At 37.8% G+C, this 131442-nt stretch overlaps 5 protein-coding genes and 1 long non-coding RNA gene across 7 annotated transcripts; 4 read left to right on the forward strand and 2 right to left on the reverse strand.

Annotated features, from left to right (window-relative positions):
* Positions 1 to 6369: 6369 nt before the first annotated feature.
* Positions 6370 to 68100, forward strand: LOC117934507 (transportin MOS14). Its single transcript, XM_034856222.1, has 27 exons — positions 6370 to 6545; positions 22019 to 22096; positions 22333 to 22395; positions 33070 to 33117; positions 33219 to 33365; positions 43111 to 43242; positions 46482 to 46522; positions 47483 to 47574; positions 49940 to 50067; positions 51906 to 51981; positions 52177 to 52297; positions 52379 to 52478; positions 52817 to 52898; positions 57468 to 57550; positions 61203 to 61322; positions 61934 to 61985; positions 62281 to 62436; positions 64824 to 64947; positions 65052 to 65133; positions 65214 to 65302; positions 65386 to 65460; positions 65559 to 65613; positions 66142 to 66261; positions 66346 to 66438; positions 66532 to 66677; positions 67357 to 67534; positions 67646 to 68100. The coding sequence occupies exons 1-27, from the start codon at positions 6414 to 6416 to the stop codon at positions 67922 to 67924; spliced, it is 2892 nt and encodes a 963-aa protein (XP_034712113.1). The 5' UTR covers positions 6370 to 6413; the 3' UTR covers positions 67925 to 68100.
* A 2099-nt stretch (positions 68101 to 70199) lies between these two features.
* Positions 70200 to 75502, forward strand: LOC117904824 (serine/threonine-protein kinase AtPK2/AtPK19-like). Its single transcript, XM_034817595.1, has 6 exons — positions 70200 to 70917; positions 72755 to 72837; positions 72928 to 73048; positions 73168 to 73341; positions 74855 to 74962; positions 75048 to 75502. Exons 1-6 carry the CDS (start codon positions 70336 to 70338, stop codon positions 75327 to 75329), a joined length of 1350 nt encoding a protein of 449 aa, XP_034673486.1. The 5' UTR covers positions 70200 to 70335; the 3' UTR covers positions 75330 to 75502.
* A 3155-nt stretch (positions 75503 to 78657) lies between these two features.
* Positions 78658 to 80392, reverse strand: LOC117905019 (transcription factor MYB1R1-like). The gene is made up of 3 exons (XM_034817877.1): positions 80052 to 80392; positions 79508 to 79716; positions 78658 to 79319 (listed from the first exon to the last, which is right to left on the reverse strand). Exons 1-3 carry the CDS (start codon positions 80386 to 80388, stop codon positions 78894 to 78896), a joined length of 972 nt encoding a protein of 323 aa, XP_034673768.1. The 5' UTR covers positions 80389 to 80392; the 3' UTR covers positions 78658 to 78893.
* A 2455-nt stretch (positions 80393 to 82847) lies between these two features.
* LOC117904910 (pentatricopeptide repeat-containing protein At1g74850, chloroplastic) lies at positions 82848 to 89622 on the reverse strand. The gene is made up of 4 exons (XM_034817721.1): positions 87616 to 89622; positions 84435 to 84749; positions 84252 to 84359; positions 82848 to 83582 (listed from the first exon to the last, which is right to left on the reverse strand). Exons 1-4 carry the CDS (start codon positions 89463 to 89465, stop codon positions 83246 to 83248), a joined length of 2610 nt encoding a protein of 869 aa, XP_034673612.1. The 5' UTR covers positions 89466 to 89622; the 3' UTR covers positions 82848 to 83245.
* Positions 89623 to 91656: 2034 nt separating this feature from the next.
* On the forward strand, positions 91657 to 115760 carry LOC117904632. 2 transcript variants are annotated; one of them, XM_034817328.1, is made up of 4 exons: positions 91657 to 91748; positions 91992 to 92168; positions 96099 to 97466; positions 115318 to 115760. In XM_034817328.1, the coding sequence occupies exons 1-4, from the start codon at positions 91734 to 91736 to the stop codon at positions 115351 to 115353; spliced, it is 1596 nt and encodes a 531-aa protein (XP_034673219.1). In that variant the 5' UTR covers positions 91657 to 91733; the 3' UTR covers positions 115354 to 115760. The 2 variants fall into 2 exon arrangements, with proteins under 2 accessions (XP_034673219.1, XP_034673218.1); XM_034817327.1 differs by lacking the exon at positions 115318 to 115760 and adding an exon at positions 107802 to 107879.
* Positions 100311 to 107102, forward strand: LOC117904633. The gene is made up of 2 exons (XR_004649608.1): positions 100311 to 101814; positions 106878 to 107102. It is a non-coding gene; the product is annotated as an uncharacterized LOC117904633 (long non-coding RNA).
* Positions 115761 to 131442: the final 15682 nt, after the last annotated feature.

The following is a 131442-nucleotide window of genomic DNA, read 5'->3' on the forward strand; positions in this document are numbered from 1 at the left end:
GTAAAGGTTTTCCACGTAAACTATTCTTAAACCTCTTTGCATACTTATTTGATCATTGGAGTATTTTGATTATGCTAATTATCCCCGATATCTCGTAGGTTTAAAATTAAATTAATATATTTTATTTATTATATTATAATTTTTAAATACACGCATTCACCCCTTTGAGTGTTACCCTATTGGACATTGGCTTTTCAAATGCTCGATGTGAACACTAATGAAGAATTATCATAGAAGTTTAAAATTTATGAAATGTTGAAGGACTTTACGCTTTAAAAGACAAAGAGATTTTCTAAAAGATAAAAAGGTTTTAGGTACGTGATGATTGATAGAAAGTAAAAATTATAAAAAGTTACTTGATGCAATATTATAAAATTCTATTTGTTATATTATGAACTAACTTGAATTGAAATAAGAAGATTTATCATTCAAGTGAGGTTATTAATTTATCATATTAAGGTTTTATTATATCTGCAATAACTTTTAAGTTTTAGTAATAGTAATAGACGAAAGGGGTGTTTGGTAAACAACCTTAATAACTTTAAGTGGTTTAATAATTAAAGTCATTAAGTAAATTGAGTATATTTGGTAAAATAACTTGATGAAATGACTTAAAGTAAAAAACAATTTTAAATGATAAAAAAATATTTAATTTATTTTTAACTGCACTTCTTTATTTTATATTTTTATTTTAATTTGTCATAATTACCTCAACGATTTATTTCGCTACTCCACTATAATCTTCATTGTTACTTAACCTTTTTTGTCATACCTATAATTTATAAGAATAAATATATCAATTTGATGATTTATAATAAATTTCAAGTTAATTTTATCAAATAACCTTAATACTTAAAAGTAATAATTAAGTAACAAGTTTTAAGTCAATAATTTAAATATAATTTAATTTAAAGTTAATTTAAGTCATTAAGATATTAGAAAAACAAAAAACAATGATAACTTTTATATAAAAATGTAATAACTATTTGAATATCAGGATAACGATTTTTAAAATTCAGGACATTAAAAAAAATTTAAAAATAAAAAAAGGAAAACACATCTAATCCACTTCTCAATAAATCATGCCGAAAAGGGTAAGATGTTTATTCAAAAATCCTATTGTGGACCCCGCATTTCTTGCTCATGCGTTTTCCACTCGATGGCGAGTTCGATTTTTGTTTTATTCGAAAAATTGATTTTTATTGATTGTTTGAAAAAAGACTTGGAGTCGCCACTTATTTTTGTTTTATTTTTAAAGGGTAAACAAAATAAGAAAGAAAAACCCTAAGCGTGACTCCTTGTTTTGGAAAAGGTTGGTCTACGAAAAAAACCGAATCGGGTTCGGGGGTCAGGTTACTTATCGGGAAGGTACGGTAAAGACCGTAGCACCCCTCTAAGTCCCTAAAGTCGGGTCTCTACTAATAAAATGAAGCAATCATGGCAATGGACGAGTAAAACAGTGAATACCGGGAACTATCATGCACATATAAGAATCAACACATGCATATAGGAATACCAGAATAGGTGTAGATGCATACCTGGGCAATGATCTTCAATGCGCTATCAAGAAGTGAGGTTAGCATACAATAACAATCATGAGATATGTCACAGAGTATAATAAAATCGATCATTCATGGCAACTAAATCAATCAATCAATTATAAAATCCCATATGTCGGGGCCCCCACCAAAGCCCGATTAATCTTGCCTGAATTAATTCCATAAATTCCATTATTCGGAATTACGGAATTAATCTTTGCTTATTTTTAAAACATTTTAAAAGATCTTGAAAGATTTGAAAATTGCTTGCCGAATAGAAAGTGGAAGCAAATTTTATTAAAAAATGTGATTCTTGGGCGATCCTAAAAATTCTAAGGATGAAAGATGATAAAATTGGGATTATTAGAAAAATCAGAATTAAAGAAGGATATTTACAAAATAGGGTTTGGAAAACTCTTTTTTTAAAAAAAACAGGGGATGAGGAAAGTAGCAGGATGACACGTGGCTTAAAAAGAAGAGTTGCATGTCAAAGGTGGCCATGCAACTAGGAGTATGAGATTATTTATAAAGACCTAAAAAGGATGAAACGGAGGGAAGAGGACACGTGGCTCAACGGTGGCCAAGTAAACTGTGAGCAAGCTGATATGAGCCCAGGGTAGAGTGATGGGATTGAGTATGGGATAGCTACTGAGGTTTGCAGCCGAGATTGGATGGCGCGCATGCACCTCTGGAATACTGGTCCAGCAAACAACGAAAACCCAGCACTTAATGCTTGTGCTATAGATGTAAAGCACTCTAGCAGTGGAAAGAAGTCTTTGTCTGAATTGGAAACTAGCTGCCGCTTTGCAGTTAATGGAGACATCAAAATATCAAGGTATCTGGAATGGTTCAGTTCTCCTCCAACAGCATCTGCTGAAGTGCCTGTAGCATCATATAAAATTCGGAGGTCCCTTTTCTGATATCTCCCAAAAGTACATAGAAGGTGTTGTAGAACGATTGCTACATGTGATGTCAACTCTTCTGCTGCCTCCTCTTCGAGAATAGCAAGAACTGAACATACAGCGTCTTGTACCCTCATGTTAGTGTCTAAGACTCTTTGTAGAAGACCCATATGGACCCGATTGAGCTGATCATAGCTTTTTTGATGACCAACACCTTGGACAATGGATTTATTAAACTGAGAAAGAGCCCAGCAAGTAACACTTCGCTCCTTGTCAACCTTCTTATTTTTCATCTGGTGTAGAAGAAGTAGTCTTCTGGGTCCCGAACATATGAGATCTTGGATGATTCTAAAAAAAATAAATAAATCAGGTAGCCTCTGAAAGCGGACTGCATTAGAATCAAATTTCTCAACTGTGCTGAATTTTGCAACGATAAGTCGCTGAGTGATGGCAATTGGCCATTGAATTGGTTCCTCTGAAGGCCAAGACTTGTGAGCATGGAGAGCTGGTTGAAGTTCTGAGGCAGAGGACCCTTCAAGCCCAGGTTCTGAACCTGAATCTGAGAAAACCTTGAACCATTGCAGAAGGCGTGATCCCAGCGTGGGATACAGCATGGGTCATCACCATTTTCAGGCCAGTTCAAGAGCTCTGATTTCTTCAACCCTTTTCTGAACTGGTTCAGAATTCCAAGGTCATTTGGGTCTGTTGCAATGTAGGTGAGCATACCATTCGGTAAACATAATCATAACCCTTTCAGGAAACAATCACAGTAAAGAGGAAGTGCGATCTTCCATACCCACTCTCCATATCCAAAGGGGAACCACATAGCTGGCAGCCATTACAAATGAGATCTGCAAATGAACTTGTCAGATGTGACACTTCTGAAAGTGGGAAACAGTCCCGAGATATTCTCTCTTCATGCGCTTTCCAGTTTTTTTAATAGTGGCCTCTTCTGTTGATAGCCGTGTAAATGCATATCATGAAGACCAGACCCAGCTTGTTGTACCCATTCTATTACCCCCTAAGCTTTTCCTTCATTGATATCCCGAATTGAAAATCCCTAATCAAATCATCCACACCCTTTGAGATAATTGATTCGTAAGGATGGATCAAACATAGTAGAGATGAGCATTGGATGGTTCGAGCCTCGACAAAATCTCCAAATCTTGTAATCCAGCGGTGCCATTCTTTGGTACAGTGAAGAATGAGCTTCAATCCCAATGGACCGGATACGACTAAAGTGACAGCACCAAGCCTGAAGGATTACATCAAATCATATTAGAATGGCAGCAGGCATGAAATCTGAGACCCTGAAGAATAAAATCCCAGCAGTGCAGAATCCGTTGTAAAGGATATGAGCAGGATGGTTTGAGGCGACAGCGAATCAGCAACGAGGTGAGCATTATTCAAGCTTACATGCAGAGTCAAGAACTGCTCTACAACAGTTTGAGATGCCATAAACACACCGACTTCTTCAACCTCTAGCTCGTCACATTATATCCGAATATGGAAACGCCAACACGTCTTCAGCATGTAGTCAATCAACCTGAACATGAAGCTCGACAGTCCCCTCAGCATCTATTGATGTCACGGTACATAGAGGGGAAGAACCATCGAGAACAATTGCAAAGCTTGATGGTGAGAGAGCCACGAAGCTGGGACCCTCACTGATCATGAGTCCATGGCTGTGGTTGCTTGGCGTTCCGGTGATGACAGAGGCGTTTCGCCGCCGGCGGCGTTCGAGGACAGCTGGAAGAAATGTAATAGATCTGCTTCATTTTCCCTTTCCCTCTCGAATTCAATATTTCCAAGATGAAGAATGGCAGCAACAACTTCTTTCTCGTTGATCTGTATAATATCCTTAGTGACAAACTGATTCGGATCAACCACGACTGTAGTATTTCCTCAAGATACAACTTGAGCATTACCCTGCTTCCTCCTTATCCGAGATCATTGCGCAAACCCAAACCATCTAGAGGAGCTTTATTCATCCTCAACCCTCATAAGCTTAGCTCTATGATAGCTTTACCATAAATCCTTCAGGTAGGGACATACAGCCTGATGTACAACAAGGTAGGATACCGAGAACAGGGGAATGGCAAAACAAAACAGAGCACAAACCAATGAAACCAATAAAACAACCAGAGCCATGTTTCATGTTTAGACAACAGGCTTGGCTGTAGGTGAGTGATCTAGAATACGTTCCATTGAGATAGAATAAAATAAGACTCCTATATGATGCATAGTGAAACTAAAACAGAGCAGTATCATTCTCAAATCACCCCAATGAAAATAGATGAAATAGCCATAATAAAATCCATGGACCAAACAGGAATCGTAAAACTGAACGTATAATCGAACAAATCCACATAAAATATCAAGAAAAAGGGAATGAGACTATAGTGTGATAAAGAAAATCCTAGGATACAGGGCAGTCATACCTCTCTTTTCTTCTCCCCCAAGCTCTCTGTCTTCTCCAAAGCTCTCTAGCTTGCTCCTCAAGAATCTCTCTCTAAGCCCCCAAAAACTTACCTCTCTTCCCTCCCGCCTAAAGCTCTCTCTCGTTCTCTCCCCCTTCAAAAACCAACCCCCCTCTTCCTTTTCTCCTACAGCTTTTCTTTTCTTTTGTTTCTCCTCTCTCCCGGATTTGCCCTCCTAACAGCCTCCAGACACCTCACACAGCTCCTCTCTCCACTACCCTGCAGCTGGCTTCTCACCTCTCTCTCTCATAACAGAAAGAAAACCTCCTGCAGATTCCATGCCAGGTGTCACCTTTTGGTTGCTTCTTCAAAAGCACTATTTGATTCTATGACCACCAACCATGAGGCGACACGTGGCCCTATGGGATTGTGACACTTGGCAAAACAGGCTGCCTAAAAGTGAGCCCCTAATGGGGGTCTACACCTATCTAATTGCTTTCAAAAAATACAATAAATCTTCAAATACCCACCCAAATGGGCCAAATCAAGCTTAAAATAATAACAAAAATATTTGAAAAAGATGGCTAAATTTATGGAAAGATTCAGGGTCAAGACCTGAATCCTATTATATAGCAAACACACCCTTAATAATTGTTTAATATTTTTTTAGAATAAAAGTTGATTTGGGACATAGAACATTTTTAATTTTTTTTTTGTATTTTTAAATATATATTTTTTTTATTTTTAATGATAAATACTAATTTCATTAATCTTTTATGAGGTTTAAACTAAATATATTTAACAACCATTAATTTGAAATTTAATCAAATACAACATCCTCTTCTCATTTATTATTTTTATATATTTTTTATTTGGTTTAATTAAAGGAAAATATTTGATGAAATTTTAAATACTAAAAGTATTTAGTTCATAACGGAGGAGGTGAGAAAAATTTATCATATATTTAAACATTCTTTATATATAATTATTTTTTAAATAATTGATGTAAAATAAGTGAAAATAACTAAAAATTATTATAGTATAAAATTATTTAATTAAAATAAATAAAATGATATTAAATTTGTAAATCTAACCTTGATTAAGAATTTTTTTTTAATATTCTATTTTTGACACAAACGTCTTGTGATATTTAAATTATTTTCATATAAATTTTTAAAAAAGTTATTTTTATAAGGATAAAAAGGAAAGAATATATTCATAAAGAAGGAATCATTTTTTAAGGTTAAGAAACGTGAAAGATTAAATTTATAAAATTGAAATGTGATAAAAAATTATTAAATATTTTAAAATATTAAAAAATTTCCGTATAGAATAAGCAAATATAGGTTTGAAAAATATGCAGGACCCATCACATGACGCTCTGTAATCTGACGGCTGGCGTTCGCAGTTACCATCTCATCAACGATCAGACGCAAAACCCTCCCTCGCTGGGGCACACCGTAAAATTCAAAAAGACAAAACCCAAACCCAAAAGCAAAGATAAACAAATCAAATCAAAAGCAGTCGTGAGTCGTCTTCTCTCCGCTGAGCAGATGTCAAGCATGGAGCTCCAGAACACAGTGAAAGAAGCCCTAAACGCACTCTACCATCATCCAGACGACTCCGTTCGGATGCAAGCCGATCGTTGGCTCCAAGATTTTCAACGCACCATCGATGCTTGGCAGGTGCTCTTCACCTTCCATTACCCTTTCTTGCCTTCTCCTCGATCCTTGCTGCCTTTTCAAGATCGCTCAATCGATTGTTTCTGATTTTGAGTTTCGTTTTTAGTTCGAATCGGTACTTAGGTGATTTGTATGAACTTAGGTTTCCCAAGGAGTTTAGGCGGAGACGGGAGACCTTGGCATTTTTTTGGTGGTTGAGAGGACCGAGTAGTAGGAGAGAACTGTGAAATTTGGATTGTGAGGTTTGCGCCTTTTTTGGTTTATGAGTGTCAATGGGAAAAGAAACGCCTAAATTTGGCCGATAGTGGTATTTGGTGTAGGGTTTTATTTCTGGGTTTAGAAATGAAGAAGGATATTTGGGATTTAAATTTTCTCCGCGGTTGAATGGAGGATTAGTTTTTGATAGATTGGTTGGTTTTTGCTAGGTCAGTGTCTGCACTCTGGAAACCTAAAGTTGCAGGTTCTGACAGTAAGGCAGTAGTGGAATTAGTAAAGTTCTGTCTGGCATTAGTTTGGAAGCACTTCTGTTGCTGTCAAGAGAGATTAGAGCAATTTTGTTTGCTTTTTGAAAGCCAAAAATAAAATTATAATCAAACTGTGCCCAAGCTAATAATCTTAATTCACAAGGCTATTTTTTCTGTTGTCAATGTTGTCCGAATGTGGTGGCTTTAGGAGTGAATGTATTCGTTAGGATTTGAGGATTTGTCTGTTAGAGATAAGGTGCTCATTTGAATGGTTTGTGGTATTTTTCTCATTTCTTTTCTGGAATGATCAGGCTTCTGGGTTTGTCACTACACCCAGGATTATTTCCAAACCATTGCGCATCTTGTTCACAAAGAGGATCTTATTCAAAATTTATTTCTTCCATTGGACCAGATGATGAAGAAAATTGGAAGAATTTTGAAACTAATGATAGTGTGTAGTCATGTTGACGCTGTTGATGTCCTTATATTGGTTCTTGAATTCTCTCTTGCATGTTGAGCAAAGAATTCATCCCTATGCGAAATGATGTCAACTTGTCTTGGATAATAGGTTATAATGTGTGCTGTTCCATCTTGCAACTCGTGGTGCACATGTTATCTTGCTTAGATCTGTAGATAACGCTGAAGGTTAGATAATTCTTCTATAAATTTTCAAGTTGCATTGTTTGCAACCTTAGTAATCCAAATTTGTCCATTGCATTAGTGAATCTTTTTTGCGCAGCATTATGTTTCTTAGCCAAGTTATATTACCTGTCCAAGTGGTTGTCTATTGAGTTTTGATTGAGAGAATATGTTGAAAGCGTGTTATTCATTCATTGAATTACTTAGAGGTGGTGAATTGGTAATTCAATTTTTTTATGGTCCAAATCCAATTTCCTTATTCTTTTAATTTCCATTTGTTCAATATCAATTATATATGCCTAAGAATATGGAAAATTGTAAAAGAGTCAATCCATAAGAAAGAAACCTGATATTTATGCAAACAACTTGCAGAAAACTTCGTAGTTGTGAAACCGCAGATCTAGTTGACATAAAATTCACTAAATATAAAAGAAGTATACAATATTACCTGATCTAGACACAACCTTCTCCTAAGGGGCTTATAGCAGTCAACATTTGTACTTTTCTTTTATGACCTTGATACAACACCATGTGCATCTCCTTGGTAAATGACCTCAATCTCATAGCGAGGTTAACATGTTGATACACTACTTGGTATTTCCATCGAAGGTTTGAGAGTTTGAAGTATGGGCAAAGTAGTGACACTGCATTTTTGTTCTAAATCTAGGTATTTATAGGAAAACCCTAAGAGTTTAGGTTGGAGTCAACTAGAAAACTATTATTTTATTAACGTGGCAAATTTTTAAAATTAAAAGTACATTTTTTTTTTTACAAAAAAATCCAAAATGTTCAAACCGTCCCCTAGGAGATGTTTAAATTTAGATTGCTATGCTTAAGTGTTCTACGAGAATTGAATTTTTCCACATGGAACATTTGAACTGTGAATAGGCATTTGAACTATCCTTAGAGGACATTTGATGTCCTTTCCTATTTTCCTCTATTTTCTTATGTTTTCTTGATTTTACTCTACTATCTTATACCTCCATTACTTTGTTTCATATCCAAATGCATACTTACCTTAACCAAACTCCATGCAAGAACTCCATGCTCGTGTTAGCTTGAACTCACTTTGAGCTAGTACGCAATTTCAGACCAATGCATACTAAAAACGAAATTATCAACTTAATCGGCAAGCCTTCTTTTACCTTTGTCTCATGAAACGTTAATCAAATGATGGATGTCATTAGGAAAATGACCATTTAACTTTGAGTCTCTCCCCCAACATCTACTCTTTAAGTCTTAATTAATCTCTAATATATATTGACACTTCTACTTGTTCATATAGGTGACAATTTTGGCACAAAACAATAACACAACTTGAAAATGACACAAACTTTAGCGGGTTTGGTTTAGATGTAATCGTGTGTGTTCGTGTTCGTGTCATAATCATGCCAACCTTTATAACTTGTTTAATAAATGATCATGTTCGTCTTTGACCATTCAAGTCATCTAATTTATTTACTTAATTGTGCCAAAGCAATCCATTTATGGCCTAACCCATTTATAACCCATTTGATCTATATAAATTTATTAATTTATATACTTAAAAAAAAAAAAAAATAAAAAAAATATATATATATATATATATATATATATGTTTCTAATTATAAACATTGTATAGTTAAAAAATAAAATAACTAATTAAAATTTTATATATTTCATTATAAAGATTAAATATATTTTATGATTAAAAGACATTAAATGGAATAATAAACAAGTGTAAAATTTAAATTTTATATATTATCAACATATATATTAAAATTAAATAATTAATTGATTAAGATTTAAATGTAAACTTGGTATTTGAATATTGTTCTAACCATTCTTTGAAGATGTAAACTTTTCTTAAAATGTAAGCTTGGCATTCAAATATTGAAGGAGTGGATGATATTTTTGTTGCCTTTTCTTTTTTGTTTTGCTTTCTAGGCTTCCTTTGTATATAACCTATGTACTTTGGTTTGCCTTAGATTGCACTTTTAATATATTTATTTCATTTACTTATAAAAAAAATCTCTAAGTATTAATCAAAGTATATGGCTATATATATAAAATTTTTGTTCAAAAAAATGAAAAAGCAAAAGGAAAGAATGAAAGAAAATAAATGTTGTATTTGGGAAGTATTTTTGAAAACAATTCTAAAAAAAATAGGTTTTGAGAACTATTTTTGAAAACTGTTTTGTGATGTTTTGTAAAACGAAAGTCTATTTGGGAGTTTGAAATGTTCTTAACTTGTTTTCTATGTTTTAAAATGTAATTTTTTTTAAAAAATAAATTTTATTTTTAGTGCTTTATTTTTCAATCATTCTACATATTTGTATAGTTATCTTTTAAACAACTTTTATAAAACAAATGAAAACAACTAAAATGTGTTATGAGAAAATACCATGTTTTATGTTTTTAGGAACAAAAAACTGTTTTCTATTTTTTTTTCAAACATGTCTTTTTTTTTTTTTTGTTCTTAAAAACCGAAAATAGTCTTTGCAAACAACTTCCAAACATACCAAAAAAACTCTCTGATTTGATTCTAAAAAATCACGAAATTCAAACTTTCTTAAAATATATGAAGTCTCCAAATAGAATTCTTAAATCCAAGAAATTGGAAATCGAGTCTTAGAATCCATAGTTGATTAATTAACCAAAAACCATTGTTGAAAGTCGCCCAAAGGAACAACCTTAGTAAATATGTTGGCTAAATAAGACTTTGAGGATACAAATGGAATAAAGACAACTTTATTTTCTATCTTCTCTTTTATAAAGCATCTATCTACCTCTATATGCTTAGTCTTGTCTTGTTGCACCAAGATTATGAGCTATGCTAATGGCTGGGTTGTTGTCACAATATTGAGCTTATGAGACTTTGTTGTCGCAAGAGAGTATTTACCCACATAAGCTCATAGATTCCTAAAGCCATGGCTCTAAACTATGCTTCGACACTCAATCTAGCAACTACATGCTGCTTCTTGCTCCTCTAGGTTACTAAATTACTTGCCACAAGTGTGTAGTCTTGATGTTGATTAACGGTTTGAAAGTGAACCTACCGAATTTGCATTGATGCAAGCCTTTTTTCCAGAACAAGAGTCCAATACCAAGTGTAAGCTTTAAGTACCTTAGGATCCTTATGATCACCTCCATGTGCTGTTCCAAAGGAGCATGCATGAGTTTACTTACAATTCCAATAGCATAGGTTATGTTTGGTCATGTATTAGACAAGTATCAGTTTCCCTACAAGCCTTTGATACTTGCCATTATCCATAAGAAGTCCATCAATAGCTCCTCCTAATTGATGCTTAGGATCAATCGGTGTTGATTTAGGTTTACAACTAAGCATCTTGGATTCAATCAATAGATTAAGAATATACTTCCTTTGAGACGTGTATATTCCATCCTTTGACTTGGCCACTTCAATTCACAAAAAGTATCTCAAGTTCTCAAGGTCTTTGATTTCAAATTCCTTGGCAAGTAGATTAGCTTCCCTACAAGCCTTTGATACCTGCCATTTCAAATTCTTCATCTCTTCAATATCATCCCCTATAACTTAATATCATTGACATAGATGATTAAAGCGATGATATTACCAATATGTGACCTTTTAATAAAGAGAGATAGAGAGAGTTTGTGTGATTCTCTTGACTCTGGGAGTATCCAAATCAAGTAAGAGACTTACTAAATCTCTCAAACCATGCCTTAGGTGACTATTTGACGTTTAGAGTAACTTCATCAATTTGCACACTTTGTCATCTCCAAAATATCTCTTAAAGTCTAAAGGAGCTTCCAGGTAAACTTCTTCTTCCATGCTTCCATAAAGAACAACATTTTTCTCATCAAATTGTTCAAGGGACCAATCTCTATTAGTTGTAAGAGACCCTAGAACTCAAATAAAATTCATCTTTGCCACAAGTGCAAACATCTCCTGATAGTCTATGCCATAGCTTTGGGCATATCCCTTAGCAACTAGCCATTCCTTATTTCTCTCCATTGTACTATCCAACTTATATTTGACAACCTACATGCTGTTTTTTTTTTTTTTATAGGTTGTTTTTCTTTTGGTATGGTCACCACCTCCCAAGCGTCATTCTTCCTTAGTGGCTTCGTTTCTTCATTGATGGCTTCCCTCTATCTTAGATTCCTTAAAGTCTATGTCTTTAGGAATGCTTTCGGATGCGAAGATTGTTGCAAAGATCTTATACCCAAAGTTGAGTTTTTGATAAGACAAGAATTGAGCTATTGAATGCTTTGTGCATCATCTAACTCCTTTCGAGATTGCTGTAGGAATATCAAGGTTAGACTAAACTACATCTTTTAGAGTCAATAGGTGGAGAACTAGAACTAGAAGGACTAGATTCAAGAGAAGAACTTACCTTAGGGGTGGACAATTGGCTGTGCAAGTGGAGTTTGGGCTTGTTTCTTGATCAACTATTTCCTTTGGTTTTTGTGAATAAACTAGTAATTCAGTTTGCTGTTAAAGTGGTTGTTTCAATGGCTTCTTGTGGTTTGTTGATTGATGAGGTTTGTGAGATTGACCTAGCTCCCCCTCACCACAAAAGAGAGAATCATCAACCACATCCTCCCTAGTCAGAAAAGGAGTAACCACTCGATCTCCAATGCCTAAACTCTCCCCCTAAAGATCAGCTTTCGAATGATAGAACCATGATTCAAAAGACTTTTATACATGGAAACGGACATTTTCCTTGATGGGGGTGATAACACTTATAACCTTTTTGTGTAGGTGAATATCCTAAAAAATTGCACTTATTGGATTGAGGTCCAATTGTGATTGACTTCTATTTGGAAAAAAGTACAAAGGCAATATAACTAAACACATTACCCCTTAATTTGATCCGATTTGGTTGGATTTGTTGGCGTGTAGTTCCAAGGGTGTGGGCTACTAAGGATAGGTTATTTTTTGTATATTCCCACATGGGACATGATTTGTGCAACCTTATAGTTGTATGGATTTACTTGTACTTTGGAGGTTCCTACTTGCTTTTTATGTAGTTTTTAGAGGATTTCTCATCCTTTTATTGTACTTATTTTTACTTACCTTAATATACTATATTGTTGTTTCTCATAAAAAAAATAGAGGAATTTATTTCATTTTTGAAAGTTTCCAGGGAATTCTTATTCTCAAGAACTCAAGTAGGCATCCTATTGATGAGATGAGATGCAGTTAACACAAAATGTCCCCAATCTAATTTTGGCACATTTTGGGCAAATAGAAGTGATCTTCCCACTTCTAGCAAATGCTTGTTTTTTCTCTTTGAAATGCCATTTTATTTTGGTGTATTTGTGTAAATGGGCATGAACAATTCCATTGGTCATCAAGTATAGCCTTAGAGATTTGTTAAAATACTCCTTTATCTGATCAAATAACTTTATTTTTGTATCAAATTGGTTTTTGATCTTTTAAAAAAATTGTTGAAAAACCTTTAATGTACTAGATTTTTGCTCAAGTAAATGAACCCTTGACACCATCTTTGTGCAATAATCAATAAAAGTGATAAACCACCTAATTCCTAAAAGTGTTGCAACCTTAAAGGGTTCCTAAACATCTGTGTGAACAATAGTAAAAGGAAAGGAAATTCACATCTGTTGAGAGAGAGAGAAAGAAGAAAGACCTTGATTCTCATTAATGTAATGATCTACTTACAATTGAGAAATATATATATATATATACAAGGCTAAGAGTCCTACAAGGCTAAGAGTCCTAACTACCATACATGTGTCCTATATTAACAAGGAAAGGTTATACACTATAAATACATTATATTCAACACTCCCTCTCAAGCTGGAGCATATACGTCATATGCACCAAGCTTGTTACAAATATATTTAATCCTAGGACCTCTGAGAGATTTAGTGAAGATGTCAGCTAGTTGATCATTTGAATTAACAAAACTTGTAGCAACACATCCTGATGCGATCTTCTCTCTAATGAAATGACAGTCAACTTCAATATGTTTGGTCCTTTCATGAAAGACTGGATTGGATGCAATATGTAATGCGGCCTGGTTATCACATATGAGTTTCATCTGTTCATCCTTTCCAAATCTCAACTCTCGAAGAAGATGTCTCAACCATATGAGTTCACATGTTGCCAAAGCCATAGCTCAATACTCGGCTTCAGCGCTAGATCTGGCCACTACATCTTGTTTCTTACTCTTCCAAGATATTAGATTACCTCCAATAAAAACACAGTACCCTGAAGTGGAACGTCTATCTGTGGGTGAGCCAGCCCAATCTGCATCTGTGTAACCAACAACCTGAGTATGACCTCTGTTCTCGTACAACACACCTTGGCCTGGTGTACTTTTGATATATCGAAGAATGCGGATTACAACATCCCAATGGCTATCACATGGTGACTGTAGGAATTGACTAACAACACTCACAGGAAAAGAAATGTCTGGACGAGTAATGGTGAGATAGTTCAATTTACCTACAAGCCGTCGATATCTCCCGGGGTCTCCTAAAGGCTCCCCCTGTCCTGGTACAAGTTTGACATTCAGATCCATAGGTGTGTCTACCGGTTTACAGTCTAACATACCGGTTTCTTCCAGGATGTCTAAAGCATACTTCCTTTGGGAAAGGACCACAACAGAACTGGATTGAGCTATCTCAATTCCCAAGAAATACTTGAGTTTCCCCAAGTCTTTGGTCTGAAAGTGGGTAAAAAGGTGTTGCTTTAGTTTCTGAATACCATCCTGATCACTGCCTGTAATGACGATGTCGTCCACATAAACAACCAGATAAATACACTGCCCCAAAGAGTTATGATGATAGAAAACTGAATGGTCTGCTGTACTGCGAAGCATGCCAAACTCTTGAACAACAGAACTAAAACGACCAAACCATGCTCGAGGAGATTGTTTCAAGCCATATAGAGAACGGCGTAACCTGCATACTAAACCAGACTCCCCCTGAGCAACAAAACCAGGAGGTTGCTCCATATAAACCTCCTCAGCAAGATCCCCATGAAGGAAAACATTTTTAATATCTAACTGATAAAGAGGCCAAGAACGCATAGCAGCCATGGAGAGCAATAGATGAACAGAAGCTATCTTGGCAACAGGAGAGAAAGTGTCACCATAATCAAAACCATAAACCTGAGTATAGCCTTTAGCAACTAAGCGGGCCTTAAAGCGATCAACCTGACCATCAGGACCAACCTTAACTGCGTAGACCCAACGACAGCCAACGGTAGATTTACCCGAGGGTAAAACAACAAGATCCCAAGTGCCATTAGAGTGCAGAGCAGCCATTTCATCCACCATTGCCTATCGCCAGCCTGGATGGGAAAGAGCTTCATGGGTGCTCTTTGGAAGAGAAACAGAGGATATAGCAGAAACAAAAGCAGAATAGGGTGAAGATAATCGATGATAACTCAAAAAATTGTAAATAGGATGAGGATTACGAGTAGAGCGAGTACCTTTCCGAACAGCAATGGGTAAGTCATTAGGAGAAGGCAGAGCCGAGGTAGGTGAAGCCGAAGGGATAGGAAGTGAGTCAGCAGGTGCCTCAGCAAAAGGGAGAGGAGCAACGACACGAGGGCGACGATGATAAACCTGAAGTGGTCGAGGAGGCATAGCATCAGGTGGGGAGACAATGGGAATAGGCAAGACTTCAGAAACAGGAAGAGACTCAGAAGTGGTGGAAAAGAATGGTGAGTCCTCAAAGAAGGTGACATCAGCGGAGATAAAGTATCGATGAGTCTCAAGGGAATAACAACGATAACCCTTCTGAAGTCTGGAGTATCCCAAGAAGAGACACTTCATGGCTTTGGCGGAAAGCTTGTCCTGTCCAGGAGTGAGAATATGAATAAAGCAAGTACAACCAAAGACACGAGGAGGAAGGAAATAAAGTGGTTGGTCAGGGAAGAGAAGGGAGTGAGGAATCTGATCATGTAAGACAGAGGAGGGCATACGATTAATCAAATAACAAGCGGTAAGAACAGCGTCCCCCCAAAAACGAAAAGGAACATTACTGTGGAGGAGGAGAGTACGAGCTGTCTCAACAAGATGTCGATTCTTGCGTTCAGCTACCCCATTTTGTTGAGGAGTATGAGCACAAGAAGACTGATGAAGAATCCCATGATGGGACATAAACGAAGTAAATGGTGCTGAAAAATATTCCCTGGCATTGTCACTGCATAACACACGAATAGAAATATTGAACTGGGTTTGGATTTCAGCATAAAATTTCTGGAAAATAGAGAATAACTCAGCTCGATTTTTCATTAAAAATAACCAAGTACATCGAGAATAGTCATCAATGAAAGTGACAAAATACTGAAATCCTAAAGTAGACGCAGTCCGACAAGGACCTCAAACATCAGTGTGGACAAGCTCAAAAGGAGACTTTGCCCGATTATTCAAACGCTTTGGGAACGAGACACGAGTATGTTTCCCAAGCTGACATGACTCACACGGAAGTGACGATAAAGTGGAAAAACGAGGGACCATCTTCTGGAACTTGGAGAGACTAGGGTGGCCCAGACAATTGTGAATGAGGAGAGGAGCATCAGTGGAAATGCAAACTGCAGGAGATGAATCCGAGGTGAGGTGATAGAGGCCTTGAGACTCACGTCCTATGCCAATCGTCTTCCCCGTACTCCGGTCCTGCAAGGTCACAAATTTATCAGAAAAGGTAATAGAGCAATTAAGAGTACGAGTGATTTTGCTGATGGAAATAAGATTAAAAGGACATTCAAGAGTATAAAGGACAGAAGTGAGAGGTAGAGAAGGTAGAGGAAGGGCCAAACCAATACCTTTAGCCACAGTTTGAGAACCATTAGCTAAGGTAACAGTAGGTAAAGCAGAGGTAGTAGTAATAGAGGAGAAAATATCCTTATTACCAGATAAGTGATCAGAAGCTCCAGAATCTAGAATCCAGGGTCCAAGAGAAGATGTGTGGGTAAGGCAGGCAGAGGCATTACCAGGCTGGGCAACAGAGGCAACAGAAGCCTGAGATGCGGAAGAGCTCGGAGGCTGAGGCAGCGGAGAATCAGAGGACTGAGCCACATGGGCAGTGCGAGGAGGTCGTCCATGTAACTGATAGCAACGATCGCGAGTGTGGCCAAGTTTATTGCAATAGGTGCAATGAGGACGTTGACCTCTACCTCGGGTACCACTGCGGCCTCCTCGAGAGCTAGTTTGAGAAACTAACACAGAAGAATCTGAAGTACTATCAGATGGCAAAGTCTGAGTGGAGGAGATACAGAGGAGGCGAGCAAACACATCATCCAAGGACGGAACTGATGAACTACCAAGAATCTGATCGCGGACAGGCTCAAGATCCGGACGGAGGCCAATAAGAGTAAGAACCATGAAGAATTGGTCAAGCTGTGTTTGTTGAGCCCCAACATCAGGAGTAAGAGGCATCACAGTCAAGAACTCCTCCTTAAGAGAGGCAATCTGGCCAATATAAGTAGATAGATCCAAGTCCTGTTGGCTGAGATGGACAATAGCAGAAGCCACCTTATACAGACGCTGGATATCATTCGTATATAATCCTTTGGCCTGAGTCCAAAATTTAAAACAAGTTTTGTAGGCCCGAAGATGAAGAAGAATCTTGGGATCAACCGATTGCCATAATACACTACATAACTGTGCATCTATCTTCCTCCACTGTACGCGGTCAACCTCAGGGATATCTGCCTCCTGTGTAATCAAGTGATCCTCATATCCTTGACCCATAAACCAAAGTTCAACAGAGGCAGACCAGGAAAGATAATTGTCACTGCCAACCAATTTCTCCGAAGTAATCATAGGAGAGCCAGATATAACAGCGGAAAAAATGGAATTTTTAGTAGTCATATCTACTTATCTGGAGAATGAAGTATGTTTGGATCGAAGAGAGCCCTAATACGGCTTCAGATTGCGGCGTGGCACCACCGAAAAAGGGAGACGGCCTCAGATCGCGGCGTGGTACCACCAGAAAGGTAGAAGAACACTTCCCAAGGAGAAAAAGTAGTCGAAGCTTCGCCGGAAAGACTGTTTGGAGGGCCGACGGAGACAAAAATCCCCAAAAGAGGTATGTGCAGGGCTCGGATGGGAGAACCAGGGAGGTAGGGAGGCTGGTCGGCGTCAGGCGAAGCTGGAGGAGGAGGCGCGTCGCCGGAAAAGGCCTCACGCGCCTTCACGCGCCGGCGCGTGAGATGCAGCCGCCGGCCGGAAAATTGCGCGTGGGCGGCGCGTGGAGGCTCTTTTGGTGCTGGTGCCTTCACAAAAGTTGGAGATCTCCTCCAGGCGCTCCTTCTGGTATGGTCGGTGTAGGAAAAATACGTCTTCGGAAAGTTCGCCGGAAAAGTTCGCCGGCGGTGAGTGGTTTCTGTCGACGATCCGAATGTTCGGAAAGTATTGGGAGATGGGGAAGGTGACCGGAATGAAACACGGTCACCAGAAGGTTTCCCGGAGTTGATGACACGGGAAACAGGAAAGAATTAGGTTTTCTTCCTTGGCTCTGATACCATGTTGAGAGAGAGAGAAAGAAGAAAGACCTTGATTCTCATTAATGTAATGAGCTACTTACAATTGAGAAATATATATATATATATATACAAGGCTAAGAGTCCTACAAGGCTAAGAGTCCTAACTACCATACATGTGTCCTATATTAACAAGGAAATGTTATACACTATAAATACATTATATTCAACAACATCTATTATTTCTTAGAGGGTAGGGAACTCAATGACTTTTAGCCAATTCACAAACTTTACATTTAAAGATAAAAGCATCCAAATTTTAAAATAAATCTAGATACAAAACTCTCAAAATAGAGAAACTTGGATGACGTAGTCTTTCATGACGTAACCCTCTTCTAGTGGAATTGGCCCTAACTTGATAGGCTTGAGTCTTGATTTTTTTTTTTTTTTTTCCTTTGGAAATTAAGAAGTACATGCCCTATTTCTCCTTAGTATTGCCTATCATCTTCCCTGTAGTAAGATTGTAGAAGACACAATAATTTGGATAGAAGGGCACTCAACAATTTTGAGACTTTGTCAACTTACTAATAGGGAAAAGATTTTAGGCACATGCAAAATATCCTTGTTACCATTAATTGGTATATAAGATCCGTTTGCTACTTGGATCTTTTGTTTTCTTAAACTTGAAGAATATGAGCAAAGCAAAATAGAGGTTTTTTTTTTTGTTTGGAACTTAAACTTTGCTCGCAACTTGTCTGATATTGGGATAGGAGATCTTGAAAAACTCATGTCCTTTCTTTCTCATTTGCATTTATCTCTATCCGTTTCAGATGCGAGAGCTTGGTCTTTTATCTTCAAGTTTATTTATTGTAAAATTGTTCTTTTTAGTTTTACCCAACCACGCTGATCCAGTTGAATTATTCCCTATTGATTTTGTTTGGAAATCACAAGTCCCATTTAAGGTTAAGTCCTTTATTTGGCTGGTGGTATACAAAAAGGTAAACACCAATGATATGCTACAATTGAGAAGATCCCCACAAAACCCTTAATCCTAATATTTGTCTGTTGTGTATGAAGAGTGGTGAATTGACAAATCATCTTTTCTTACATTATCTTTGACTTTGAGTTTATGGTAGGGACTATTCAAATTGACACATTTGGACTGGGTTCTTCCTAGGTGTATATGTGATATGATGACCATCTTATAAAAAGGGTCGTGAAATTCCACTAGAGACAAAGTTTTGTGGCAAACTACTTGTCTTGCTTTGATATGGGTTGTGTGGGGGGAAAGAAACTTTAGGATTTTTTAAGGATAAGATGAGAACTTTAAAGGCTTTTTGGGATATCATTGATTTATTTGATTTTGGGCCTCTTGTATCACAACTTTTAAGGGTATTGCCCTTAATGCGATTCAACTTGATTGGATGTTGGTCCGTAATTCCAAAGGTGTGGGCTAGCAAGGATTGATTGATATTTGTATATTCCCATATGGGTTGTGACATCTCACATATGTATAGATTTACTTTGTCCTTTAGAGGTGCCTACATACTTCGTGTGTAGTTTTCCCCTTTTTTTTTTAGGATTCCTCATCCTTCCATTCTACCTCTTTTTATTGATCTTAATATATCATATTGTTGTTTTTCAAAAAGAAAAAAAAAAAAGGAAAAAGATTTTTTTGTTATATGGTCACTTGCTCTTGAATCCATGATGATTCAAGGAGCTGAGTGCAACATAATAGACAAAGCAAGAGGGAATTCAAAGATACCTGATTGTGCGAAATCATAAGAAGTGTCAGGAGTAGTAACTTCATATTTCCCTATGAGTTTGTTTAGGAGGTCGAGTTGCTCTTTGGTGAAAGGAGAGTTTTCTGGACTTGGAGTGACACTTGGTGGTTAGCCTGATTCCTTCCCTCAAACTGTGGTGGTCTCCCATGAAGTTTCTGGCAACTCTCTCTTGCACGTTTTGGCTTATTGCAGAAATCACACCACCCAGTATCATTCTCTTTCTTATGGCAACCAGGGGTCCCTCTGGCAGTGTCAAGAGCCAAGTGTTCTTGAGTATCTTTCCCCATCAAGGAATTTGAACACCCTTTCACATTCAAGCACTTGAACAAGCTTCACTACATCGGCTGAGGTTTCCATCTCCTCATTTCATCGGACATCTAGTTCTTCCCACAGGACCTTGAGTGTGTTGAAATATGAGAGGACATCAAGATTCCCCTGCTTGGTCTCATGAATGGCGCTTTTTAACTCAAAGATTCAAATGACTTTACTCCTTGTGAGTAGGTCTTCACCATGGCATCCCAAATATCATTTGTTGCTGACAAGAATAAAAAAGGTTTCCCAATTTCTGGTTGCATAAAATTAAGCAGCCAAGACATAATTATGGAGTTAAAAAAATCTCGTAATTCATAAAGTGAATATGAGATCTTTGGTTCTTTGATTGCTTTAAGTTGTTATCCTATCTTTTTACCGCTTCTTTTAAATAGTTTGACTGAGAGAGATCATTCTAGAAAGTTTTTTCCAGTAAGTTTTTCTGTAGCAATATGCAATGTTGGATTGTCCAAACTATTGCTAGGCTTGTTTTGGTTCTACACCACATTTGAAGGGGAATTTCCAGATGCTTTAATCATGTCTTCAATTGGAGAAAAGAAAAAAAATGATTGAAGGGTTGAGAAATAGCAGAAGACCGGAAATAGAATAGAAGAAAACATGTAACTTGGTTTTCAAAACTGTTCTAACCGTTAATCAGAGTGCATGGTTATATACACAAAATTTTTGTTCAGAAAAAGGAAAATACATAGGAAAGAATCAAGGAAAATAAAAATTCCCTGGTCTGATTCTAAAGAATTGGGAAATTCAAACTTTTCTAAGAACTATAAAAGTCTACATATAGAGTCCTTAAATCCAGAAACCAGGAACTTGGCTGATTAATTGACCAAAAATCAAGAAGATAAAAAAATTAACTTTCAAAGTATTTTAAAATGATATATTTGAAAATTTTAGATTTGGAATTGGTTAAATGGATTATAATTGTGTTAATAGGTTTAATTGGTTTATGGGTTGAAATTGTGTTAACAGGTTTAAAGGGTTAGAATTGTGTTAATGGATTCAATTAAGTGCAATCATGTTAATCAATGATTCGTGTTAATTCATAGACTATCTAATTTAACTCATTCATTAAACGGGTCATTTTATGTTATCCGTGTAACAGATGAGTTGTGTTTTGACATGATTATTAAATGGATCATATTTGGGGGTTAAGTAAATTTTCACTATTTCTTACTTCAACATGACATGAAGCCGATACAACACAACTCATTGCTATCTCTATTTATTCATTTCCAATGCTTCTAGTGTTTCACAAATGTTATTGGATTCAAAGTTAGAATTGGAGTTGTTTCTAGAATTGAGGTTGCTTTGTTTTGTTTGTGTGTTAGAGATTTGAAAGCAATTTTTATCTCCTTGATTTACCATGCAAGGTAGTGAAAAGGAAAGAAGTTTGAGCAAAGCATTCAAAGATCAAAACAAAGAGCCATGAAGTATGATAGATAAGAAAAAGAATCCTAGTGTGCAACAAAAAATTTTAATTATTGTCTCCTCATGTTAACCTTGTGTTTGGGTTTTTAGGTGGCCTTTGCTCTAAAATGTAAAACCTTTTTGGCATAAATAAACTTTCTACTTAATGCATATGCTTGTCTTTGATTATTGTAGGTGCTTTGTCTTTTTCCTAAATTTAGGATTATCCTCCTCCGCCATGTTTATGCATTTCTTTGTTGATGCTTTCATGCTTATCCTTTTATTTGATCTTTGAATGCTATTATGTATTGCAACACCCTAATTTGAAATTTTCACGTTCAATGAATTTTAATTTTTCTCTTCCTGTGTGCTGAATATACATATGTTTGTGTGTTTTGTTTAAGATTTATTAACATCTTGTTTTTCTATTAGGTCTCCGATAATTTGCTGCATGATGCAACTAGCAATCTAGAAACTTTAATCTTTTGTTCTCAAACCCTTAGAAGCAAGGTAATCTTCTTCTTCTTCTTCTATATTTATTTATCACTTGCATATTGCACTAATGTGTTTATTCTTTATATTTTTGGGTCGAATTGTTATATGCCTACTTTTACACTATACTTGTGTGATTGTGCAATTCCACCTTCATATTTTGATGTTCATAAGGAATCACCTACTAAAATCTTGTTCATGTGGTTGTTACTTGTTTTTATAAGTTTTAAGTCCATTTTGTATTTGATTTATAGGTGCAACGAGATTTTGAAGAACTACCTTCAGAAGCTTTTCGCCCATTAAGGGATTCCCTCAATGTGAGCGAGTACCTATACTTTTAACCATCTAATAAGCTTGTGTTCATATTGATGAAGCACCATCCATTAGAAAATAATATTGGTGTGGTCTATTAATATTATGATTAACCACACAATGTTCTATGCAATTGATGACCTTTGATTGAACCTTTAATTTCCATAATTCTATTTCAAAGCATGAATTGCTTGTTGTGTTAGATGGAGCTGTAAGTTATATGTTATGGTTCTTAATTGATTCTTCATTACTACTTATAAGTAATTGATAATCTTTTTTTTAATAAATATTTATTAATTGTTTTATTTTTATTTTTATTTTTGCCATGACACATTTCCTCCTCTCTAACAAAAGATATTAGACATGCTTGTTATTTAGTAAAATATATCATAATTGTGCTCAATATCCTAATTAATGGATCTTTCTTACACATGGAGAGAAAGAAGAATATGGAGTCAAATGATGATAAGGCGCGAGGATCTCATCATAATAAGCATTTAAGTAAAAATATTAGATTGGAGTCTTGAATGTTGTTGGACTTTTTTGATGTATTCGACTAGGGTTATTTTGTGGTATTTTTTTTTTTGGCCTTCTTAGCTAAGTGCTCTCTATATGCTTTGCATGCATATGGGTGTTTCGACTTTTCTCTTATGCATTTTTTTAATACAACTCTTTATTTGCCATTTAAATAAATAGACACGTTGTTACTATCAAGGATGAAAATATTGGTTTGGATGGATATATCGGTCGCTTGATTTTACGAATATATTAAGAAGTATTGGTATATATTTTGATACATATCAATGAGACGAAAATTGATCAAAACTCATAAAATTATTCGAAACTTCAACAAATGATACAATAAGTAATAATACAGATATTAAACTTGTTTTGTTAAAGAAATTATGTATATATATAATAAATTTGTAACATTAGGCAATGATATGCGAATTTGAAAACACATTAATATTAAAATAATTCTATGTTTAGTTTGAATATATTGAAGGATATAAAAGAAATAATGATATATAAATAATCCTTTCAAAAAAAAAATGATATATAAATAAGTATTTTTTTATTTAAAAATATTAACAGTTTTATTTATAAATTTAAATTTATTTTGTATCTAATTAGTATGCAAAACACCTAATAAGATAATTAAAATTAATTAATTTATAATAATTTAAATTTAATTAATTTATGGTATAATATACAAAAGATGTCTATTAAAAAAAAAGATATAATACGTAAAAGATATTTATAATTTATAAAAAAATCTTATAATATATAGAATATATTTACAATATGTATGTGTATATATATGTAATTTCTACAACAAGGTTTTTTGTCCCTATCTATGGCAACTCGTCTGGCCTTTTTCACAACTTTAGGGGTTTGAGGTTGGGGACCCTCCCTTGTCTTATTTATTTGTGATTGGTATGGGGGTTTTTAGTTGTCTTATCAAGAGAGTTGTGAGGGTGAAGGGGTCCAAATGTCACATTTGTTGTTTATTGATGATACTCTTATTTTCTGTGAGGCTTCATGAGATTAAATGACTTATTTAAGTTGGTATCTAATGTGGTTCAAGGCCATTTTTGGGTTAAGAATCATTTTGGATAAAAGTGAGTTATTATTGGTGGGGAGAGTGGAGAACTTAGATGTTTTGGCCATATAGCTTGGATGTAAGGTGGGAGCTTTTCCTTCCTCTTTGATTCAAAACACTCTTTCTATTATGCCTATTTACTTTATGTCCTTGATGTGCATGCCAAAGTCAGTCATATTGAGATTAGAGCAAATATAAAGGGATTTCCTTTTTTGGGGGGGGGGGGGGGGGGGGCTCTTGCTCGTAAGCATAGACCACATTCTACTTCACTCGTTAAGGCTAGGGTTTTGTGGCAGTTATTTTTTGCTCTCTTTGGTGTGTCTTAGGTCTTACCTTTGATGGTTAGGGAGACTCTCCTTTGTGGGCAAGAAGCACAAAAAGGCATGGTAGGCAACCCTTTTATGTATCTTTTGGTCAATTTGGAAGGAAAGAAATAAAATTGCTTTTGATAATGAGGAGCTTTTGATCCAAAGGCTGAAAAATTCTTTTGTTTGTAATTTCTGGTCTTGAACAAATATGTTTATAGATGGTGGGTCTTTACCTTTAATCAATATTTGATTGGTTGGGCTCTAGGTGATGTTTTTTGTAGCCCCTCTTTTCTTTTGGTTCTACCTTTAGGTGACCATTGTATACTTCCTATATGCTTTAGGACACTTTTTGGGTACCCTTCTTTTTTTGTATATTCTATCTTGATTTTACCTATATATATATAAACAAAAAATCATCTCTAGGAAAATTCATATGGAAATCTAAAGCCCCCATCAAAGGTAAGGGCTTTTGCCTTGTTAGTGGCCAACAAGAAGGTTAACATTAACAACTTGCTTACATTGGGAAAACCTTTCAAAGCCCTTAGCCTTGATTGTTGCACCATGTGCATGGGTAATGGAGAATTGATTGATCATCTTTTTTACATGGTCCAATGATTTTGGGGCTTTGGCACAAACTATTTATATCAGTTAGGCTAGAGTAGGTTCCTCTTAGAAGTACAAGTGATATGATTTCTATCTCTTTTAGAGGTCTGGGGAGCTCTATTAGAGACAAGATTTTGTGGCAAATCACTTGTCTTATGCCAATTTGGATAGTGTGGAAGGAAAGAAATGCAAGAATTTTTGAGAACAAATGGAGGACTTTAGAGTCTATGTGGGACTAATTTATTTTTGTTTCTCCTTTTGGGCCTCTGCTACTAAAGCTTTCAGGGTCATTCCCTTCAATGTTATTCAACTTGATTAGGAAGCGGTTTGTAGACCAGATGTTTAAGATAGGAGAGGGGGGAACGTTGCTTTGGTTCAGTTTGTTAGGGTAGGGCCTAACTCCTAAGTGGAAATTAAATAAGGTACTCTTGTATTTTGGAGAAGGTTCTTTCTCTTCTTTTGATCCGGGTTTGTACATTTTGGGAGGGGTCCCTCATCCTTAAGTTGTATTTTTAATTCATATGAATGAATGTTTGTTTCTTGTCAAAAATTAAAACAGGACATGTAGGCATTGAGCGTACACTCATATATCACCAATCACCAAATATGAGCCAACGTTCAAGCAAGAAAAAAAGGAAAAGGGAATCAAGATTCCAAGAACTTAAAAGGAGCATCTAACAAAAAAAAATAAAAAATGCAATTACAAAAAATTTAAATCTATAGTAAAAAAATTTCAATATAAAATTGTGAAAAAGCAAAAAGAAAATAGATGTAGGATGCCTCTTCTAAAAGACCTGTACCTTGGCAGGTGAGGTGCTAGTAGCTGTTGGACTTGGGGCCTAGTGTCACGGACTTAGTCGTTCACTAAGCTCGTGCGGCACTTAGGCAAGTCAAGACGCTTGATCTTGCTAAGTCAGCCTTGATCCCCAATGCTTAGCTTGCTCGGCTAAGACACTTGCGACTCGAAAGCTTAGAAGCTTAGTAGGCAACTCCTTAAAGAATGGAAGCTCTTTATTACTCAAAGAAGCCTTTACAAGTGCTTGGAAGCTCACTTGCTTGGTGCCTTGGCCAAATGAGGCCCTCACCTATTTATAGGCACCAATGGAACTCTCTGGAACCTTGGAGGGTTCCTTACAACTCAAGACTATTCTAGAATGTCCTACACCATTCTAGGTAAAAGCCTATATACAAGTATATACAAGAGTCTTCTAGATTTCTCTAGAAAGCCCCGGACTCCTCTCGTGTCTTCCACCATAGTGTAGAATTGTGTGGATTCCTCCAGGCTTCTCTAGAACCTTCCGCACTCTTCCCTCTCTAAGAGTCTCCAGAAGCTTCCTGGCTCTATATAAGGCCATGGGGAGGCTCATTTGAATAAGCTTGTGACACTAGGCTCACCTTTAACAAGTAATGCTCATGCACTGAAGATGATGCAAATTGTTGTCTGAAGGCAGAGCCTTTTTTTTTTTTCCCCTTTTTTCTTTGATTTTTTTTTTTTTTTTTGTGGGGATGGGGAGACGGCGGTCTAGGTGGTGACTCAAAGGGGAGTTCCAATAAATTTGAGGAAAATTTAAATATTGCACAGAAACTGGCTTTTATAGTGAAAGAATTCCTTTGGAAGCTGGTTCATCAGTTATGTTTTGAGTTTGGTTCTCCTTACTCTTATATTGAAGATGGTGTTTTACATGGGTAATCTGGCACTAAAATAGGAAATAGAAACTGTGAAGAGAGACAGAAAAAGGGAGAATCCCTAATTATTGTTATTGAAAAACTGTATAGAATATACATTGGACTTGGGTATATATATACATGCTAGTGGGACCCACAATACAGTAAGGAAATAAAAGGAAAAGGAAAAGGAAAAGTAAATAACCTAAATAACTATACATTATCTAACACTCCTCCTCAAGCTGGAGCATATATGTTATATGCACCAAGCTTGTTACAAATGTATTTAATTCTAGGACCTCTGAGAGATTTAGTAAAAATATCTGCTAGTTGATAATTTGAATTGACAAAACTAGTCGCCACACATCCTGATGCGATCTTCTCTCTAATGAAGTAACAGTCAAGTTCAATGTGTTTGGTCCTTTCATGGAAGACTGGATTAGATGCAATATGCAAAGCGGCTTGGTTGTCACAGATGAACTTCATTTGTTCATCCTTTCCAAATCTCAACTCCCGAAGAAGATGTTTCAGCCATATGAGTTCACATGTTGCCAAAGCCATAGCTCGATACTCGGCTTCAACACTAGATCTGACCACTACATCTTGTTTCATACTCTTCCAAGATATTAGGTTACCTTTAATAAAAACACAATACTCGAAAGTGGAACGTCTATCTGCGGGTGAGCCAGCCCAATCTGCATCTGTGTAACCAACAACCTAGGTATGACCTCTGTTCTCGTACAACACACCTTGGCCTGGTGTGCTTTTGATATATCGAAGAATGCGGATTACAACATCCCAATGGCTATCACATGGTGACTGTAGGAATTGACTAACAACACTTACAGGAAAAGAAATGTCTGGACAAGTAATGGTGAGGTAGTTCAGTTTACCTACAAGTCGCCGATATCTCCCAGGATCTCCTAAAGGCTCCCCCTGTCCTGGTATAAGTTTGACATTTGGATCCATAGGAGTGTTTACCGGTTTACAGTCTAACATACCGGTTTCTTCCAAGGTGTCTAAAGCATACTTCCTTTGGGAAAGAATCACATCGGAACTGGATTGAGCTATCTCAATCCCTAAGAAATACTTGAGTTTCCCCAAGTCTTTAGTCTGAAAGTGGGTGAAAAGGTGTTGCTTTAGGTTTTGAATACCATTCTGATCAATGCCTGTAATGACGATGTCGTCCACATAAACTACCAGATAAATACACTGCCCCGAAGAGTTATGATGATAGAAAACGGAATGGTCTGCTGTACTGCGGAACATGCCAAACTCCTGAACAACAGAACTAAAACGGCTAAACCATGCTCGAGGAGATTGTTTCAAGCCATATAGAGAACGATGTAACCTGCACACTAAACCAGACTCCCCCTGAGCAACAAAACCAGGTGGTTGCTCCATATAAACTTCCTCAGCAAGATCCCCATGAAGGAAAACATTTTTAATATCTAACTGATAAAGAGGCCAAGAACGCATAGCAGCCATGGAGAGCAATAGATGAACAGAAGCTATCTTGGCAACAGGAGAGAAAGTGTCACCATAATCAAAACCATAAACCTGAGTATAACCTTTTGCAACTAAGCGGGCCTTAAGGCGATCAACCTGACCATCAGGGCCAACCTTAACTGTGTAGACCCAACGACAACTAACTGTAGATTTACCAGAGGGTAAAACAACAAGATCCCAAGTGCCATTGGAGTGTAAAGCAGTCATTTCATCTACCATTGCCTGTCGCCAGCCTGGATGGGAAAGAGCCTCAGGGGTGCTATTGGGAAGAGAAACAGAAGATATAGCAAAAACAAATGTAGAATAGGGTGAAGATAATCGATGGTAACTCAAAAAATTGTAAATGGGATGAGGATTAGGAGTAGATCGATTACCTTTTCGAAGAGCAATGGGTAAGTTAGCAGAAGGAGGCAGAGCCGGGGCAGGAGAAGCCGAAGGGATAGGAGGTGAGTCAGCAGGTACCTCGGCCAAAGAAGGAGGAACAGCGACACGATGACGGTGATGATAAACCTGAAGTGGGCGAGAAGGCACTGCATCAGGTGGGGAGATAATGGGAAGGGGTAAGACTTCAGAAACAGGAAAAGACTCAGAGGTGGAGAAGAACGGTGAGTCCTCAAAGAAAGTGTGACATCAGCGGAGAGAAAGTAGCAATGAGTCTCAGAGGAATAACAACGATAACGCTTTTGAAGTCTGGAATATCCCAAGAAGATGCATTTTGTGGCTCTGGAAGAAAGTTTGTCTTGTCCAGGAGTGAGAATATGAACAAAGCAAGTACAACCAAAAACATGAGGAGGAAGGAAATAAATTAGTTAGGGAAAAGAAGGGAATGAGGAATCTGATCGTGTAATACAGATGAGGGCATACGATTAATTAAATAACATGCTGTAAGAACGAGCCCCCCCAAAAACGAAAAGGAACATGACTATGTAGAAGGAGAGTATGAGCTGTCTCAACAAGATGTCGATTCTTACGTTCAGCTACCCCATTTTGTTGAGGAGTATGAGCACAAGAAGACTGATGAATGATCCCATTTTGGGACATAAATGAAGTAAATGGTGTAGAAAAATATTCCCTGGCATTGTCACTGCACAATACACGAATAGAAATATTGAACTGGGTTTGGATTTCAGTATAAAATTTCTGGAAAATAGAGAATAACTCAGCTCGATTTTTCATTAAAAATAACTAAGTACATCGAGAATAGTCATCAATGAAAGTGACAAAATACTGAAATCCTAAAGTACACGCGGTCCGACAAGGACCCCAAACATCAATGTGGACAAGTTCAAAAGGAGACTTTGTCCGATTATTCAAACGCTTTGGGAACGAGAGATGAGTATGTTTCCCAAGCTGACAGGACTCACACGCAAGCGACGACAAAGATGAAAAACTAGGGACCATTTTCTGGAACTTGGATAGACTAGGGTGGCCCAGGCGACTGTGGATGAGGAGGGGAGCATCGGTGGAAATGCAAACGGCAGGTGAAGGCGAGGTGAGGTGATAGAGGCCTTGAGATTCACGTCCTATGCCAATCGTCTTCCCCGTACTTCGGTCCTGCAAGGTCACAAATTTATCAGAGAAAGTGATAGAACAGTTAAGAGTGCGAGTTATTTTGCTGATGGAAATAAGATTAAAAGGACACTCAGGGGCATAAAGGACAGAATGGAGAGGTAGGGAAGGGAGAGGATGAGCGAAACCAAAACCTTTAGCCATAGTTTGGGAACCATTAGCTAAAGTAACAGTAGGTAAGGCAGAGGTAGTAGTAATAGAAGAGAAAAGATCCTTATTACCAGATATGTGATCAGAAGCGCCAGAATCTAGAATCCAAGGTCCAAGAGAAGATGTGTGGGTAAGACAAGCAGAAACATTACCAGTCTGGGCAACAAAAGCAACAGAAGCTGACTTGGTGGCCTGATAGCGGAGATAGTCGTCATACTCACTGTCAGTGAGGAAAATACCTTGAGATGTGGAGGAACTGGGAGGCTGAGGCGACTGAGGATCAGATGATTGGGCCACGTGGGCAGTGCGGGGAGGCCGCCCATGTAACTGATAACACCGATCACGAGTGTGGCCAAGCTTATTGCAATAGGTGCAATGAGGACGTTGGCCTCTACCTTGGTTATCACTGCGTCCTCCTCGAGAGTTAGTTTGAAAAACTAACACAGAAGAATCTGAAGTGTTATCAGATGGCAAAGTCTGAGTGGAGGAGATACGGAGGAGGCGAGCAAACACATCATCCAAGGATGGAACGGAGGAACTGCCAAGAATTTGATCGCGGACGGTCTCGAGATCTGGACGGAGGCCAATAAGCGTAAGAACCATGAAGAACTTGTCAATCTGTCTTCGTTGATCCTCAACATTAGTAGTAAGAGGCATCACGGTCAAGAATTCCTCCTTAAGAGAGGCAATTTGGCCAATATAAGTAGATAAATCCATGTCTTGTTGTCTGACATTGACAATAGAAGAAGCCACCTTATAAAGACGTTGGATATCATTCGTGTATAGCCCTTTCGCTTGATTCCAAAATTTAAAGCATGTTTTGTAGGCTCGAAGATGATGTAGAATCTTAGGATCAACTGATTGCCATAACACACTACATAACTGCGCATCTATCTTCCTCCATTGTACTTTGTCAACCTCAGGGATATCCGCCTCCTGCGTAACAAGGTGATCCTTATAACCTTGACCCATAAACCAAAGCTCCACAAAGGCAGACCAGGACAAATAATTTTCATTGCCAACCAATTTCTCCGAAGTAATCATAGGAGATCCAGATATGACAGAGGAAAAAGTGGAACTTTTAGTAGCCATATCTACTTATCTGGTGAATGAAATACGTTTGGATCGAAGAGAGCCCTAATACGGCTTATCGCGGACTTCCTAAGACACCGAAGGTCGCCAAAAAGGCTGTTTAGAGGGCCGGCGGAGACGAAAAACCCAAAAAAAATGCACTTTCAGGGCTTGAATGACATAAGCAAAGATGGAGGGTGGCTAGACGGCGTCAGGCGAGGCTGGAGGTGGAAGTGCGTGGTCGGAAAATGACCCATGCGCCCTCATGCGCCAGCGCGTGAGATTCAGGCCGCCGGAGAAGAGACGCGTGTGGATGGGATTCTTCCTCCGGTGCTTTGAGAAAAGTTGAAGACCTCCTCCTTGCGCACCTGATGGTATGGTCGGTGTCGGAAAAGGATGTCGCCGGAAAAAGGTCGCCGACGGTGAGGGTTTTTTGATGGCGATGAGGGTTTTCTGATGGTAATACGGTTGATCGGAAAGCTTTAGGAGATGGGAAGGGTGACCGGAATGAAACACGGTCACCGAAAGATTTCCCAGAATGGATTCATGGATAAACCGGAAATAATTAGCGTTTTTTTCTCCCTTGGCTCTGATACCATGTGAAGAGAAAGAGAAAAAGGGAGAATCCCTAATTATTGTTATTGAAAAACCGTATAGAATATACATTGGACTTGGGTATATATATACATGCTAGTGGGACCCACAATACAGTAAGGAAAGAAAAGGAAAAGGAAAAGTAAATAACCTAAATAACTATACATTATCTAACAGAAACATATTTTTAATTGTGTCCTTTTTTATAATGCAGAAAACCACTAGTTCCATGTCACAGGATTGGGAAAAGCATGGATGCACATCCCATCTCTTGAGAACTTTGTATTGGATGTGCTGGAAGCTGAAACCTGGGATGTCTCTGTCCTGAGTGGGAGCACCCTTAAGGTTTCGCATTTCCTAGGAGTCTCACTTAGGAAAAAAATTGGAGTGTCATCAATCATTAGATTGAAAAAAAGAGATATATAAACTTCAAAGTTTTACCAAGACCTTCTAAGAGTTTCACCTGGAAGAGGACACAATGAAACCTCACTATCAAAGGTTGTAAAATCTGCAAAATTTATTATCTTTCCTTCTTTTTTGTTTCACAAAAATTAGGCTTATTTACAAGCTTTAGAAAACCCTAGGAAACAGTAGCCTTTGTTCTCTTGGGACTAATTAGTTTCCTAAAACTCCTAAACTCTTCAAATAATGCAAGAATCAAATAACCGATTAAAAGAAATTTGAAAGTTTAAAAGTGTAGAAACTTCTTGTAATAAGAAGTTTTCAGCTCAGGATTTTCCAAATCCTAAATAGAACTCAAACAGCAACTCTATAGGAACTTTCTACAATAATTTCCGGCAAAGATGACTTTCCAAACTCTAATAGGAATCAAATAACTAACTACTACTAAATTGAAATCTATCTCCACTTGCTGATGTGGTACATGCTACTGATGTGGTACATGCTACTGATGTGGGACATGCTGCTAATGTGGTAAATTCTGCTTGTGTTCAATGGCCTCCACCGGATTTCATCTGCATTTCTTTCATTTTGGAAGCATGTGGTTGCAAATCTAGGTAACACTGGGCAAGCAATGGCATTCAAATGGAGAAACTTCCCTGAAATTTTAGTTTATAAAACCGAAATAAGATAAGGAAGAATTTTCTCTCACTATCTACCTTCAAAGGCATTGAAATCTTTCTTTATAATCTAAATATTGCATTTTTCCAGGTGCTATAAAATATAGGTCGTCCTGGGAGAAGTGACTTTGAATTTTTTTCTTAATGGAGTAGTTTGAAAATGAAAAGATATAGGAGATGTTTTTTGATGAGAAACAACAATGTTATGTATTGAATTAGGAGTTAAGAAATACATAGTTTTTGAGTTGAAGCGAGCAAAATCTCCTCTATATATATAGGAGATTTTGCTCGCTTCAGTTACAGCTCACTTATTTTTGGGACAACAGTTGTGGAAACAATTCAGATTTTAATAGTTCTTATTCTTGCTAATGTAAAATGAGTTTTTTTAACATGATCTTCTGTTTAGTGGCATTATACCTTAAAGCTTATGTTTTTCTCATCAAGAGTTGTTTTATTGCTTCTGTATGCTCACACACATACTAATATATTTCTTTTATTGTCTATTTGATCTATGGATTCTAAATGCAGACCTTATTGAAAAAATTTCACAAGGGCCCCCCTAAAGTCAGAACACAGGTATTATTTTGAAAATTTTATTCATACGCATGTGTGAGCATATTTGTCTTGTAATTTTACAACATTAGATGATATTGCACTTTAATATCTGGATTTAATAGATTAGCATTGCGGTGGCTGCCTTGGCTGTTCATGTTCCTGCGGAAGATTGGGGAGATGGTGGCATTGTGAAGTGGCTTAGGGATGAGATGAATTCTCATCCAGAATTCATACCGGGATTTTTAGAGCTACTCATGGTTTTGCCTGAGGTATGAATCATGCATATTGGAGATTCATTCTTTATCAATTTATTTATTTACTTTTTTTGTTCAAGGAAAATTTTTCCCTTTTAATCTAGCAACACTTTTGTGGAAACTATGGTGGAAATGATGTCAAGTTGATGAAATCATTCTACTAAATGCAACAAGTGGTGCAACTTGATTTGGTTTGAGTTGTATTGGCCTCGATCCCAAATTGAATCAACCAAAGTGTAATTTCCATTTTCTTAACCCTGAATCAGCATATGAACTAGTAGAACCATACTAACCCAACACCTGCAAAGTTCAAGTTGGTTGATGAATTCTTCAAATTGTTCTATTACAATATGAGATAGAATGTCTTCAACCCCTTTTTTTTGGATGAATGGTGGCCTAATAAAATTTAGAAGTCCTTTATCACAAAGAAATCTTATCAAGGATATCAATCTATAGCATACCTATAGACAATATCTAATGTATGCAATCATATTTGTAAAGAGGCTGACCTTGATTCTTCTTCTCATCCTCTTGGAAAAAAGGGTCAATTCTCTTTTAGTTAGTCATGATTTTGGAAATAAATCAATTGAAATATGGCATAAGGTATGTAGAGTTATATGATAATTTTTTTTTTTACTATTTATGTAAAGTAGGTTCTTGGTTTTGGATTGGTTTCAAATTTCAATACACCCCAATCTAGAACTTAACCAAGAAAAGTTTGTTCTTCTCTTACCTAACCTAGGAGAGTGCTAAACCCCTAAAAGAGCGGGATTAACTTACCTTAGAGGTTGTCGGGTTGGTTTAGTTCTCTGGTTGCTTGTACCCTTGAGGGCATCCATGCAAGTGCACTTTTGCTTGGCTTTTCAGGAAAAAAAATTTATGCTTGGTTTGAAAATGGATTGAAGAAGCATCCATATAATGTCTTTAAGATTTGTGCAATAGATGGTGTTTGTTTTTGTTTTTAAAATTATGGTGTTCGTATCTGAATACTTGGGTGTGCCCCACTTTATTTATTAGGCACTGTTATCCAATAAAATTTCCATTTGGCTATAAAAAAAGGGAAAAAAGGAAGAATCCTACACTAGGTTTAATCTAATGCGGATGTGGATGGAAATATAACAAAAATTTTTGGCCATCCATTGCAATGCATAGAGCTTTTTCAGTGAATAGTTATTTATAATTTGCTGAACTTATTCTTATTTAATATAAAAAATAATTTGCTGAACTTTGTGAAAGACCACAATGCTTTACATTAGCAAAAAAGGGAGTTTTAACCTTGGTATCCAAGATATATATATATATTTTTTTGATAGGTAAAGAAAAATTTCATATAAAAAGAGATGCCAAAAAAACGACTCAAGGTATACAATACCTATACACCCACCTCCAAAAAGACCAAAAGGAACCTAGATGGCCCAGAAAACAACCTTAATTAGAGCCCAACCAATCAATAAAATTAACTATAGTTAGAGGGTAGTCAACCATAAGCAACTTAGCCTTTGACCAAATAGAAAAAACAAAAGAGTATTCGGTCTCTGGATTGACAACACATCATCCTTGAAGGCCAATCTATTTCTCACCTTTGAAATCGTCCAAAAAATGTAAAGAGGAGTAACTCTCCACTCCTTCTTGCGCTTTTTGCCCACAAAAGAACCATGCCAGCTAAGGAGAGTCTCTCTAATTGAAGAAAGCAACACCCAAGACACCCCAAATAAAGTAAAGAGTAAATCCCATAAGACCCTTGTTTTTGAACAATGTAGAAGGAGATGGTCTATGGTCTCCTCTTTCTCAAGACACATAAAGCATCTATTTGCCAAGGCCCGTCTCTTTTCTGAACAATATCCAAAGTTAAGGCTTTGCCCCACGTGGCCTCCCATGCAAAGAAACTAATCTTAGGCTGCACACACACATTCCAAATGCAGCTAGCAGGAAACAAAAAACGGACAACCCGCTTCTAGTGGACTTGATCGAGAATTTTCCACTCTTTGTTTCATTCCAAGACACCATATCATCCACATCTCCAAGTACTCTCTTTCCATGTAGTTGCTCCAAGAATCTTTCTACCTCCTCTACCTCCCAATCATTGAATGCTCTTGAAAAACAGGGGTTCCAACGACCCCAACCCCCCTCAGCCAAGGGGTCCCAAATATCTGCCACCCACGCTTCCTTATCAATAGACAAAGCAAACAAGGAAAAGACACACACAAAGGGGAATCCCCGCACCATCTATCCCGCCAAAATCTCACCCTCCGCCCATTTCCTACAATGAATAACATCCTAGCGTCCACCAACTCCCAATCCATCCTTATTCATTTCCACAACCCCACACCATGCACCTCTCTCACTTCCCAAGAGCACCAACCCTCTCTATCTTCCCTCTAATCACTTGATTCCACAAAGCCTCTCTCTCATTTGCGAAACACCAATTCCATTTAGAAAGAACAGCCTTATTGAGAATGAAAAGACATTTGACCCCCAAACCCCCTTTCTTCTTACTTAAGCACACCAACTCCCGTCTTACTAAATGAGGCTTTCGCCCCAAATTACCACCACCCCAAAGGAAGTCCCTTTGAATTTGCTCTAGTCTCCGTCTAACTGAGCTTGGTAAGCACAACAATGACATAAGATAGAAAGGTAAGTTCAACAAAGTGCTTTGGATTAGAGTCGCCCTCCCTCCCTTGGATAAATATTGTCTCTTCCACATGGCCAACCTTCTATGGAAATGCTCTTCCACTCCATCCCACACTGTTACTGACTTAACAGAGCACCCAAGGGCATGCCCAAATAAGTGGACGGTAGACTACCCTCTCTACAACCAAAGTCCAAAGCAAAATCATCAATATTCTCTATCCTCCCTACTGGAATGAGTTCACTTTTTTCCAAGTTTATTCTCAACCCTGACACGACTTCAAACCACATAAGTAGCTAACTAAGGTAAGTCAAATGGTCTTGATAAGCTTTGCAAAACACCAAGGTACCATCCGCAAACAACAAATGGGAAATTAGAACCCCTTCTTCACTCCTACCCTTCACCCTACAACCCGACATAAAACCTCTATCCACAACCCTTTTAAGGAAAGAGCTAAAGACCCCCATGGCAATCACAAATAGATAAGGTGAAAAAGGATCGCCCTGCGTCAATCCCCTTGAGCTTTGAAAGAATCCCGTAGGGGTTCCATTAACCAACACAGAGAAGCTTGCAGTGGATATGCACCACTCGATCCACCCAATCCATTTCTCTCCAAAACCCATTTTCTGCATAGCTGTGAGAAGAAAAGACTAGTCCACATTGTCGTATGTCTTCTCTATGTCCAGTTTGCACAAAATGCCATTCTCATTATTCTTGAGGACCGAATCAATGGCTTCATTAGCTATCAGCACCGCATCTAGGATTTGTCTACGTTTCACAAAAGCCCCTTGAGCCTTAGAGACCACCTTTCCAACCACCTTTTTTAGCCTGTTGGCTAATACCTTGGCCAGCCACTTGTACAAACTTCCCACCAAACTTATAGGCCTAAAGTCTCTTAAATCTTCAGCCCCCGCTTTTTTTGGGATTAAGACCATAAAAGTTGCATTTAAGCTTTCAACAAATTGCCATGTTTATGGAATTCCCTGAAGAAACTCATCACATCAACCTTCACAAAGTCCCAAGCAAACTGCCAGAAAGCCATAAAGAAGCCATCAGGCCCCGGAGCCTTATCACCATTACATCCCAACAACATATCAAACACCTCTTCTTCGGTGAAAGGCACCTCCAAAGCGCATGCATCCATCTGCTCCAAAGTCTCACACTGCAGCCGGAAATAGGATGCCAGTCCCCCGGATTGGATAGCAAAGACCTAAAAGCATTGACTATCCCTTCCTTGATTCCATTCTCCTCCGTAAGCCAAACACCATTAATCCTAATTCTGTCCACATTGTTCCTTCTTTTGTGAGCATTGACCATCTTGTAAAAGAAACCCGTATTTCTATCACCCTCTTTTAGCCACACTTCCCTAGATTTTTGCCTCCACGTAATCTCTTCAAGTAAAACCCATTTTTTATATTCTTCCCTTGCTTCTGTTCTAGCTTCTAGCTCTTCCAAGGACAGTATGCTATTCTTCTCCTTAGCATCCCAAAACTCCACCTGCTCCAAAGCCAAAATTTTCCTGTATTCAACCCTACCAAAGATGTCTTTATTCCACTCCTTCAATTTAGACTTCAAAACCTTTAGTTTTTCCGCCAAAATAAAACTTGAAGAGCCACTAAAGCTGTCTCCCTCCCACCAAGACTTCAAGAGATCCTTAAAATCCTCTACTTTTAGCCACTTATTCTCAAATCTGAAAGGGGAAGGACCTCTTCTCAGACCCCCTCTGTCTAAAAGAATCGGAAAATGGTCAGACACAGGCTCCCTCCTTTGCTGCGCTCTTCTAGACTTAAGATGGCATTAAAATCCCCAACAACACACCACGACCCATTCCAAAGCTCCTTTATGGCTCCCAACTCATCCCAGAAACACTCCCTATCTCTCCTCATGGTTGGGCCATAAACCCCTGTAAAAGTCCACATGAAACCATCCTCACAATTCTTAAAAATACATGAAATTGAGAACATTCCCTTTTGTAGGTAGACCAAATCCAACACCCTATTATCCCAGAACACCACTATACCACCAGCAGCACTCCTTGAATCCATAGCTCCCCATTCTAGAAATCTCCCCACTCTTAGACTATGAATAATACCCCTTGACATTTCCTGGATCTTGGTTTCCTGTAAGCAAACCAAATCCACCTTATTCTTCTTTATCAAAGCTTTGATCACCTTCCTCTTATCACAATTATTAGCCCTTCTTACATTCCAGGAAAGCAGTCTAATCTTCATTTAGACCTGCAAGTACTACCCCCTCTTCTCCTCCTCCTCCAAGATAGTTCACTGTCCATTCCAGTTTTCTCAACTCTCTTTCAAATTTTGACGACTCCAATTTTTTCATTTTCCTACCATCCAACTTCCCTTTCTGAAGTTTCCTCTCTTTCATTCTTTTTAGTAAAAACAAAATCTCCCCTTTGAAACCCTTCGTCGACATTCCAAGATAACAACTGAACTTAGCCAAGCAACTGGAATGCCAGCACGACTCACCCACTTCATTCCTCTCCTCCACATCCTCTTGGAAAGCCCTTTCCGAAACCCCCTCAATCACCTCCTCGACAACCCCATTAGCCCTTCCCGACAACTCAGAGACCTCCACCTCCCTCCCATTCGCCAAAATCACCCTTAAAGGGCCCAACTCTGCTCCCCTGATTGCTTTTGAACCACAACCCTATTCGGATCCCCCAGTAGTGGCGACAATTACCCTATCCCGCCCAGAAGGAGTAGAAGATTGAGAGAAATCCTATTTCCCCAAAGAAAACCAAGAACAAGGATAGCAATCTGTGTACCTGGAAGCCTCCTCCATCAAAGCTTCGTTGGTAATCTCTGTAAAATTTAGCGCTGGTGGAGACGACCCCAACTGAAGACCAAAAACTTCCTTGTCTGGTCCTCCACAGTCATGAAGACCCTTGCAAGTCCTATCCCCATTTAAAGCTTTAGAATTGGGTCGTCCCACCAACTCTGGGCCTTTAAAGACTCCGACGTGGGCCGACCCACTTCCAAAGAGTCTTTTAGGATGACGCTAACTTGGCCCTTCTCGTTGGGCCTCCTCTCTATTACCATCTCCTTTACCCGACCCAAAGAGCTAGAACCTTGGGTTATAGACCCGATATTTGGGATCTCCTCCCAAACAAACTGCATGCTTCCTCTGGTCACATCAACCTCTGCCCCTCTTGCCGACACAAGGGCAAAGAGCTCAACCTTCCTTTCTTTTCTGCAGTCACCTTCACCAACTTCGCACGACACAACAACCTTTGTAGACTGCCCATGCGTCTGTACCTGCTCCACATTGCAAACGACGCGTGAATCACCTTCTCCATCTTCCCTAACCTCCTGCTCCTTACCTGTTCCATTTCTGATCACTGGAGCCACTTCCGACACCCCTGGTTGCACTTCCCACCACAACTGAATAGCATAACAAGAAGATCCAATTGCCACCTACAAAGAGCTTGACCACTCTAACCCCTTAGATTTCACTAATGATCTAGCCCATTGAAGCTCCTTAAAAGCAGCAGTGTCTTCATCCACAGCAACAAATCCCCCACAACATTCCCCAATCTTTCTAAACACTTCCTGACTCCAAAAATGCAGTGGCAAGCCCACCACTCTCACCCAAACTTCCTTAACTTGCTCGCCATTTTGAGAACACCCCACTTTTGGGTCCCACCTTTCCAAGTGCAGAAACGATTCCTTAAAACATCGATGCCCTCTTAAAAGCACCTTGTCTGCCTCTTTTTTATTCTCAAACTTGATCAGTATGAAAGGGCCCCCTAACCTTGCAAACTTCACCCCTCCTTTAATGTTCCAGTGAGATCTTCCCCAACTGCCCAAAGCGGACAAATCTGGAGTTGACACGGGAGACCCTCCCCATTTCCCAACCAGCCATCGGTCCAAAAATTCCCTTCCGCTTAGCACATCTTTCTCCCCCAACTGTAACCACACTGCTTCCCCTAATCTTCTCGCTCTTGTTTTCACCGCATCAACATAGGAGTTTTTGGCCTTCCCCTCAGAAACCCCAACTCTACACTCTGTCCTATAGAAAGCGGAGATTCCCCTGGGCTCATCACGTGTCGATACTCTAAGAGAACGAAGCTTTTCAGCCAACAAGACCCAACCTCCCAAAATACCTTTCCCCTCCGGAAACATTAAACAATGCCTCTTTGTTCCCGAGTCAACCACAAAGCACAATAAGAACCTGCCTGCCTCATTTGCACGATTTTCCAATTTAAACTTCCTACCTCCATCCTCCCAACTTTTAACAAATCTCTGAACAAACTCACCCTACAATAGGCCTCCACTCCCTCTAATAGACAACACAAGCTAAGGCTTCCAAACTTGATCCACAAAGTCAAACCTCTGCTCCTTTCCACAATGATCCCCTTAAGTTTCTCCCCAAACACATCCATTGAAATTTCAAAGGACTTTGAGTCCACTGCAAACCAACATCCGCCTCATCTTTTATCAACCATTTCAACGCCATATTATCCAAGATATATATGTATATATATATTGGAAAGACCAAAAAAGGAACAACAACAAAGACAGGCTTACATGAGATGAAAGCACCTCAAGTAATCAAGCAACTCCAAAAAAAAGGTTAACCACCTTTAACCAATCCCTAGACCAATAAAAAAGAACTTGGAAGAAAGACTCTTTTAAAGCCCGATTCACACGTTCACGGTCTTTGAAACCCAAACAATTCATGCATTCATTTATTTGTTGTATAAAAACCTACATTATTACAAGATAAGGAGGAAAGACAATAAGCCCTTAAACATAGAAAAGAAAAGAAGTAAAAAAGAAAAGTACAATGAATGAAGGCTAACATTTAGCTCGATACCCCATGCATTAAGTAGGACATAAATGCCCATTGAAATCAAGGATTGCTTCTCCTTTCTTGTGTAGGACTTGGTCCTTGTTGATAGAATGTGGTATCTATTGAACTCAATCTTCTTGTGATATGCAAAATCTCTCTCATGCCCTCCATGAATCTGTAAAATTGGAACCTTCCTACATGCAAGATCCGCTTTTAGCTTCATTCTACCCCATCCCACCACTTCAAGATGAGCAAGGACCTTCTTGTTGTTAGTATGCCCAAAACCTGGCATCTTGCAACAAGATGATTTCATTTTGTCCACTTGCTTCTTGAACATAGCTTCAATTCCGATCTGAATTGAATTCCCTAAGAACACGCATCAAAATTTGGGCTATGTTTAGTTCTATTCTCTAAGAATAGCTTGATGTCCTTGAAGAATGAAAAAATACGAAGGAGTTCTAAAACTCATTTAGCTACTTATTTTTGGGAAATCGTTCTTTGAGAACATGGTTAGAAATGTTTGCCTAATATATATCATTTTCTTGTTACCTAAAATGTAAACTTTATAGTCAAATTGGTAGCTTAACATGGTGTGTGAATGCCATTTTCTGGGAGGCTATAAGTTTGAACCTATTTACTTGTTTATTTACCTCATTTATCACCGTGTGCAACTGAGAGGAGGCTGCATATGGTGCTACTTGTTAATTTGATGTTTGCATCCCTACATGCAAGTTGGGGCTGCACTTGAGAGGAGGTATTAACCCTATATACTTTCTCCGTTCATTACCTAATAACTTATGCTTTTGGGTTAAATTGATTGCTTACTTTAAAAATAAAGTATTTTCAAATAACTAATAAATTGGTGTTCTTTTCACAATTAATGCATTTTTCGTTTCTGATCAAAAAAATAAGTTGTTGTTCTTTATCTTCAGCTGTTATTGTCATAACACAAGAAAACACAGAGAAAACATTAGACTGTTGCTTCCCCCCACCCATGCAGTTGGTGGAGAGTTCTGACTAGGGAGTAAAGAACTGATAATTGCTAGCATAAGTGGCTCCATAGGCCCCTAAAATACATACAAAAGACTCCTTTCAAACTCCTCAAGGAATGAAGGTCTAGGAATGCCCAAAATCCAAAATTTTCCCCTATCAACTTGACAGGGCTGTACTTATTCTCAACAATTTTATTGTTTCTTTCCAACCAACATCCCATACAAAAATGTCTGAACAACAAAAAGCATAAAAAAATTTGAGTGTTGAAGGAAAATTGGGTTGTCAATCAAGCTGTTTGATGAAATTTATCATTAACCTATGAATATAAGTCACCTTTCAACAAATTACTCATAGTTAAATTAAATCTAGTAAATAAAATATTTTTCTGGTGGACTGTTTTGGGATTCTTCTCTTGGCTTCTCTTTTATCTATCAAAAAAAGAAAAAAGAAAAAAAGAAAAATCAGATGCTTTAGAAAAGACATCTCTAATTCAATCTGATTTCACTTTTTTTTTTTACTGTATTTCTCTATTGAATGGTCATAGTAATTTTATTGGTATATACTAAGGGACTTGTTAGGTGTGTCCTATTTTATATTAGCATGTACTGTATAAATCACTTGAACCTGGAATATTAACCGTTGTTTGGTTGAATACAAGGTCTTTTCCTTTTTTCCTATCAAACAAAAAAAAAAGAAAAAAAAAAAGAAAAAAAGGAGAGAGTTCATTTTTGAAAAAAATGTCAATCTATTAGTTGAGACTGATGTTTGCCCTATGTGTTTCATAAGCTGATATGGTTTCAAATTTACAAGTTCAAGATAATTTTCTTTGCTCATCATATTAGTTTTCTCAGCTATTACATGAAGCAGTCCTTTTTTTTTTTGGATTTATTTTTCCGCTTTTTCTGAATTTCCCAAATTTTCTACCCAAGTTTTTGGGCTAAATTTAATTTTTTGCAAACAAACTTTTCTGAGACTGAAATGAGATTTCTGAATCTCTACAAAGAAATTTAGATTCAGGAAGAGGCCAATTATCTCCATCTTCGTTTATTGTCAGTTTGATTTAGAACCCTCACTGAATTGGATGGTGAAATTTAGAAATTACTTCTTGTTTTATGAAAATATATAGCTATCTGTCTTTGACAATGTTCTGTTCTATGTGATAGAGGACATTCTTGACTTTTCAATGCCCTTAATTATGAGCGGCCTTTACAAAAGTCAAATGCAGAATTTTAAAGTTGTGTTAGTATGTATAGAATAATAAGGTTGTGAATGAATTCTTTTTACTGCCCTAACTGTCTATCTTTCTTGTTTTGTTTTCATACTCAGGAAGTTTTCAACTACAAAATAGCAGCTCGTCCAGAAAGACGCCGTCAATTTGAAAAAGAACTCACTTCTGAAATGGAGGTTGCTCTGAATATCTTGACTGCTTGTTTGAATATTAATGAACTAAAAGAGCAGGTGCGAGCTCTTCATTTTCTGTCTATCACTTTGTTAAGACTGTTAATAAGATATGCTTCCTAGCCCTTCTTGAGGTGGTATTGTGCATGTGTGTGAAATCGAGTTTGTTATCTTCAAATTTCAGGTCCTGCTGAAAATGTAGCTCATAATTACTGTTTTATTTATATTGCCGTGCTACTTCTAATTTCACTAAGATGCTTGCCAGTTTTTCTTTGATGTCCATTTTCTTTGATCAATTTATATGTCTTGGTTGTTGGTGCTGAATGTTGACTTGGAAAATGAGATTCTTGTCAATTTATAGTATTTTTGAACATGTAGATGGTAGGCTAAAATCAGCTCTTTGTTTTTACCCAAGAATACGTAAAAGTATAGGATTTGAAACTAGACAGTAACAAGTTTCGTGAATAGAATTTTTCCTTACTTCAATCTAACTTTTATTAATAAAATTTTTTATTACCTGCAAAATGGAAGGAAGTTCATTTCTGATTCTCAATGGCAATGTGCTTCCATAGAGAAAAGAAGATGTTGGCTTTCTGGTGTTGATTGTTCTTAATTTTTTCATGTAAGAAGTTATGCATGAACTGTAGACATAGGATTGTTTCTTTATTTGGCCATGATTGATCAGCTAAGTTATTTGTCTCTGGAATGTTTTTTCCAGATCTTTTTATTTTCATTATTTATTGGCCACCCTTTTTTTTATTCTTATTTTTTTTTTTCTTAATCCCAATCAAGCTGGATCATCTGTTCTGGCTTTTATAGTTTGTCAAAATCAATGTCGTTAGTTGAATGAGTAAAATCCTGCCACTGTGGAAATTGCTTTTTCTAGCTCAATCCCAGTTCTCACACTGCCTCACCTTTTTCTTTTGGGAAAGAAAATAGAAATGCTAAAAATAAACTATCAACAGCATAGACCTTGGTACATGTGAATTATGCAGGTAACCCATGGCAGTGGCACAGACAAAAGCCTAGGCCAGTCCAGCCTATCAATGATATCTACAAAAGACAAACTTCCTTTCCCAAGGAATCCTTTGACCAAACAAAGTATGTTTTTTATAAAAAACAATTTGCTCATGTAATTTTGACATCTATATATCTTTAAACGCCTTTCATTCTCACTTCTTCACTGAAACTAACTCGGAGGGAGTATCATCCATTTTTTTTATTGATCGGCAAATAAGAACACACACACACATATGTGAAACGCCAATCAAAAGAGGCAAACATAGCACACATTAAGTATAGATGTGAGAAAACAAAAAGAAACAATCTACAACCACAACCCTAATCTAGTCCTTGGAGCACAACCACTCAATAAAATTTGTCAAGGATAGTGGACCAACTTGACCATCAACTAGAAGGTACCCACGAGACCACATGTATAGATTAGATGTATGGAAATTCTTAATAGATTGGTTTGTGCATTGCATCCCTTCAAAGGTTCTTCGGTTTTGTTCCTTCCAAATTGTCTAGAAAAGACAAAGAGGAGTGGATCTCTGAACCTTTCTACTCTTTTCGCTGACAAAGCTCCTATTCCAACCTTAACAAGTCCTTCTCTGAATATGGGAGAACCATGAAATGCCAAATAAAGAGAATAGAAAGCACCATGGCCCTCAAGCTTTCCCACAATGGATGAGAAGATAGTTACCATTTTATTTTTTTTTTAAATTTTTACATATGGCAATAACCTGCCAAAAACTTTTCTCTCCTTTTAAGTTGGTCCATTGTTAGAATCCTTCCCCAAGCTGTTTCCCACACGAAAAAACCAACTTTGGTAGGAGCCCATGAGCCCCACACTATCTTTGAGGAGAAAGACACTTCACCCTTCAACTCCATGCTCTCCTGTTCCTCTTGGCAACAGTGCTTCCTTGCCATCTGGTTGAAGTGTCTTTCACTGATAATCTTATTAGAAAAGCAGCTCCTGTCCAGGTATGGAAACTGAGATAAGGGACATTTGCAGTGAGTAGCTTGTTTATATTTAGCAACCATCATATTCTATTCCCTTCCTTTACAGGATTGGACTAGAGCAGCATTTCCATTAGGTAGAAAATCAGAAATCTTTCAAGTGTTCATTTTTTTTCCTATAGCACAAAATCCCATGATTCCTAGACTGTCCCTCTTATGTAGATAATCCATCGTTAGAATTTGATGAAATGTTGGAAAACTTCTCTTCGTCATTGTTTCTATATATAGCACCACCAAAAGGTTCAAACTGCATCCTCTTGCTATTTGCCTGGGGGATTGTGTATTACTTCTGAACTCCTTAGTCACTAGAATAATTCCTGTCCATAGCCCTAGGAGGGCTTAGTAATTGAAAAAAGTCTGTCTACAGTATCACTCATTGGGAGAACCATATTCTTGAGGTAGAATTACAAAGTTTGGTGATTTGTCAACTTCCTTTAATTACAAAGTTTTGGTCTTTTGGCATCAGGATATCTGTCTTGCAACTCTGCTTTTGCTTCATTGCTCGTCCTTCTTCCCCATCTTTTTGGTAGTGAATCTGGGATTCTGGTGGAATGGTGTCTCATTCTTTCTTGTTTCTTTACCTGTAATACTATTTTCCTTATTCTGGCATATGTCTCCTACAGAAATGGATCCTCAAGTATGTAAAATGCCCAGAATGTCCATTATTTTTGTCTTTTCAAGTCTCCTAAAGGCCTGCCTGTTAAAGTCAGCAGTTCTTTTCCTTCAATAGTTTCAACTTAAGGTGCATAGGTTCCTTTCCTTCTCATGTTTTTCTATTTTAATACAATTGTTCGTTTCTGATCAAAAAAGAAAAAAAAGGGATCTCACGAATCTGCCACAGCACAACAAAACAGACCACAAATAAAATATTCCCAAAAGTAAAGAATGGGACCACTTTTATGCTTGGTTTGACTCGTGTAAATTTGTTTAATTCAAACTTAATTATAACATTGCTATCTCCTTAATGAATGACAGGCACTTGCTCATTCATTTTTTAAGAATTTTCACATTCATTATATCACGTTTTGTGTAATTGGTTTGATTTTCCTTTATGTTGTTTTGCCGAGTTACTTATGTTGAGTGATCATATCATTCTTGTTTTATAGGAGCATGTTAGACATTCTGCCCTCTTCATGTTTTAATTTATCTGTCTGTATTTATTAAGATCTATAATGGAAACAATTTTTGATTAGTTGAAGTTGATCTTTTGGACATTATGCACTTGCTTTTGAATATTATTTCATAATCCCTTTATGATCACCTGCTTAATTTGGCAGGTTCTTGAAGCGTTTGCTTCTTGGCTTCGGCTGAGGCATGGGTATGCATTCTCCTCGCCCTCGTAGCTTTGGGATCACAATGATTTTAGAACACTATTTTTGGTGAAGAGTTTGGTTAGATTAGGAATCCAAATATATGCAGTCTCTGTTATTTTTTATTTTTTTATCAGATGGTCAGTGATAAATTTTGATTAGTAGCTTTCTGCTGTTGCAGTTCTAATGCTTTCCAATTGAAGAATTTATGGGATAAATTATATGATGTTTAAGGGCAGATGGTTAGATGTAGAAGATATAAATCTTGTATTAGAAGAATATATAGTTCATTATAGCTTGTGCATATGCACCCAATTTAGACAAGATGAATGCATTAAACCACAACCTTTGTTTTTTTTTTTTTTTTTTTTTTTTTTTAAGGAAAAATGTGGATGAGGTAATTCAACAAGTAGTCATGAGACTTTTTATCAAGGGGGAAATAATGGTCATGTTGGAAGAGATAGTAGAGAAGGAATTAGATGGGGTTTATGGATTTGAGAAAGAATGATTGAGACAAGCTATCTTGGGATTTGCATTGGCATATGATCATATGGTGGGAAAATTGAAGATTGTTATTGGGAGAATACAGGGGGTCAAATTACAAGCTAATGTTTCTTTTATTACTAAAGGTTCAGTTTCCTATTAAGAAACGGGGGCTCCAAAAATTTGGGAATTTAAAGGAAAATATCTCATTTTATTTCATGTGTCACGTATTGTTAGATAGGTGTACAGTCTTTCACCTCTCCCTCATTATATGTCTCCTGTGCATATTTATGCATACATGATATCGTGAATGTATGTATTCTTCCTGATTTGTATTTTGTGGTTCTTATGATGTTTCTGGATTGATATCTGGTTTAAGTTTTTGTAGCCAACTTGTGCAACCTTCTGTGATCATTCCTTTTGAGAGGGGGCAAAACAATGTCATGGAAATGCATGGAACTTATTTGAACCTCTGTTTATTTCAGGATTCCTGGAGCTGTGCTTGCTTCTCACCCGCTGGTGCTTACAGCTCTCTCTAGTTTAAACTCTGAGCTACTTTCAGAGGCTTCTGTAAATGGTATCACTATTAAGACTACCTATATTTTCAGGGTGCTATTTTGCTAAATTTGAAATATTATATGTTTTGGTTTACGAATTCGATTTGATAGTGTTCTTGTTAGGGCCTTTTTTTGTCTTTTGGAAAGGTTTGTACGAATATGTATGGTAATGATGTTGTACTGTTTTTAAGAACTCCAGACATGCTAGGCACTTTTAATATATTCTCTGTTTTTTTTTATAGGTAAAATAACAGTGTATTCTGTTGTTTGCCTATTGAAAAAAGAACACCAGACATGCTATTATTTATGCTGCAAACATTCATAATTAATAGGGTTTTTGATTCTCATGAAAAAATTTAATAGGGATTTTGATCTGTGTCAGTAAATATTTTTATGAATTGCCAAAATCTGTTATGAATTATACCAACTTGCAGCAAAATTATAGGTACTGTTAAAAAAAAAAAAACAACGTCGTAACAGAGAGAGTAGCAAATGTGCATAAGGTTCAAAATTTGTTAGAAAATTTGAAGATATTTTCATAAAATTGAAGATACTTATAATGATTTTGTATGTATCATTCAGAAAATTGGAGATATTAATAATGATTTTGATCTCTGTGACAGAAAATATTTTGATGAATTGCCAGAGAGGGGCAGAGAGGGAGGGAGGGTGAGAATAGGAAAACAATTCCAAAGCTGCCAAATGCAGTTTAGAGCTGTGAAGGGGTATGTGCAGACAAATTTAAAAACTAATAAGTTGATTAAATAACTCCATGGGTTGTTTGCCCCATAGTGGGAGAGGCATCTGGATATGGTGGAAGTTTAATAGGAAAGCTCCTGTTTGGCTAGTGGACTATCTTGGGAATTGATGCTGATGGAAATTACTGATGCTATTGCCAAGATGAGAGGTTGGTTAGCATTTTCTTGTGTTTGCAAAGGATAGTAAGAGATGTATGGTAATCATTCTAGAATAGAAGAGTTTATTAGGTTTGGTCATCCTTTGTCCAGAAATCAGGGATAATTTTTTATTTTCTGCAGAGAGGTGCAAAGTTCTTTGAAATGCTAAAGAACCTTGAAATAATTTTTTTTTTCTTGGTTTCAGCTAGTGAGTTTAGCATTGAGGCATCTCTATGTTCAACAAAGCTGCACCAGAGAACTGGTTATGTTTTGCAGGTTTGGAAAGAGAAATTTGTGGGTAAATAATATTCTGATTTAGATGAGTGCAGGGTGGTCATGGAGTTGCGCTCCAGAAAGGAAAATGAAAAGGGGGCAAAAGTTTGGTACATTTATTTCTTTCAAAGTTAGGGAAGGGGTTAGATTAATTCTAGATGTATGTTAGCAGAAGGGGAATAAATCTGAGGAGGCCTGTCCTGATCTGTTTCTACTGCTAGAAATAATAGGTGAAGATGGAGGCTTACTTGGGGGTGAATCAGGAGGTAGATTTTTTCTTCTCTCACTTTTTTTTTTTTTGTTTTTTTTAAAATTATTTTTTAAATAGGGTGGGAGTCTAGGGGTAGATTGAACTTATAGAAACATTTAGGAAAGTCTTGCTTCATGATTTGGTATTCTCTTTATTTGGTATCCCTTGGGTTATTTCTGCCTCAGTAAGGGACACTCTCCTAAGGTGGCATGGTTTCTTTGTGGGTAGAAGGCAAAAAAGGGCTTGGAGAATCGCTCCCTTATGTATTTTTTGGACTATTTGGAAATGAGGAGACATTACATCAAAGACTCAAAAGGTCTTTCTGTAACAATCTATCTTTGTGGATTCATGTGTACATAGATGGAAGCATTATATCTTTAATTGATTTTGTAGATTGGTTGGGTTCTTGTTGAGGGAGGGAGTAGTTTTTAGTTTTCACTCATTTTTGTGTTCCCTCTTGACACTCATTGTATACGTCTTGTATACTCTTGTGCATGAATTGCACTTTTAATGCATTTTTTTATTTTTCAAAAAAAGAAAAGTGATTGGATGAACATGATAGATTGTTTATCATGATTTTCTTGAAAGTTGTGAACACTGTTTCTCTGGTCTATGCTATTCCCCCTTTTGTTTTAGTACAGTGAGAGGTATTTGTTCCTTTGCATGTGGGGAGTACATGTATTACAGCATCACTTTCTCTGTTGCCTTGGCACATATATTTGTGGAAAGACATTTTCAAATTTTTAGTATGACATTAAAAAATTTCCAAATTTGGATCTTTTCTGATGTTTCAGTTCTGTCTGAGAATTACTTAAGTTATCAATAACACCATATCAGAGTCCAGGATTTGATATTCAGAATAACTCCATTTTTTATTTATTTATAATTTGATAATGTTTCTGTAATTGTTTAAGACATCTCTGACATAGTTATATATGTATATATTTCTTTGTTTTTACTTTTCAGTTGTTTCGGAATTGATACACTACACGACTGCTGGAAGCTCTGGCGGTGCTTCTGTACAAATCCCATTAATCCAAGTAATTGTGCCCCAAGTCATGAATCTTAAGGTGCAGCTTAGAGATTCTTCAAAGGTATTGTGTTAATGGAATTTCTACATGTTTAAATCTTCTTGGGACATGTATGGCCAACACTATGTGTAAAGGAAATCCAAAATGGGGACAAAATGCAATGATGGAAAACAAAGACCTCTCTGCTAAAGTGGAGTGGTGGCTGTTCAAAAAGATGGTTGTGTGGATTTTTTTTTTTTTTTTTTTTTAAAAAAAATTATTCTTACTTTCATGGTTTGTTGATGGAGGCTGGGGTTCAGATGTGCCATGAATTACAATAATTTTTCTGATCAAAGAAAATCACATGTGGGTCCTTACAAGCCTCCTTGTACTCATAACAAAGAAAATCATGATGATGCTTCTGATTTTGGAGGCAACACTAATCAGCAGTTAGAAAATGACAGTATGTATGATTGGTATGTGGGGGAGACCTGACTAAATCAAGGAGACCCCAACCTATGATAAATGGAGTCAATTGTGAGATGCTTGTATTTATGTGTTGGTTTCAAGATTCTAATTCAACATTGTAGGATATGGGGATCTTGTAGGCCAAATTAAATATATATATAGGTCTAGGGGCCAAAAGGGTCCTAGGATCTAAGCGGTAGGCCAAGCTTTCGAAGGCTATTATCCAATGTCATATGATCACATCCTATCGCAGACAAGAATTAATATCATAAAAAGTTTCAGCGCTAAATAATTTATCTCCATTGAGACTTGAGGCTTGGCTCATATAATAAGATGAAAGATCAAAGGCGGCGAAAGAAAATATGATCCTTGGCGATCAAACTAAGGCTTCTAGGAAATTACACCTAATGTTCCTTAACAATCACACTAAGTGCTCTTATGAAGATTGATTCTGAAGCCATAGATTATCTGAAAAGCTGTAATGTTTTTAAGGTTGGAAAGTTTAACTTCTTTGTGGAAAAGAGCAAAAAAGCAGTCACCTGTGAATTGGAGGGGAAACCTGAATCCTCTCTTTCCCGATATTAAATCCTTCCATGAAGCCAAGACTTTCAGCTCTAGTGATCCACTATAATCGTGAAGAGAAAGGGGAAAGAGGGTTCCATTGCCTAACCCATAGTTGCCAAAACCCAATCTTGGTCTCTTCATTAACAAGACTACGTGGCTGAAGGATAGAGGCCCTGATTCCTGAAGTCTTTTCTATCAATCATATTTTTTAGGAATTCCCAATTGACATGATCATGATAAGCTATCTCAAGGGCCAAGCACTGCACCTTTTTTTTTTTTTTTTTTTGATTGGAAACGCCACAAAGATATATTAATATAAAAAGAAGTACAAGAAGAAGGATGAGAAATCCTCCCACCAAAGACAACTAAAATACAGGAAAAAACACAAAAACAAACGAACTCCCACTAAGGACCAATCCCTATGGAGCACTGCACCTTTTTCCATGTATGTAGTCATCTATTCCTAAATTTCACTGGCTATCAGGGCTGCATCTTCTGTTGTATGGGGACCTTGCCAACTGAGATGTGGCTCCTTTTTAAATTTGCTTGTGAGAATGCGTTCTGATTCAGTCTGAAGTTATTCTTTGGCTACTGCAAGGTTGATTTTTAATTACATGAACAAGGTATGTTTGATATATTTTATCTCAAGCTGATTAACTAATGTATCAAAGAAAGTTTCTTGTGAATTTTAGAGAACATATGGAAATGATATCATTTTTTAGACTCTTCTGGTTCCTTATAAGAATATGCTGATATTTGTTCCAGATATTCTTATCTTTGTTTTGTCAGTTCTAATTTCAAACAATTGGCAATCGGTTCAGAACCAATTACTAGAAAAATAATTGCATGATAATAGTTTCTGGTTTATTTAATTTTAGTTTTATTTTCAGGATGAGGAAGATGTGAAAGCTATTGGTCGTTTATTTGCTGACATGGGTGATTCATATGTTGAATTGATTGCAACTGGTATGTATCTTAACCTTGTGACCAAACCCCTTCCCATAAATTGCATGGTATTTGCCCCTTATAAATGAGTTTGTTTTGAAGTATTTCAGATTGCAAGTATTTTTTATAGGCCTGGTTGCATGATTAAGGACAGATATCTTGTGCTCAGGCTAATCTATCTCCCTCTCCAGTTGACAATTTTTTTTTTTTCTTCAGGTTCTGATGAATCAATGTTGATAGTGCATGCATTATTAGAAGTTGCATCACATCCGGAGTATGATATTGCTTCAATGACATTTAACTTCTGGCACAATCTTCAGGTCAACTTGACTAAAAGGTGAGTCCTTTCAGAGTTCTACTCACTTTAATGAGCTGTGCTAACAAAAATTTGAATATAATGATGATTCAAATCTCCCAGGGATGCTTACCTGTCATTTGGTAATGAAGCATCCATTGAAGCTGAGAGAAATAGGAGGCTGCAAGTTTTTCGTTCATCATATGAGTCACTTGTATCCCTGGTGAGTCTCATTTTTATATTGAACTCTTGTACTATTAGCTATGAAGTATTTCAATACTGTTATGCATAGTGCTGTGGACATACATGAACCCCAGTCAGGGTGGTTCAAATATGTCAGCAATAGCTTGGTTTGGTGGCTGCAATTGAATTGGGACAGGGATAGGGTGTTTAGTGTGAGGTTTCTGAGTATGTTGTTCAGTGTAAGGTTTCTGAGTAACTCTCCCCACACCAAAATGGATCATCGTATTGTTTTACAGTATTTTGGTATCCTCTATGATCCTTTTTATGACACCTTGTTATCCCCTATCACTTATAAAGAACCATGGTTTTTTATCACAGGTTAGCTCTCGAGTTCGATATCCCGAAGATTATCAAGATCTGTCATACGAGGACCTCAAGGATTTTAAACACACTAGACATGGTAATAGTTAGATATTAGGAGGGCTATAAATTTGTCAGTCTCTTATGATAGTTTTAATCATCACAAGTTACTCAAAAATTATTTGAATTCAGTTCCTTGGATTTATTTGTGCTTTCTCTTTATCAACCTATATAGAGGCATTATATATATATATATATATATATATAATATATATATATAAATAAATTGCTCATTTATAATTAATTTAACTACTGATTCCTGTTTACTTTCTCTTGGTTTCTATTTCTGGTTACTTATTCTGTTATCTTATGATGGTGTTTTATATTTCCATTTTTAGATGCTTTTGCTCTTACTTTGCAATCTCTTATATCATCCCTATCTTTTCATTTGGGCCTCTCCTTTTAAAAGCATGATCATAACTTCAGAAAGTGTATACCAGATTACAAAGTTTTCATTAATCATTATCAGCATGTAGTAGGATATTATTTTTTGTGCCTATGTCCCACATTAATGCATTGCTATAGCAAATGCTGATTGGGGTTGCTTTCTTGAATATGCTCTCAAAAGCGAAGGAATCAGCTTCATGTGCCATAGCTAATGTAGATGATTTCCTTTTGGAAAACCTATTATTGCATTAGGTACTTCAAAGATGAGTTCAGGACTATTTTGTAAGTAATTGGAGGAAGTTGGTTAATGGGTTTTTGAGTACGATGCAATCATTTTGCTAAGTATTCATTTTGATTCGCTTCTTGTTTTATGTTTATATATACCTAAAATAGTTGTAACTTTTATATAAAGTACAAGAACTCTTAGAAGTTTATATTTAAAAACGCTTCCTTTATAGTTTTGTTACCCAAAAAAAGCATGTCAAGGAGAATCTCAGACTTTAGACCCATTAGCTTGATCACTAGTCTTTACAAGATAATAGCCAAAGTGTTAGCAGGGCGACTAAGAGGGGTACTTCACGAGACTATTCATTCCACTCAAGGAGCCTTCGTGCAAGGGAGACAAATTTTGGATGCAGTTCTCATAGCCAATGAGATAGTGGATGAGAAAAGAAGAACAGGGGAGGAAGGAGTTGCATTCAAAATTGACTTTGAAAAGGCCTATGACCATGTGAGTTGGGATTTTTTGGATCATGTGTTGGAGATGAAAGGGTTTAGTCTTAGATGGAGGAAATGGATGAGAGGTTGCTTATCCTCGGTTTCTTATGCAGTCCTAGTGAACGGTAATGCGAAAGGGTGGGTTAAGGCATCTAGAGGTTTAAGACAAGGCGACCCTTTATCACCTTTTTTGTTCACTATAGTGGCAGATGTATTGAGTAGGATGTTATTGAAAGCTGAGGAGAGAAACGTCTTGGAAGGATTCAGGGTGGGTAGGAACATAACAAGGGTATCCCATTTACAATTTGCAGATGATACCATTTTCTTCTCCAGTACTCGAGAAGAGGATATGATGACGCTTAAGAATGTTCTGCTAGTGTTTGGATATATTTCCGGTTTGAAAGTTAATCTTGACAAAAGCAACATCTATGGCATTAATATTGAACAGAATCACCTTTCTAGGTGGCCGAGATGCTTGACTGCAAGGCTTCTGGGTGGCCTATACTTTACCTAGGTCTTCCTCTGGGAGGGAATCCTAAGGCGAGTGGCTTTTGGGATCCTGTGATTGAGAGGATATCAAGGAGATTAGATGGGTGGCAGAAGGCGTATTTATCTTTTGGAGGTAGGATAACTCTCATTCAATCTTGTCTAACCCATATGCCTTGTTACTTTCTCTCCCTTTTTAAGATTCCCGCCTCTGTGGCAGCAAAAATTGAGAGAATGCAAAGAGAATTTCTTTGGTCAGGCGTAGGGGAAGGCAAAAGAGACCATTTGGTTAATTGGACGTTGTGTGCAAACCGAAGTCGAGAGGGGGTTTGGGTTTCGGAAAGATTTCTATGAGGAATGTCGCTCTTTTAGGGAAGTGGTTGTGGAGATATCCTAGGGAGGGTTCTGCTCTGTGGCATCAGGTTATCTTAAGCATTTATGGTTCTCACTCCAATGGCTGGGATGTCAACAATATTGTTAGATGGTCTCATCGTTGTCCTTGGAAGGCCATTGCACTAGTCTTCCAAGAGTTTTCCAAATTTACTCGGTTTGTGGTAGGGGACGGGGATAGAATTCGGTTCTGGGATGACTTGTGGTGGGGGGATCAACCTTTGGGAATACAATATCCAAGATTACTTAGCGTAGTCACGGATAAAAATGTTCCTATTTCATCAATTCTCGGATATTCCCGCCCTTTCTCTTGGAATTTCAATTTTCGCAGAAATCTTACTGATCCTGAGATAGAAGATTTAGAAAGCCTTATGCGGTCTCTTGATCGTCTACACATATCTCCTTCGGTTCCAGATAAGAGATCATGGTCCTTATCTCCTTCAGGTCTTTTCACAGTCAAATCTTTCTTTCTGGCCTTATCCCAATATTCTGAGTCGCCTCCAGTGTTCCCTACTAAGTTTGTCTGGAATTCTCAAGTCCCTTTCAAAGTCAAGTCCTTTGTCTGGTTGGTGGCGCACAAGAAGGTTAATACTAATGACTTGCTACAATTGAGGAGACCCCACAAAGCACTTAGTCCCGACATATGTAAGTTGTGCATGAAGCATGGAGAAACAGTAGATCACCTTTTCCTCCATTGCTCTTTGACCAAGGGGTTGTGGCACAGATTATTTCAGTTAGCAAAGATGGATTGGGTTTCCCCAAGGAGCATATCTGACATGTTTTTTACTAATTTTAATGGTTTCGGATCTTCTAAGAGAGGGGTTGTTTTATGGCAAGACGCGTGCATCGCGTTAATGTGGGTGGTGTGGCGGGAAAGGAATGCAAGGATTTTTGAGGATAAAACAAGGAATTCAGGGTATCTTTGGGATTCTATTCTTTTTTTGGCTTCTCTATGGGCTTTTTGTTCTAAGGTTTTTAAGGGGACACCTCTTAACGTGTTACAACTTGATTGGTTAGCGGTGTGTAAATAGGTCGTTAGTCTTTTTCTCGTTGTATTTCTTATATTTGATTACTTGTAGTCTTGTTTTTCTTTGGTGGGAGGATTTCTCATCCTTCTAATTGTATCTTCTTTTTATCAATATATTCCGTTATCGTTTCCTATCAAAAAAAAAAAAAAAAAGTAATGATTTTAATACTGTTTTAAAAAATTGAGGTGTTAAAAAAATTTATTACCTTAAATTTTAGAATTTTTGAAAGTGATTTTTAAAGAGACAAGATAAATATATACTTTTTGTACAAGGTGCTACACGTTTATATAGAAATTTCTCATTTTAAAAACAAAAAATGGGAAGTGTATCCAAACTGACACTAAGAGCCTATTTGGCAGTGTTTCTAGAAAGTATTTTTAGCATAAAAAACGTTTTTGAAAAAAAGATTAAGTGTTTGGAAAAATCTGGAAAACACTTTAAAATTTTAAAAAATCACTTGTAGTGGTTTTTGGAGAAACACTTGATAGGTGGTTCTCCGAAAATCACTTCCAAAGAAAACACTTTCACTAAAAACAGTTTTATTTTTCTTTAACTTTTTTTTCCTCTCTACTTCTTGTGACTAAGCAATAATGTAGATCATTAAAACAGAAAATGTAGAAGCAGTGCATAGAAAGAAAGAAAAAGAGAGGTCATTCACTGGAGTGCATGCTAGAAACAGCAAAGACACCTTCGCTGAAGAATCTATTCCCATATTAGGAGGTTCTGATCTATGAAAACTGGCGAGTGGGATCAATAAGAGGACAACAAAAACCTCCAAATTAAGATACACTTCCCACAAAATCTTGAAGGTTCACTCTCCTAGTAATGAAGTGTGTCACCCACCTAATTTTTTAGTACTTGTTGATTAGGTTTCGACAAAATGGAAAGTCTGAGTGAGAGTATGTCTGAAATAAATGTGTATTCATAAACTACAACCAACCACTTCAATGTACATAATACACAAACCCATCACTAGTTTTATGTTAGTGTCTTTATGCACCTTGGTATTGTTTTGTCTAAGCACGCACGTGAGTTAATAAATAATTGATCTGAGTTTGTACTGTTTTTTAAAAGAGTGAATAAGGGTTGTGTTTGTATGTATGATTTATAGGCGAACAAATTGGAGTCTCTGGAATGCAATCAAATTGCAATAATAAGAGAACAAACAAATCAAACTACTGTGGTGAGTATTTTTGATTGAAAAAAAACAAAAAAAAACCTACTTTGATAAGTATGCCCTAACTGAATCTCAATCAAAGAAATGCTTCATAGGCAAACAATTATCAACCAAATGTGAACTTTCCTTCTACTTAAAGCTGGACATAAATACTTTATCCAAGAAATGAACCGAATTCTGTGATTGGTCTGGTTAGCTCATTAGATTTGCGGTTCTCTTCATGTCGAACTACTCAATCAAGGGATTTGTATTTTTCTATGTTCTGTGTTTTTTCTGCATCTCATTACTCATTTTATGTGATTGAGTTACAGTTACTTTTTGAATTTGAAGGTTGTTAGATCTGCCTCTTCATTTTTTATTTTCATCTTGATGAGACCTGGCATCTACGCTTCTACAACGCTAACGGAATCCATGATGTTGATAGCTGTTGCGGATGTGTTAATCGATGCAGCATCAGTTTTAGGCGGTGAAGCAACATTGAAAATTCTTTACATGAAGCTTGTTGAGGTTCGTAATTTATTATTTTCCTCTAAGAAACTAGTTCCTGTTTTTGAGAAAATTCTCTTGAATGCATGCTTGGAATTGGTATTGAAGGTATGATTTTCTTGTCGTGAATTCTCAAGTTTCTTGAAATGGGTAATCCTACAATCAGGTTTCTGGTGAAACTTAGGAAGACTTCGGTACAAATTAATTTATTTCTATGAATTAGTTTTGGGACAATGCTACTGACATTCCAAAACTAAATTTAGTATATATGAAACTAAAGTTGGGAATTAATATGTACTCCTGAAGAATCACCTCGTTCTTTCTGGTTTTGATTCAGTAGCATTTGGTTGGATGAATATTGGTTGAAGTTAATTCAAGAACTTTTAAGGACTTTGGTCAACTTTATTATTTCCTGCTGAAAGAGGAGAAATCAGTGTTTTACTATTTTAGGGTTTTTTATTGGGTTCTTTGAGAAGGAAGCAAATAAGGAGCAAAGAGTTGAAAAATGGGCAAATTGAGGCCGTACAATCACAGAATGCAATTTCCTATTTTCATAATCTACATTTTTAAAAAAAATTAAGAAATCACCCGACATTAGAGGTGATGATGGTCTCAGTAATGAGCATATTGAGAACAGAGATATGAATGACCATATGCATGGATGTGGGGGCATGGAATAATAGAAAGTAGAAACATGCTTTAATTTCTGAGTACTACCTATGCTTCAAGTTTCTGTGAGGGAAAAAATTGAAAACCTTACTCTTGGGTGCTGGTCTGAGTGAATCTAAAAGTTTCATGTGAAGAAAATAAAAAACTTAAAGCAGCTTTTATTGAATAATTGAAAATTGCCCTTCATTTTACCTTCTCAGCCTCTGGAAAGACACATTAGCGTAAAACCTTTATAACATTAGTCTTGGCCCATAGTCGGCTTTGGTTACGGTTCATATACCGTAGTAGTCTCCCACTCTGTGCTGTGTTAACTTCTAAGATGCTTGTGAATACCTGTGGCTGTTGTGCTATAGATTGCTTTTGAGATGGTACCAGGCATATTGTATTTGACACTATACTAGGCACAAGTTGTTGATCAGGCTCGATGTGAAGGAGTACCCTGTCAAGTTCAGGTTTAACTTGTCATTGTCCATTAGATGCTTGAACAAGCCCTTTTCATCCTTTCTTCCATTGATGCCTCTTACAAATCATGACAAAAGACATTAGCCTTAAGTTATACAAAAAAATCATTGCCGAATAAACTTTGGTTCAGGATAGTTACTGCATTATTTAGCCACTCATGAGCAAACAATTTTAGAATATTAAGGGCCATAATCATGTGCTGATATTGTGCAGCTTTTTTCAGAAATATGATTTTTTTCCCATCCTTGGATGCCTACAGATATTGTACCAAACCATCCCTTCCTGGATTAGTGGTGCTTTTACCTTCAAATTTCCATGTTGTTAACATTGTTGATTTTCTTGGTGAAGATTAGACGTGCTTTAGGATTATGTATGCTGTCTCTAAATGAGTTCTTCTCATTGGGAACATAAAGTGACCAGTTACTCACAAAATAAGAAATATTTGTATGATATGATGAGAAGCATGTAATTGAACTGGCTTACAAGATTGGAAATTGATTTGCATCTGTTCAATAAGGAGTTTCCTTATCTCTCATTCAGTGGGTTCTCTAGGAATATTGACCACAACCACTTTCTTGTCCCTTTCAAAAGATGTAGGATTTGTTTTCTTTTGAGCTCAAAACTTGATATCCCACGTCAACAATTTCAACTACACACTGAGCATAACCGTTGGGATTTAGCTATTAACTGTTATTACCTAAGTACACCCAGAAAGGTGTGATCTACTTGGTTTTTTGCATAATTCTTTTAACCAATGTTCAACCTGTCAAACCAATAGTTTATGTAATTGCTTTGAACCATACAAAGTTTCCACTGTCTTTTACAATGTTTTCAAACCTTTCAAGGCAATTCATGTAATTTTGTGATTGAACATAATTTGTAAAATAGATCAACTGAATACCGAATATCTTTGTAATTTTCTTTTGAAATATCTGACTCTGTGCTACTGTTGACCTTGGAATTTGAGTTCTTAAAACCTGGAAATGTGACTCGCTGAGAGTTTTTGCCGTTGACCTGACCAGTTTGAAAATTCTGGTTTGAAGCCCTCTTTTCAATTGGATATTAATACCCTTGACTGCAGTCCTTACTCCTTAAGGGTTAGAGCAAGGTTGATGAGATGGTTGCCTCACAACAAAAAGGTCTCTTCTCTTATAAATAAACACATTGGATATGTTCTATATCTTTGGCTTGATTCTCAGAACCAATCTGCACATCAGTGGCTGAAGAGGAAAGTATTGGCCTGGATGTTCAGCCAGCAACTAAAGTATTATTGTGAAAATATTTTACCAATATCTTCAGGAAGCCTACAACTAAATTATTATTATGAAAATATTTTACCAATATCATCAGGAAGTACCAGTTCTCAGTGTTCAGTCAACTAACCCCTTAATGTATATTGGTGATGTATCATCTCTGGACTGGAGGCTCCTCTGAAATGTCACATCGTGTTATGTTCAATTAAAGCAGAAGTATTATTATGGAAATTTATTACCAATATACTTTATGCTGGTTTGCCAGATTGAAAGGAAGAGACATTGATCTTTAATTAATTTTCCCGATTTGTGGCAGCTGTGCTGTGCTCTGCTAGAGGTTGTGAGAGCTGTTTGATGGACACTTGAGACAGTTATATGTATAGCCTTGTTGTTGAGATGATGGAGGGAGATTTATTGCTGCTTGGATCCTATGTTTTTCCAATATCAAAATGGTTAAATCTTTTGCTCTTGGACTAGGTGGAAGCAGAAGAGTTGAGTTGTCTTAGATACTGGAAGGAGTTGAAACTAGGTGAAATGGATGTTACAAAGTAGTGAATTTTGGGGTTTACTGAGATTTTTATTTCACTTTTATTCATTATGAGTATTAGTGTTTGTATGCGAGAGACATTTGGAATTCCACCTTGGCCACTTTGAAAGTACATACCTAGAATCAGTTTCCAAATTTTGGTTTCCCTACAATCAAATAACTGGAGCAATGGTGCAACAGTGTTAGGTCAATGAGTAGGGTGTTAAAATGAAGAAGTGTGTAGAGGGCTATTGGAGATAAAATGGGCATGGAAGTTATTGAAATTACAATATTAGAAAAACTAGAAGGCAACTAGAAGGCATCTGTTTTAGTTTAAATATATTTCTCTGGATGCAAGAGAACCTAAATGTTGTTTCTTGGGAATGTTGCTAATTTGCATACATGAAACTTGGCCTTCTGGGAAATTCTCAATATATTTGTTGGTAGAAGATATGACATTAATCTACTTTTCTTTGTGAAGAAGGCATAGAAAAAGGGAAAAAAAATTACAGAAGTTTGGGAACATTAATCTTCGTTATGGGCTATAAGAAAGTGAAGGAAAAGGGAAGTTCATAAGATTCCCCAATTTTCTTTTCCTGAGTTTCCCCAGCAACCAAATGTAGGGTTGGATTGATGATTTATATACCAAACTTTATAATATTTTTGCAATTCTATATTATACTGCTTCATAATTCTTGTGGAGATGCTCTGTAAGATCCTTTTGCTGTGTTTAAACACATGCTTTTACCCATGATAATTTCAGGCTGTAGCTAGCTGTGGAAATGAGGAACACAATGAGTGGCGTCCAGCAGAGGCTGCTTTATATTGTATCCGAGCTATATCAAATTACGTTTCAGTCGTTGAAGCTGAAGTAATGCCTCAGGTGTGAATGCCCTTCAAATTCCTCTCATATTAAACTCCTTGGATTTTGACTGCTTCTCCTGTTAATATATCAGATTGAAGCATTTGTGGCAGCAAGGATATGGTTATAGAACTGTTTGTTCTGTTAGAGTTTTCCTGGATAATCTGCTTCCTAATTTTCTCTCATAGACAAATTAAACAATGCCACTTCCTGGTTTTATTCAAAATGGTATAAATCAACATTATTCTAGTTATGTCACACTTGCCCATGCTTCTATTGTACTATGTGAATGGGAAAAAAGTGTCATCATGTAGAGCAGTGCCTGGTGATACCTTAAATTTCTGCAGCATTTTATTGGAACTTGATTGGTCTTTATGCAGTCCCATTGCCCATCAGCTCTGCTTTGGTGAATTTGCTTCGTGTTGTTTGGTTCACATGATCAAAGGTTGTTCTGGATGTGTAACCTATTTAATTGCTATAAGTTTCACTCTCTTAATTTATTGTTCTGGTTGCTTTGGTGTGTCTGTTTCTCTTTTTATTTGTTCATTTAATTTAATATTTTGGGATTATCTATTAGCGTATTAACTCATAAAGTATATGCTTTTGTCTGGTGGTCTGTTTCCCCAATACAGGTTATGAATATGCTTCCAAAACTTCCCCATCAACCCCAATTATTGCAGACAGGTAATATATTCTTTGTAGTTCCTTTTTTCATTTTTATCTACATATTAGAAGAGGGGAAACGAAGGTGGAAGAATTTGTTTTGGTGAGTGGGTGAGGTTTATAGTATGCAGTTGGTGATTCTGGTCATCACCTCTCCCCAGGTTATTAGTCATCCTTATTTTATTTCCCTCTAGGGATGGAAGCCTTAGGAATTGTAAGAAGGCACATAACCTACTTTTAATTTGAAGTTGGCATATGATATCTGACTTTTATCATTTATAATTAACGTGTGATGAGTTTATAAAAAATTCTACAGTGTGCTTAACAATTGGAGCATATTCAAAATGGCTTGATGCTGCGCCAGGTGGACTCTCAATTTTTCCTTCAGTCATAGATATTCTCATGAGTGGCATGAGTATATCTGAGGACTCTGCAGCAGCTGCTGCTTTGGCATTTAAACACATCTGTGATGGTACAGACTCTCTCGCATGTTATTATTTGCACCCTTCTATGTCAATTCACCTTTGGAGCATTAAAGAAATAAACTTGCTCAGATCATCAACTGTATGTAGGTGTAGTAGAATGATTGCATGATAAAGAACTGATGAATTATTCATCAGTTCTTTATCAGAATAATGACAAGATTCATCAGTCCAGATGCACTAATTTTGTTCAGTATGTAATTTTTGTTTTTATCAATCAACAGGTCCACCTAATTTCCAAGTTTGGTTTACATTTTCAAAATAGAGTGTCTAAGTTTCAAATTCAGAGCCATTCAACTTTTGGAAACAATTCTGGATACTGATAGCCTGGTACTGACTATTGGGAAATGGAATTATTCAAAATTATTTGTGGGCAAATAGTTCAGAAATACTAGGATTACTGGGTATTCATGGTTTATTCATGTGTTCTTGAACCAAACAGTAGAATTTGGTGAGTATAATCACTGAAATAGTTGTATTTTCTGTTTGCATTTTACAAAAGGAGAACTTCACATGATTTCAAAACAACGTCTTGGTGTTATGTCATTTTCTTAAGCTCATTGAGCGGATTATACCTACTAGTAGTTCCTATTGATGGTTAACTTGTTCCTGATGTGAGCCAAGGGTTGCCATTGCTTGATTAAAATTGTATTTAATTATACTTGCAAAATTTGTAGCATGTTTTTATGCATCTGATGGCCATGGTTTTGAGCCATTACCTGACTAAAAAGACATTATTTAGCATGTAGTGGCACTGGAATGGACTAGAAAATAAATAGATATTCGGTCCAACACAATCACATTCACATGTATATGCTGGCGAATACAGAAGTGACACCTACTATGATGAAAAGCTCATTACAACTCCGTAGATCTCCATCTATTCTTGAAGAACATAGCTGTCTCTCTAACCAAATCCCCTATGGTAAAAGTAGGTGTAGCCATTCACCAAAAGTCCTTGCTCTAGGCATTGCCCTCCAAAACCCTAAAAAGTGACACCATGACATCTGCCACAGATGTAGGAGGAAGATAGGCATCCTAGCAAGACAAAAAAATTATGACACAAACGCAATGCTAACAGACAATGAAGAAAAATATGATCAATGGTCTTAGCACTGCTCAAACATAATGCAACACTTGAACCAAGGGCAAAGAATTCTATTCATAGACTGCCAATGGATCTCTATGAGGCATGCATAATTTGACTCACATTTCGTTGGCAGTGTATATGATTTTGGGTTCAACATGTGAAAGATAAATTAATCTCCTTTGACTCTCCGTGATCTTCTGATATGTAAAGAAACCTGAATGCGTGAATGAGACAATTTTGTTTTATTGGTGTCTTGTTGCTAACTTTCCAAATTGCCTATGTGGTGAGCTTTCCTACTTTCTTTAAGAGAGCAAGATGCCTTTATTGGATGTGTCGACAAGAACATATCTTGGTTGGCTTTGAGTTTTTATCTTAACTTAGCCAGATGAGTCACTGGGTTCATTTTATCCAATCAGATGATTTTCTAGTTAGATGGTTGTCATTTTCAAACCCATATATTGGCACATCTTGAATGGCTCTCCATGATACGACCTATGATCCTGTTAGTAGTGTCCTGTGATGTTAATAAAGGTTTATCAAATTAGTTTTCTTGCTGTTGTTGAACCAATGATTCCTGTTACTGATTATTGATCAGGAGGTAATTAAAGCTTGCTAATGTTGGAGGGAACAATCGGGAATTGTGTTACATGAATGCAGGTCTGATTGTTAGGTGTTGGTGTGTGCCCAAGTTAATTTAGGATGCAGGGACATGATGACTAGTCAAATTTCTCTTTCCTCCAATCCGCTTCCTAAATTGAAGTATAACTAGGATAGAATGTCTGTAATGAATTAAAAATGTCACCTGCAATGGATGAGAATTTGTTCTTATTTTTCTTTGTTAAATATTCCCCTAGGGTACTTATTTTTTATGATATCCTATATGCAAACTTTTGTCATGTCATATACAATATAAGTTCATGTAGTCTTCATGTAACATAAATTAGAAATATTGCAAAATTTGGCTGCTTTGAGTGTTTATGTTTCTTATGTTCATTAATCTGATCAATGTGCCTGCTCTGAATGCTGTGAACTACTGCATTTCTGTTTATAAATCATATATTTATCATCTTCTATGTCATTTTTTTATTTTAATGCTATTATTCTTCTATTTTTCTTGTCCTTTGATATTGGGACTTCCAATGTATGTGGGATTTTTTTATCTGGTTTTGAACTTGAGGCATTCATCAGTTACTATTTTATTCTTGTTTGGCCACACTACCATGGTGGCTGTGCTGTGTGTTATTCTATTTATTTCTGGTATGAATTCAATTTTATTGATGTCTGTAGATTGCCGGAAAAAGCTTTGTGGATCTTTAGATGGTCTATTCCATATATATCATAGGGCAGTGAATGGGGAAGGTAATTTTAAAGTCCCTGCTGAAGACTCGCTTCACCTGGTTGAAGCCTTAAGGTATTTTTATCTCTCATAAGCTTTTAAGATTAAGTGCGTTGCAAAATAAATTGAAATTCGTTCCAGAGCAGACATTTGAATCTCTCTTGAACTGTGTTTTGCAGTATGGTTATCACAGAACTTCCTCCAGATCATGCTAAGAAAGCCCTGGAGGCATTATGCTTGCCTGTTGTTACTTCTCTACAGGTCAGTTAATTTCTGGTGGAGCTATTTAGTTACTCTTTTTCTTGTAGACAATACCCCAAATTTATAATGTGAACAAGCAGGAAGTTGTCAATCAAGGTCCAGAAATATTGGATAAGAAAGTTGCTCGTGAGTTTACAGTTCATATTGATCGCTTTGCATATATTTTTAGGTATGATTGGTGTTTCTTTGCTCATATCCTTTACTTTGCTTGATCCATTATTGAAATGATTCTTGCAACTGAAACAATTTTAGATATGTAAATCACCCTGAAGCAGTGGCAGATGCAATTCAGAGGCTTTGGCCAATTTTCAAGGCAATCTTTGATGTGTAAGGATTCATAACATGGCACCTGTAGGATGGTTTCCTTTTTGGATAGTGTTGACTTTACTTTTTTGTTTGACCTGAGTTTTAAAATTTTTTTGCAGTCGTGCTTGGGATATGCGAACTATGGAGTCTCTTTGCCGAGCTTGCAAATATGCTGTGAGTTTGCTGAACCATGGGCTTCACTAAAGTACCTTGGTGAACTTTGGAAATTAATTGTCAAATCCGAACTTAAATATGCTAATTTTAGAAATGATGCTATTCATCTAGCAAAGAGTTCTATAATTCAAATAAAATGCCCCCTTAATTTTATTTCATTGTAAGATTATCATGCCATGTCAACACATTCCAGAGTAAAGCATCGACTCTGGCTAGCAGAGCCTTTGTAGAAATTAAGCAAAACTGAAAGAGAAGAAATGAGTATCTCTGGAAGATGCATTTCTGGAGGGGAAGGAACTTTATCTGTTCATTAGACATTTTATGAACCTTGATACCATGCCCTACCCTTAGATTACAGCTTACTACTGAGTTATGTTCTTGACTTTTTGTGTCATTTGTCATAGATTATTATTCTGCTGTCATATTACTGTTCCAAGAGGGAGGACGTGTTATACTTACCAATGTTTGTATAGCTTGGAAATAGATAATGTTTTTAGCCAGTGACAGTGAGCTTGATTTTTGTTTAAGGTGAGAACTTCTGGAAGGTTCATGGGAATCACAATTGGGGCTATGCTAGAGGAGATTCAAGGCCTATATCAACTACACCACCAACCATGCTTTCTTTATCTTTCTAGTGAAGTTATAAAGGTATGTCTTTCTTTATAGTCCTGCATAATAGCATTTTTACTTTTATTTTCTTCAACTGAGCAGCTTATGGAACTTGGACTGCAGATATTTGGATCTGACCCATCTTGTGCAGACTACTTAAAGAATTTGATTGAAGCGCTATTCAGCCACACAACATGTCTTCTCAAAAACATTCGGGTATGGTTTTTGTGACTTTTGTGTTAACCTTTTTTTCTCTAGATTCACCTGCATCCATAGCATTATTTAATAATGGCAGCATCTGCTTTGCAGGAGTTTACTGCCAGACCGGACATAGCGGATGATTGTTTTTTGTTGGCATCTAGATGCATTCGCTATTGTCCTCAATTATTTATTCCATCAGCGGTGTTTCCATCATTAGTAGATTGTTCTATGATTGGGGTCACTGTACAACACAAGTATTAGCTCTCTCTCTCTCTCTCTAGCAAAAGTTTTCTTATTTATTTACATAGATATGATAATTCAGATCATTTTATTAAATTTAATTATGAAAATGTTCACAGTAATACAAAGCAAGTAACGAAAAGACGAGCCATCTTTTACCTATACAACTCCATGTGACTCTTTGTTGTAAGGTTATTTGCTTTCTTATGCATGAAAGTGAAACATGAATAATTACAAAAGTGAGCATAAAGGTGCTTCTCTTTTTTTGTTTTTTTGTTTTTAACTAAAGAGTGAGAATCTTAGCTTAGTCCCTCACCAATAAAGAAACCCCTAATTCAAAAAACAGATAGATGAAAAAAAGAGTAAAAGAACAGAAAAGAAAAAAAAAACAAAGCAAATAAAACAGAAAAACAGTAAGTATGATATCCTGATCTTAGATTCTATATTTTGTTTTTTACACATGAGGCACTTCAAGGCCTGCAGAGATTGACAACCTCCTGTCATTTACTGAGTTTTATCAGTGCTATGTATTTCCCCTTCCTGCTAGTTAGTTTGGTTGAAAATCTTGAAAACTTAGTCCTTTCATCATGTTTCGTCACTGTAGTTACCAATGATAATGGTTAGAATGATTCTGGAGGTATTTGGCTGATTGAAATTGGTCTCATTTAATACCTTCCACATGCTTTCCTGCAGAGAAGCTTCCAATTCCATATTGACCTTCTTATCCGATGTCTTTGATCTTGCTAAGACTAGTCCGGGAGAACAATACCAATCTATCAGGGACACTGTGATTATTCCGCGAGGTGCCAGCATCACTAGAATTCTGATTGCCTGCTTAACAGGAGCGCTCCCAAGTTCTCGACTGGAAACGGTAAGACCTAGTTGTTTGTATTTAATTCTGTACCCTTCTCACGTGTCAATGACCCTAGTCTTGACATATATGGGCAAGTTGCTTCTGAAACTCGGTCTCCTTGTTCCACAGGTAACATATGCACTGCTAGCCCTAACCCGAGCATATGGGATGAAAGCAGTGGAGTGGGCAAAGGACTGCATTTCATTGGTTCCATTGACAGCGGTGACAGAGGTGGAGCGGACTAGATTTTTGCAGACATTGTCAAATGTAGCAACAGGGGCTGATATAAACACCCTAACAGTTTCGATGGAAGAGCTGTCAGATGTGTGCCGCCGGAACCGAACAGTTCAAGAGATTGTTCAGGGAGCATTAAGGCCCCATGAGTTGAACTTGGCCCCTGTATCATAGTGGAAGAGGGAGAGAGTTGACATAGTGAGGCGATTTTGATTAGGCCTCGTCTGTCGAAGTAGCAAAACTTCAGTGTCTAGTAGCGTTTTCATCGTGTATTAGTCAATTTGTTCACCGATTCCTTGAGGTTTGTTGCTTCATTTTGGGTGGGACAGTTGAGGGACTGTCTTTCTGTCCTCTCTTTTTTTTTTTTTTTTTTTTTTTTTTTTTTTTAAGTGGTTTCCATTATCTTGGTTTCTTCATTTTTCCCTTTTTTTTTTTTGAGTAAAATATTCCTTTGTATTTTGTAATTTAATGAGATAATAATAATAAAAAAAAAAATCATAGGCATTTTAAACTGTCATGTCTATTTTACTCTGCTATTAGATTTATATGTGATTTTTCCAAAATAATGTATACACAATTGAGAAACAGCCTACCAAAAGAATAGTTTACTTGTACTTTCATTCGTCCGAATGGGTCTTTCCAATTTCCACTGAATTGAGATCTCAATCTTCTCTTTTCTCTTCTCTGTGTTTCCTTCTCTCCACTCCAAACTTACCCAGAAGCAATTCTCTTGGTGGGTTCCAATTTTCAACGTCGGTCATGATTCCATCTACATGTAAAAAGAAAGTACTTGCTCAATGCTCGCAGTCCCATCTCAAGCTCAAATTCACAGTCCCATCTCCTGATCCCTTAAGACTTCTCCAATATTTTCGGCCTACTGACCTCCCACCACCGGACGCCCACACCCTCCTCTACGTGCGTTGCTGTTGGTGACCCACAAGTTATTCACTATACATAAATTTTATTTTTAAAACATATTTAAAAATATGCTAAAAACGTTTTTAAACAGATTTTTATTATACAAAACATTAAAGAATGGTTTTAAAAAATTATTCTTAAAAATTGATTTTCAAAAAGACAGTTTTCAGTTCATTGGCAATTGTTAGGAATTTGGAACATTTTTAAATATGTTTTTCATATTTTCAAACATTTAAAAATAAATAAATTTTGTATGTACAATTTTATCTTTCATTATTCTTCATATTTGCTTCATTATTTTTTAAAATAGTTCTCAGAAAATAGAAAGCAATTAATTTCGGAACAAAAAACTAAAATATGTTCTCAAAACAAAAATAGCTTTTTGAACATGTGGCAAGACTTTATAATGCCACATCAGATAAAAAGTGTTCAAAGCAATAAAACTAAACATAAGTAGTTAAATCAAAAAAGAATAGAAGTCTCGTGCAAATTCTTCTTTCCTTAACTTCTATCTTTTTCAATATCACTCTATAGTATCAAAATGAAATGGAGATGATCTCCTCTTTATTGCAATGACAACCATCTACATCTGATACCATCGAGTCTCGAAATGCATAACTCTTTTTCTTCACTTGTCTAATCCTCCAAAATATGTTTTCAAATCCTCTTTTGCTCGTAAAATACTCAAAATTCACATTAATAACCAAAAATAAGATTTGATAATAATACAAACTAAAAAGAACTAATTTATGCTATCTTTTAAATTAGAATAGTGTGTGCAAGCACTCTCAAACACTTTTCACTCCACTTTGATGGATATTCGAGTTGATTTATTTGGTTCGATCTAAGCCCTATCGTTTGAAACTATTTAGTGCAACTGGGTAATTCGATATAATCGAGAAAAAACATTTAGAGTTAATACTTTATTGAAATTAACTATTGGCATCTGGTAGCTGTTAAAACGTGGAACCAAAAGTAAGAAGGAATGTGACACAATTCTAGGGGTATAAAGGTGTTACGGACAATTAACCTATAAAAGAGAAGAGAAGAATTGATTAAGGGCAAACTAAATCAATTCTCAATAACATGGTTTGTCAATACAAAATAGTTTTATATTTTCGAGAATAATTGAAAAATATAATGTGTATTACATACAATAGCCCTATATTTAATAGCATTTCATCTTTTTTTATTATTTAAAAATGATTTTTTTTTAAATGATACTGTTTTTCAAATTACAATATTGTATGAATTTTTATTCCATTATTATGACATACCAAGTTATTCAATAATTTCCTTTTTATTTTTATTTTTTGCATTAATCTTATTTATTAAATTATTATCAATTTATTATAACCCCATGTAAAGAGCGGGAACACCCAAGTAACCGTAACAGCCGTTGGAGCTGAGGGGCAATAAACGGTTAGATAGAGATGCACGCGCCGGAGATGCGCGTGTGGTAGTATAGTCAAAGAGCTCCGCTTTTTGTTCATCATAATCCGTTCATGAATAATGCAGCTTTCCACTTTCCACTTGCCACTTGCCACCGCCATGAGATCTCAAACTCCCTCTCTCTTCTCTGTGTTTCCTTCTCTACCATGTAATCTCCATTCCTCATAGCCAACCAGAAGCAATTTTTGGTCGGCTTCCAATTTCCAACGACAATCATGATTCCATCTACACCTCATAAGAAAACCCTTCACTCAATCCTCGCCTCCAAGCTCAAGCTCACAATCCCATCTCCTTCTTCTCCTGATTCCCTGGATTTCTCCGATGTTTTCGGCCCCCTGACCCCCCACCACCACAAAGCCTCACCCTCTTCTTCATCCTCGTCACCATGTGTCGCTCTTGGTGACCCACAAGTTATTCACAACAGATCTCACTCCTTACTGGGTCCCTCGCCTCGCTTTGCAGTGACCGCCCCTCTTCTTCCGTTCAAGGAAGATATGGATTTTCAGAGCGAGGGAAGTGATAAGGAGGGTGGGGATGAAGTGGGTGAGGGAAGGGTGGGGCCTGGGGACTTTGAGATTATGAGGGTCGTTGGGAAAGGTGCTTTTGGGAAGGTTTTTCAGGTCAGGAAGAAGGGTGGACCTGAAATCTCTGGCGATAGTGATGGCATTTTTGCTATGAAAGTGATGAGGAAGGACACTATCATAAGCAAGAATCACATGGATTATATGAAGGCTGAGAGGGATATTCTCATCAAAGTGGAGCATCCATTTATCGTCAGCCTTAGGTGCTCTTTTCAGGTGATTGTTACTCTGCTTGAATTTGATTTCTTTTGTGTTCATTTATTATTGTCTTATTGTGAAGAATTGCTCTTTTGGAGCATTCGGTATTCCATTTACTTGGCATGCAAAGGGTTAGTTTGTTTTAGAAAGATTGGGAAAGTAGATTGCATTTATCATTATTGACCACCTCACAATCAAATAAATGTAGAAGTTTATTCATGAATTAAAACAGGATTGCCTATTATGTATGTGGTTTCTGTTCATATGCCCATATTATTAACATATTAATGATGGATGGTAGTTGTATGAACAGATTATGAGGCATTGATTGATGATTGTTTAGTTGGAATACCTTTTTTGGTTCACTTTCCTTGGAAATAGGCATCTTCTCCCTTCAAGATGTAGACTGGGGGTTTTCTTGTGCTAACTCAACTATACTTTTCTATGTTAATTTAATTGGACTTCTTAGATAGCTACATTGTTGGGGAGGTATAGAGTTTTCAATGGAAAATGAAATGGTATTGTGAAACAAAATGTATACAGGTAGAGCATAGGTGGCATATGGAATAATGAGGTTCTTCTTGAGTCATTAAAATGCCCATTAAGAGCTCATTGCTGCCACCCAAATAAGATGTTTGTTAGTGATGAGCATTCCCAAAAGCTAATGGAAAACATCATATGCATGTGAGGCGCTGTAGATTCAGCTTATCCTAATTCCTAACTATACAGGTGTTTTCCCAAATTACATTCTACCCTTTGGTTCTACATAAGGTCATATCTTTATTAACTTATACACCATTAGATTTCTCTGTGAAGAAGAAGAAGATAACTTATAAACCATTAGATTTCTCTGTGAAGAAGAAGAAGAAGAAGATGAAGAAGAAGATAACTTATACACCATTATATTTCTCTGTGAAGAAGAAGACTTCCAAACAGCATTTGCCGACAAACCAAATGCAATTGCACCTCTTGAAGCAACTACCATCCTAATTTGCATTTTTTAGATTTCTCTGTGAAGAAGAAGACTTCCAAACAGCATTTTCTGACAAAGCAAAAGCAATTGCACGTCTTGAAGCAACTACCATCCTAATTTGCATTTTTTAGATTTCTCTGTGAAGAAGAAGACTTCCAAACAGCATTTTCTGACAAACCAAAAGCAATTGCACCTCTTGAAGCAACTACCATCCTAATTTGCATTTTGTGGATCAACTCTTAGTTGTATCCATCCAATTTCAACTTTGATATGGCTTACACATATTGATGCCACCTCTAATTTTTCACAAATGCTTTGCTTCTGGTTACATCCTGTCTTCACTCATCACTCAGCCATCTTATCATCCTCAACTGTAGTTTTTTCAGCACTTAATACTTTTGCATTGCTCATTTGGCATTCACTCATCGCTCAGCTATCTTATCATCCTCAACTGTAGTTTTTCAGCACTCAATACTTTTGCATTGCTCATTTGGACAGGATAAAGAAAATTTTATGCTAAATGATTACAGGGCACAGATCATAGATCTCAAAAACATCCTTCATTATGGTAGGAGATTAGGCCTTACTTTGCCTCTTCATACATGAGGATTATGAGAGGCTTATTGGAAATTAATCTTTATCAAAATAAGAACTTGAGGTCCATTAGCCCCTAGTAATTGCTAAATCATTTTTGTAATGAATTCCTATTGCAATCCACAGTTACATAATTGTAAGTGGCATGGGATAAGATCCAGTTCTCAACTGCTAATTAGGTATGAATTAAATGCTGTATTCTGTACTCTCTGTCCCTCTCTCTCCATGCATGTATGTGTTTGTGTCTATGCTTTACTGTGTTCTTATTCTTCGCTTTTGTATTCACAGACAAACTCTAAACTCTATTTGATCATGGATTTTGTAAATGGAGGGCACCTCTTCTTTCATCTATACAGACAGGGTATCTTCAGGTATCTTGCTTTTAAACCTTTAAACCATCAATCACAATGTATGTTTACCTGTTTTGATTTGAGTTCTTGGGTATGTGATGTCTTGGGTAGCGAGGATCAGGCAAGGGTTTATATTGCTGAGATAGTATCTGCTGTTTCCCATCTTCACAAGAGCGGCATCGTACATCGGGATCTTAAACCTGAAAATATTCTCATGGACGCTGATGGGCATGTAATGACAGTGCCCATAGACTCCTATACTTTTTCTGGAACATGCATGAAAGTTATGAAAAATCCCTTTTCATTTTGAATATGCATGTTCCATTGCTGAACTCAGTGCTTGTCATACAGGTTATGCTAACTGATTTTGGACTGGCAAAAGAAATTGATGAGTCAAGCAGATCTAATTCAATGTGTGGAACCACAGAATACATGGCTCCAGAAATCTTACTTTCTAAGGGGCACAATAAAGATGCGGATTGGTGGAGTATTGGGATACTCTTGTATGAAATGTTAACTGGGCAGGTAATGTTGGCAGTGCTCTCTATTACTACAGTTTTTATTGTATATTATTGTCTAGGCAACATAAGGAACCTTTTCCATTTTCAAACCCTAAGGTTATGTTTGGTTCCCGGAAAATACTAAGGAAAGAAAAAAAATGCAAAGGAAAATGATTTTTTCATGTTTGGTTGTCCTATGAAAAATATAAAAGAAAATCAAATATAATTGGAACTAATTAAAAACTTATGTATTTTAAAATTATTTAATCTTTATATTAATGAGTTAAAATAAATAAAATGAGTTTGAAGTAAAAAATAAAAATAACTTATCAACTTTTAATCCATTTTTTATTTTCCTTCACTTTTTCTTTCCTTTTATTTTTCCTTTGTATTTTTTTTCCCTTGCATTTTCCCTTGCATTTTCTAAGAACCAAACATAGCTTAAATGAATGTATGCATCTCAGAAATCAGTAAAGGAAAAGAATGGTGATGAGAACTAATTTTCATTGTTTGGATGTTGTGGAAAAATAGAAGGGAAAAGAAAATGTGGAGGAAATAAGGGGAGAAATTATGCGTTAAATAACCCTTATGTTCCTTAAGAAACATTCAAGAAAGCTGGGGAAGAGTTATCATCCCTTTTCTCACCTCTCTTATTCCTTCCTTCTCTCCACAGCCCAACCAGAACCACCACTCGGCATTTTTTTACCTGCAGCCAATGTAGATGAGTTTTGAGCAAAATTTAGCTATATATACCCTAAACACCATCAGCACTCATGGCATGATTAATCCATATCATCTTTTAGAATGTAAGTTTGTATAATGTAAGACCCTTGTAGGTTCTATTTGAAGGTAGGACACATTAAATCTATGTTGCACTCTAGGTGTGTGATCTTTCATATCCCTTAACGATGATTGCAGTAATGGATACAGGTGCTTGAATATAACATAACAAAAGAAAAAAGAAAAAGAAGACAGATCCAATTAAAAATTAATTAGAATTTTAGAAGCAAAGATATCCTTTACAAAAATTTCCTCTCTTTTCTCTCTTATCCCCAAATATTTTCATAAAAATTCACTTCCCAAACAGCCTCTTTCCTCAATGAAATTTTCTCTTTAAGAAACTTAAAAAGAATTGAGAAATCAATTAAAAGTCAAATAGTCTTACCCAAAGCAAAATGGGGGTATTTAGAGTCATATCCACACCTTTGTCCTATGGTGTTGATGCGAGTGAAGTTGGGGTATTATAACCAGAGAATTCTACAATAGTCTCTGAAATGGCGAGCTTGTTAATATGCCAATGAGAGCACTCTCATATTAGTTTTTCTTTAATTTTTTATAATATCACTTTGTCACACAGTTTGTGGAGCCAGTTATTCCTGTTCAACCAGAACGTGTTAAATCTCAGAGCTTACTGTCCATTCAAGTTCATTGTTGTGTTATGCAGCAGTAAACTGTTCTCAAGGTTCAAGAGAGCAGTTAGGTTACCAATTTTTTTATTGTTATTCTTATGACACTAAAATTGATTATATCTTCTTCAGCCTCCATTCACACATGCAAATAGACAAAAGCTTCAGCAGAGAATTATCAAAGAGAAGGTGAAGCTTCCTTCATACCTAAGCAGTGAAGCTCACTCTTTGCTCAAAGGAGTAAGTAGATGCATCAATATGGCTTTTAATCTTTTTTAACTCAAATGAACAGCTTTTAACAAGGAAATTGCTTTCACATTGTCAGTTGCTGCAAAAGGAACCATCAAGAAGGCTAGGCAGTGGTCCTACTGGAGGAGATGAGATTCAAAATCATAAATGGTTTCGGTCAATCAACTGGAAGAAATTGGAGGCCAGAGAATTGCAGCCGAAGTTCAAGCCAGATGTGAGTGGAAAAGACTGCACAGCCAATTTCGACCAGTGCTGGACGGCAATGCCTCTGGATGACTCCCCAGCTCCCACGCCAACAGCAGGTGGGCATTTCCAAGGGTATACTTATGTTGCACCTAACCCTTGGCTTTCATCTTGATAAATTGAATGGTGAAATGAAGCAAGCCAGCCATTCACTTTGTAATCCTTGTAAGTTTGTTCTTATTTTTATTTTCAAACAATAAAATAAGAAATAATTGTATAGTGTTCATCTCTCATGTACATTATACTTTTCTTCAATGAATAAAAAACATGAGTCCCATTCAAGCTTTCTTTCTTACAGCATTGTTTTAAATATTTACTTCACAAACGTCTTTATGTATGTCTGCTCACCTGCTCCACCACCCTTTAGACCGTTCAGCTGGGACATCCTAACAGTCTTGTCAAACCATAGCCATTTCTGTGGGACCTTAGAGAAACAAAGTTTATGCTTGCAAGTTTTCTTAAGTTTTGGCGAATAACAGTTTCCTTTCTTGATTTGGAAGAATGCAATCTTTGGCAAAACTTTATCAGCTTCTCAGTGTGGTAGTCCAGTGGCTCCCACGCTAATTGTTGATAACTAGAGGAAATTTTTTAAACTTCCCCCATTTAGCCACTAAACCGGATTAGGTGATGTAATCCAAAATACAAAAGAACCTTCTGGATTGACTTCTTCTAAATGCTTTGAGAATTCGTCTAGAATATATTTGTGAAGACAATGAAAAGCAATGGTTAACTAAGAGAAGCATTGAGAAAAGCAGAAAGAAATAGTAGAAAGTAGAGAAGGGTTTTGTTCCAACTTTATGTACTTTATCCATGTGATCAGTGACATTGTTAGATTAATAGCTTAGAATCAGTTCTCCTCTCTTCAACCTAGATTTTCAGAAGGATTGGCATAAAGTTAGGGCTGCAACTGGCATTTTCTTCTTTGGGTTAATCTGGATCAATCTTTTTTAGAAATAAAGGTATGCTGGGCATCCAGTGGAAAACGCACAACTAAGAACTGAACTTCAATGATGAGGACCCTCGAACAGTGGCCTTGTCAAGTCACGCTAACTGGCATGTGTGAATGGAACTGATACATTCTTCCTATCCAGTCATACTACGTTTAGGTCTTTCAAGAAAAGAAGAACAGTGGCCTTGTCCAGCCTTGTCCAGCCACGCTACCTTGCATGTGTGAATGGAACTGATAAATTCTTCCTATCCGGTCATACTACATTTTAGTCAGATTTTTTAAGAAAAGAAGATCTCATTCAGGGGAATTAGAAAGGGATCCCCCACTGAAGAAAGTTGGATGATTCTTTGGCTGTAATAGAGAGCACTACCACATTGCTTCTAAAGCAAGTATATTATGGTTATATATACCCTACCACTTCACTTGTTGATCTGCATCCATCTCTTCTAATACTCTTGTAAACTAGTGAAAGTAGCCATGAAAAACAATGCCAGAAGCAACAGTTACCAGTCCCTCTGTGAGAAGTCAATCCTGGTGGCAGCAAATATGATTAAGTTGTCATCTTTTTCCATTGCGAAGATGAGTCTGGGAATAGGTGGAACACCAGCATCTCCCAGGAACTCTGCTTCCTCAACAGCCCCCAACACAGTTACTAATGACCATCTGCATCCTGGTAGAAGCAGCAGGTCACAAGTTCCAGAGCGTAGCTCCAAGCCCATCACATACCTAATTGAGCCAAATGAAGGAGCAGGGTCTTCATATGTGATTCAGGAAGAGAAAGGCGTTGATGGGAAGGCTTCGGATTACATCAGAAAGATACATAGCCTCCTATCTGATTCAGAGGAGACATCAATCCGTCCTCTACCTCATGTTGTAAAGTAGCACCATCTTCAGTTACTTATTTCTTAGAATAAGCCAGCAAATGCAGTCATATGGTTTGCTCGCTTGGAATGCATGAATAACCAGTGTCTTATCTAGATTTTCCTGCTTTCTCTTACCAGAAATATACTGCCCTCTTCATTTCCCATGTTCCCTGTGTTCGTTAATTGCAGTTTCCTCAATTTATCAATGAATATGGCAGTGTTGAAACATAAAGACCATGTTGAGGAGATAAACCATGGACGGATTCAAGCATTCAAAGAGAAAAAAAAAAGGAAAGAAACAAAACCAGAGAATAAACGGAGGTTTGAATGAAAAGCATTGGTAAAACCTCAAGGATGGAGAAGAGTATAAAGTAGGGAAAGGAAAAGCAGTGGGGAAGAATCTTGTTCCAAGCCTCTTTGCTTCAGGATCAGATAACATATTTCATAGGTGTTACGTTCTCTCCCCCATCCCCTTCAGACAATCATTTCACCCCGGAAATAATTTAGTTGATGTTTTTTTTTACCTTTTATTAAGGAGTAGATTTGGGCGGCTTATCCAGAGACACGACAGACAAGAAGAGCCTAGCAGGATCATGGGTATAAAATAAAGAGATTTGTGTTTGGTAATCCAGGCTGGATAGTGATGGGTGTTGGGTTTGGGGTAGTTCCAATTATATATTTTGGAAAGGGGGCGGTAAGTAGGTGCAATAATGAAGTGAATAGTACACTTCTCACCCAAAATGAAAAGTACCAAACATAATGTAGTGGCATCGTACAGACCTCATGTTCATGCGTGATTCCCACAACATCAGAACTTGACTTTGGATCTCAACCTTTCTTTTTCTTTTTGTTTATACCCACTTGTTCCAAATATTCTTTTTCCTTTTTTGTTTATACCCACTTGTTGAAATTACCGATAAATAAACCGGCAAGCAATCCCATCTCCACCATTTCTACTTCTTCATTGCTTGCATCGCTTACCCTTAAGCCTAAGAGTGTTAGGTGTCTCCTACCTTAGACCCTCAATGGACGACCAGTTTTTGTACGGCTTTCTCGCCCTCTCTTGGTTTCAATAGTGGACCTAAACAAATCTTTGTTTGATCCCCTTCCGCCTATCCTAATTATTTTCATAAAGTTAAAAATATGTTTCAGATTAATTTAAAAAAAGTACGTGTTTAAAAGTAATTTTAAAAAATATTTTTAATATTTAAATAATAAAATTTTTTAAATATTAAAAACACTTCTTAAAATTATTATCAATTTAATTTTAAATCAAACATACAAACTATTAAACCCAAAAAGGAAACTCTTACACAATAGACAACCCATCACACAACCCCTTTAAAACTAGGTACTAAAATGGTATGGACAGCCACCCTTTCCTATCTAACCAAAGCCAAACAACCCAATTGAAATCATAGAGCCAACCCACCACACAAAAGCAACATATTATCTTCTTCTTTTTTTTTTTTTTTTTGGGAAAAAAAAAATTAAAACCCTAGGTAACATATGATCCATACAAAAAGCGGTTGCACAGCTCCTCCCATGTCCACAGGAAGTAGAAGCGAGTGTGTCTAACTTTCCCATCACATAAAATCAAAGCAACAGGAGAGAGAATCCTAACCCACATGGGACCAAACACCAATATCAGCAATGAAACAGCACTTGTATTGTTTTGAGTTTATACAACTAGAGAGAAAAGAAGGGAAATAAACAAGGACCTAATACAAGAGCATAAGAAAAAAAAAATTGCAAGCAGCAAGACTGGTCCTGTACAAACAAAGGAAAATACTAGAGACACATAGTCACCTAATTTTCCCTAACCTGATCGCTCTAATTATCCATAGCCATTCATCAACGGTTTTTCTCAAGCAACGCTTATGATGCTATCACCGTTGTTGAAGCTTGACATAGCCTGAAAAGCGGAGTGCCTAGATGGTTGATTTGGGTGATTCTGATTGGATGACAGGGAGAGCTTCAGTGACAAGGGGGATGGATCTACTGGGGACTTCAGATTCAAGTTGAGATCCGTTGACTCGGGAGGAATAGGAAGAACGGGAATCGGACGGACCAGCCTTGTATTAACATCATTTTGTCCTAGAGTTAGGTTTTCCATTGGATTCTGAATCGGAACTGGTACAACCACCGGATTTATCGGCATTGGAAAAGCTGGCACAACCGGAAATCCACCGCCACTGCCGGTCTCGGAAAAAGTCTTAGGAGACTGCTGCGATTGAGATGTGTTCTCTTGATGGTGAAGTACTTGCTCTTCTTCCATTGGAACTGCCGTGACCTGACACAGAGAAAATGAAATAATTACAGAATGACGATTATGGTCTGTTTCGATGCTGCAATCTGACACAACTAAACTGAGATAGTTATAGTTATAGTTATAGCGAATATATAGTCCGTTTGGTTGCTGAGGAAATAAAGAAGTAATAGTAACTGAAAAGGTTTGAAGATTTTATTTCTGTGAATTACCGATTCGGTGGTGATGTCGAAGAGGCTAGATCTGCGGCGTCGTCGATTGAGATTGTTTCTGCGGAGAAAGTACTTCTGAGCATGACTTGCGACCTGTGTTGGAGTTCGAGTTTTCACGAAATTCCTGGAGATTCCTCGCCAGTCTCCTTTTCCAACTTTCTGCAATCCAACCAGGAAAAGCTTGTGTTCTTCTTCGGTCCATGGGACACCTGAAAATATTCCAAAAGCATCAAACAAATCAAGTACTTTTAGATCCGAAAACAACAATTTCTACGATCAAATCAACAACTTCGACTGATAATCAACAAACACTGACTAATGAATTCACTTATTTACCAAAAATTTTGGTGAGGAAAAAAAAATTGAACGATAAAACAGAAATCAATCTTTACAAAAACAAATCGATGACTTTTAGATTTAATAGATAAAAAAAAAACCAAATAATTTGTACCTCAATCAAAACCGGAAAAAAACAATCAATAAAGGAAAATATTGACAAAAAAAGGAAAGAGACAAAAACGACGATCGGAGATGTGAATGGAACCTCGCTTGCGCTCGCGATTCCCTGAGGAGTGGTGAGCCACATCGTCGGCGGAAACGTATCCAGTGGCGGGGGTGGCATCGGCGTTGGAAGACTCGTGAGGCTGCTCATACTGCGACAGATTGTTCAAACTGACGCTCTTACGCATCGAATCCACAGTGACTCTCACTCCAAACAGCATGATCCCTTCGGAACCACCATCACCACCACCGCCACCGCCACCGGACTCCGCACACGTGCGAGAATTATGACCATTATGACCACACTGAGAACAGCAGCGAGACATGTCGCCGGAGCAACGTCGGAGACTCCGAAGAAAAAAGAAGCAGAGCGGCCGCATCTAATGATGGAGGCAGTGTCCCAAATATATAGCATACTAGCGTGGACCACGTGGAGCCAGGGGGCCAAACCGTCATTTCCCACACCTTCGATACGTGGGATTTATTGCTCTGTCTATTTGAGCCTTGTATTTATTGGATTTTGTGTTGATATGGGATCCTCATGGATTTTCTATTAATTCATATTTATCCCTTGGGATTCTACTGAAGATTTCTATTTTCGCAATTTTATTTTTAAATTAATTAAATTTAAATCACCAATATTTTAATAAATATGTGTAAAAATAATGTTAAGTGGATAGAAAAAATGGTAGAAGAAAAATTCTAAGTTTATCCTTTTATAATCTCATCATGATATAGATATAACACAACAAATATAATGGGCCTTATCCTTTTTGCCTGGTAGGTCACTATGACATATGATAATAAATGACATTATCTACTAGCATTTCTATTTTATTATAAATATTTTAATAAAAAAAATCTATTTATAAAAAAGACAAAAAGATCAACATATTTGATAAAACTTAATATTTATTACTTAATGATTTAAGTTATTAAATTAAAACTTATTACTTAAATCTTATTTTAAGTCATTAAATTGATATATTTATTCTCATAAATTATAATTAAAGAAAATAAGGTTAAAAAACAATAGAGATTGTAGAGTAACAAATGAATTATGAATTATGACAAATAAAGATAAAAAGGTAAAATGACGGTATAGTTTAACAATAAATTGATTATTTTAAATTGTTTTTCACTTTAACTCCTATCATTAAATTATTTTATTGAATATATTTAATTTATTTAATAACTTAAATTAAGTTATTAAGTTATTTTAAATTATTAAATTGGTTTATTAAACATTCCCTAAATTTAAGATGAGTTTGTAATAATATTTAACTTTTATAATTGATTTTTAAATTTTTTATTAATTAAAAATTAAAAAATAAATTTAAAATCAATAAACTTTTTTTCATAATTTCTTTAAATTTATTTAACTTATTTTTCTTTATTATATAAAAATTAAATAATTTTAAAAGTATAAATTTTAAATTAATTTTAATTATATTTTATTTTTCTTTTTTAGAAAAACTATTCTTTTTCTTAATATTTTTGGACAACTAACTATTATGTTTTATTTTTAACATAAAAGTATATACAAACGTACCCAACATGAATCATATGATTCAAAACCGAACTCCTATATCCAATATTTTATATCATACCCATCTTTCCAAACAAGTCCATAGCCCGTGAAAAAATTGGCACGCCCATGATCCCATCGTCCCCACACATTGATATCAAAGTAACGCCAACAAAACATACGTAAAAACAAAAAATAAAACAAAAATAAAATGAAATTGAGAGGTTTAAAAAAAAAAAAAAAAAAAAGATGGTGGTGAATATGGACCGTTGGGGCAGGAGCATATTCCAAAATCTGTCCACTAAGCAGAAGATATTTTGGTTGTTCCGAAAGGCAGTACTAAATTTTAATGAATTTTATAATGGTGGTGGGGATAAGTCAAGGAGGATAAGCCACAGAGACCGAAGGAAATTGCGTTGAGGGCTAAGCCACAGAGACCGAAAGATAATGCCTGGAGGGCTCCACCATTGCCCTCATTCACTCCCTCACTCACTCACTCACTCACTGCTCATTTGCATGTGTTGAGAGGTGGGACTTTTTCTCATTTTTATTATTTATTTATTTATTTATTTTTATTTTTTTTTTTGTTGGCCTTTTGCTTTCACTGTTTCGCTTTGTTTTTAGGAAGTGATAATTGGGGGCTTTTTGACCTTTGCTTTGTTTGATGAGTCAAAGGTGTTCAGTTGTCACCCATAAAGCTTTTTACTTAGGGTTGAAGGAAAATAGGCGTGCGTTTAACACATGGGTTTTATTTTCTTAGCCTCTCAAATCAAAAGGTGGGTCTTTCCTTAGTGGTTTTCATGGGCTGTTGTGAACTTTCTCAATGGAAAGAATTCAAGTTTTGGGGGTGCATTAACTCAGACAAACTGCTGGGAACTTTCCTTTCTCTCCCTTTTGCCTCATGTGAATGGCATAAAAGAAAAGACAGAAGGAGATGGAAAGCCTGTAAAGTTAGTGAAGACAGACATCATCCACATTGAATATATCTGTAAGAAATTCTTCCTCTCTGAAAATTTTACTATCTCCATTTCTGTAAATTCCCAGTTGAATGTTAATGCGTCTCGATGACTGTTCACAACTTAGGAGGTCTTAGGTTTCTATCCTAATTTACTAGAAAAAGCAAAAGGAAAGTATGGAACAGAGCAATATTTTGGCATCCAGAGAATCTAGTGTCAAGCCTGGAAACGCTGTTGGCAACTTGGCACTTTCAGATCATGAAACTAAAAAGCAACATAGAGAATTTGCAGCTCAGAATATTACATTTACAGGAAACTTTATTAACTTAAGATCATGATAGGAATGTAGAGGCCATCCCTTGCTGAACCAAACTTATTCTCATAGCTTTTCTCCAAAGAAGAATCTCAATATATTGAAAAATATAATGTACATGTACATTAAAAGAACATAAAAAAAAAAAAAAAAAAAAAGGAAATAAGTTCTAGAGTTACAAAATCATGACCATTCATCTTGCTGTTTGGGGTCTCTGCCATTGCTATCACCGGGGACCAAACCTGCCTTTAAATCAAGCTAATCTGTAACTGCCACTGTTCAATATTTCTGAAAACTGGAAGTCTTAACTTGATAAAAACTAAACACTCCTCTAGAACAGGAAAGGTCAGAAAACTTGTCACCAAAATGATTGTTTTGACAGAAGATTTCGTGGCAGAGGGTGAGCCCAGTAGACAGATGAATGGTTTTTGTATATTTATTTAAACTGTGCTTGTCATAAGCTCTGTTCTAGTCATAATGCTTGTTTCAGCATCAGCATTGCTAAGCTGGTCTCTTTTGACATTACTCATGGATGTAATTGTTCCAGGAAGTGGAAAGGGAGAGTTACTTAGAGTGATTATTCTATCCTTTTTGTATTCATCTGAATGCTGCTCTGTACTGGATAGAATTCGCTTGAGCTGAGAGCGCTGGCAGACAATTCGACCCTTGTTCCAACCAGGGAAACAGAAGGATGATGAAACTTCATTTAGAAATGCGTATGCAGATTTTGCAACTGGAAAATCACGTGTTATTGAACTTTTCTCCATATGCCCACGCCTGAAAAAAAAAATGATTTCCAGTTAAAATTAACTTTAGGTATGCAATTAATTAGCAGATCCTAATGGTGTTTGTTTCTAAATCTTTGGGGGATGATGAAGAAATAGCATTAGGAAGGTAAACCTTGGGTACAGAATGATAAACCTCCCTGCCCCCTCCAATTAAACCATGACCATGACACCTTCCCCACTCATGGTAAATCCTGCTGCATATCAACCTAATTGAGCAGCACCTTGCAACCACAGTTAAGAAATGGCTCAGAACAAAACTTTGTTGGACCCAACCCTACCCCAAGCAAGATTTTCCCCAAACACAAGCTCAAGCCCAAACAGCCTGCATTACAGTTGCCTGAATCAAGTTCATCCATGTTTTACCCAAAGTTCACATCCCCTGATAAACTTGTCAAGGTCAGTAATGAAACTTATTCAAGATTTTTGAATTCTAGAAACAAGCACATCACATCAAGTCTAGCCCTTGGGGTTGGCAAACTTCAGCTCAAACCACTGACAGCACCAGTGCTCCCCACCCCCCTTCTGCTCTTCTGGGTCTTTTGGTCCAGTAGAGTATAAACTTGGGATGGACCAGGGGGCCCTAAGCTTGGCCCAATTCAAAAGAGTGGTCATGCAAGAAAAAGAACATGAGAAATTGATAGAGAAGAAAATTACTTACACAACTACAGCACTTGCTAGTTGAGGAAGATCATCCCCACTAATGAACATTTCATGCATATTATTGAGCCAAACTGATATTGCTGTACATGCAGCACCTTCCCACATCCTGAAAATGAATGGCGTCAAGATTGAAAGAAAATCAATTGAAAGAACATAATTTGGAAAAAAGAAAGATCAATACCTGTGTACATCTACAGACCACACAAGTTTGTTTTTGCGAAAAAGCTCAGGAAAAAGCCCCCGTTTTGTTGCTTCATTGAGTACTCTTGTTGCACGTTCCTTCTGGCCCAGCCACCAAAGTGCTTCTAAGAGCGTATTGTAGAACCTCACTCCCAAACTACAACCTTCAGACTTGAGTTTCTCAAAGACATACTCAACCATCTGCCAGTTAGAATCATCATCATAATCTCCCCTGATCATCTGACCAATTACCTGATGAATGTTGGATACCCTATTTGTAAACATCTCATTCAGCAATTGATGGGCATCATCCCACCTGCAAGTAAAGAGCTCAATAGGTAAGATGATTCACCAAAAAAGGAGATTGAAGTGAATGTCTCCAATTTCACTTCCAAAATATTCACAAAATTCCATCCATTAATTGCACATTTAAAATGTCTGAATCATAACCAGACTTGAACTTCACAAAATTTGATGTTTTAGTTTAAAGTGGAACAATTTCCACAGAATGCATGCTGTATCTGGAGTGAGAACTGCAACCAACATCAACAGTGGAAGAACACAAGAAACCCAAAGTAACATTGTAAGAAAACACAGTATAATCCATAATATGGTGGATGAGCTCAAAAGATAATATCCAGGTAAGATATATTTTCAGTTTGATCATCAATGGTAGGAACTACTATATAACATTCATTTAAAAGGTAACCCAGATACTTAATACAGGAAAGTTCAGTGGTAAAGCAAGAAATAATGTTGTCACACTTTTCTTACTTTCCCAAAAACTACAATTAATCAATACACAACTTTATGACTTATATATCAAGAAAATGATATCTTTCTCCTAAAAGAAAATACAATGTGGCATCCTCTTCTCCCTTCGAATCAGCCATTTACACACCTAATGAAAGTTGTTTTAAGAGTCATCTATCATTAAGGTTGCCAAGACAGGAAACAGCAAAAGAGGTAAAACATTTCAGGCGGAGGTACAGGCTAATAAACCCATTCTTTCTGCTGATAGAAAGTTATACACAATGGATTTTTAGATTACTCAACTCCAAGGCAAGTTTCCACCCACTAACACAATGTTTTCAATAAATCACAGGATAGTGATAATATTGATTGCTCATTATTAAATTGCCCCCAAGACATCTAACCAAGCACCACATCAAGATACAAAGCAGTGGAAACCAACAAAAAAACAAAATATGATACTGTAATCATGGGCTTATCTACCCCATAAAAAAGGGAAAGAAATGGTATTTAGTCATGAAGCCCTTGCCAAAAAATTTGAGGTTTGTAAAGGCAAGTCCTGTTTCTCCTTTTATGTACAAGGCTGTATCCTCTGTTATAATGAAAGAAAACAGGAAGGAGAAGAGGATGAAGAAGAAAAATAAGAAAGAGAAGCCCATGAGGAGGAGCATAAATAATGAAGAGAACTTAATGATAATCATAGGAATGAGGAAAGGGTTTTTATCCAAGTGTGAGAGTCTGATAGATGACCAGAAAACCCCTAGTTTTTGAAAGCCTATGCATGCATGTTCCAACACCCTACCTTGGCTGAAGCATAAACGCCAAGCATTCCCAGCTCACTACAAATTTCATGAAAATAATTTCTTCCCAATGCTTTAGTAAAAATATGATTCAACTGATCATCTTCATATACAGAGTTAAATCCCTTTACTCACCATCAATCATCATTTCTCTGCTAAAAAGCCAGTGAAAATCATATCCTTAGTCCTTTCACAGAAAACCACAATACTTGTACATTCAGTTCCCTGAGCAACATATCTGGGAGATTGCTCAAAATATACTCTTCCAAATCACCATGCAGAAAAGCAAATTTTTTTTGTCTTCTTGCATTTACTTGGTAAGGAAGCCAGCATTACAGAAAGTAAAGATTGAATAAAGTTTAATCGATCAATATATGGAAATCCTAAACACCAACAATTTCAATACTAAATCAAATATAAAGTATAGGAAAAAAGTTCCCAGAACAATTTAAAAATTAACTGAAATATACACTGGGTACAAGACAACCCTAGTGCCTCCAACAGAGCTGATTTTGATAAAACCAACTAAATGGTTCAGTCATGTGCAACAAAGACTAATAAGTGCCACAATGAGGAGTTATTTGACTCAACTTAAGTTGCCACAAGGACAAGAGGAAAGTCAAAGAGACAGACAAGGCAGCTAAGAAATGACAACTTGGTCTAGGTGGGTGAGAAGAATCATGATTGCTTATGATTTCAGGATAAATCCCAAGATGAGCTGGTTGGTTGGTGAAAGTATATGTGTAGGCAACCCAACTTCATACTGATTGGTTGAGTTGAGGTGTATAAGAAGAGAAGGAGAAACCAATGTGTCTATCTTATCAATGAGAAATAGGCTTACGTCCATGACAAGGACTCTAGTGATATGACCAGAATACCGTTAGCACTAGAAAAACCCATGTGTAGATACCCTATCATCATCCACCTAATTGCATGATCTGAAATCATTTCAGCACCCTCCAATGTATTTATCTTATCAATGAGAAAATTGGATTACATCCATGAAGGGGACTCTAGTGAAATGACCACAAATACCGTTAGCACTAGAAAAACCTGTGTAGATACCCTATCATCCTCCACCCAGGTACATGATTTAAAGTCATTTCAGCACCTTAAAATCATCGATCATATTTGCTGAGCCAATAACTCCACTACGGTCCTGACAAGTGTTTTCAATGCCCTACATAGCTCCTGACCATCAACTCAAAAGATTTAATTTATAACATAATAAAAGGAAAACTAGTTTTTTTACTGTACATGTATACTTTCTTCTGTCTTCCATTGTCTTGCCACTACCCTTCTTTAACTTCATTGTGATAACAGTAGGAATCCAATAATTTTAAAGAGAGGAAGTATAGTTGTCCAGCCTCATGTTCAATATGGAGAGTGCTAGAGTAGTCCATCATATTGCCGAACTTCTATACTACAGCAAGGGCTTAACCTCATACATAGAGGTGAATTAGGATGACTTCATCTTCCTTCTACCCTTTGTTACCACACCATATCTCCCCTGCCCTCTTATTCATGCAAAATCATAATTTTGGATGATAATCAACAAAAACCTTAACATGAAAACTACTCTACAGTTTAAGAATGGAAAAAAGAGCACTCAAATAACTGAATACTAACCTGTCAGCCTTTGCATAAACTGCCAGCATCATGCAATAGCACATGACACTGGGTAATATTCCCAAAGCTTTAATTTCCCCAAACTGCTCTTCACTCTCTTCCACAAGACCGGCAAAGCAATAAACACTTAGCACTGCCTCAAGGGTTTGCTCATCAGGATCACATCTTGCCTTTTCCATCTCAACATAAGCCTTTATAGCTTCTTCAAACTGGCCTCCCTGTCTAAAAGCTTCAATCACGCCATTGAACGTATCCCGGTTCCGTGCAACACCAGACTGACCCATCTTCAGCAAAATTGCTTCAGACTCCTTGTAAAGCCCACCTTTTGCAAACATTTGAATCAATGAATTGTAGGTTTCCACAGTTGGCTTACTCCCCACTTCATTCATTGTGTTGAATGCAACAAGCGCTTCCTCATACAAAGCAGCCTGTCCATATGCTTCAATAACCCCAGTATAGGCCTTTGAACTTGGCACCACCCCTTTCTCATTCATGTGAAGTAGAATTTTCTTGGCATCCTCATGAAGCCCTCCCTTCCCACAAGCAAATATCAACCCCTCATAGGTCTCCATATTTGGCTCAACATTCTCCTCCACCATATCATGGAACAAAGTCACCACCTCCTTAAAATACCCACCCTCCCCAAAAACATTAATGAGAATATTATAAGTAGCTGCATCTGGCTCTGTATTACTAACTTTCATCTCAAGAAAAAGATCACGGACATCATCATATCTCCCATGCCTCCCATACAAATTTAACAAAATACTATAAGTAGCTGCATTTGGCACGCATCCTGCCCCCTGCATCTGTCTAAACACACCCATTGCCTCTTTTATAGACCCTGATTGTGCATGAGCCTCTAATAAGACATTGTAAGAAGTTATGTCTGGAAAACTCCCTCCAGACTCCATTTCTTTAAGAAGCTCTGAAACCTTCTCAAGCCTATTCAATTTTCCAAAAGTCTCAACAAGATAACTATAAGTTGTAATGTCAGGAAGAATCCCGCCCTCATTCATTGTTCTAAACACCATCTCTGCCTCGTCCCCAAGACCCCTTCGAGCACAAGCACTAAGCAGAGTATTATAAGTAACAATATCAGCTTGTATACCCTCATGCCGCATTTGAGCAAACAATCCTAATAGCTCCTCCCAATCCAACCCACCCCTAGCACAAGAATTAATCACAGTATTATAAGTCAAAATACTGGGAGAAACCCTCTCTTTCTTCATTCTATCAAGAAGTTCAAGCGAAGATTTGTACTGACCGTTGCGGCCATACGCGTTGATCAATGCTGTGAATGAGAAGACGCTAGGAGCCACTCCGTGGCTGGGCATTTCGTCGAATATCTCTTGGCATTTCTCGAGCAAGCCTTCGCGGCCAAGTACGCCGATCATGATAGTGTAAATGTGCTCGTTCGGTTTGCACCAGATTTGGCGCTGCATATACTTAAAGAGTCGAAGCGACCGCTGCCAATCGCCGCGTTGCGCGAACTCCTTGAAAACGAGAGCGAAGTCGTTGAGAGATAGCTTATTCTTGAAGACGTCAAGGCATCGAGCGATGCTGCCCCGAGGAGGGAGGCTACTGAGCTTGTTGATCAGAGTTTCGACGTCGTAGCTGTACTTTCCTTTCTCGACTGTGACGGAGGGGTTTCCGAGGACGAGTTCTTTGGGCTTCGCCCTTATCCTTGCGGCACTAGCGAATATTTTCTGATAGCCAAAGAAATCGGTTGCTTTGGTGGGGAATAAATGTCGGTTAAGGTTAGGGTTTGGTCTGAGATTGACATGAGAGGGTCTCAGGAGAGTCGCAGAGGGAGAAGAAGAGATGAGGATAGAGGGTGAGAGGTTCATTTTAGTATTTTAGTTTGCATGTGACTTGTAGAATTACTTTTGAGCGGGTGCGAACTGGTTTCCGCGCTCGATGAAACGAAGAAAATGAAAATTTCTCAGATGCTTACTTCACTTTCTTGCTAATTTTGCCGAGAAAATTACAGAGAAAATGGGTCGAGAAAGAAAAAGCTTGAACTGGTTCGAAGAAAGACACGTGTAGTTTATATGGATAACAGGACCTTGGGCTTGGGCCGGATCACGTGGTATTGGTCCTATGACCTTCTTCCTTGCACACGGGTTGGCCCCAATCTTGCTACAACGGTAAGAAATGGTTTGATACTTCGAATTGAATTGCTTTGGTTACAAGGAAAATGTTTTCTTTTTGTTTTCTTTTTTAGAATATTTGTTAGGGTTTTTTCCTATAAGATAATTCATATCATTCATATTTATCGAGGACATATTGTTGTGTGGTTAAATAGGATATTAAACGGTTGGCTTAATTACCTTTAAATTTTAAAATTTGTATTAATTTTTTTTTAACCTATAACATAGTGTATTTATGTCATATAGCAGTTGTATTTTCAAAAAATAATTTTAATATAAATTTTCAAATTTAAAGTTGTTTCTTTATATATTTAATATTTAAATTGAAGTAGTTCCTTGGAAAGATGATTATCCATTAATGTCTTAAAAAATATTATACATCTGAAAATAATTTGTATTATAACATAGTGTATTTATGTCATACAACAGTTGTATTGTCAAAAAATAATTTTAATATAAATTTTCAAATTTAAAGTTGTTTCTTTAAATATTTAATATTTAAATTGAAGTAGTTCTTTTGAAAGACAATTATCCATTAATGTCTTAAAAGAATATTATACATCTGAAAATAATTCGTATATACAAATTTCATGAAAATCCTCCAATGTAAGTGAAATAATACAAAAAATAATGCACACGAAATTTTTTTTTATTAAAAGTGATAAATTGTGGGTACAATTTATAATATTCATTTACAAAATAATATACAACTTTTTTTTTTCTTGATTATTATCGAAAGACGATGATGAAATTGATTTTATAGATTACTCAAAGACCACAAGTGACTTGTTTAAAGACGAAAATCACATGTGTAACATTTCTGTCCTTTTTTGAATTTGAAATGAGATTTTATATAAAACCTCTTTTCCTGTGTATAATCGTTTGTTGAATCGAACAAGTTTTTTCGTAGAAGGAAATCACCTTTATTTATAAGTGAAATTAATGAATTAAAATTTTAAAATTATGGTTTTTCAAATTTGACCATATTATAATATGCGTAGTACCTATTACTCATCGATCACAAATTTTGTCAAATTAGAAAATCATATTTTTCTGAAGATCAAATTAATAATAATTTATTTCACTAAAAATTTTGATGTTTACGTGGTCTTTAAATTATTATTTTAAAAATATATCTTTAAAAAATATTATTTTATTTTTATTTTTTGATTTATTTGTCAAAACCCCGATCAACCAACGTGACTCCAAAATCAAAGAATCAACTCAAGTTACATACAGCTAACTAAAAGTAAACGCAACTACGAAACTACAAGAAATAAATCAAAATGTAATCAAATAGTATTTAAATTAATGTTTTGGTCTTCCCTACACTCATTATTGCACGTTTCCAATGCTTTATTTTAAAAAACAAAACTTTATTTTAATTCAGAAGTTGTTTTCATTTTTGAATTAAATTCTCAAAAAAAAAAAAAAAAAAAAAAAAAAGAACCTTTGACCTCCTGCAATGGATTCTGACTTGAGGCTGACACTACAGGGTCTTTACTCTTTCAAAAACATGTTACTTCTCCATCGCTATGCACAACTTCTCCCGCCAACACCCCAACACCCCAACACACGAACCTTTAATCTTGACCGTCCATCTCTCAAACCCTCTTTCAATCACGGCCCTCCGTCCACTGACTCCCATATAAAGCCACTGCATGCACTTGCCACGTGTTTGGATATTAACATGTAGTCCTTTTATTGGTCCACGCCATCTTGGCGCAAGGCTTACTTGGGACCCACATCCCCGCCTATAGGGAAAACGAAAAACAAACCGCACCGATGTCATGGTCTGTCACCTTCCGGGTTAGTTTCGTAATAATGCTGGTTTGGTAGGGGTAAAACGATCAGATTGAGAAGAGAAGTTTCAGTTCATAACAGACAGCTGCTACAAAAGCAAGAGAGAAACAACCAACCCCCTCTTTCCACTGAGCCCCAACAGTGTGATGAAGTAGAACGGAAATGGAAGATTCTGAGGTGAGGGTTTTCTGCAATCTTGAAGACTCACAACTGCCACCCCCGCCGCCACAACCATATGGTTTTTTCTTTTTTGAATTTTTTTTGGGAATTTTAAACTGTTATTTTTGGCTGCTTTTTTGAGGATGATGAATCGTGTAATGGGGATCAATTTCGGGCCTGTTTGGGTGAATCCAATGGTGGTATTTGAGTATTGGGTAATAGGATTTGGTGTGATTCTTGGGTGGTTTCTCTTTTGTGCAGAAATTGACGGCGTTGAAGAAGGCTTACGCCGAGACAATTCTGAATACGGCGAAGGAGGCGGCGGCTCGAATAATGGTGTCGGAGCGGAAGGCTCTGAGCTCTCAGCAGGATCTATTTATGGCGAAAGAAGAAGCACTTCGTATGCTTGTTCGGCTCAAGCAGATGATGGATTCTAAGGTATAATATCCTCCTCTTCTCAAATGGGTTTTGTCTTTGTTGTGGGTTTTGATTATGGTTTTTTTTTTTGTATTTTATTTGATGTTTTCATGAGTTTATAGCTGGGGTTTTATCTGTGTGGGGTTTGTTGATATGGGTGTTGTGTGTCAATTGCTGTTTTCTGTGAATTCTTTCTTTCTCTTTTATTGATTTGATTGGGTCGTTTGGAATGTTGAGTGTTGTTTGGATTGATAAGAGCTGGTTTATTATTGATCAGGCAATAGAAGTGAGGAAATGTTTAATCTGCTTGGTTGTGTTGATCTCAAGAATCATTTGTGCATTTTATTTTATCTTTGAAAGAGGGCTTCATATCATAAATTTATGTTCTTTGAATTGCTTTTCTTGATATCAGTTAGAACGTTGCAGTTGAAATAAATAATTTGTGTCATTGGACACTGCATTTTCTGTTGTTAGTTGGAAAAAGATATCTAGTATATTTGGAGAAAACTACACCTAGGTTAGCTAAAGAGTTGGATACTCTTTTAGCATTGGTATATTCACATGGATGAAATGCAGGTTTGAAGGGTATTAGAAGTTTTAATGTGATCGGTTTGGCCCTTAATTAAGGGATTGGCTCGCGCACAATACTATCATCACTGCAATGCCTTTCTTTCTTTTGACTAAATGTCAAAATTAAGCTTCCATCAAGGGAAATCTGGAGGTTATGAGCACAATATTTGTTTTCTTCATTTCTATCCTGTTGTTACGTCATCCTGGATTTAAACCATCCCTGTCGTGATATTGAAAAGCAGATACACTAGAAACCAGTGGGGTCAAGGCTTGAAGTAATGCTAATTTAAGTAGATATGGTAGGTGGTCTTGGTCATTATTTAACGGCATTAAGATATCTGCTACTTTTTTTAATTTTCTATGGTATTTCATCAAGACATAATCTTTCATCATCAATTCAAAGGAACTAATGTGTTTTCGAATTGTTATAGTGGCATTTTGTGTGTCTTTTCTCTTTTCCTTTTTGGTAGCTATATAATAATTCATTAAAACGTGCCTTAAAAGGGGCAAACCTAGCACATGAGGAATATACACAAGGAGAAGCCCAATAGGCATTCTGGTGTAGAGAACAACTAGGAGTAAAATGTGTGAGTCCCACACTTTTTGTACTTATCCATGGAATGAAAATGTGAACATGTGCTCATAGTGTTTGGAGTGTTGGTTTGTTGTTTGGATTTATAAGATCGGCTTTGTTGTTGATCATGCAATAGAAGGGAGGAATTTTAATCTGTTTGGTTGCGTTGATCTCAAGAATCACCTGTGCCTTTCTTTTTTCCTGTGAAAGAGGGCTTGATTTGATGTTATGTGTCCTTTGAATTTTTTCTTGACATCCGTTGGATCATTGTACTTGAAATGATGATCTCATGTTGTTGGACACTGCATGTTCAGTTTGTAGTTGGAAAAATGCACATTCAAAGAAAACTACGTCTTTATCATATTCTGCTACAAGCTTCTTTTTTTTTTTTTGATAAGTAAGCACAGAATTCATTCAAAAAAGGCGAATTAGCCCCAAAGTATACAGGGAGTATACATGGCAACTAAGGCCTTACAAGCAAAAAACCAAAAACTCACCGCCCCTTATCTGGAGGCTAACCACTCCAGGAAACCTATAAGGGAAAGCGGCTCCTCACCAATATACAATTTAGCCCAACCCCATATGTTACATGCAATTCTGCTACAAGCTTTTTGTTGGTATAGAAATATCACAAGGCCAAATTATTTCTATTTTACTAGTATAGCCAAGACTAGCTAAAAAGTCAGATACTCTTTTAGCTTGGTACATACGCATGGATGAGATAGAGGTTAAAGGCAATTGGAAGTTTTAGTGTGATTGATTGGCTGTTAGTTCAGGGACTAGCCTGCCCACCTTGCTTTTGCAACTGCAATGCCATCCTTTTGACTTAACCATCAAAATTGAGTTTCCATTTTGGGCACTCTGGAGGTTCCAAATGCAGGTAGGTGGTTTGTTTGATTTCTATCTGTTATTACCTTATCCTGGATTTAAATCATGAATGTTGGATCAGTTAAATGTAGACGCACTAGTGACTAGGGGATTAGGGCTTGGAATAATGCTAATTTAAGTAGATGTGAAAGTTGGTTTTGGTTGTCATCCAACAGCACTATGACATCTGCTACTTTTTTCCTTTTCTATAGTATTTCATTAAAACATAATCTTTTCATTACCAATTTTCTAGTTGTTTCAAATTGTTATAGTGGTAAAGTGTGTATGCGTGTGTGTATGTTTCTTTTCTTTTTTGAGTAAGTGTGTGTGTATTTCTTTTCCTTTTTTCTTTCAGTAGCTAAATAACGATTCATGGAAAAGTGACTCAAAAGTGGCAAATCTTGCACATGTCAAGTATACAAGGAGAAGTGCAATAGGGATTATAGTGGTAGAGAATAATTGGGAACAATATGTGTGAGTCCCACAATCTTTGTACTTGTTCACAAAACAAAACTTATAAACACATGCCTGTGCATAGAGTGGGATTTATTTACATATTGGTGTTTTCTAAAATCAAGGTTTCACTAGTTCCTGTGCATTTATAATGCTTACAAGGATTCTGTTGCAAAGAACTTTAGTGGATTTGCTGGTGAAAAACCCTACTATGATGTGTAACATATATACTATGAATGTGTTATGATTTTGTGTTGGTTATAATTCATAAGTGTGAAATAGAATCAAGGCTTCATTATTCATGAACCAAGTCTATCAAAGAAAAAAAACCATGGTCATCCAATTAATGTTGGAAATGTCAACAAGATTGCTTAGTGAGTTGATATAAGTAGCTCTTTCTGCCGATAAAATGACTAAGGCATCTGAACTAATTTTAATGAAGTGTATGTGGTTATTGCAAACCATTCTGCAATGGATTGGACCAATTTATGCTCTAACAGAATTAGAGAACAGTAATATCTTTGCATTAGAAGTATTCTGCTTATGAAAATTGGTTATCAAATTCAGATGTCCTAGTTAATTGATTGTAGACATTTTATACAACATGCAAATTTTATTACTATAATTGTATATCATCTAAAAATCTTATCTTATAATGTCATCATGATTATTGGAATAATATGGGGAAACTAATAATTATTGTGGTAAATTTTCATTATCTTGAAACAATCATGGCTTCAAAGAGAGCTAATTGGCAAAAAAATAAAAAATAAAAAAAATTCATGTAGCAGATGCCAACTAGTTATGCTTTAAGCTTTGTCAAGTTGACTCTTATAAAATCATCATTTAAAAATTTTGGTGTTTGATATTCTCCATTTTTTCCCCAGCTGGGCCAAGGGTTGGGGTGTAGGGCAGGAAAGGTGATGAAGGGAAAAGTACTACATAGTCACCAAGGGTGCCTGTTGGTTATGATCTTGCAGGCTCAACCTGAATCCTAAGGGGCCACCAGTCCACTAGGTCAATTGTGTTACAGAGAAAATTATGTTTATAGGATTGATGCAAATAACTTGGTAACCAATCTTTGGGAAACTGTTTCCTTCTGGATCAGTGATGCAACGGTAGTTAGTGTCTCAACTACAACAATCTACTTAGTTTCTAATATCTTAAAGTTGCATTCACTTAAATATTTTTTTGATAGGTAAAAACAATTATATTAAAAGCACCTGCCAAAGGGCACTTAAATATAGTCCAATAAAAAAAAAAAAGGGCACTTAAATATTTGTTTACCTTTGTTGCATGCACTAAATATATTATTGGAATTTATTAATCAGTCAAGCAACTTAGAGATTTTGTCAGTGTCAAATTTGCATCATTTCGCTTTCCCTTTCTTGATCTAGTTCTTTTGTTATACAACTTGTGCTAAACAAATACACTATTGATTTTCATAAAAAAAAATACAGCATTGATTGATTCTGCCACATTTACAGATCGGTGAAGCAAAAATGATATCCTTGAGTCAACAGAAGAAAATTGAAGAGCTTGAAGCACAGCTTGAGGAAGCAGAAGATATAGTGCGAGAACTTAGGGAGGAGTTGAGAGAAGTGCAAAATGCATTGGAGAAGATGACAAAGAAACAATTGCAGCCTTTGGATGAAAAAAGTTTCAAGGGCAATGCTGGTACTGAGGTAGAGGCACCACAGGAGTATAAACTCAGTGCATCTGCTTCCTTGATACTTCCTCGTACAGGTTCACAGCCTGAGCCTGTCACAACATCTGACCTAAAAAATTCAACTTTTAATAAGAGAAATGAGGGCAATAAATGTTATGGGGCAAATGATTCATATATGGAGAATTGCTTTGTTGCTAACCGGGATTTTGCCTCCATAGTCACAAGGAGCAAAGAGCCTGAGCTGTACAGAAATGGATGCACCCAGAGAATACGTGCTTTTGAAAGCAGCCTGTTGGAAGGGAAATTATCTCTTTCTGGACAAGTAGATGGTGCAATGAATGAAACAACTATTGGAGAAGAAGAAGAGGGTGGTGAAGGGATCTATATGACATCCATTCCCAAGGATGACAATGTGTGTAGAATGGAGAGGAACCCAGATGAAGCCGAAGAAATAAGGCAAGAAGATGGAAACTTGTACCCTGTTCAAGCTATTAAGTCCTTTCGCAGAAAAAGAAAAAGAGCTGTTAGATATAGCAATAAAACTCCCTCTTCTACATGTCTTCTTGATCAAGTTACAGAAACACATCAAGCATCTGATCTTTCTTTCTCCAAAACTTACCATTATGCAATCACCAATGATCTTCAATCTGGTGAAACCCCTTCCAATAGAACTGCAAATGAATCTCAGAAGGATCCAGAATCCCCTGCAGCCCTAAAATTACCCTCAGATGCAACTGAGACAAGTAAACAGTCAGAATGCATAGAAGTTGCTGAAAATGATGCTGAATTTGTGAAAGCATGTACTGCTCGAAGTACACTAAACAAGAATAAGGTGTTGATAGATGACACAGTTTTGTTGAGACAAGAAAGTGGGTCTCTGGAGATTTCAGAAGCTCAAAATTGTACAATGGATCTTGAGACAGCTAATGTGTCAGTAGTGAACTCAGATCTGAAGGTATCTGATAAAACTGATGTGGTTCTTAGTCAACCTGTGCTCAAGTACACATTTCGAAGGAAGAGAAAGAAGGAAACTTTGGGCCATGCTGATGGGAATATCTCTCTTGAAAAGAACACTTTGAAGAGAAGCACAGATGAGACACAAAATGGCCCTTCTGAGCCACAGCAGGCTAGCTTGATACCTGAATCATCTCGAGACAGTCGGCAATTAGCGCAGGTTGCTCGTCAGGTCAGTAAACTTCTTCCCTTGGTTTTGTGTGAGAGATATGTATATCTTATATATTTTACACATAAGTTGCTCCTATCATACTTTTATTCAAGCCCAATCTTGTAATATATATATATATATATATATAGGATACTTGTACATTATACCATCAATGTTAAGTGAGGGTCACACATTGCATGTACAGTATAGTATATCGTGGGTGCCATAAATAGTAAATAGAAATGATATTTAAATGAGGAAATTAACTCAAATCTGAACCTGAGTTGGGTCTGAAATTCCACTTCAAACTGAACTGGCCTTGATCATGTAAATCACAAAATTTCTTCCACCATGTTGCAGTCCCTAGTTAGATCCATTATCTTCGAGATTTACCTTTTAGTCATGTGCCAAAAACTGTAACTTTGTCACCTTTGTTGGACCCCCAGGAGATAAAAATTGTAGAGAAGTCAAAAGATGGCTTGCCACCCATATTTGGGTGAATCCTCCAATGGTGACATTATTATCTGACCATATAACAGTGAAAATACTGGTTCCTAATATTACAGAATTACCTCGGAGAGTTGAGTAGGTAGTGCTTCCAAATTTTTAGTGTGAAGAACCATAATTGATTAGTCCACTTAAATGTGATGATTCCAACAACAATAGCACAAAATATTTGGACACCAAATTAAATGTGAAAACCCTTATAGGACAGAAAACCATAAGCCTAGGACTGCCCCACTAAAACAATAAATGAAGTACAGAGTTTAGCAAGTAACTTACCTCACAATTCAACTTCAGATCCTTTTGAAGTTCTTGTACTCTACCTCTTGAACCACTTTGTCACTCTTGAAGAAGCCACAAATTTTCCCATAATCTGCACGTCAGTAAAACCACTTCAAACTTTTTGAAAGCAAACATCTCAGCCTCCTTCAACTCCTTCAAGGGAATCCAGTTCAGGCTGGGTCCCAGGATCTCAGGGGTGAGAAGGAGATTAATTGGGAGGAGAGTAGCCTGGCCAAATTTAGCAAGCTTTTGGGATTTTCAACAGAAGGCCTGGAGAAGGAAAGCCTGGGCTTTTTGTCCAAGATTAGAAAAAGGCGGGAAAGGATACATAGCAAAGGGATGTTGGAGAAATCAAAATTCGAGAGGGAGCTCAAGAGGTTGGAGTGTTCAGTCAAATATAAGGGGAGTGTCAAGAAGAACAGTCATCTAAAGAGTAGAGGGGGCCAATTAATGATTGTTTAATGAATCTCAAGCTGTTGAGTTGGAATGTGAGGGGTGCAAACGACATTAATAAAAGGAGGATGATTAAGTCTGTTGTTAGAAAATAGAAGGTGGACTTGCTTTGTATCCAGGAGACGAAAATTCAGTTAATGACTGAAGGGGTGGTGAAAAGTTTAGGGGTGGGGAGATTTTTAGACTGGAGAGCTCTTGAAGCTGTTGGAGCAGCTGGAGGTGTGCTGATTTGTTGGGACAAAAGGTCCTTGGAAATATTGGAGTGGGAGGAGGGCCAATTTTCAATTTCTTGTAAATTCAGAAATGTGGAAAATGGGGTAGTCTAGGTGTTTATGGGTGTTTATGGCCCTTTCACCAAAGAGGATAGGGAGTGTCTTTGGGACGAATATGGGGCAATTAGAGGAATTTGGGGAGAACCCTGGTGTGTAGGGGGAGATTTTAATGTTATTCTATTCCAAGGGGAAAGAAGTAGGCAAGGGAGGGTTACCTCAGCTATGAGGAGGTTTGCTCAGGTTATGGATGACCTTGAGCCTGTTGACCTTCCCCTATAAGGAGGATCCTTTACTTGGAGTGGGGGGCTTCATAATCAAGCCTGGGCTAGGTTGGACAGATTTATGGTCTCTCCCAACTAGCTTGATCAGTTCAGCAATGTGACCCAGAAGAGACTACCTCGGCCTATTTCGGATCATTTTCCAATTCTAATCGAGGGGGGTGGCAAAAGAAGAGGTCCTTCACCTTTCAGGTTCGAGAACATGTGGCTGAAAGTGGAAGGGTTTAAAGACCTCATGCGGAGTTGGTGGCAGGGGATGTCGGTTAATGGAAGGGTTAGCTATAAGCTGGCTACAAAATTGAAGGTGATTAAACAGAATTTAAAATTCTGGAATAGGGAGGTGTTTGGGAACTTGGAGAGTAATAAATTGGCTGCTTTACAACAAGTGGAATACTGGGATCAAGTGGAAAGCGAGAGGAGACTGACAGCGGAGGAATTCTCCATTAAAAAAGAAGGCAAAAGAAGGATATGCTAAGTGGGTTAATTTGGAGGAGATACACTGGAGACAGTTATCAAGGGAGCTTTGGCTAAGAGAAGGGGATAGAAATACGGGTTATTTTCATCGAATGGCAAACGCACACCGAAGGAGGCATACCGTGGATAGAATAAAAGTCAGTGGGGTTTGGCTGTCAGAGGAGCAAGAAGTAAGGACGAGAATAGTAGACGCATTTCAACAGTTACTAATGGAAGACTAGGAGTGGATGGCGGATATAGGGGGGTTAAATTTGAATCAGATTAGTCAACAAGAAGCGGATACTTTGGAGCTTTCCTTCATGGAGGAGGAAGTCCATTCGGCCCTAATGGACATGAATGGGGACGAGGCTTCAGGTCCGGATGGCTTCACGGTGGCTTTTTGGCAATACTGCTGGGAGTTTGTGAAAGAGGAGGTATTAGAGATGTTCAAGGAGTTCCATGAACAAAATGTCTTTCTCAAGAGCCTCAATAACACGTTTCTGGTTCTTCTACCAAAAAAAGGAGGGGCGGAGGAGTTGGGGGATTTCAGGCCTATTAGCCTCCTGGGCGGGCTGTATAAACTTTTGGCCAAGGTGCTGGCCAATAGGATTAAAAATGTGATTGGTAGAGTGGTCTCCTCAGATCCGAATGCTTTCGTCATGGGAAGGCAGATTTTGGATGCATCTCTAATTGCAAATGAGGTGATCGACTCATGGCAAAAAAGAGGAGAGAAAGGCCTAATCTGCAAATTAGATATTGAAAAGGCGTATGACAGCGTAAATTGGCAGTTCTTGATGAGGGTTCTGCAAAAAATGGGGTTTGGGGCTACGGCAAGGTGATCCTATATCCCCATATCTGTTTGTCATGGGAATGGAGGTGCTGAGTGCCCTCATTCGGAGGGCTGTGGAAGGGGGCTGCATTTCTGGGTGCAAAGTTTGGAGGGGCAGGGGGCAGGTTGTTAATATTTCCCATCTTCTCTTTGTGGATGATGCAATAGTTTTCTGTGAGGCTAGGAAAGAAGACATGACCTACTTGAGCTGGATTTTATGTTGGTTTGAAGCCGTCTCAGGGCTGAGGATAAATCTGGCTAAAAGTGAAATTATTCCAGTAGGGGAGGTGGAAGAGATCCTTGAGATGGCTATGGAGTTGGGATGCAAGGTAGGTCAGCTGCCATCAACTTACCTGGGGCTGCCCTTGGGTGCGTCTAATAAAGCCTCTTGTGTGTGGGATGGGGTGGAAGAAAGGATGAAGTGGAAATTGGCCCTTTGGAAACGGCAATACATCTCCAAGGGCGGTAGAATCACCCTCATAAAGAGTACTTTGGCTAGCATGCCTTTATATCAATTGTCCCTTTTCCGTATGCCTAGGACAGTGGCAAGAAGGCTAGAAAAGTTGCAAAGAGATTTCTCTTAGGGAGGGGGAAGTACGGAAAGAAAAGCCCACCTAGTCAATTGGGAGAGGGTGTGTGTGGGTAAGGAGAAGGGGGGGCTTGGTTTGAGGAAGTTAGTCCCCTTGAACAAAGCTTTGCTTGGAAAATGGGTGTGGAGATTTGCTCGGGCCAAGGACGAGATGTGGAAACAAGTTCTTGTGGCAAAATACGGGCAAGAGGAATTTGGGTGGAGGACTAAAAAGGCAAATGGGGCGTTTGGTGTTGGGGTTTGGAAGGAGATCTTGAAAGAAGCTGATTGGTGTTGGGATAATATGACTTTTAAGGTGGGAAAAGACACCAGAATTAGGTTTTGGAAGGATCTTTGGTGTGGGGATGTGGAGCTGTCTCGAAGGTTCCCTCAACTCTTCGTTGCGGCTGCCCAAAGGAATGCCACAGTGGGGGATATGTGGGACCAGAATTCTGGTCAAGGAGGTTAGAATCTAAGGTTCATTAGAGGCTTCAATGATTGGGAGCTGAACATGGTAGGCGAATTACTCCAAATCTTAAGGAGTCAAAGAATTACCTTGGAGGAGGACTTGACCTTTTGGAAAGGAGGAAAAAATGGGAAGTTTGGCGTTAAGGAAGCATATGGTTTGATGATGAGCCCTAGTGTATCCATGTTTCCTAAAAAAGGCATTTGGGTGGAGAACGTTCCTTCTAAGTTAGCGTTCTTTGCGTGGGAAGCTACTTGGGGGAGGGTTTTGATAGGTATCTAATGGAGAATTATTATTGAATTTCAAGAAACAAGAGTCCCAACTGGTCCTCAAATCCCTACCAGATCCACAATATTCCCCTTCTCTGTAATTCCCCCTCCTTTTCTATTTAAACCTTCCCCTCAGCCTGTATCCAACTGTGACCTAACCTCCACTCACGCTGTTACAACTAACTGCTAGGTGGCAGTATATTCCTCTTCCCTTTTCTATTATACACATAACGTATAGGAGGCCTATCATTACCCCCCTCAATGAGAGACACCTTGTCCTCAAGGTGGAAGTCAGGAAAGTGCTCTTTAATTGTGTCAATTGATTCCCATGAAGCTTCAAACTGAGGAAGTCCTTTCCACTAAATAAGTACTTCAATACCAAGCTGATTGTTATTGGGAGATTGGCAAATATCTAAGACCTGATTAGGCTCCACAAGCCATTCCAAATCCTCAGCAAGAATAGGGGAAAGTGGCTGACACAAATCAGCTAAACCAAGAGCCCGCTTGAGCTGGGAAACATGAAACACTGGATGAATAGTTGTCGAAGAAGGAAGCTCTAACCTGTACGCCACTGGACCAATTTGTTGCACTACTTTGTAAGGGCTAAAATATCGTGGGGAGAGCTTCTCATTTGGTCACTTGGCAAGGGAACGAAGACGGTACGGACGAAGCTTTATATAGACACAATCCCCAACTTCAAATTGGATTGCACGTCGATGAGCATCTGCAGATGACTTCATTTTGGATTGGGCACAACAGAGATGATCCTTTAATTCATTTAAAATTAGATCACGCTCTTGCAATAACTGATCCACTGCCAGAACAGAGGTGGAATCTGATCCAAAACGTATCAACGGGGGTGGGTCTCGCCCGTAAACTGCTTGAAACGGTGTTGTATTAGTGGAAGAGTGGAATGTGGTATTATACTAGTATTCTGCCCATGAAATCCATGTAGACCAACGTCTAGGCTTGTTATATGAAAAACATCAAAGGTATGTCTCCACACAACGGTTGACCACTTCCGTTTGTCCATCCGTTTGCGGATGATATGCGGTACTATGACGGAGAGAAGTACCCTGCAACCGAAATAGCTCTGTCCAAAATCGGCTAAGAAATACTTTGTCACGATCACTAATAATGGAACGGGGAAATCCATGTAATTTGACAACATCCCGAACAAAGATAGCAGCCACCGTTTGAGCTGTGAAAGGATGCTTGAGTAGTGAGAAGTGAGCATATTTGCTCAGTCGATCCACAACAACTAAAATGGAGTTATAACCCTCAGACTTAGGAAGCCCCTCAATAAAGTCCATTGTCACATCATCCCATATTTTGTCTGGAATAGGCAGTGGTTGTAGTAACCCAGTAGGCGACAAAGTTAGGGTCTTATTTTGTTGACATACTAGACACTTCTCCACAAACTCTTTGATATCATTTTTCATGCCAACCCAAAAGAAATCTCTTGTGAGTCGTTTGTAAGTCCGCAAGAACCCGGAATGCCCTCCAACCACGCTAGCATGGCCCTCTTGAAGAAGTGCTAGAACAAGGGGTGAGGCCTTGGGAAGGACTAGGCGCCCCTTGTAAAGGAGAATGCCATGGTCCAAGGAATACCTAGGATAAGCATCCAGATCATCCAACAGCCTCTGTTTAATCTTAGCAAGGTGCGGGTCAGCTTCAACTTGTGAACTGATCAACGAAGTGTCTATGCGACTGGGAACCATGAGGGCAGCTAACTCCATAGAAATGGGGATGCGAGATAAGGCATCAGCTGCTTTATTCTCCATTCCCGGCCGAAACTGAATTTCAAAATCATACCCAAACAGCTTTGCGACCCACTTTTGGTACGACTCATTCACTATTCTTTGCTCTAGTAGAAACTTCAAGCTACTTTGATCCGTTCGCACAATAAGGTGGCGACCAAGCATGTAATGACGCCACTTCTGAACTGCTAAGACAATAGCCATTAACTCTTTTTCATATATGGACTTTTGTCGTTCCCTTGCTGTGAGGACTTGGCTAAAATAAGCTACTGGTACATGACTTTGCATCAAAACGGCACCCAAACCATACCCCGAGGCATCCGTCTCTACAATGAAGAGTTGGCTGAAGTTGGGCAAAGCTAAAACCGGTATTGTTGTCATAGCTGTTTTCAATTTTTGGAAGGCTACCTCAGCCTCTAGGTTCCAATTAAAAGCATCTTTTTTGAGTTGCTGAGTGAGAGGCCAAGAAATAGCTCCATATCCCTCTACAAATCGACGGTAGTATCCAGTCAATCTGAGAAATCCTCGTAATTCTTTAAGGGATTTGGGTGTGGGCCACTCTACCATGGCTGAAATCTTGTTGGGATCAGCAGCAACCCCCTTGGCAGAAACCAAATGGCCCAGGTATTCCAATTGTGGTTTAGCAAAGAGACATTTCTTTCCATTGACGTGCAGTTGGTGGTTCGCCAGAATGGACAACACACTTTGCAAATGGTCACAATGCTCCTTCAAGTCTTTGCTGTAGACCAATATGTCATAAAAAAATACGAGCACAAATTTCCGTAGGTGTGGCCGAAATATACGGTTCATTAACGATTGGAAAGTCGCTGGTGCATTGGTTAGCCCAAAAGGCATCACCAAGAACTCGTAGTGACCTTCATGGGTGCGAAATGCCGTTTTGGGGATGTCTTGTTGCCGGACTCGAATTTGGTGGTAACCTGATTTTAGATCTAGTTTGGAAAAAATGGTCGCGCCATGAAGTTCGTCAAGTAACTCATCAATCACCTGAATGGGGAACCGATCCGGGACTGTAACTTTGTTGAGAGCGCGGTAATCTATACAAAACCTCCATCCTCCATCTTTTTTTTTCACCAACAACATTGGACTAGAAAATGGGCTTAAGCTAGGCCGAACAATTCCTGCCTCCAGCATTTCTTGCACCAATCTCTCTATTTCATTCTTTAGAATATGTGGATACCGGTAGGGTCGGACATTAACCGGAGATGCTCCCGGAATTCATTGAATGGCATGATCAATATCACGACTTGGTGGTAACCCTGTTATCGGCTCAAAAATTTGCTGATGTTGAGCTAATACTTCTTTAACTGTTTTCGGGACCTCTTGTACTCCTTCACTCAAATCCGAAGTGGTGGAAGTCTGACAGAGTTACACCCATACCCCTTGGCTATGGTGCTGCAGTGCTCTAGCCATTGCTTTAAGAGATACCTCAGTCCGACTAAGGCTCGGGTCTCCCTTTAACACTATCACTGCCTTCCCCATTTTGATCTTCATTGTTAGCATCTTCCAGTTTACCTTCACGTCTCCTAAGGTCCCCAACCAAGGCATTCCTAGAATCACATCAGTGTTGCCTAATTCAAGTGGAAGAAAATCTTCCACTACGGTGAGCCCCTGCATTGAAATACAAACTCCTCTACAAATGCCCTTCCCTTTCACGGATATCCCGGTTCCCATCATCACCCCGTAACTCGTTGTTGTAGTTAATGGAAGTGCTAATTGTTGAACCAATTCAAGGGATAAAAAATTGTGGGTAGCCCCACTGTCTACAAGGATGATTACCTCTTTTGACCCGATCGTCCCTTTGATCTTCATAGTTCCCGGCGTAGTTTAACCAACCACGGAATTTAGAGATAATTCCACAGCGTCTTTCAGCTCGATGAGTGCAGGTTCTTCGGTTGCTCTGTCGTCAAACTGGTTATCGCCTTCCTTCTCATCTTCGTGCACCAATAAAACCCGTAATTCTTTCTTACAACGATGACCAGGGGAGAACTTTTCTTCACACTTAAAACAGAGCCCCTTCTCTCTACGGGCTTGAAGGTCCGATTCCGTCAGTCTCTTTATTAGAATCTCACGTCGTTGGCTCATCGTCTTCTCGCCAACAGCCACTGCCCTAGTCTGAAAATTTTCCCTAATCTTCCACTCACCTCGATTTGCAGATGACAACATTTTGGTGCTCTTTGGGCCATTTGGTTCACGGGCTGCTCTCATGGCTAAATTCCTGTCTTCAACTCTTTGGGCCATTTCCATCAAGTGGCCCAGCCCATATGGTTGCAATAGACGTAGCTCAACCCGGATCTCAGGAAGCAGCCCATTCATAAACGTGCTTTCCATTACCTCCTCCGAAATTCCTTTCAATGGAGTCGCCAGAATCTCGAATTCCCGCCGGTATGCTGCCACTGTCCCTTGTTGTCGCACCGCCAAAAACTGCTCACAAAGGCTCCCTTCTTGAGTCGGACGAAAGCGAAGTAACAGCCGCCTCTTCAAATTTTCCCAACTCCTAAACACCTCCCTCGAATCAGTCCACTGGTACCAAGAGAGTGCGTTCCCATCTAAACTCATCGCGGCGGCGACTAATTTCTTTCTTCCGTGAGTCCGTACGTTGCGAAGTATCGATCGGCCCGGAAGATCCAGTCGTCCGGGTTCTCTCCCGTAAATACAGGCATTTCCACTCGTCGGTTGCCGCGCCATTCTCCATTTCCGCCTCGCCTCATCTCATCCGACGCCATCCCCCCCCCCCCCCCCCACTGGGTTCCCTAACTCCAGGGATCCATCCTGCCCGATCTTCTCGTTGAGCAGCAGTCGTCGTGTTCCGCCCTAATGACAACGCCGCCACTGCCTTCTGTGTCTCTTCCAGCGACTGCAGCACTCGCATTACGTTCTGAGCAAGGTCCATCACCGTCTTTTCCATTCCTGGTAAGCGCTGCATCTCCTCTCTGATTTCTCCAACTTCCTTCTCTAGAAAATCCACGCGACCTTCATTCCTTTTCTGAGCCATCTGGATCGATGCTCTGATACCAAATTGATAGGTATCTAATGGAGAATTATTATTGAATTTCAAGAATTTCAAGAAACAAGAGTCCCAACTGGTCCTCAAATCCCTACCAGATCCACAATATTCCCCTTCTCTGTAATTCCCCCTCCTTTTCTATTTAAACCTTCCCCTCAGCCCGTATCCAATTGTGACCTAACCTCCACTCACGCTGTTACAACTAACTGCCAGGTGGTAGTATATTCCTCTTCCCTTTTCTATTATACACATAACGTATAGGAGGCCTATCAGGTTTTTACCCTTGATAGGCTTCAAAAGAGAGGATGACAGCTTCCTAATCGTTGTTATTTATGTGGTAGTGATGAGGAAAATGTAAATCATCTACTTATTCATTGTACAATGGCTAGAGTGTTGTGGGGGATTGTTTTTGGTTTGTTTGGTGCCCAGTGGGTCTTTCCAGAATCTGTAAAGGAGGTGGTTCTTAGCTGGAAGGGTTCTTTGTGGGTAAAAAGAGGGCGAAAATGTGGAGATCCATTCTGTTATTTATTTTTTGGACGGTTTGAAAGGAGAGGAATAAATTAGCATTCAGGGGGGGGAGAGTTAGCTATTCATAAAATTAAGAATTCTTTTGTTTGTAATGTGTGGGAGTGGGCAAAATTGTATAGTGGTGCAGAGCCTCGCTCCCTTATAGGTTTCTTGGAGTGGTTAGCCTCCAGTTAAGGGTCGGTGGGTTTTTTGTTCCTTTTGTCTTTTTGTTGAGAGGCCCTCGTCGCCTCATATACTCCTTGTATGCTATGCGGCGTTTTGCCTTTTGCTAATATATGTGTTTACTTATCGAAAAAAAAAAAAAGGGACATAACCTCTCCCTAGAGATTGCAACGTCAAGCTGATAGAATTAAGCACTTTGAGAGAATTTGAAATTTCCAATTCCAAATCATGAATGCTGTGCATGAATGTTTAATTTGAAATCAATAATGAAGAGCAAAAATATTAAAATCTGCTCTGAATTTACTCTCTTCAATGCAATTAGTCACAATTTTCAACTAGAATTGCCAATACATATAAAGTACACTTTAACAATCAGTTTGTCTGTTGACAAGTTGACCAACCATAATTTTTGAATATGTAAGTGTGATAAAAGATGGTGCAAATTCCTGTGTACTAGGTGTGTTCCCCTTTTTTGGAGTGGCGGTTTTAATATATTTTCATTTGCAGAAGAAGAAGAAGATGGTGCAAATTAAGTTTTTATCATGCGTACAAAGGCTAATAGGGCATTAAGTATTCTTGTCAGTAAGTATCCTTTAGTCATTTCATAGGTGATACACTGCTGCTTTTTGGTGCATCTTAGCACTTTCTTAACATAAAACCTGTGGTTTGATCTTTATGAAAGTGAATCCTGAATAGAAAGGAATAGAGTGAATCTGGGTTGATGTGGCCGAGCCCCATAATTGCTTATGAGTTGATTTTATTGCTGAGGAGATGAACAAGGATGAGCATTCACCTCAGAAAAGTCTTTCTAGTTGATTGTTTTGGGGATAAGTTCTTTATTTATTTATTTTTTGATAGGTAAAATCAAGATAGTATTGAATAAGAAGAATGGCACCCAAAAAGCGCCCCCAAGCATATAGGAAGTATATGACTATCACCTGGTAGTAGAATCTACAAAAAGGAGGGGTTACAAAAAACACCACCTGCCCTCATCTAGAGGCCAACCAATAAAAAAAATTGATTAAAGGAAGAGGTCCTTCATCTATATATGACTTAGTCCAAGACCAAAAAGTACAAACAAAGGAGTTTTTTAGATGTTGTACCAAAAGCTCCTCGTTATCGAAGGCAAGTCTGTTCCTTTCCTTCCAAATTGTCTAAAAAATACATAAAGAGACTGTCTTCCAAGCCTTTTTGCACTTCTTGCCCACAAAGGCTACTATGTATTATATTGTTAGTTGAAGTAGGGGACAAGGTTTTCTATGATTTACAGTCTGTTGTGTAAATCATTATTAAGTTAGGGGCCAGTTAGACTTCTCATGAAGATAAAATTATCCTATTTTATTATTCCTAGAATTGAAAGCACTAAACCATCCTTTAAAATGAAGTCTTTGTCGATCTTAATGAGAATGTTTATTGAAACTGAAAAGTGATAATAAGAGCTAAATGTTGCAGCTTCTTGATATCTGGAAAATGATTTTATATACTTCTAGGAGTAAATTTGCTGTAATAAATGCATAGAAGTGATACCCATAGGATGATTGAACCATGGCTGGTAATAAGCTTAAGGAAGGGATGGTTGGGAGTTTGAATTACTGGAAGAAACAACCTGGAGCACGTTCAGTTGAGCACATGGCCGTGAAGTTTGGGCCTCTACATATCATATTGAACAACAACACATTGGTGGAGTCTGTGGAGAGATCCATGAGAAGTGGTGGTGATATGGAAGTAGGGGGGTTGGAAGGGGCATGTGGAGCAGTGAAGGGGGATTCCTCCCAATGGTCTTGAAGAGGAATACCATGCCTTTGTGGATTGCTTCAATGGGGCATCTTTCAGTAAGTTTGTCAAATCGCCAATTGAAGGTATTGAGGGAGAAATCCTGACTCTCTTTAAGAGGATGGAGCTTAAGAAAAGGGCAAAGTTATAATATATTCCCTGTATGCTTCGGGTTGCCTCTTAAGCGCCTTTTTTCTAAAAGAAGGCCAAAGTTCGTAATGTGAGGATTGAGAAGAATCTTGTCTCAAGTTTAGATTTGGGAGGGAGCTCCACAAGCTGGAGTGCTCCATCAATTCTAGGTTTGATTCAAGTAAAGGGAGGAGTGGAAAGAGTAGGCTCATGTATACTCCTTGTATGCTTCGGGTTGCCTCTTAAGCGCCCTTTTTCTAATATATTCTATGTGTTTATCTATCAAAAAAAAAAAAAAAAAAAAAGGAAAAGGCAAAGTTCGTAATGTGAGGATTGAGAAGAATTTTGTCTCAGGTTTAGATTTGAGAGGGAGCTCCACAAGCTGGAGTGCTCCATCAATTCTAGGTTTAATTCAAGTAAAGGGAGGAGTGGAAAGAGTAGGTGGGAGATAGCTAGGGTTTGTTAGTGAAGATTCGTATTCTCTCTTAGAATGTTGGAGAGATTAATGAGCGAGAAAAGTAGAAAGTCGTATAAGTCCCTAATTTTATCTCAAATGCTAGACCTTGTATATTTACATTAAACAAAGGTTCAACAAATGTCAATGAAGATTTTGAGAGGTTTAGGTGTGGGCAAATTTTTGGAATGGGGTGTTATGAATGCCAAGGGTTAGGCAAGGGGGATTTTGTTTTTTTCGAACAATAGGGTGTTGAAGCTAATTGATATGGAACTTGAAGAGCATTCAATTTCTTATCTTTTCAAATATTGTGAGGATAGTTTCATCTGGATGTTTTTAGGACTGTATGGATCAATTCTAAATGAGGAGAGAGAGGACTTTTGAGTAGAATGTGATATAAGAGGGCTTTGGAATGACCTTTAGTGTATCGAAGGATATTTCAATGTGGTCAAGTTCCCTGGGCGAAGGAGGAACTGCTTGAGATGCATAATATCAATGAGACTTTTTTTGGAGATTATTGAGGAACTCCATTTAAGGGTCCTCTCTCTTTCTAGTAGTCTTTTCATAAGGAGATGTGGGTTAAATAATCAATTCTCATTAAGGTTGAATCGTTTCCTTGTTTTTTGAAGGTTGGGAGAACTGCTTTAGTGGATTAGTTCAAAGTGTCCTTCCAAGACCAAGTTCCGACCATGCTCCTATTTTACAAGATGGAGGAGGGATAAAAAGGGACAAAATGCCATTTAGGTTTGAAAACATGTGGTTAAGAGTAGAAGGGTTCAAATACCTTGTTAGGAATTGGTGAGATAGGCTACAATGTGATTGGTTTGTATGGTCACATCTTAACATTTAAGCTAAAAGTGTTGAAATAGAGGCTAAAAGTATGGTTTAAATATGTTTTTAGGTATGTCACAACCAACAAAGTGATAACTTTGCATCAAAATGGTTTTTGGGATGCTAAGAAAGGAAAGGGAAGTCATCGTCTCAAAGGAGGAGGTTGAGGCTAAGAGGGAGGCAACGAATAAGTTTAGAAAGTGGGTAGCAATGGAAGAGGTCTCATGGAGGCAAGAATTAAGAGAATTATGGTTAAAAGAGGGAGATAAAAGCATGAAGTTATTCTATAAAATGTCTAATGCTTGTAAAAGAAGAAACCATTTGGTTAAAATCAAGATGAATGACGAATTTTTATCGGAGGACACAAATATAAAGGAGGCAATGACAAAAGCTTTCTATAGTTTACTCTTTGAAATGAGGGAGTAGAAGTCGAACATCAATGGGATGTCATTTGACATTTCAAGTAATGACGATTTAGAGTCCTTGTAGTCTTCATTCTCTAAGAATGAAGCCTTTTGAGCCCTCTCAAGTTAATGTGGGGATAAAGCCCTTGGGTCAATTGACACCTCAAAGGATTTTTTACAATTTAGTTGGGATTTTGTGAAAAAGTGAGGTGATGGTTTTTTTTTGTAGAGTTCTTTGTGGTAAGCTCTTTTGAAAGAAGCCTCAATGCCACTTTTATAGTGCTAGTTACAACAAAAAGGGATGCAATAAGATTTAAAGGACTTAAGATCTATCAATTTGGTGGAGGGTTATACAAGCTTCTTGCAAAGGTTTTCGGTTACAGACTAAAGAAGGTGGTGGGTAAAGTGGTTTCAACTTCTTGACACGCTTTTGCCGAGGACAAACAAATCCAAATGCGCTTCTAATAGCAAATGAAGCAGTTGACTCAAGGTTGAAAAACACTGAAAGTAGGGTTATATATAAGATGGATATCAGGAAAGCATGTGATGGTATCAATTAAGGTTTTTTGTCTCTTAAGCTAATTTTGTTGGTGTTTGGGCATCTGTCAAGGTTTAAGAATCAATATAAATAAGAGCTCTCTTTCCGAAATCAACATTAGTCAAGATCAAATCGCCAGGATGACTTCATTGCTTGATTGTGCAATCTCTAATTGGCTTTTAATGTATTTGAGTCTTCCTTTAAGGGGGAACCCAAAATCAATCTCCTTTTGGGATCTAGTGATTGATAGTCTCTAGAAGGTTAGATGAGTAGAAAAAAGTCTTTTTGTCCCTAGTAGGTAGAATTACCCTAATTCAATCTTGTTTGTCACATATCCTGAGCTACTTCTTATCTCTTTTGAAGATTCTAGCTTCAATAACTTCAAGGATTGAAAAAATGCAAAAAGATTTTCTATGGATGGGTTCTTTTTTTTTGGGTGGAGGGGTCTTAAAAGATATCAAGTCAATTGGGATATAGTGTGTAGGCCTAATGAATTCGGTGGATTAGGGTTTGAGAAAATTGCTTTAAGGAATCAAGCTTTATTAGGGAAGTGGCTTTGGAGGTATCTTAAGGAAAGTTCTGCCATTTGGCATTAGGTTATCTTGAGTATCTATGGGACACATCCTAATGGATGAGATGCCAACAATATAGTCAGATGGTCATATTGTTGCCCCTGGAAGGTCATTGCACTTATTCTTCAAGTTTTTTCTACACACACTCGTTTTGTGGTGGGTAATGGGACTAGAATTCGTTTTTTGGAAGATTTGTGGTGGGGGGTTCAATCTATGTGCTCACAATTTTCAAGACTTTTTAGAGTCACTGCAATTAGAAACCTACATTTTGGATAATGATACCTCTTTGTCTGGGGATTTTATCTTTTGTCGGAATTTTGACTAATGTGGAAATTGAAGATCTTGAGAGAGTAATGCCTTTACTTTCCCATGTACATTTGTCTCCTTTTGTTCCAAATGCAAAAACTTAGGTACCTTCTTTTTCAGGAGTATTTTTAGTAAAAAAATTCTTAGCCTTGTCCAATTTCTCATATTTAGTTCCTTTCCACCTAGCTGATTTTTTTTGTGGAAATCAAGCGTCCCTTCTAAGGTCATGACCTTTACTTGGTTAATGACACATAAAAAGGTAAATACCAATGACATGCTATAGTTGAGAAGGTCTTTCAAAGCTCTTAGCCTTGATTGGTGCATCCTATGTAAGAGGAGTAGATAGATGGTTGATCATTACTTCCTAAATTGTCCAATTACTTTGAGATTATGGCATAGGATATTCTCAGAAGTTGGGATGGTGTGGGTTTAGCTAGACAGTATTCTTGATATGATGGTTATTTCTTTCAAGTTTTTTGAAACTGTACTAGAGGCAAGACTCTTTGGAAGATCATTTGTCTCACTTTGTTGTGGATTGTATGGCGAGAAAGGAATGCTAGGATTTTCAAAGATACTTGGAAGACATTAGAGATGATGTGGGACTTGCTTCATTTCTATGTTTCTTTTTGGACTTACAGTACTGACATATTTAATCCCTATTCTTTGAGTGTAATTCAGCTTAGTTGGCTTTCGATATGTACATCCAAGGGTTGGGCCTACAGGATCAGGTTCCTAAATGAGCTTCAGGAGATGTTATACTTGTATAGGCTTTTTTGTTCTTTTTGTATAGCTTTCCTTGTATAGTGGAGGTTTCTTTGGGTCTTTTGATCAGGTTTGTATATCATGGGGAGGATTTCTCATCCTTCTCATGTTTTTATTCACTTTTAATTAATACATTTATTTTTTCTGATAAAAATAATAATAATTAAGGTTTTTGGTTGGCAACTTAGAAAAAAATAGGTTTTTGTTTGAAGTGAATAAGGTGGATTAATTGATGCATTTCTATATGTGGCTTTATTATATTGATTAATGGGATCCTTGTGTTTTTTTCTAGACTTCCAAAGGCTTGAGAAGGGAGACCTAATATCCTCCTACCTTTTCATCATGGCTATGAAGGCTTTCTCCCATATTCTAAGTAGGGTTAAGGAAGGGGGCTTCTTAACGGGCTTTTCTATGGGTGGAAGAGAAGAAGGAATGAAGGTGTTCCACATGTTATTTGCTAATCATATACTCATCCTTTGCGATGCCAGTGAGGAGCGTATGGAACATTTGAGCTTGGTATTCATGTGGTTTGAGATAATTTCAGATGTAAAAATCATTATAGAGTAAAATGAGTTGATCTCAGTAGGGGTGGGGGGTGGTCTTTGATATGGAGAACCTAGTTGGGATTTTAGGTAAGGTGGGCTCCCTCCCTACCAGTTATCTGGGCCTTCCATTGGGAGCTCCTTCCAGATCTACACTGGTTTGGGATGTGGTAGAGAAAAAATTTCAAAAATGACTTGCTATTTGGAAAAGACAATACTTATCTAAAGGGGAAGGACTAACTCTAATAAAAAACACTCTTTCTAGCTTGTCAATTTACTTCGTGTCCCTATTTTTCATCTTGAGAAATGTGAGTGTAAGGTTGAAAAAAATTCGAAGAGATTTCCTTTGAGGGGGAGATGCTATGGAGAAAAGTCTCATATAGTAAAGGGGGGTTTGGGTGTTAGAAATATGTCCATTCTCAACATAGCTCTTCAAAGTGAATGGTGTTAGAGATTTGGTATTGAGAGGGACTCCTTTTGGAAGAAGGTGATTATAAGGAAATATGGGGAGGAAGAGGGAGGATGATGCTCAAGAGTAGTTAGGGAAAGGTATCAAGCAGGAATAAGTAAGACAATTAGAAGTGGATCAGAGGTTTTTAATTGTAGAATCAGTTTCAAGGTGGGCAATGGGCGGAGAGTGAAATTTTGGAAGGATAAGTAATGTGATGACTTATCCTCCTTCATTGCTTGAAAGCAGTCATCTTATGGCAGCTGATTTACACTTTGGTTGGACTAAGGAATGCACCCTTGAGCTGTGACTTCATTGGGAAAAAGAGGAAGAAAGCTTAGAGAGTTGTGCCCTTATGCCTATCATGGAGCATGAAAGAGAGAAATAGGAGGGCATTTTAAAATACTGAAAAAATGGATCAAGCAATCAAACAATTATTTATATATAATTTTTTGGGGTGGGTCGGATTGTACTGGCAAATTGCTCTTTGTTCATATTAGACTTCATTGGTTGGTTGACCTCTGGGTAGCGGGTGGGAGTTGTTTTTTATGTATCCCTCATCTTGGTGTGGCATTTTGGCATCTTGTATACACCATTTATACTTTAGCGCGCCCTTTTGTTAGGCACTGTCCATATGATGAATATAATGGTTATTAACCTATCAAAAAGAAAAAAAAGGGTTGGAAGCAGGAGTCCTGAATTATTACATATGGAATGTGCAGAAGGACATTGGTAAAGCGTTAGTGACTCAGATAAGGAAGTTAAGATGTGTTACAAAAACATATTAATTAGTTTGAGGACTAAATGAAGCTCATAGGAAGTACTTACATTTATGTTTGAAGAGAACTACAACATCTGAGAGTTTTAACTTTCTCCCTTTTTTCATTGATAAGCAAGGACATAATTTAGAGACATCTAAGAGTTTAAAAATTAATAAAATCAAGTTATTTGTTCCCTTGTGAGACTTCAAATATTTTTTATGTTTTCTTAAAGTTCCACCAAAATTTGGGGCCAAGATTACTTTCACCCTTTGTCATTTTGTTTGTAACTGTGTTGCTATGCCATTTGGAAGCACTTTTCTTGGTGACTATTTAACACTCCTGGTAATTGAGCATAAAAGAAAATCCTTGGACCATATCCCCTCTGATAGCCTTGTTGTTCATTGTAATATATTTGTGTGGTTCCGTGGCATGATGAACTCCTTTGGTGCTTTAAGTGTCAACTATATGTTTATTGACATCTTTCTGCATCTTTTTGTGCACAGCTAATATCTTTGTCAGAGAAAAAATGGTGGCAGTAGATTTGCCTTCAAGCAGCAACGGTGTCCAACATGCAGGATGCCAATGGGATGGTCCCTCCCTCTGCAATGTAGTTCTGAAGGTGATTTAGTCAAGAAAACCGATGAATGACTGTCTTATCAAGAGACAAAAGTAGATCCCCAAGTCGATGATATTTAGGCATGATATTCGGTAAGTTATTACCAGAGCTGTATTTCTTTAACTTCTCTCTGTCTCTCTCTCTCTCTCTCTCAGACATGAATTGTGAATTGTTTATGGCAGTGTTGGCCAAATCTTGATCAGTTTTATTTAAGTAAATTCTATTGCCACATTTTAACACAGATTACTCCTTGTTGTATGATGATAACTTGTATGTGTGGGTGAGTTAAATGAATGGTATCTGTAGAGATGCTGGAGGGATTTTTGTTTCTTGGTGCAAAATGGTTGATGGTTGTCATGCCATTGGCATACCAACTCTGCAGCAGGGCACCACTATTTTATCATGTCTAAGATACACTCATTGGTAAGCTTTTGAGAGAAGTGCTTTCCTCAGATTGAAAATGTCAGCCAAATGATGGCTGAGTTTCTTCCTCCACAACTCCAAGCCTTTTGATCTTGATAGAGCAATTTAGTAAATATTCCTGTCAGAAATTAGAATTGAATCTGCATTATGGTCATTTCCAGAGATTCTGAATGGTTTTTGGGATTCTCTCTCAAACCATGAATGGCATTCCCTTGTTTAAATTTCTCCTGTTTTCACATTTGGATTTTAGTCCTTCTATTTCCATTCTCTGCATCTGTTTGGTTTATCAGAAAGCTAAGGAAAATAAAAGAAAATAAATTGTACTTGCTTTTGTTAACCAAACTGAGCTGTGTTGCAAGCCATGGTGTTTTTGAGTATGAGACAAGCCTAAATTAGAAATTAAAAAATATTTTAAAAAATAGAAAATATGATGTTTTTAAACAATATTTTTAGTTGTTTTAAATTTAATTTTTTATTTTTTAAGAGTTAATAATTATACAAATATAAAGATTGGGTAAAAATAAAATATTATATGTTAAAATTATTTTTAAAAACATTTATGGAGGGTTCTTAGTATATGAATATAAATTAAATAATAATATTTTGGTAAAATATGATAAAATAAAATAAAAAATAAAAATTTTAAAAAATCATTGATTAAATAATTATTCAGTGAAATTTGATAAACACCCAAGTACTAGGAATTATTTCCAATATCTCTCCAAATCACTTAAATTAGTAATACTATTTTGTTATAAATTTAGCTTTTATAAAATTAATAATATTTATTTGCTAAATGGGTTTACAAAATACGCTCAGCGGGAGTTCCAATCGCACGTGTGACGGCTCAAGCCCATAACAGGGAGCACGTGGGAACACATTGCTTGCCGTTTTTAAACTCCCGTGAGGGGCTTAGATGGGGTGGAGCACATAGAATCAAAACCAGAGAGAAGGGGGAATTGCGGGAAGCGCAGAAATATGAGTGCAATGAACAAAGCTGGAGATTGGGCCTTCAAGGCGCTCGTGGGGGGCCTCAGCGTCGCCACTGTTTATCTCTCCGCGACATTTTCCGTCAACGTCTACAGAGGCTTCGCTTGGCACAAAGCTCAAGCTGTATACTCTATCTTCCTTCTTCCATTTTCCAATTGAATCCCTAGGTTTTAGCATTTTTTTTTCCAATTAATTCTGTCTATTTGGATCATTTCTGATTGTTTTATGTCTTATTGTTTTGTTTGTTTGATTCCCCTTGCCTTCTCTGAGTTTCTGTAAATTTAGGTGATTAAGAAAAAAATAATTTCTTTTAAAATTGGTGTATTTTCTGATGTGAAATAGGTTTCTTTATATTTATGGAAATTCTAAGGTAACCTTGTGATATACCTTACCCTGATCTGAATTGTTAAAAGAAAAAAATCTTAAAATATTAGCAATTTTACAAGTCTCTCATTCTCATTGGATCATAGTGGGATCCGTTTGTAATTGACCCGTATAATTATCGTGGAGTCATTAATTTATTTTATATAGATAATTAAAAATAAATGTTTGTAATAGGATATGCTTGTAAAGAATTTGATGTCGGCTAGAACCTACAAGAGTGACCAATGATTGAGATCCTTGAGAGAAGTCGCGGATGTGATGTAGGACAACGGAAAATATAAATGTAGAAGAGAAATAGGAACAAGAAAGGAATCAGATGAGAAGAGAAGGAGAAATTAGATGAGAAATTGTGAGAGAACAAGAAGAGAGAGAAAAGACACAATTAAAAAAAAAATATATATATATATATATATTTCCCAAAAAGAAGAATAATAACCTTATTGTTATAATTGACCTTATTTATAAACAATTCAAGATACTAATCCTAAGGAAATACAATTCTAATTTTAATTGTTCATTGAAATAATAGTGATGAGAATTGGAATTAAATTAAAAAGCTAATTATAAAAATATTAATTTTAAGGAAAATAGGAATCCTACTTTGAGCACAAATAGGGATTCCTGAATTTTTACTTCCATGTTATAATATGAAGGTTATGCTTCTTAAGAGTTAAGAGTAGAAGTTAGGTATTTGATATGTTGAATAGATTGATTTGATCAATACCCTTAAATTGCAGCTTGCTATCCTTTTTAATGGATTAGTAGATTTTAAAAGGATAAACTTACCATTACATTTTAATCCCTATCATAATGGGTGACATCAAGGTCATACAACCAAGGAGACCTAAGAGAATAAGAACAGCATCCATGGGAAGAATATCACACCAAATTCTGTATGGTAATGGGAAATAAATATTTTTTACACACAAAGAATGAAGTTATATTTACCCAAGCTACTTGATAGGGATAGGATGTGGTTCGGGTTGAAGTTTCATCTTAGCAACAATAGCTTTAAAAATCACATTCATAGAGTTGTCACTATCAATTTTCTTTCTTTCAAATAGGTTATCTTAAGATGCGAGAGAGAGAGCGTGGGCGACCCTGCGAGCGAAGAGAGAGAAGGGGATAGCAGGGCGGAGAATCGAGGGAAGAGGAAGAGAAAAAGCTTCGTGGTGGAATCAAAGGAGTTTGAAATAGTGTCTGAGGAGAAAAATGGTAAGAGCTTTGCCATTATCTCGGAGAGCAAGGGAGGGGTAGTTTCTTGGGTCCGGCTAGGGCCGGCGAGTGTGGGTCTACTCTTAGAAGGGCTGACACAGTGCTTGAAGGACGGAAAAGATGGTAAATGGGAGAAAGGGTGGAAGGAAAAAGGGAGGGTCTACTCTCTGGTAAGAGAGACTAACAGGGCCGGGAGTTTCATCCGCTTGGGGGTGACGGATCAGGAAAAGAGGAGATTTGGGATTTGTATACCAAAAGGGAGAGGGGAAAAGGGAGGATGGGTGTCGTTGTTGGAGTCCCTCTTGTGGGCTGGATTTCGGCGCGAAGGAAAAGCAGTGGAACAAGGGCCAGGGGAGTCGGGCAGGTCATATGCAGAGGTGGCCAGGGGCTCGGGGTTAAGGGATTCCGCAAGGGTTAGAGTAGAGCTGAAAGAGGAGGATATACGGAGCAACGTGAACAGACTGAAGCATTGTCTGATAGGGAAATGGAAACCTAATTCGGCTTGCGAAGAAGTTCTATCGAGGCTGGGGTGGACAGCGGCAAGAGCGTGGAGATTGAAAGGAAAGTTAGGGCTGGCCAGACTGGGAAAGGGCTGCGCTTTGATGGAATTTGAGACGGTGGAAGAAGCTAAGTGGGTCCTTGCCGCGGGGGAAAGATCAGTGGGAGGACTCCATTTGGGCTTGGAGATGTGGAGTCCGAGATTTGGATGCGTTGCAGAGGATGAAGAGAGGAAAGATGCGTGGGTAAGGATCATGGGGCTCCCAATCTCGTTGTGGGTGCCGTCGGTTCTGAGGAAAGTGGGGGATGAGTGTGGCGGTTTCGTAGGAATTGATCCTCAAACAGAAAGGAAAGAGGATTTGGAATGGGCAAGGATTAAGGTTAGGATGAACGGAGGCTTCTTGCCGAGTTCGCTGGAGATTGGGGTGGAAGGGGAGATGTACGTTGTATCCCTGTGGTGGGAGATCCTGCCGGCATTGGGAAGAAACCAGGGGGATGGGCGTGAGGATGCTGGACGGGGTGATCGCTTTCCACGCGCGGGTTGGTGCGTGGGAGAGAAGCTGGGCGCTGGAACCAAGGAGCAGCGCCGGTCAGAGGAAGTGACGGGAGAGCAGGTGGGAGGGGAAGGGGGAGAAGTGTTTGAAAAGTGGGCCCATGTCGGGCGGGTGGCCCGACAGAACTCTGGTCCAGCGGGTGATGGGTCAAGCTCCTCTGGATCGGGGCTTGCCCTCGTGGGTTTGAAGCGGGATAGCGGGCCAGTGTTCCAAGGCCCAATGGAAGCAGGTGGGTTAGAGTGTGGGCCGGCTGAGGTTCAAGCCCCTGATGGAATGGCGCTCCTGGCCCATGGGCCTGATGTTTCGGCTGGGGGTCTTCTGGGCCAAAGGCAAGCCAAGTTCATGGGCATAGGCCATGAAGAAAATCTGGGCCTAAAAATGGAAGGGGATTTTATAAAGTGTCGCGAGAAGGAGATCTTTGGAACGCAGATGCCGGCTCCCCTGTGCTCCATGGCAGAGAGAGCGATCGTGGAGGAAGCTCTCAGGTACGGGTCCTCTTAAATCTTAGGGTTGGGGATTCTTCTCCCTCTTATTCTTCTCTTTTTGGTCGGACTCCGGCGAGGGAGTATTGCGACCTTTCTGGGGATTTAAGGGTGAGCCGCCAGCAAGAAAACAACATAGAAGATGCAGCTTCAGGGGGGGAGCCAGCGCGAAGAGAGGGCTGTTGGGATTTAGTTGCGATTAATGGCGATGCTCTTGAGGACCAAAACCCGGACTGGATGCCAGCCGTGTCTGGATCCCAGGCCCAAAGGAGTGTGAAGGAGACAGATTGGGAAGAAAGCAGCTTGGCTAAGTTCAGCAAGCTGTTGGGTTTTTCAATAGAGGGATTGGAGAGGGAGATCTTGGATTTCCTGTCTAAAATAAGGAAAAGACGGGAAAGGATACATAGCAAGGGATTATTGGAGAGAACTAAATTTGAGAGGGAGCTCAAAAGGCTGGAATGCTCAGTCAAGTACAAGGGGAAGGAAAAGAAGAATAATTCCATGAAAGATGGAGGGGGCCAATTGCTGTTGGGTTAATGAACCTCAAACTAATGAGCTGGAATGTGAGGGGTGCAAATGACGTCAACAAAAGAAGGATTATTAAGTCTGTAATTAGAAAACAGAGGGTGGATTTGGTGTGTATCCAGGAGACAAAAATTCAGTTAATGACTGATGGGGTGGCGAAAAGCTTAGGGGTAGGGAGATTCTTAGACTGGAGAGCTATTGCAGCTGCTGGTGCAGTTGGAGGTGTTTTGGTTTGTTGGGATAAAAGGTCCTTGGAATTGTTGGAGTGGGAGGAGGGCATTTTTTCAGTTTCTTGCAAATTTAGAACTGTGGAAAATGGGGCAACATGGGTGTTCACGGGTGTGTATGGCCCCTTCAACAAAGAGGATAGGGAGTGTTTCTGGAATGAGCTAGGAGCAGTGAGAGGTCTTTGGGGTGACCCATGGTGTGTTGGGGGTGACTTTAATGCTATTCTCGCGCAAGGAGAAAGAAGCAGGCAAGGGAGGGTGACCTCAGTTATGAGGAGGTTCGCTCAGGTTATGGATGACCTTGAGCTCATTGATCTTCCCCTCCAAGGGGGAATTTTCACGTGGAGTGGGGGGCTTCATAACCAAGCCTGGGCAAGGCTTGACAGATTTCTGGTCTCGTCCAGATGGCTTGACCAGTTCAGCAATGTGACTCAGAAGAGGCTATCTAGGCCTACATCAGACCACTTTCCAATTACAATTGAAGGGGGTGGCAAAAGAAGAGGCCCCTCACCTTTCAGGTTCGAGAACATGTGGCTAAAAGTGGAAGGCTTTAAGGAGCTATTGAGGAGTTGGTGGCAGGGGATATCGGTTAGTGGTAGGGCTAGCTATAAATTGGCAACAAAACTGAAAGGAATTAAACAAAACCTTAAAATCTGGAACAAGGAGGTGTTTGGGAATTTGGAGAGTAATAAACTGGCTGCCTTGCAGCAAGTGGACTATTGGGACCAAGTGGAAAGTGAGAGGAGGTTGTCTGAGGAGGAATTCTCTAGAAAGAAAGAAGCAAAAGAAGGATATGCTAAGTGGGTCATGCTGGAAGAGACTCACTGGCGGCAGCTATCTAGGGAGCTGTGGCTAAGAGAAGGGGACAAAAATACGGGGTATTTTCATAGAATGGAAAATGCGCACCGAAGAAGGAATGCCATGGAAAGAGTTAAATCAGGGGGGCCTGGCTGTCAGAGGAGAATGCAATTAGGACCGGGATAGTAGACGCCTTTCATCGGCTATTAACGGAAGACTCGGAGTGGAAGGCAGATATAGGGGGTTTAAATCTGAACCAGATTACTCAACAAGAGGCGGACTTCTTGGAGCGGCCTTTCATGGAAGAGGAAGTCCACTCGGCTCTAATGGACATGAATGGGGACAAGGCTCCAGGCCCGGATGGCTTTACGGGAGCTTTTTGGCAATTCAGCTGGGAGTTTGTGAAGGAGGAGGTGTTGGAGATGTTCAAGGAATTCCATGAACATAACACCTTTCTTAAGAGTCTCAATGCCACGTTCTTGGTGCTGATACCCAAAAAAGGAGGAGCGGAGGAGCTGGAGGACTTCAGGCCGATCAGTCTTTTGAGCGGATTATACAAACTATTGGCTAAGGTGTTGGCCAATAGGGTTAAGAAGGTGATGGATAGAGTGATTTCATATGACCAGAACGCGTTTGTAAGGGGAAGGCAGATTTTGGACGCGTCCCTAATTGCAAATGAGGTGATTGACTCATGGAAAAAAGAAGGAAAGAAGGGCCTAATCTGCAAACTAGATATTGAAAAGGCGTATGATAGCGTCAATTGGCAGTTTTTGATGAGGGTAATGGAGAAAATGGGTTTTGGGGCCAAGTGGAGGGAGTGGATATGGAGCTGCATATCGACTGCCAAGTTCTCGGTTTTAGTAAACGGGGAGCCAGCTGGTTTCTTCCCTAGCTCTAAGGGACTCCAGCAAGGCGACCCCCTATCTCCATATTTGTTTATCATGGGGATGGAGGTGCTGAGTGTCCTGATTCGAAGGGCTGTGGAAGGGGGCTGCATCACTGGATGTAGAATCCAGAGGGGTAGGGGGCAGGCTGTTAGCATCTCTCACCTCCTCTTTGCGGATGATGCCATAGTATTTTGCGAGGCTAAGAAAGAAGATATGACCTGTTTGAGTTGGACCTTATGCTGGTTTGAAGCTGCTTCGGGGCTGAGGATTAACTTGGCTAAAAGTGAGATTATTCTGGTGGGGGAGGTGGAGGAGATCCGGGAGATGGCTGTGGAATTGGGATGCAAGGTTGGGCAGCTGCCTTCAACCTATCTGGGGCTGCCCCTGGGTGCGCCAAATAAAGCTAGCTACGTGTGGGATGGGGTGGAGGAACGGATGAGGTGGAAACTAGCCTTGTGGAAGCGGCAATATCTCTCTAAGGGTGGTAGAATCACCCTTATAAAGAGTACATTGGCTAGCATGCCACTATACCAGCTGTCCCTATTCCGTATGCCTAAGACAGTGGCGAGAAGACTAGAAAATTTGCAAAGAGACTTCTTGTGGGGAGGGGGAAGTTTGGAGAGGAAAGCTCACCTTGTCAGTTGGGAGAGGGTGTGTGTGAGCAAGGAGAAAGGGGGCTTGGCTTGAGGAAACTAGTATTCTTGAACAAAGCCCTCCTTGGAAAATGGGTTTGGAGGTTTGCTCATGCTAAGGAGGAGATGTGGAAACGTGTTCTTGTGGCTAAGTATGGACAAGAGGAATTTGGGTGGAGAACTAAAAAAGCAAATGGGGCTTTTGGTGTTGGGCTTTGGAAGGATATTATGAAAGAAGCAGATTGGTGTTGGAACAATATGGCTTTTAAGGTTGGAAAAGGCACCAAAATCAGTTTTTGGAAGGACACTTGGTGTGGGGATGTGGGGCTGGCCAGGAGATTCCCTAATCTCTTTAATGTGGCTGCACAAAAAAGTGCCACTGTGGGGAGTTATGGGACCAGTCTGCTGGCCAAGGAGGCTGGAACCTTAGGTTTATTAGAAGGTTCAATGATTGGGAGCTGACCCGGGTTGACGAATTGCTACAAATCTTAAGGAGTCAAAGAATATCCTTGGAGGAAGACTTGGCTGTATGGAAGGGGGGAAAAAATGGGAAGTATGAAGTTAAGGATGCGTATGGGCTGGTGACCAGCCATAGCATCCCTATGTTTCCCAAAAAAGAAGTTTGGGTGGAGAATGTTCCTTCCAAGTTAGCGTTTTTTGCTTGGGAAGCGACTTGGGGAAGGGTTCTTACTATTGATAGGCTTCAAAAGAGAGGATGGCAGATGCCTAACAGGTGTTACCTTTGTGGTAGTGAGGAGGAAAATGTGAATCATCTTCTTATTCAGTGTACAGTGGCTGGAGTGTTGTGGGGGATGGTTCTTAGCCTGTTTGGAGCCCAGTGGGTTTTTCCAGAAACTGTAAAGGAGGTGATTATCAGCTGGAAGGGCTCTTTGTGGGCAAAAAGAGGAAGAGAATTTGGAGATCCATACCGTTATTTATTTTTTGGACGGTGTGGAAAGAAAGGAATAGACTAGCATTTAGGGGGGGGGAGCTTGCTATACAGAAAATTAAATATTCTTTTGTTTGTAATTTGTGGGGGTGGGCTAAGTTGTATAATGGTGCGGAGTCCCGCTCCCTTATAGGTTTCCTGGAGTGGCTAGCCTCCAGTTGAGGGTTGGTGGGTTTTTTGTTTGTTTTTTGGTCTTTTGTTGTGAGGCCGTCGTCGCCTCGTATACTCCCTGTGTACCTTGCGGCGTTTGCCTTTGCTAATATATTTGTGTTTACGTATCAAAAAAAATAGAGTTGTCACTATCAATGATCAGCTTACAAATTTTATCCCACATTTAATATAAGTGTGAGAAATACAGGTATGTTTTCACTTATTGTTATCCGTTGGAGTGGATAAATATATCACATGATACTAGTGTGGGTGTATTATCATTCAATCATACTTATTCAACATGCTCTCTGAGATCAAACACTTAATCTTGGGGTTCATAAACTGGATGCCTATCTTCACCTTGTGAAGTGGACAACGTGATGCTATATGATCCCTAGCATGACTATGGCAACAAACCACTAGACTGAGGATTGCTTGAACTTGAGTCTTTGCCTCAATTAATGCTTACTCCTTGACTAGCATTGTTATTGCCTCATGAAGTTATTTGACTGGCTTTAATAGCTCTCATAGGCCTCAAGTTTTTTCCCATTCTATCATGATATAAACCTTGATAATCATAAGACTCCTTGGTTTGAGAAGTTATACATTTTAACTAGGAATTCTAAGGCATCTCTCAATCTCTCAAGCCTTGTGATAAGTTTCTTCTAAAGTTTTGGGAGAATGGAGGTTTACCTTTCTTTTAATTTCTGATTTTACCCATTAATGAATTTTGCTACAATTACCCAAGATTCCTCTCTCACATCTCATCTCAACTTAAGCTCCTCAAAGTGAGCCAAGTAGTCTATCACACTAGAGGATAATTGCCTAAAGTTAATCCATTGATCTAGCAACCACCTCATATGATATGTAGGAAGATATTTTTCTTTCAACTATTGTTTCATTTCTGCCCAAAGGGTGATTGTTTCCTTACCTAAATGCTCTAGGTTGAACTAGACACTTTGCAATATCTCTTAATAGAACCAACAAGTTTCATTTTGGTGAAGCGAATACTTTGGATGTCTAGCATATCATACCATTCAAAGTAATCTTCAAGATAAACTAACCAATCAAGGAAAACATTAGAATCTAACAGTTTGTTGATAACACCATATTTACCTCAAGAGCCTATTCAAAAGAGTTATGAAGCCTTAAGATTATTTTGTTGGTGTTTTGGCATGTTTTACAAATGAAGATAAATCTAGATTAGATTAGAGTACCTTACTAGGAATCAATATGAGTCAAAACCTACTTCTTGATTTGGTTGCCACTTTAACCTGTAAAGTTTCTAATTGACCTCTATTTTATTTGACTCGTCCATTTTTTTTCTTTTGTGAGGGAAGGTTGGGTTATCCTAGAATTGTCTCTTTTTAGGATCCATTGGAGAAAGCTCACTTGTCCCTAAGTAGTAGAATAACTCTAGTCCAATCATGCTTGTGTCAATGTGTCATATCCCCACTTATTTCTTTGTTTGTTTCTAAGCCTCTAGCCAAAGTGGCTAATATGATTAAGAGATTATAGAGAGACTTTTTGTAGTCAAGCAATGGAAAAGGAAATAGAAGACCATCTTGTAGGTTGGGATTAGGCGTGTAAGCCTAGAATGAAGGGGGTTTGGGGAAGATAGCCTTGAGGAATAAGGCCCTTGTAGGTAAGTGGTTGTGGAAGTTCCCTATGGAGAGTGATGCTTTATGAGACAAGATCAATTGGAGCATCTAGGACCACACTCCAATGGATGAGATACCAATATTGTTGTTATGTGGTCTCACTGGTGTTCTTAGAAGGTCATCACACAAGTATTCCCTAACTTCTCTTGTTTCACTCGTTATTCTGTGGGTGATGGTAATACAATTTAGTTCTAGGAAGATACTTGGTGAATTGATCAACCTCTGCGTCTAGTGTCCAAATCTTTGTAAAGTTGAGAGATTCTTATGTTTCTTTACTTTTGATCTTATCCCCTTCTTTGTCTTGGAATTTCAATTTTCGTTGCAACCTTTTTTACCATGAAATTGAGGAACTTACTTTCCTTATGTTGACTTAGACCATTTCTATTTATTGCCCACTTTCCTGCATGTGAGGTTTTGGTCTCAAATACCCTTTACTCTATCCTCAACCAGGTCATTCTTTAAGGCCCTCTTTATTTCTAAAACCTTTTCTTCTGCAAACTTCATTTAGAAATCTAAAGCCCAACTCAAAGTCAAGGCCTTTGCATAGTTGATGGCTCATATGAAGGTTAGTACCAACAATTTACTATAGAAGAGAAAACCTTACAAAGCCCTTAGGCCATAATGATGTGTCATGTGTGAGAGAGTGGGGAATCAATTGATCATCTTTTTTGGCATTTCCTAGCTGCACTAATATTATGGCATAGGTTGTTTAGACTTACTGGGATTGACTAGGTTCTACTTAGGAGTGTGGTGGAGATGTTGACAATATTCATTGCAATTGTGGAGGTCTTCTTAGAGGGAAGTCACTATAGGGCATTGCTATTCTTACATTAATTTGGATTATCTGGTGAGAGAGGAATGCGATGATTTTTTAGGTCGAATCAAGTACTTTGGCAGCAATGTGGGATTTAATTTATTTCCATTGGTGTCAACTAGTACAATGTTTGTGGGCACCCCTTTGAGCATTATGCTGCTAGACTGGAACCTAGTATGCAAATCTACTAGGTTGGTTGAGGAGATAATCTCTACCCTATATGGATGCCTCATCTAATAGGTAGATTCAAGTTGAACTTTAATGTGCATTCCTTGCCAAGACAATTGGGAATTGGAAGAATCTTATGGATTTTCATGGAACATTAGTGAGAGCATTCTATAAGAATGTTGGAGTGGGATCTAACCATCCAGGTGGAGATCTTAGCTTTGTTGGAAGATCTAAATCTTGCTAAATCTGAGGGCTTATTTAACCTTCTAGTAGAGGGGGGTTTTTCAATAATGCCATCTTGGGTAAACAAGGAGAGAAAGTCATGGAGGTTTGATTGGTATCTATGCCAAATTTTTTATAGTAATCTAGAGTTGGTGTGCTCCTTCTATTGGATTCCTCAAAACAACTAACCATATAACAAATATGTTAGCAAAGTGGGATTTTCTAACCCTTAATTTTTGACTTCATATTATTAACCACTTTAAGTTGTTCACTTCCATCAATATCTTGAGTAGATAGTTTTTCTCGCTTTTGATCAGAGAGTCATCCAATGGTTATGTTTGGGGGGTCAAATCAGTCTTTTTATTTACTTATTCCATGATAAAAAAAATTATACATAAAGGAAATCTTGACTGCTTAATTTGCTTATTCAATATTTTGTTACAACTTCTTGTTTCTTTCCTTCCATATGATCCAAAAACAAGCACATAGGAGTAGTTCTTCAAGCTTTCTTTCTCTTCTTCCCAGCGAAAGAACCATGCCAACTCAAATAATCACCTTTTACTAAAGAGTCCATCACTCAAACTACAACAAACAAAAAATAAATCAACTACCATAGGATTACTGCTTTTGAGCAATGAAGGAGAATATGTTTGTTCGTTTCTTCTTCTCCTTTACACAAATTGAATCCATTTGGAAACATTCATCTCCTTCTTTTTAGATGGTCTAACGATAAAATCCTTCCCCAAACTGCTTTCCATGCAAAATAGTTTACCATTATTGGAACATGAAGGTTCCAAACAGTGTTGGCAAGGAAAGACTCTATTCTTTAGGTAGATAAAGAGAAGTAAAAGATTTAATTGAGAATTTATCGCACTTCCTTTCCAACCAAATATTTTATCCTCCTCATCTCGTTGAATTGTTCGTGCTTGTAATTTCCAAAAAAAGGCCTCCAACTCATCTAGCTGCTAATCATTCCTCTATCTTCAGAGATAGGGTTCCAAAAGCCCCCATCCCTAGGTTGTTCCACACCTTTGCCACCCATGCATCTTTAGTGGTGGGTATAGAGAACAACGTAGGGAAAGACTCTCTCCCAATGATGAGTCACCGCACATCCTTTCAAAATTTCACCTTTTATTCATTGCCTACGATAAAACATGTTTTATAGTTAAAGACCTCTCACTATCTTCAAATTGCCTTCCACAAACCCACCTCCTACCCTTCCTTCACTCCCTTGAAGCATCATCCCTCCTCTTCTTTCCCAAACTTCCCTACAAGCACCCACTTCCTAACAGATTCCCTCCTCTTCTAATACCAAGGCAACTTTTTCTCAAGTGCACATACCCCTTAAAGGAAATCTCTTTGTATCTTATCCAACCTTAGGCTCACCTTTCTGGGGATGATGAATAATGACATTAAGTAGATTAGCAAGCTAGATAGAGTACTTTTAATTAGATTTAGTTTTTTTCCTTTTGATAGGTATTGTCTCTTCTACATAGCAAGTTTTTTCTAAAATTTTTCCCCACTGCATTCTACACTCGTGTAGATTAGAAAAGGGCACCCAGCGGTTGACTGAGAGTGCATTGTGCTAAGTACCTCTTCATGGGCTGTAATGCGTATTCTGCTCCATTTTAGCAAGATAATAAGTATTCTTTCTCTTATAATGATGAACATTTCAATCAAATTGCCAAGGTCTTTTGAGAGGCCACTGACAAGCATCTGAAGGAAGAACGTGAAAACATGTCTCATCTTTATACTTCCCAATGCAGAATTTGATTTTTCATTGTTGAGATACAATTTTCTCCCTTCCTTTCTTGAATTAAGATAGCTTGTAAGGCTTGTGAGGTTGTACTCATGCAAGCTTTAGCTTATGTACCATATGTTTGGACAACATGTTCCCAGCACTACCTCAATCAATCGTCAAAACACACTTATTCCTATAAGATAAGCAATAGGTTCTGAGAATATTGTTCCTTAGCCACTGATCGTCATCTTGCATTGTCAAATGTATAACAAGGCTTTCAGCATCAAAATTTGTCTCACAAGTTTCTTCTTCCAAATCCTCTTCAGAATCTTCTGAAAAAATTGGCCCCCTTACCTCTTTATCTTGTTCCTGTTCAACGAGATTAACTTAAGCTTTCTTTGTGGGACATAATAACAGTGGTGGCATGTCTTTTCACATTTAAAACACTTCGTCCTTGATGAAGAAACAACCTTTCCCAGCCCTTTATTTTGACCCCCTGCATCTGGATTTGGGTGCTTGAAGATGATTGCTGAATTTTTCCTTCTATGAAACAATGTTTGCTCCTCTGAAGTCTTTTAGAGCTTCCTCTTTTCTTATAGGGTCCCCATTTACTCTTTGCCTTGAGTGCCATTTGATAATGCTTCTTCAAGAGAATGGATGGAATGCAGCATGGGTTCTCCTCCCAAATCAAACTTCAGCCCATTTAAATATCATGCCATAAGTTGATCATCTGTCTCATTTAGATTTATGAATCATGAACTTACAAAAGTGCTCCGTATAATCTTCCACATTTTGATCACTTCAGTAATGCAATTGATGAAATTTGCAGTGAAGAATTTGGGGATAATCTAATGGTAGAAACTTCTCATATAGCTTTATTTTTCATTTGAGCCCAGGAGCTCACTCTTTGGAACACCTTTTCTGTGACAGTTCTGTTGATAGTGCTGCCGCCACTAAACTAGAGCATGGCCTTTCAGTTTTGTAGCAACAAACTTAAACTTCCTCTCTTCACAGAAAGTTTCTCTCTCTAAAACTACTCCTAAAGAGGCTATCCAATCACAATATTCAACAGGATTGAACCATCCTTCAAAGTCTGAAACATGGATTTTTCAATCTGTTCTTTCAGAAGCCCTAGCCAACAGTTCCATAGCAAAAAGGATTAGTGCCTAAAACCTTGCAGTTTCTGCTAGAACTAGAAGTAGTATTAGACCTAACTAATGGAGGATAGATTCTTGTTGCTTGCAGACCAGGATGAAATTTGCCAAAGCACCCTGTAGCAGGTTTGGCCCAGGTATGGGGTGAGATTTTCATGTTGGGGATCGGTCAGGAGAGGGGTGACTGACCTCCAACCAGCCCTGATTGGCAATGTTTCACAATCGAGCACATGTATGCATACGTATTCTTAGATTTGTATTATCGTATTATGCCTATGTAGCAAAATTTGTGTGTGAACCTAAGAAGACCTAAGTGTATGAAATTTGAGTGCTTGAAGTCCTCTTAATTGGAGTCTAGACGAGAACCAAAAATACTGAAACAGATGTGGATATTGAATGCATCAATAAAAATTTTACATGTCATCCACTTGACTTTTATTTAGTATAGTTAATTGTTTATTACTATCATTATTATTTATGTGACAGCTCATTTTTCTTTTTGATTCAATCATCTTGCATCCTTGGTTTTTGTGAAGTTAGGTAGGGGTTAGTTGGATAGTCAAGTCGACCTCTAAGGTTGGCCATGGCCCATCAGGATGCTTATATTGTAGTATGCTGATCGGAGAACATGGCACTTCCCTCAACATTTCACTTGCATCTGGCTGTTTGTTCTTGACTAACTTGCACTATCGTTTTAAAAATAGATTCATTTTCTTTGGTGAACTACAACCAATAGGCATTGCAAATTTGTCTTGTGGTTGAAACATTCGATATTATAAATTATAAGTGTGATTGAGCATATTAGTTGTTAATGTGGTGGAATAAATTCATTATTATGAATGCCTGTGAATTGAATTTCACAAAAATTACATGTTTCTTATTAAATTACAGAAACTGTTAAATGCAACATATATTTTTTAAGATTAATGTATTTGTGTTATGTCCCATCATATTAGACCCTGTTTGGGAGTGCTTTTGAAAAGCATAAAAGTGCTTCCTACCTTTTATGTTTTGGAGTGCTTTCTCACAAAAGTTAGGTGTCATGCAAATTTTTGAAAATTACTTTTAAAAGTCAAAAGATTCACTTGTAATACACTTTTTTTGTTATATCTAAACACTAAATGATTCTCTTTAAAAACACTTCTAATGATAATATTAGAAACAAAAACACACATTTTAACCAAAATCACTCCCAAATGGACTCTTAGCTTATTGTGTTGGGGTGTTGTGGAATTATTTATTACTATCATATTTCTTTTGGTAGAGAGTTGACTTGAGATTGAATTATTTTTTTCCCTGCAGAAAATGGAAGAGACTGATGCTAGTGACCAAACCGCATGACTAGAAATTTTCACCATCATCTTAAAAGTCTAGACTTAACATATTTTTGGTCTTTCCTTCAGTGTGGGGATATGCAATGCCAAACTTTTATGGAGCTTTGCCTTATCCATGTGCTGTATTCAGGTTCGGGTGGGATGTGCATGTTCCCTAAACCTACTTCTCCATGAACATGAATTCACCATAATTGGAAATGAGTT

The sequence above is a fragment of the Vitis riparia genome, chromosome 17, assembly GCF_004353265.1.
Source record: "Vitis riparia cultivar Riparia Gloire de Montpellier isolate 1030 chromosome 17, EGFV_Vit.rip_1.0, whole genome shotgun sequence".
Classification (NCBI taxonomy): domain Eukaryota; kingdom Viridiplantae; phylum Streptophyta; class Magnoliopsida; order Vitales; family Vitaceae; genus Vitis; species Vitis riparia.

What these genes read in the sequence shown, in the direction of transcription:
- LOC117934507 (XM_034856222.1), top strand. Translation starts at nt 6,414, where the DNA reads ATGTCAAGCATGGAGCTCCAGAACACAGTGAAAGAAGCCCTAAACGCA. An exon ending in AAGCTGAAGTAATGCCTCAG is followed by an intron (nt 61,323 to 61,933) that starts GTGTGAATGCCC and finishes TCCCCAATACAG; the next exon opens with GTTATGAATATGCTTCCAAA. An exon ending in CACCTGGTTGAAGCCTTAAG is followed by an intron (nt 64,948 to 65,051) that starts GTATTTTTATCT and finishes TGTGTTTTGCAG; the next exon opens with TATGGTTATCACAGAACTTC.
- LOC117904824 (XM_034817595.1), top strand. Translation starts at nt 70,336, where the DNA reads ATGATTCCATCTACACCTCATAAGAAAACCCTTCACTCAATCCTCGCC. An exon ending in ATGAAATGTTAACTGGGCAG is followed by an intron (nt 73,342 to 74,854) that starts GTAATGTTGGCA and finishes TATCTTCTTCAG; the next exon opens with CCTCCATTCACACATGCAAA. An exon ending in CTCACTCTTTGCTCAAAGGA is followed by an intron (nt 74,963 to 75,047) that starts GTAAGTAGATGC and finishes TCACATTGTCAG; the next exon opens with TTGCTGCAAAAGGAACCATC.
- LOC117905019 (XM_034817877.1), bottom strand. Translation starts at nt 80,388, where the DNA reads ATGCGGCCGCTCTGCTTCTTTTTTCTTCGGAGTCTCCGACGTTGCTCC. An exon ending in GAATCGCGAGCGCAAGCGAG is followed by an intron (nt 79,717 to 80,051) that starts GTTCCATTCACA and finishes GAATATTTTCAG; the next exon opens with GTGTCCCATGGACCGAAGAA. An exon ending in TCGACATCACCACCGAATCG is followed by an intron (nt 79,320 to 79,507) that starts GTAATTCACAGA and finishes TCTCTGTGTCAG; the next exon opens with GTCACGGCAGTTCCAATGGA.
- LOC117904910 (XM_034817721.1), bottom strand. Translation starts at nt 89,465, where the DNA reads ATGAACCTCTCACCCTCTATCCTCATCTCTTCTTCTCCCTCTGCGACT. An exon ending in GTTTATGCAAAGGCTGACAG is followed by an intron (nt 84,750 to 87,615) that starts GTTAGTATTCAG and finishes CTTTACTTGCAG; the next exon opens with GTGGGATGATGCCCATCAAT. An exon ending in CTAGCAAGTGCTGTAGTTGT is followed by an intron (nt 83,583 to 84,251) that starts GTAAGTAATTTT and finishes TTTTTTTTTCAG; the next exon opens with GCGTGGGCATATGGAGAAAA.
- LOC117904632 (XM_034817327.1), top strand. An exon ending in AGCAGATGATGGATTCTAAG is followed by an intron (nt 92,169 to 96,098) that starts GTATAATATCCT and finishes CCACATTTACAG; the next exon opens with ATCGGTGAAGCAAAAATGAT. An exon ending in TAGCGCAGGTTGCTCGTCAG is followed by an intron (nt 97,467 to 107,801) that starts GTCAGTAAACTT and finishes TTTCATTTGCAG; the next exon opens with AAGAAGAAGAAGATGGTGCA.